Source organism: Antrostomus carolinensis, unplaced genomic scaffold (genome assembly GCF_000700745.2).
Source record: "Antrostomus carolinensis isolate BGI_N321 unplaced genomic scaffold, ASM70074v2 scaffold5698, whole genome shotgun sequence".
NCBI classification, from domain to species: domain Eukaryota; kingdom Metazoa; phylum Chordata; class Aves; order Caprimulgiformes; family Caprimulgidae; genus Antrostomus; species Antrostomus carolinensis.
In genome coordinates, this window is record NW_010334892.1 from 95,336 (window position 1) to 197,563 (window position 102,228).

Sequence of the window (102,228 nt, forward strand, 5' to 3'; positions counted from 1 at the left end):
GTGCAAAAAATGTTTTATAGTATTTACAGCACTTACATTTTTAGTTAAACACATTTGTGTTGGCTTCCTGCTAGATGCATCAGCACAGATCATTTGAATCACATCGTCCAGTGAGCATTTTTATCAATTAGTGCTGTTGCAAATGTGTTTTGGTTTATACCGTGGGATTTGAATACTAAAGGAGACGGAGAAGTGAAGTAATTCAAAACATAGATGACATTACGTATGGCAGACCCATGGATGTAGGTAGTGCAGGGTTTTCCTTGCTTGCCTTGGTCTGTTACTTTGTATACATAAATATATTTAAAAAAATGGATTTACTTTGGTCTTGGTGAATTTGCTGTATACTCAAGCAATAGCTTCATTAAATGTCTTCAAAGTCTTTGAAGTACAAATGACGAGCTTCAAATATAGATGTATGGTACCCGAAGTATGTTTACAATAGGTGAGAAGAGGAAGGTTGGAGCAGTAACTTGAGAACTGCAGTAACTGGAACTGCAAGTTTAGGTTCTGGATCTCTCTTACTCTCTTTTTTCCAAGGTGGACTCGCTGTTGAAAATGGTGCTTTAGGTGGCAAGGCTGGTTTGGGACCAAACCATAGGATGTTTGAGGATGCAACACAGCCTTGCCCAGAACTTTACCACTCATTCCAAATAAACAGACTTTTTATGGCTTTCCACATTGTGTAGTCATTTGTGGTGGTATACAAGACTGCTTGTCTCATTTTTTGCTGGTTTGCCCTTTGATTGGCCTTTGCACGATGCACATAGCTGCGCAGTGCCAAGAACCATACATGGCCCACAGAAAGCCAGCAGACTCCTGTGCCTGAGAGAAAACGAAGTCTGACTGCTGGTCCTGGAGTATGGGCACAGTAGATGCCAGCACTTCAGGAATCAAATGTTTTGCAACAGCTGATATATAAATAAGTGCAGGTACCTGTCTGAATAGTGGAACAGTGGAGGGGGCTTAGATTTTTTAAATTATTTCTCTGTATTTAGGTGAGATTTGGGCTACAAACCCTGTATTTTTCCTGCCCTGAAAGCTGAAGCATCACACAACCGCTGGTGCATCCATTATTGGAGTTGCTCTTGGCCATGAGGTCCTTCGGGCTGTGCTGCTGGGGAGGCACTGAGGGGCAGGGACAAACTCTGCTGGGGCTGCTGCCAGGCGCTGAATTTGGGATGTCTGCGTGATACACACGCACACTCCTTCTGTCACACAACAAGGACATCATGGGCAGCTCTGTGACAAGCTCTGAAATGAGTATGCAGGAATGTATCTATATTTGTGCCAAAATATGCCTTGCAGTGGAGGGTGGTGCATCAACCAAGCCCAAGAGGTGGGAATGGGCATGAGGAAACTGAAGTGGACTTACCGGGTACCCCTGGCTTTGGATGAATTTGTGTGAAGATTTAAAATAACTACTTCTTTTATAAGCTTAGGCATCTTCAGTCTTGACTTTGTCATTTTGTGCAATAATTCTTTGGTTTAGGGGACTGAGCTCTGGCTTGTGTTTCAGCTGAGCCCAGAGGGCAGGAAAAATATTGAGTTTATTAATTGTACATCGGATTTTGCCTATGATGATGTTTTTCTCTAGAGATTTGGGAGGGGGAGTATTAGGAACTTGTCACTGTGAAATTTTTTTTCTGTCATCCTGATGATTTTTAAATGTTTTCTTTGTGTTTCTCTTCAGTCTTATCACCTACACACTGCAGGGCACCCTTGAATCCAAGGGCAAAGTGAAAATTTATAGAGCAAACTGGGTATGCCCCATTCTGGATATGTCTACTTGCAGATAAATCCTAGACAGATCCCTGTCCCGAGGAGGGTACAGACGAGGGGAAACACTGAAAGAGGTGACAAAATCCAAATACACTTGTGTGCTTTGGTTTGTCTCACCTTGCTCCAGTGGTTCACAGCAGTCATAAATGCAACGTATGGCTGCTGTACATCGCTGGGTGGCACACAGCAGCCAAGGGCCTAGCGAATGCATCTGGCCCTATATTAATCGGGCAACAACCGACTGCTTAATTTCCACTCTAGTGAATCAGAAGGAAGAGGAGAGATAAAATAACGGGCAAAGAAGCACACAGGTTTGAGTAACTGTGCAGAAAGGAAGGACACTAAACAGTGCCGGTTGAGAGAAAAAACAGATACTGCTGTTGATTTCTGCAGATACTTCAGAGAAATCTTTAGTGCGGAATGACAGATAGTATCAGCAGCGACAGCCAGAAAAACCAGGGGAAAAAAGTCCTGTTTTTCAGGCCGTTGGAAACTTGAGACCCCTCCCTGTTTTTCAAGTACAACACAGGATGGCTGAAGCTATGGCTGAAAAAGCAAGTGGATAATATACTAATCAGCAGAGAATTAAAATAAGGAAGTTGAACTGTAGCCAAACCAGTGAAAGCTGGTGGTGGCTATTTAAATGTTGCTGTGTATAAAAAAAGATATTTATTATCACAAAGTTTTAACCTTTTTCCCCTCCCTTGATTTGACGTGCTCTCTTCTTGCCAGGGAGCAATTCCCTGCCATTGTCTTTCATCAGTGAATTTGAGCTTTACACTGATAAACACCGATAAAAAGAGAGCGGGTTTTTCTTCTAAAAAGCATTTTAGTCACTTTTCTCTAATAATTTTTGGGGAAAACAGTTGAAGCTAGAAAACTGGCAGAGTTGCTTGCCCGAGCCATAGAATTCTCTTTCTCGATTTTGGCAAAAAACAGATCTGATCAAGCAAAATTATGAGAATTGTAAATAAATCTTCCATCACCCCACCGGTCACCCTCTGTGGTCAGTTATATTTTTGAAGCTGTTATGTAAGTATCAGATATTTGGCGATTGCATGGCTTTACTAATCTCCAACCCAAGTAAAACCTTTTGGCGTGACACATCCTATAATTTGCTAAGTTTTCGAACAATGGTGCATTTTGCATTTCATATGCACTTTTCATCCGAGAACCTAAGAATATGCTCCCCTTGCTAAAGGACAGGGTAATTAATCATCAGGGCTGTTTGTAAGGAAAGGGCCTGGCTGTGGGAACAGTCTTGTAGACAAAGTAAAGGATAAAAATGTCTATATCCCACTGCTTTAATCACTCTGAGAAATATCTCCTGTACATATTAGGATTTTAAACCATTTGAATCTTATTTGTAAAGGTATCTTAAAACATTATTTTTTCGCCACTTAAGGTATGTTTTCACTCAAAAAGCTTTTCTTGTTGGTTATTCATTTTTTAAAGACACCATGAAGCTGTTTGTGCTCTATTTCTTGTTTTTCAAAAACCTCTTCATATATTAGATCCGTTACACATCTGTTTTCTGCAGGGAAGACTCTTCCAATTTTGCCTTAATTTCTATCCATTAAAATTATCAAGAATAATCTAAATAAATGAGAAAGATTTCCAAGACAGAATACTTACTAAAATGTGCAGACAAGTCTGTATTTTGAACCCAGGTGTTGTACCTCTTGAGCTCTGAACATCCCCAGAATATAAATGTTGATCAGTGCTCCAGCCGTTTATGCGAGTCAGCCACGGAGCAATGGCAGGAGAATTTGGAGAGCTTGTTTGATAAGCTTTTGTCACTTTTTATCCCATACCTCTCTGCTTTTAATTCTTTCCTCCCTGTTACTGTGTCAGATGTCCTGCTCATTCTCTCCAGGGCGCTTCCTCACAAGTCACATTCCTCTCTCTTGACATTCCACACGTGCGTAGGGTTTTACTCTGGTTGTTACAACCCCGGGACTGGAGCTGGGGCTGACATTCAGGCTGCTCCTGCTCCTCTATCTCCAGCATCCAAACAGACTATTAAGGAATTTGTCCTTGCGCTGCTGTTGTGTGTGGAGGGTGATCCTGGCTTAGGTTGCTGTCTTCCAGCCATGGTGGACAAGACCTTTGGTCCTGGTTTTCCCCAGTGTGTATATCCCTGCTTTTTGTTTTGAACTTGCTTACCGAGCCTGCGTCGTCCCAAGATGGGTGCTTTTAGTTGCATTTTTCTGTGCTATAAATGCAACTTTTGGACAAAACTGTTTGCAGGGAGGAGATGGATGTGAGGAGGGAATCCAAACCAGTTTGGTGGAGCTAACAAGGTGGCTGAGAAACATCAGGCATGTTATCTAGTCTTGCGATGCTCCAATGTAGTGATGTTAGTGGGGCTGTTTCACAACTGTAGTAAACAGGGATTAAAGTGGCCATTCTGCCACCGTAGGGACCTCCAGTGTTGTACCTATTGGTAGAATTATTCATCAGTAGAGTTAGACACCGTATATTTTCCGACCTGGGAAACTAGGTAAGTTCTTCTCCCTGAAGAAAAACACTAAATATGTACCTCTTCTTTGATGTGTTTTGTAAAGTCTGCTTGGTCCATAAGGGCAGAACCTCTCCCCCGTGCTTAAAAGGAAGGAATAGTGAAAGCTAATAGAAAAAATAAATTTCCTATTCTAGCTTATTTTCAAAGGTAGTTGTTGCATATCACACAACTGGAGATAAGATTAAATTTAATAATCATAGAGAGGTACAATTCCATTTCCTCCAGCGAGTCTCCACCTGTGTGTGCCCCAGCAGGACTGGGAAGGTGATGCTGTGGAGAGCGTGGCCATAGCTGTCTATTTATAGACCAGAGGAAGGGAGGAGAACTTGCTCTCCAAGCTGGACACGCATGCATCTGTTACCCAAGGATGGTAATGCAGTTCTTGCTCTTGTAAATAAGTTCTGGTTTTTAGCATGACAGTGATTTTGATTAATAAACGTGCGCCCTCTATTTATGCCTGAGGGTTTAGATGTTGTGGCAGAAAGTGACTTTTGTGCCTGAATGAATGTGTTTGTAAATTATTTTATGTCAGTAGCTTTACTTATGTCCTGCCCCACAAAAATTCACAGCTGTAAGGGCTTCTGCATAATGGGTGTTTGAAGGCCAGGCAGTTCAAATGCCAGGAATTGTGTTTACAAAATAAATCAAATAAGCCCAGCAATGACACCGAGAGCATCTTGATGCTGTCTGTTATTTTGGCAATTGTCAGTGGAATTCCCCTTACAGGAAAATCCTGTGAATGTATTGTCTGTCTCATATGTAATTTTAAAACCAAACTTAGTAATTCTGTTGCTGAGATAACATTTTCTAATTTGTATGGGTTTGGAGTAGTCTCTAGGAGGCTTCTTTGGAACCCTCTGGACCTCCTCCTTGGGCAATTCCCTAGGATTTTCTGTAAGAATTATCTCTAGGTAACATCATAACATTGAGGATATTCAGAAGAGCTAAGGAAGGCCACTTCTGAGAGCATGAATCATCTGTGACACTGAGTTGACACAACATTAAATGACACAACATTTCTCATATAAGTTCTAAAATCACATGAAAAGAACTCTTCCTATGTTTGCCCATCCCGTGGTAATTAGCACATGAATATTTTCCATTTTTAGTCTTTGAAAAAAATACTTTTATAGTAGTTAAAACAAGTGCATATTTTTCCAGCATCCTCCCCAGTATGATTGCTGTTCTTAAATATTTGTGCACACATTTGTATGTACATTTATTGTGCCTGTTAGTTCAGTTTTGTAGAACAAACGGAGAAAATGAAAATAGAGATTTTTAACCACAACAAGATTGGTTGTCTTTTAGCTCTGCACACACAGGCTTCATCTTGGAATGTCCCCAAAACGATGTGGTGATGGCAGCAAAGTCATCCATACTGGTTGAAATTACATTGGACTTCTCCTTTCTTTTTGTCCACTGTAGGTGTTCTCTGCCTGCCAGACAGCTTGAACCTTCACAAAGACCAGCAAAGGTCAAACAAGCCCGGGGAAGTGCAGATGTTCAGCCAGTCAGAGCTGAGGACCATCGAGCAGTCTTTACTTGCTACACGTGTGGGGAGCATCGCTGAACTCAGTAAGTACAAGTTTGTTGATAAAGTTTGGGTTTCTTTCCTAGGAGTAAAGCAAAGCCGCTTGCATTGCCTGGTGTGCAGAGGAGACGTGAGGGGGCATGTGTCATGTTAAAGGAGACTTTGTGTCAGATCTAGCCATGTTTATGCTCCATGGCCAGTTTCAAAGCTGAAGCTGTAGGAGGAGAGAAGTCTCATGCAGTCTTATAGGAGTGCCTATGACTTGTTTGCATACACTGCTCTCATTTTTAAAGGTGGAAGATGTTTTATTTCATCTTCCCTATGTTGCATTTGAGAGCATCTCACAGCTTGGCCAGGCTTGCAAATGTCTGTCATACTGGGGTCCTGTCTCATTTTACTGGGATGCCTATTTTGAGATGGGCAGGCAAAAAGCTGAAGGTTGCAGTAAGTGAAGGAAATACTATAAGGAATTTAAAGCAGAGCTGGTTTGACCTGTGTTACAAAGGGTCCTTCACCCTGTCTTTCCTTCTCCAGTTTCAGCAGAGGTAAGAGCCACAACTCAAACCTGCACCAGAGGAATTTGTACCTGCAAAATAAATTATTTGCTGTTAATCAAAACACTTTTTGAGAAATGTGAGAATCTATGATATCTGTCAAAATCAGAAAGCTTTTGTTTCAGCACAAATAAATTGTAGGAGGCAAATGCCATGTGAATCCTCGTGTGACATGGAGATTAAATTACCAGAAGTGTCTTTTAATTTTTTTTTCCTATTAATATAGAAGCCTTCTAATTACCTTTAATGTATAGTTAGAGGTATGAAGCTATGGGTGGGAAATACTGTCAAGTATTTTTTTTCCTGAAGTCTGTTAGGAAATTTTTGGGAGAAATTGAAAAGACTTGAATCTACGAAGGTACAGACTGCCTGGCTTCCTGTTGTTCTTACTACTGAATTCTGTGTTACCAATATCATAAAGAACTTGTATAGGTATCCCATGTTCATTTTCCTGGCCTTTTCTGTAGCTCCATCATACCATCTGGGCGCAGTTTACGTGCTGTTCATGAGTCCTCTGGCTGTATCATGGGTGTTTGTCTGCCAGCCACAATATAGATTTGTTTTTAGCTTGCTAATTTTTCTCTGCTCTGGTGAAACATCAACAAGCCAAGAGCACTTGCATGCCTTAGCGTGAAGTGTTGCTCTGTCTCTGGAATCAGGTGTTTGGTGTTATTCAAATTAAGTAATTTATGCTTATTTATTTCACACACATGAAACACACAACAGTACTGTCTGTATGCCAACTAAATTATGCATGATAAGCTCTCTTTCTTAAAAGTACATATGGTTGTGTTTTAATAAATAAGTAGTCCGTGGATATTTCAGAGTTGTTTTTTTTTCATTCTGGATTTTTTTGAAGTTCTGTAGGCAACCCAAAAAGCTAGACTCCTTAATTACATTCATCCCATCTTCCCCGCTTTTATATTTGACTTCCAGTAATCTGTCATCTCTAAATAGTCCTGCCTTAGATTCAAATGCTTCGTTGATAAGGTTTGCTTTCTGTATGTCTGTTGGCTGCAAATATGGGCAAAACACTCTTCAGGGTGGCCAGCTCGAAGAAAATACTGCATCAGTGGGAGTGAGATGCAGCTGTCAGAGAGGTTGGCACCTCCCGCATGCTGGTAGCCCTCCAGAAGCCCTCTGGACAACCATCGAGGGTACCTCCCCAGCCGCTGCAAGCAGATGCATGTCAGGGAAGAAGCAGTAGGAGGAGTGGTAATTGGCAAAGCTTGCAAGGCTTGGTGCTCAGCTGGGTAGAAGTCTTGGCTGTGGAGCAGTGCTGGTGTGGAGTTCAAAACTGAGTTGTGAAATGTGGAGGCAGGCGCATCATGTCGGTGGGCAAAAACCCATGAATTTGGGGAGAATAATGAAGTGAGGGGTGGGGGGTACAAGGGGGTTTGCTCTTTGTGCAGTGCTTTTCTGTCTGTCTCTGGCATCAGCAGAGGCTATGGCCTGGAGGTTACAGCAAAGCCTCTGCCATGGAGGGAGGCTGGGGAACTGCAGCGTGGGGGCAGAAACACTGAGCAATGGGGAGAGGCCAGGGGGGAACACCTGGGGATCAGATGGTGTTGGCGGAGAGGGTGTGGGTGAACGAGGATTTATCATTGCCCCAGTGGTGTGAGGAGGATGGAGAGCTTTAGAAGCGGTGTTGTGGAGAGGAAAGGGCGTATGGCAAGCTCTGGCATGGAGAAAGTGGGACATGAGGGAAGGGTTAGGTACGTAAAAACCCTTGCTCTTCTGAAGATGACTAAAGGCAGTGAGGGAGACTCTCTGGATAGGAGCAAATTAAGAGGATAGCACTGTGAAGAGGAGGAGGAGGAGACGACAGTCAGGAGTGAGTGGTGAGGACAGAAGCTTGGCATGATGGACCAACAGAGCGGGCAGTCCCTGGGCATGTCTGCAATGTCCTAACAGCTTGCAATATCCCAGGAGCAAGGACTTCATTTCTGTTCTCTTTAAAAGAGCACAGAAAACACGAGCAAAGAGTGGTCTTGCAATAAAGCAATTTAATTTCATCTCAAAAAAAAAAGAGGGGGGAAATAAAAGGCAATTCTAATTGAATGAGATTTCCTGTAGTTTATCAACATTAATAATTAAAGTATTGCAAGTACACAGAATAGAATTAACTGGAAATAGAAACAGAACAGAAAAATCTAGAATTAACAAACGCCTGCATGCGGGGGAAAGGCTTCCCCTGCTCTCGGTTCTGCCCAGCATCCTTGCACGCAGCGGCATGGCCAGCTGCTGAGCTGCTGGAGGTTTGGAGACTGGGAAATCAAATCTTCCCCCTGAAAAGTGACAGCTGGCAAACAGGGTCTGTTTACTACCCAGCACCTGTAGTCCAGCTCAAATCTTCTTAATTTCTTCACAGTCTGTCCCAGGTGGAAAATAGATTCACAAGGTGAAAAACCTTGTATCTTGTGGTTCCTTCACCTACATGTGACAGCCCTCATTTGTCTGCTCCCTTTGTTTTTTCATGTATGCTGTCAGTGTATTAGAAAAAAACTGTTTATGTGAGCTGTGCCTCCCTGGGGGGTGACAGAGGTGAGAGAAAATTGAGGAAAGGTGGGGTGGTGGACATGACCATAGAGGGGAGGGCAGCACCCTCTGGGAATGCTGCAGAGGAGGTTGACCCAGGCTGCCATTGAGAGGTCCTCATGGCCAGGCAGGTGTGACCTGACTTGTGGATGCTGCTCTGGTCCCCCCCAAACCCTGTTTGCCTGGTGCTTCTGCTCCCATCTCCTGGGCTTTGCAGGCAGCTACTGGTCGCTGGGACAGCCCTGCCCTGCCCGGCGGCAGTGGGGCGAGGGAGCGCTCCTGGCCCTGGGGTGCTCTCCTGAAAATAGGAAGATGAGGTGATGTTGCTGACTTAATGGAAAAATCAAAGGAAGGTTTCGTCTCCAAGACTTAGTAGGATAATATAAATAGAGACCTAATTCTGCAACGCAATTACAGAGGTAATGCGTGATTCCAAGGAAAAGGCTTGAAAAATTTACGTGAAACCTTATTCATTAAAATAGAATGAACATGGCACAAAGTTAAGGAATGACAATAAATCTGGCCTATGTTATATTGGCATTTAGTATTCAGGAATTGTAATTGCCTACTACAGTGTGTTTTAAAATAATGTAATTTCATTTGAAATGCTAATTATATAGAGAACACTGGGAAGAACTGAAGCACGGCAAAAATAATAGGATTTTAAACAGTAGACTGACAGTATTTCAGTGTTTAATCTTAAAGAAAATATTTCACAAGACTTATTATTTTCAAATTTTTTTCCAGTTTTTCCTAAAGTTTCCTTTGTTTCCAGACCAGAACTAGAGGGAACGGGGAATAGATCTGCTTGTGATTTTTTTCAGAAAGTTTTGGGGATTCTTCTAGATTTCTAGTTCTTCTCCTTTATTTCCCACCCCTTCAGATGGGGAAAAATAAGTAGACTGAATAGAAAAAGAGAAGAATATTTGGAAGAGCTTTGGCAGTTGAGGGATCCCATGATACTGCATTTAGACCTTTGAATAGTTTTCCTGACTTCTTTATATGCATATTTGCAATCCACAGACATTTATGTTATATTTAATTGCATAACACTCCAATACATGTCTTCATCACCCATCTAAAAATATTGCTACCAGCTTGGAGACCAGATGCAGAAGGGATCAGGCTTACAGCTGACGGTCACTGGTGTTTTGCTAGAGGACCCTCTTTCTTTTGCATGTGCACGTAGGTGGTGACAAGGAAGAGCAGAGCCTTAGGGTGCACTGGACACCAATCCTGGCACCAAGAAATATTCCTCCCTCACTGCCTTGGAGCGAAGAGCATAAGGTGTTAGTGTATGGCCGAGCTGGGACAGCCACCTTATGCTGAGGTACATGCGTAGGGGTGCAGAAAGGTTGTGTCTCTTGAGCTGCACAGAGAGATAAATTGTAGCTTAGGATGTCATCCAAACTGTGTCTTCACACATGTCTTCAGGTTAGAGCAGAAAATTATTTGGGGCTTGCTTTGGGTCCAAAGATGGCCAATCCACTATGGCTTTCCTGGGTGAGAAATTTGCCACCCAGTCTTGTGCAAACCACAGTGACCAGTGGTTGATGGGATTACTCTTGAGTGTTAACTGCAACAAGTAGGCATTTTTATTTTAAACTAGGATAATCTGCAGGTGTGACTAAACACTGCTGGTCTCGGGGCTTTTTAGCGTTTGAATGGTGTTTGAGCAGCTCACAAATGTGATGTTCAGGCCTGTATTTCCTCCATGTCACCACTCAGGTCTCAGCAAGGTTTTCTTTTTTGCCACTGGGCAAATGCCACCCTTCCCTGTCATCCTCTCTTTGCCTCCAAAATAACAGCCTCCCAGTAGATCTTGGCATACTTTTAGGGGTGAAAGGAAGGGCCACTGCTCAAGTGTAAGTAGGAATGTGATTGCATACAGCTGCTATACTGTTTTTCATTTCTCCTCACTATCCCAGCTGAGATGATGATGAAAGTCAGCATCCCCTCCCTTGCCTTTTCATCTAATCTCAATCTTCTGCAACCAACAGGAAGGAGCACTGCAGGAGCCACACAAATTGATTCATGCCCTTTAAATAAGAGGTTAAACCTAGGCTTAGAAGCAAATGCCAGTGTAAAGCTGATTGCTGGAAGGGTGGCATCTGAAGGAGGGTTGTTCGAAGTGCTCTATTTACTGCCAGAACAAAAGTCCTGTTTGTCAGATATTTTTCTCAGACTAAGCAGCAGCATAGAGAACGGCTATAGCTTATTCCCTGTGAATGGTTTGGTTCATGCGGTGCAGTGCTGAGCCAAGCAGAGGTACTAGCCGAAACCTGCAATTCAGATGGTAGTGCTCCCTTCCGCGTAGGGTTTGGCCATAGACTGGCAGCCCGTGTGGCTGCTTTCCAGATGTTTTTGAGGGCCTTCTGCTAGGTTATTGCAGAAGATCTCTATGTCCTTGCCCTCCCACCGCTTTTCTGGGCCTCTTGTTTGCACTTTTTCCTTGGTGTGATCCACACAGCATCTGCTCCATGTGTAAAAGTTAAAAAGAGAAGTTGTTGAGGTGCCCCTTCACCCCCTAGCAGAGAACATGAGACAGGTTAATGTAGTGCTTCAATGCTAGGTAGTTTTTTGCCTCCATTAAGTGGTAGCTGGCTGCAGTCTCCCCTGGCTGCTGCTCCATTCCCCTTGTGGTCCCCTCTGAGTGATGGATCTGACTCTCCATTTGCTGTCCACATCTGTGCACAAGAAGGGTTATGGGTTAATTAACAGCCCCCCTGCTTTCCTTCCCTTCCCCCTGAGATACCCACTATCATACACCATAAAGCAGTACATTTATTTGTCAGTGGAAACAAAGCGGAAGGGAAGATAATTTGAAAATACCAGTCTTCTACACCCTGCTAAGGTTTTATCTTCCCTTTCTCTGCCCTGCTCACCAGGGGTGTGGATTTCTGTCTTAGGTTACACTGACTGAACAGAGGCAGCTACAGAACAGACCCAACACCTGCCTGGGTCTCCATCTGCTGTCAGCACTCCTTTGGAGGCTCCCCCCATGGATGAGACTCAGCCCCCTTCACCTTCCTGGGGGCTGAACCGAGGTCTGTCCCTGCACAGGTGGTTTTGTTCCTCCAGGGTTTCTACCTCATGCGTTTAAGCTCACTCAGGTTTGATGGTTAGAGAGCAAAAGGCATTGCTTTGGTGGGTAGGGGGATGCTGGAGCTCCAACCCTCCACCACCCTTCCCTGACACACCAATGTATCAGCTCAGGACTCCCCTACCTACATCACCCTTGGTGGTGTGGACTCCTACTCACCCATGAATTCCTGTGTATCTCAGCATGCTCAAGATTAAAACAGCATTTTCCTTTCCTTAGGTTTGCAGTCCTCCCTATCCCTGCTGTGTGGAGCACAGGCAAACTGTCAGGCCTGGGTGAGTGCTCTTCAGCTGGCCTGCTCAGCAGTGGGGGGCTCTTAAATTCAGAGTTGAGGACACGGGTCTGTGTCAGGCCAAAGAAAATCCAGGAATGGTGGTCCATAAGGCAGTGGTGGTCCACAGAGTGAAGGCTGTGCATTAGGTCAGCAGATGAATAGCTCATCTGAGTCAAAGCTTGTTTTGTTTGGAGTTGACGTGGTTTAAGAGGAATCAAACACAAACATCATGCTTGCCACATTAGATTGGAGATTTTGAAGGTAATAGTGTTGTTATAATAGGTATGTGAACTTGAGAAGGTTTAATTATTATTGTGGCTTTTTTATGGGATGTATCCAATCCCTAATTTCTCAGTCTTCAAAGGCTTTGCAAACACTAAATCGCACACAAACACTTTTTATGTAATATAAATACAAACTTCTTGTGATGGTGGGATAAGTGGAGATAAAAGGTTAAACGATCTGTGGGAGGCCACAGGGAAGCCACTGTCAGGAAATGGGCTGCTCGTATCCCAATCCTGTTTCTTGGTGCTGAATTCAAAGTTTGGGATCACAGCTCTCTTCATTTGATCTTCTGTGGGAGAGATGAATGGCTGTAAGGAGAAGAAAACGTTGCCTGGGGTAGCAAACTCACATAGGGACATGAAGTGGGCAAGTGGAGATGGCAGAGATGAGGAGGTTTCTGCAGGGTGAGCTCGATGGTGAATCTGTTACACGTGGGATGCTCCACTGACTGTGGGTTATGGCACTCCAAGCGCACCCACAGCCTAAGGCAGCTGGCTCTTGAATCTGGAATATACTGTGTGCCAAGAATAGCATAGCTTTATGTTTGAAGAAACTTTTTGGTAAGAACATATGCACAGTGAAATACATACTAAACACTTTCTAGTGTGCACTCACCCTTGCTTTCTGCACGGTCCTTTCCTGGTATAGATGGGTTGTCTTGAGTTAGCGATAGAAAGACCTCCAGTAAATCATTTGATGAAAGGTTTTGCTTGAGCAGTTTTTGCTCAGCTGACTTCTGAAACATAGAGATTGATGCAATACCAGAGGCAGAGAAAACCTGGAGGAACAGCACTGCTGAAATCAAGAGTGTAGGGGTGGCTTGGGCGGCTGACTGAACGGATGGCTGGAGGCAGTCTGCCATGGTACAGGAGACAGTTCAACTACTCGTAGGGTAGTTGTGATGTTCATCTGCATTCATGCGTTTACAGGCATATGCCGGGGTGAGTAGTAGCAATGCATCACTTTGGTGCAGAAACTAGAGGCAACAGGGAGGTAGAAAGGGAGAGAGACTTACCTATGGTATGAGGAGGATGCAGGATGACCATGGCTACCAGGTAACAGTCTGATTGCATAGAATATGGTTTATTATCCGAGTTATAGTTCATGTTTTCAATACAGTCTCCCTGGAGCTGGTTGTGAGCAAAACCATAGATCCAAGAATTCTATACTGAGGTATGAAATGAATCTAGGTCAAGAAAGTGAGTTTTGCACCTGGCTCACATGCTTGTAAGGGGGCAAACTTTGAAAACTACTGGCCATGACATGAAGGTGGTATCTGGAGTGCAGCTCCCTGACCGATACTCCCCTTTTTGTGGTCTTGACAGGACACAGGAGGACATTAAGGGCTCTGAAGGACAGATACAACTCCAGTCTATAGCCCCTCTTTGCAGGAGAAAATGTTCACCCAGGTAATACAGCAAAGCAGTAACACTGCTGCTGTCAACATGCCCCACCACAGGGCGTGATTCCCAAGAGCAGGCTACACACATTAGAGTCATGGACAGCTAGAAGGATGATCAGAGCAGCAGCCTCAAACTGATGGGTGCTGACTGCAGAATGCTGTTGTGCTAGAAGCATGACCTGCTGCTGCTTTGCATGGTGCCCTGACAGGGCATCACATGAGAATAGGTATGCAGTGGAGACAGATCCTCCTCTCTCCCTGGGCTTTGAAGGAAAGACACAGGCCAAGAACTGTGTGGCTTGTTTTCAGTGCGTAAAATTTTGTCGTTAAGTTGTTCTTGCAGTTTTAGGATGTGTTTTTGGAATTAGAAAAACCTCAAGGTAGGTGTCATAGGGAGTGGCTGTGGAAGGATCGGTCCAGCATCATTCACCTCTGGGTCATGGTTGTGCAAACACACACCCAGCTGGATGTTTTAGGGGGTGGAAGTTTATTCCTCTGAAAGCAGCAAGCCTGCTCTTAAGCAGGCATATTTGCAAGATCACGTCCATTATGACAGACTATAAAATCCTTCAGAAAGCTCCTCAGAAGTGGGCATTGGGCATCTATCATTTCCTCTTTCTTCCTTCTCTTTTTGATTTTTTTCTTTTTTTTTTTTTTTTTTTCCTCCTCCTCCTCTGTTGGAAAAATTGGAAATGGATGTGTTATTTTTTAAACTCTGGGCTCTAAAATACTAAGAGCAGTGATAATAGCTTTTACTGAAGCCAAACACTGGGGAAAAAAGTGCTTAGCTAGTCACTGTGGAGAGGGCTGGAGCAGTCCAGTTGTGTGCTGTATGTTGTGAATATACCACCCCGCTGCAGACTGGAGCAGCTTAACTTTCCCTGTCACATCACATCTTTGGCTTGAAGTCAGTGAAGCTGTTCCTTAAATATTCAGTATTGCCTTAAACCAGGCCTGTGTCACAACATGCACATTACATAATATTTCCAGTCTTTAAATCAAATGTATGTGGACTTTGCATCCATAAACTGTGCTGAACTGACAGCAGCAGTGATGGGCGAGTCCTGCTTTAGCTGTGGAAGGGATGAAATACTGGCAGCTACAGCAGCAGCTGTCTGCACGCAGCGCTGCGGTGATGGGTTTGCGGGCCCTTGGCTAGGTGTGCAAGGCACAGTGTTTCTGCTCCGGGCTGACCGGCCCCAGCATGGAGCTGTGTTGCTGGAGCTCTTCCCCATCCTGACCCAGGACTGCAACAGTGCCAGCCTCAGGCTTGCCACCTCCTTTGCTGCCTTCTAGGAGCCTTCCCTCCAGTTGTGGCTTCACTGTTTTGGCAACAAAAATATCCTCAAATATCCCCCCACCTTGCTGTTCATTTTTGGTGTGTGTGTGTCTACCCTGCATAACGAGATGTCTTCCTCTCCCTGGCTTTGCCAGCAGAGCAGTTTGTGCGTTGGCTCACTTGGCTTATGTTGTGTAAATTGTGAAAGTGTTTATTTGGTTTAAATTAAAAATAAAATAAAATTGGCAACGTTTTTTGTCAGACAGATCGGCTCCCCCAGTCTGTTCCTTGGATGGGTTGCAGGTGGTGGTACAGGGGTGAGAATGACTGCAGGGGACGGTGAGGCAGGGATCCTCGCCGAGCCCCTTGTGTCATGACACCACAGCCCTTGGTAGCCACATCCCTGGAGTTACAAGTTTGACTCAGCTGCTGGGATTATTTTTTTTTTATGGGTTTTTTTGGAAGTGATGCACTCAGGAATTTATTGGTCTTCCAGACGCACTCAGTTAATATATCTGAGACGTGATTTCAGGGCCAAAAAAGAAGCAGAAGAGCCAGCAATGGTGTGAGCAGGTAACCTCCCCTTGCAGAGCATTGCTGTAGCTGAACATGGCTCTGAAGAGCAGAGACAGCTAACACAAAGGGATGAAGGGGGCTTTCCACTAGATACTTGGCCACAAGTTCAAGATTGCCCTTGGTGTTCAGATATACTGTGGCTTTTACAGCTGGTAAGGGGAGCAAATATAGATTGGTCTTCCAGATGAGACTTGAGTTGGCTGGCTGCTGGAGACCAGACCAGTGAGTCCCATCATGGAGATGGTTTCATGACCATGGGCTTGGAGTGCCCTGGCCAATATCAAAGAGAATTTCAACTCTTGGTATCTTCTTTGGAAGAAAATGGAGAAGCAAAAGCATCTTTAGCAAGGAAAGCAGTGCTAGGTTTATGGTTGGACTTGATGATCTTAAAGGTCTTTTCCAGCCAAAATGATTCTACAATTCTGTGAAGAAGTGGCAGAACATGGTAGGGATTGAAACAACACACTTGCATCTTGAACCAGATGTTGTACAACGCTCCATTTTACAGAGTATGCATAAGTACTACTATACAGCGTGTGTGTGCGGCTGTCAACTCCATCGTCCCTTTTTGGCACTGATCCTGGTGCACAGATATACCAAGGCACAGTCTCTGCCCTGAAGAATTTGCACCATAACTGGATGTGGCTGGAGGAGGAAAAGGGCACCAGGGCGTGCACTGGCTTGTCTGAGGTTACGCTGTGGAATAAAATAGAGACCAGCAATTCCTGTCCTACCTCCATTGTTCTGCCTGTTGGGTCCCAGGGTGATAATAGCTTTTTATGCTTACTTACTGTCCTCTGTGAAGCTTGATGCTTTATAGGTATTGATTATTTAAGCCTTGAGTTGTCTCTGACAGAGGAATGTTATAATAATTGCTAATATAGAAATTATTTTAAAGGTAACCAGAGATAATATAGCAAAGGCAAAAGCAAGATCTAAGCCAATCAGTTTTTGGTATAATGTAATTAAATGAGGCTTAAACATAAAAAGCATTAATTCAGCTTTAATAGCATGACTTGGTTTGGGTTTCTTAAGAAGCAGTTGAGGAAATACAGAATAAAATGGTGAGCTCCTGGTCGTACTGAAACGGGTAGGAGATTTGCCATTGATTTAATTGAGGCTCGAGTTCCTCCAGCCTTGCATCAGCAGCAGTGCTGAGCTGCCCGCCCTGCCTACGTCATTCTTGCTGCTGCTTTCCCTCCTTACTTACCCTGCAACTTCCTCTGGTGCTGGATGTGTCATCAAAGTTGCATGGCCCCAGTGCTCGGGGAGGAATGGGGATGAAGTAATGCTGCTGCCTGAATCTGGGCCTAAATTGCATCCTGATTTTTAGTCATCGTTTGGTACAGAAGTCAGAGGCGTTCTCTGGTGCCTGCTGTCTCAGTCCTCTGAAATAAGAATAGTCATGTGCTTAACTTTAACCACATGCTTTAGTGCTGTAGTGGTTTGGGTCTGAAAAGGCTGAATTTAGTGTAAGTCCTTTTTCTCTGCTTTTGCTGTTATTAGTTAAGCTGGATGTTGGAGCCAGCACTTCTAGGCAATTTTTTTGCCAATTCAGAGAAGAAAGGAATTTACTTTTGCTATCAGCAAGGTTACTAGCAGTTAAATTGGCCCATGCTAGACTTGGCAGTGCATGTCTGCTGTGACAGAGGGAGCTGAGTGAAGGGTGTCCCAAACTTTCCTCCTGCTTCTGGTTGCCTGCAGATAATTTTGTGCAGGACTGAAGAGTCATCTCAGAGGCACATGTGTTTCTGCTGTGGACCTGATCCTGCAGGCTTTCTGCCTGCACAGCTTCTCTCGGAATTTCTGAGCATGCAGGGCTGCAAGATGGGTTCTGTCGTGATAATTTCCTGGCAGAGGGAAAAGGCAGAAACTATTTTTAAATGAAAGCTTTGAATCAGAGGAATATTGCAGAGTGCAGCAAAAAATTGTGTCAAAACCCTGAAATCACGGACTCGGCAGTTTTCTCATGCCAGTGGTTTTCTTCTCTTCATGGTTTTAAGGCTGTGTTTTTGGAGAACTGGGCTTGAGCATTTTTCAGTGAGACGTTTCTCTTCTCCCTGGTGCACATTATTGCAGCAGCAGCAGCATTTTCTGTGCAAGTCAGGCTGGAGAGAGGTGATGTGCTGTGGTGTGTTCACAGGGGTGGGACTTTGCAAAAAAACCCCCTGTGCTCTGCCTTGCACACAGTCAAAGTTTGCCCAGGAGTTCAGTATCCAGCCTTTTTTTCCCCCCGAGATTTGGTTTTATATTCCTACCTTGGTGTACATTTCCAACTTTTTCTTCCAAGTTTCAGTGCCCAATGGTCTCTTGGGAAAAACAAATAAGAGAAAACATATGACTTCTTCTTAACACTGGAAAATTATGTCCTCTTTTCCCCATCACTCACATTTGTATAGCTTAAGAGTGACCCAAAGGGCTCTTGCTCAGATTTTCATTTAAAATAAACCATCTGATTTGATCCGAGATCATTATTTGCCCCCAAAGCACTCTCAGCATGACTTGAGCATGTGAAAGCAAGCGGTTTATAACCACAATTGTTTCCTTGCCTTTGATGGAGTGGTCACTAGTCAACAAACGTAAAATTCACTGCCTTGGAGGGAGATGCTTTAGTTAATTAGTTACAATCAGTTCTGTGCTAAGAAACTCACTGCTGCTTGCCCATATATTTGCCTGCTAGTCTCATTTGCTGGCTTTACTGGTCCTGGTCTGCATATTGAGGCTGGTTTCCCATGCCTGCCCTGCACCCAGAACCACACTGGCACAGGGGAGACAATGAGCTTGTTTCTCTTGGGCCATTTTCTGTGCTCTGAAAACCTCAGGGACTGGATGAGCCTGTTTCACAGGTTTTGCTCTTCTACTAACATAAGTTTTCCAGGCCCAGCCTGGGCTTAAAAATTGCAATTTTGGTTGCACATTTCTGATACTGTCTTTTAGCAAATTTCCCCCCCCACCTTTTTTCCTCGCCCTCGTGTCCCTTCTCACACTCCTGCAGTGCTCTGTGTGTTACCCGATGCCTCCCTCCTCCTGTTGTGCCCTACCCAGGAGCATGCAGCTTCTGGTGCCACTCTGCATCGTCCCCACTGGTCATTCTTGGTACTGTGGGGTTTTGGCAGCCTCCAAGGGCTGCCTGTAGGTAGCTGTGACCCCAGCCCGTGACGTACTGGCTCTTCTGGTGGTGCTGAGGTGGGCCAGCTGGACGCTACCTACATGCTGTATTTGCAGAAACACGTCTCCTGCGTGCCTTCGGGAGATTGTCCACAGCCCAGGTATGTCACACCACGCTGTGTAAACAGCCAGGCAAAGTCTGATGTGGCAAAGAGCAGTGCACAGGATCCTGTCTTACTCTTTACTGTTTGCATATGTGAGGTTAAATGGAACACCAACCTGACACGCCTTTTGGTTTGAAAAATTTGGGGAGAGGCAGCCGAAAAGCCTGACATTCACCCAGCTTTTGCTTTTTCCCAGGTGACCTGGTGTCTCGAGCGATGCACCACCTCCAGCCCCTCAACGCCAAGCAGCATGGGAACGGGACGCCGATGCACCAGAAGCAGGGATCGCTCTACTGGGAGCCGGAGGCTCTGTACACCCTCTGCTACTTCATGCACTGCCCACAGATGGAGTGGGAAAACCCCAACGTGGAACCGTCAAAAGTCACACTGCAGACCGAGAGGTAAGAGCCACTGCGCAGCACTTAATGTCGTGGCAAAGACGTTTTGTTAATAAATCAGCCTGGCTAGCTAATTGCTAATTACAGCTTGCGCGTGAGAGTCTGCGGAGCAGTCTGGTTTGGTTTAGGATCACCTCTTTGAAATCCATTTCTCTTGCTGAAGCACTGCGTGGCTGACCCAGTATATATCAAAAGTGACACCCAGTGGCTACATACAGCAAATTGGTTCCAGATGTGCGCTCTGGAGAGATTTCCTTTTCCTTTCGTTGTTGCTCAGCTATTCTGTGTTTTGGAAAAGAAAATGAGAACTTCTATTTCTGGCCTAGCAGGTTTGGGTTTAAATGTGGGTTTTTTTACGCATTAATAGGGCTCGACAGCTGTGATTGGGCAAGTGGAAAATGAATAGAGTAGTGTGTGGAGAGGAGAGGTTGTTAAAGATGCTGGGCTCCAGCCATGCCGAGTACCCAGGCACAGGAGAAACCTCAGGGCTGTCCTGGCCAGGGACATGGCAGGCTCTGGATGTGCTGCTGTTGTCCCTGCCCTGGAGGTGGCCAGTGGAGGGGAGGCACACCTGACTGAGTCTGCTGTAAGTGAGAAGGAGATGCCACTGAAGCTGGTGATGAGGTTACAAAGTGCCGGCAGGCAGTCAGGCAGGGTGCCCAGTGTGGGGCAGCTCTGCACCCAGGCACTGCAGAAAGCAACTGGGATAGCTTGCTGGCCAAGAAAATAAAGCCATCTCCCATCAAAAGCCCAGAAAACCCTCCAGTAACACAAGCCTCCAGTTGTGTGCTGGGTCACACTCTGCTATTTCTCAGCTGTGCTACTCACCAGCCCTAAACTAGGCTTCCCCAGTATGGAGATCAGGGGAGAGGCTGGTGCTTGGAAAAGGCTGGGTATTCATTTTTAGATGGGTATCATGGTGGTGCAAATGCAAGCTGCTTTTTCATGTGGGCTTCATATTTACATTCCAGTGTATATATCACTCTACATGTGTGAGCCAAACTCTGATCGGCACGTGTGCTCCAAGAGCTGCACATATAGGGGCTTGGTTATTGTTTCAGTATGAGGTCTGCATCTCAAAAGCAGCATTTATTTGAGAATCTCATTGTATGTATAATCAAAAATGGTATATAATATGATATCTTCATTGAAATACTTTTATATTGATTCACAGAATAGCATACAAGATGAAACTCTGGCATTATTGATGTTACTGGGAATTTTGCCATTTGCCTGGGATGGCATTTTGTTTCTTTTCAAGTTTGGGTCGGTTTGTGAGCATATTTGTCACTTTTTGCTCTATTGTTTCCAAAGTATGAAAAAAAACCAAAACCCACAAACAAAACAGAAGGGAAGTTACAATAATTGAGAATTTTCTCAATTAAAAAAAATATTTTTAATCTCATGATTTCTCATCCTTCTGTTATTGCAGAAGGCTTAACTTGTGTCCAAGAGTGGTTGGTATGCACAAAAAATAACCAAAAATTAGAAAATACCCTCACCTGAACTGTCATCCCCATCTGTGGGAGTAATACCAGTGGGAATATAAAGGTGAATAATGCTGAGGCTCCGATTTCATAAGATTTCTACAGACTTCCCTGTGGAAAGTGAAAAGGGCAGGAATATTTGAAAAATTGCTTTTAGCATTTGCTTTAACAGGTTTTGCTTTCTCTGAGGTGGCCTTAATACATGTTCCCTTCGTTAGAGCACTTGAAATGCTGATTATTTAAAGTGATTGTTCTTCTCTGCTTTATTTTGAATACTTTGTCTGGCAAGATGTCTTCCTTTGGCAGGCTGGTTTAACAGCTGCGGTGTGCGGTTAGGGCCAGAGCAAGTACTCAGTGTTATTGCCAAGAGCTTGTGGTCACTTTTGGACGGAGCAGATACTCCTTCTGTTGCCTAATCAAACATGCGTTAGGACTTAGCGCTGGAGTGGGAGCGGTGCAGGGTTAAGCATGAGCCTGGATATTTCCGTGGGGTTGTGCTCTGGAGCTTCATCAGCTGGACACAACCGTCCTGTGCTGCCTGGAGAAGAGATCAGCGAAGCTGACTTCTCCTGAGCGCTCTGAGGAGCCTTCCTATTTCCCATCCTTTTTTTACACGCAAGCACGCTTTGTGGTCCATGACTTATTTCTGGTGGTTTCAGTTTCCATGATGGTTTTTTGTGCATTGGGGGGAGTGGGTTTTTAAAATATGATATTTTTATATGTAGAATATTTGCAAGCTTTGTGCTGTGTCTGCGTGCTGTATTCCCTCTCTTCTTCTCCAGCTGTGGCAATTGCTTTTATGTTGAAGGAGCTCACAAGGAAGCAGGGAGGTCCAGGTATCTTCCCCCATCCTTGGCCTCTCTGTGTCCCTGGTGGTACAGAGAAGCCAGGACTGCGTGGATCTGGCCGTGGCACTATTCCCATGAAACCGGGGTTGTCCTTGGCTCACATGAAGCCAACTTGGCTACCATCTTGGTCCCCTCCTCCCTGAGCACGCATGCCCAGGTTGTAGAGGGTTGTGGGATGCAGCCAGAGAGCTCCTCCGGCACTTGCAGGACTCGGTGACCCCTTGAGAGCTGCTCCCGTTCTCCTCACCTGTCCCCATCCCACCTGGATTTCAGCTCTGAACTGGGTTGAATTAGGGAGCTGCAAAGGTTCTGCATGTGGTTCTGCTGAGGCTGGATACAGGAGGGAAGCTGGTACGGTGGCGGTCCTGCCTGGCTTAGCACTTTCACTTAGCACAGAAAGCGGTATTCCCTTCAAAGTCTTGGGGGACATGTAAAATGGATGTTTACCTTTGACTAAATCTGGAGTTTCATTTCTAGGGAGTATTTTCTAGGGAGTGTTTCTCTGTGTTTGCCCTTTGTGAAGGTAAAAAAAATGAGAATGTGGTGCGTTTTTAATAGTGTTTGTCTTTACAAAATGTAAAAGGGGGAAGTGGTTATACAGCAAAGCTCTTGCGGGGGAAGATGCTTTCATGGGAAGGGGAAGAGGTGGAAAGGGGCCAAGATAGCTCAGAAAACCTGGAAGAGATTCCCCACTTCCTAAATGCCAACAAACCCAACCATAAGATGGATGTGTTACCCCCTCCCACCCCAAATTCATATTCTTCTTTCAATCTGGTCACTTTGGAAGAAACCCTCTGATTTTTTTTGTCTGTGTTGACAGCAGCACAAGCCAGTCCTGCTGGGTTAGGTTATCTAATGGCCCCGGGTACCATGTAGACAGCTATTTTGACAGGGATAGAGGTACAGGAAGGGGTGTGGACCTGTTTGTGGGGATGTAGACAGCTATTTTGGCAGGCATGGAGGTATGAGGAGGGGTGGTGTGGACCTTCTTCTTGGGGTCCCCCTTCCCTAATGCATCCAGCTAGGATGTGATAGTGACATTTGTCTTGTGCCAGGTGTTGCCTGCAATGTCAGTGCCCCTCCAGTGCCTCCACCTGCAGGCAGCTGCAGATTGTTTAGGTTTGTTCATTCTTTTGCTTTCCCAGGAGTTAAATAAAGAAGACATTGTAGACCACTGTTACCACGATTTCTTTCTTGTTTGCTGCTTCTGGTTTAATAAAAGGATCTGTCCCGTGGTTCTGTTTTGCTTCTCAGCCTCTATACCACTTCCAAAATTATCGCAAGTAATTTCTTAATCACCGGAAAGCACAGAATCTGTAGTTGCAGATTTGTATGATGGTTTTTTCCTTAAGTGGTTCCTTACCCGCTTTTATCCACAGCTGTATTGACAAAGTCCTCATTACTTCCTAACTCTCCATGTTCCCCATTAACAACTCATTGAGAAGCAGCAGCTCAGCAGCGCAGCCGGTCCAGAACCACCCATTAATTCTGCTCACAGGCAGCAAAGTTCCTTCTCCAGCCTTTCCTCTGCCACTCCACCTTGGAGAGGAGCATTAACTCGCTGTAGCACCTGGCAGCCTTTAGCTTTTCCCCTTGAGTTGATGGATATGTGTCTGGTTTTAACCTTCTTTTCACTTTTCCTTCACTACTTTTCCCTGTATGCAGAGAAATCCCTCAGGAAACTCCCATGGGCTATTGCTTACTTTTTATTTTTCTGCCTGCATTGCAGGTGTGCGTGGATGCACACACAAAATTACACATGCCCCACACATGCACACATGTGTAACTTGTAGCCTGCAGTTGTTTGTGATTAATGGGAAGAGTTGGGGTTGTCATCTGAATTTTGCTTCATGCTTTGGATAGTTATTATTATATTAGTCATATATTAATTATTCAGTGTACTTGGCTAATTAATAGGATACAGCCCCCTAAATGAGAGGAGCGCTCCACTGCTATAAAATAACTGGAGCTCTTTCAAAGCACCTTCGTAACTGGTACAGCCATGTCTGTAGTACAGCTTATACTTGTGGAACAATTTCGGCAAGAAGGTAACTAGGGAAATGTGTCCCTGATTTAAATTACATGATACAAACTCCCCAGGTAGGGCGGTTGCCAGCAAAGGCCAGCAGAGAGTGCAGGGCATGTTGGGGAATACTGATGAAGAGCAGGTAAAGTGCTCGCACTGGGAATGTGGAAGTCCTGCTATGGAACCTGAATGAACCTTGCAATGTGTATCTGAAGAAGGGTTTAGAATTGCTTGATGTGCTGGCATGGCATATTCCCTTATAACCCCATATATTTTTATCCCCTGTTTAATTGAAAACTTCACAAAGTAAACCATGGCCTTGCTGAACTCAACCATCAGGGTTGATTTGACTGGGAACCACTGAAAAGGAATGCCAGATCCATCCTTACGTAAATCTTCTGTATTTGCATCCTAAATATCAAACTTCCTACTTAAAAATCCCTTCAGGAATGTATCGGCAGCTGCCGGCAGTGTATGAGGTTGCACATGTTACAAGAAATAGTTCAAGCACTATTCGTTGCTCGGCTGTCAGACAATATATCCTTGCTGGGCTGGAAATGTATTCTACATCTAATTTATCAAGCTGGGCTTAAGCTGTCCTTGGGATGGCTATAGGATTTTTTTTAAATAGAGAAAATTACGTGCAGCCCTGTGAGAACAGCGCGTTACCCGGGTTGTTCTGCGCCGCGCTCCCAACGCTGGCATCTCTCCAGGGTTTTACACCGCAGCCAGTTGTGTCAAATTTGATGTCAGAACTGCTTGTGAAATATTTCCTCGTTGTGGTTGCTGGCCAAGTCATCACTTTGACTGGGTTGCATTTTGAGTCTCTGCCATTAATGTTTTTATGAAGGAGAGGCAATGGAGATGGTGCATTCGAACACTGATGCGAGTTCAAAAACTGTACTTGCAGATACCCTTGTCTGGGCTCTGGGGCACCAAGGTCTTCATACATGAAAGCCTGAGGGTAAACCCTCCCTCTGCCTAGATGGGTCACACTGAGGCTTTTGAGAGCAAGGAGAACTGATCCTTTGGCCTGAACAAAATGCAGAACTGGCTTTTTCAGAGACTGGTTACTTGGGTCACCCTTAGCTAGGCTTCTGGGGTGGCGGAGGAGTTGCCAAGTGTGGGACAGCACGTGGACTCACGTGGTGCATCAGTCAGTGCTGCTGGGTCCCTGGACAGGAGCAGGGCTGACAGCCTTCTGGAGGCATCAGAAAGTATTTCCTTGCTCTGAAGACAGGTAGCTTATGGTGTAAATATAAAATATGAGTTTTGCAGGCTTGAAACCCATCTGAAATGTACACTAAATGTTGGAAAAAACATGCTTTTCTATCCTCCAATAATGCTAAAAATGGACTAGCATTATATATATGGTTTTGTATGTTCTAAATGAAGACTGTCAGAACTGAGAATGCTTTTTAATTCGTACACTGGGCTTTTCTTTAAAAACCACCCATGAAACATAAACGTAAAACCAAATAAATGAAAAGATCTTTTTATAATGTTAAAGTTGCTGACTCATATCTGCAAGCAGAAACATCTCCCTACCTTTGTCTAGATAGGCTTTTCCTTGCAAAATTGCAGCCTCTGCTTCTCAGAAGCACCGTTAACTCTAAAATTGCAAAAACAATCATTGAAACAGCAGTGACTTGTGTGGAGCGCTTTGGCTGCCATTGCCACACAGGTTTGCAGTCACCACTCCTTGGCTGGAGTGCGTGAAGAAACTCAACACCTACCACAACAGCATCCTCCTTGGTAGCTAAAGGATCCTGCAAACAGAAATCATCCAAAGCAATTGCAATAATTGAACCACACAGAAGGTGTTTAAGTTAAAGCAAAGTCAGGTCTGAACAGCTGTGTACACTTCACAGCTGGTGAAGCTAAGGGAGAGACTGCATGAGGCAGCTGTGGAAATTCACATCCAAATAGGATTAGCCCTCAGGAATTTCTCCATTCCCATCACGATGCAGAACATCAAGCCAGTCCTCTCCAAAGCAGTTGATTTTAATACTTACAATGAGTGTGTGGTGGGGCAAGGGATGGGGTTCTGAAGAGCAGTGTGAAGTGCCCCTGGAAATAGAGTGGCTGCTGTCCTGTACTTGAACAAACAATTTTTTTCTTTGAGCGCTGTGGTTATTTGGGAAAATGTCTCATGTGTGCTTGATGAGCTCCTGGACCTGGAGTGTGCTGCGGGCTCTGCTGTGAACAAGGGGCTGGTAGCCTGTCCAGGGTTCTTGAGCCATAGCGGTGCAGGAGTGGTGAGCCTGGGTGAGGAGCATTTGAAGGTGATGAGCGTGCCATTACAAAGGCGGTTTAAGTCTGCACAGCAGAAAAGGTGACAGACGAGAATCCCTTGTTTGGGACTGATTGCCTGGCAAAAATTATTAGGGAGTCACCTGCCTGCGGGGAGCTCAGGAGGAGTCACCCTGATAGTGGGAGGAGAGAGTGAGACAGGACACTGCTTTCCTGGCAGGGCAATCCTGCAAGGGAGACGGAGTGACTGGGGAGAGGAAGAACTGTTGAACTTGCTGGAAAATCCAGAAGAGGGTGGGTGTGTGTGGCAGCCCTACTCTTGAAGGACTGGGCAGCAAGGTGGACCACAAAGTCAGTCAGTGGTCAGCAGGGAGTCTGTGCCCTGTGAAGGTGTTAGGGACAGGGAAAAACCACAGTGAGGGTTTATTGGGAGCTGGCATTTGTAGGAGTGCTGGCCCTAGTGCTTTCCAGCTCCAACATTGCAGCAGGCTGTGTCCAAAAAGGAGCTTCATCAGTCTCCTCACAGATCCACGCCAAAAGAATGCAGCATCCTATTGGGTTTTACAGTGCACATTTCTCATGCTCATCCATCTGACACTTCCTCCTGTTTACATACAGACATACTTGCCATTGATGATAACAAACAACAACAACAACAATAATAATAATAATGAAAAAGCTTGAGCTATTTCATATGCATGATGGGACCTTTAATATCTCCTGTGCCAGCAAGTTGATGAAGAGAAATGGTGAGCAGCTGTGGACTGCTTCATGGATCTCAGGAGGAGTGTAGATTTTGGGCAAAAGGTGGCTTGATTGGAGAGGGTTATGCCTTACATTTAGGTCCCCTCCCATAACATTTGCTTTCCTGATGAGTCTTTTGTAATTCAGAGTGCCCCAGAGACTTCAGCCTCGCAAAAAATGGGATAGACTCAATGTCTCATCGGGCATGGAGGTGTCGTTGGCCCCACTCTGGAGGGCAGCGTGCCAAGGAGAGGCGTGGATGGGTGCTGGCAGGGAGCTACCACATCTGAGGGTGATGTGGAGAAGGACATTTGATATCTGGGATAGGAGAGGAAGGTGAGGAAGGCAAGTGATTGTCCCTCGTGACAGGGTACCAACTGGTATCAAACGTCTGCAAGGCACAGGAGCTTTCAGGTCCCAGAGCCATCCCGAAATAGCGGTGAGAGGGGTATGGGGCAGCTGGAGGAAAAGAGGAGGGATGCTATGTGGAGGGAGGAACCAGAGATGTGAGGCTCTGATAATTCCTTTTTCTGTTTAAGTAGGGACACAGGGAGGGCATGCTCACAGAGCAGCCTGCTGTCCCCTTGCCAAGAACTGGGGGACAGAAGGCTCTGGCCCTCTGGGATCTGCTTTTTGTTGGCTTCCCCCATCCCTCCCCCACCTCCCAGCTCTTTTGCGTGGGATGGAGTTTGCTCTGTGCAGGGACCTCTCCCTGCATCCCCATCTGGCACATTTTTCTACTTAGATGACAGTTCAGGAAAATACAAGCCTGTGCTGAAATCCATCCTTTGGATGTCCCTATTTGGGACATTGCTTAAGCTCACACTTAACTTTGAACCACAGTGCATTAAAGAGGACAGGAGGATGTGGTTAATGTTAAGCACAGGTACAAGGATGGGCTGGAGGAGGAGATGAGAGTGCTCGCTGACCCGCGCCCCTGTAAGGTGCTTCTGCAGCAATCGAGTTGCTCCTGTTGTTCTACATCATTCAGGCAGAGTCAGGCCCAGCACGTTTCTATCGTGTTTAGATTAATTTAATCAAGGTATGCACTTCCAAAACACATAACTAGGTGACTTACCTGCTAGATGTCTTCTCTGGAACACAGAAGGACCAAACTCTCCTGGTTGTTACCTGCCTTTGTACAGCAGAGATAAATCAATGTGTATGCCAATGATGTGATGCATTTGCCTAACTCATTTTTCCACGGTGTCATTTGAAAAGTGAAATAAGTCTTGCTGATGTCACGTTGTCCTGTGGGTTGTCACCTCCCTATAACTTTGTGTTCTTCTTTCTCCTTTGGCACATAACCAGCTATGCACGTGGTGCATGGACTCTTGAAGGGTATTTTTAACCTATTGCACTCAACCATATTTGGTTCTCTTCTCAAAATACAAATGCCTTGACATGTTTAGATATGCAATGATGGGCTGGGGGTTTTTTGCCTCAGGGAAAGGAATGTAACATATTGTGAGTGAACTCCACATCCTCATGTATGGAGTACAACTGGCCTTTGGAGAAAATCCCCCTGCTGATTCTCTTCTCTTTTGGGATTTGTTGCACCAAATAGCCACATTCATTTCTATTTCTCTGTTGAAGTTTGCAAGACCAGGAAAGAAAAAAAAGCAGTTTTATAGTGCAATTATCACAGTTGCTGTAAAGGATTTTATTTGCTTTCCTCCTTACTGTGGTGGGGCAGATTTTGTGCTGCGTAAGTTTCTGACCTGCGCAAGAGGAAGAGAAAGCGTGAACCTCCGAGTCTCCTTTTCAGCCACAGCCCTCTGCTTTTCTGTTCACCCAGCAGATGTTACAGGAGGGCTCCATACAAAGCCTGTCTTCTTTTTTTCTGATACAGACCATTTTCACTCATGCAAATTATAACCTAGAATTGAGTTTCCCTTTAACTGTTTTCCTAGCACCAAGTTTTGTGAGTAACTATAGGCATTTTTACACTTCCAGCGTTATTTGCAGCTCCCTTTCTGCTCTTTTCTCTGCAAGTGATGAGAACAACTCCCACTGATCACTTGTCTGCAGCTACTTCACATTGTGAGAGGGTCCCTTCTGCTCCAAGAACACTTGTTACCAGTCACCTGGCACCCCTGCTTCTCCCCTCTCCCTCCTCTGACTGCTGCCACCATGTCCTGGTTTAGCTGAAATAGAGCTGGGTTTCTTTCTCAGTAGCTAGCATTGTGCTGTGTTTTGCTTCCAGCCTGGGACTGGCTGTGAGAGAGGCACTGGTAACATACCAATGTTTACATTTTTATCACTGGAAGTGAAGGACTTTGTGTTCTGTTAGTCCACAAGCACAAGATTTAAGGGGGGAGAAGAATATTTAAATTAATAAACTTAATTGACAATTAGATATGCCAATGGGGTATTCCATATCATATCACGTCATGTCCAGTATATTAGTGAGGGTCTCTTCCTCTTTTGTCTCTCTCTGGCTTTCGCTCGGGCTCTCGCTCTCCTGGGATTGCGGTTTTGGTTCAGGATTGTCACTCCTCCGGGATCATTATCTGGGAACAGGCCAGGCTCGGTCAGGAGGGGGGTGAGCAGTAGCATTGGGTGTCATTCACTTGCATATTTTGTTACTGTTACCACTATCACTACTATTTTAATATTAGTATTATTTTAAGTTTTCTCTCTATTATTAAACTGTTCTTATCTCACCCTACAAGCTTCCTTATCCTTGCCCCCTCAGTCCTCTCCACTATCCCCTGGGGGTGGGGGGGAAGTGGGTGAATGGCTGTGTTGTCTGCTGGCCAAGGGCTAGCCCAGTGAAACTATCACACACCATCACGACAAATGCACTGGGTTATGGAAATCGCTTCACAGGAGCTGTAGGAGATGGTGTTCTGTAGCCATCTGCCTCCTTATGTGGCTGCAGCAGGTCTGGGGAGAATAAAAAGCCTTGGAAACAAATGCAGTCTGGTCTTGAGGTTATGGCCATGTGTTAGAACAGAGTAACGATGAAAGTGGCAAGTCAGCCAAAGATGTCATATTTCAAAAAGAGGTTGTTCATTTAAGCGCCTGTGAGATTTGGGAACCCAACATCCTAGGGAGAGTTAGTGGCCTCAAGGCTTCTCTGTCCTTCGGCACTTTTGAAATATATCATCCTTCCTTAAGGATATTAATATCAGAGCTATGTAAAGTCAAGTCTTCAAAAGAGAAATAAACGGCATAAAGAGCTATAAATAGGAAAAGGATATTCCAGAATCAACATCCTCTTAAATAATTTTTCTCAGAGTAGATCCTTTTGGGGTAAAGTTACATATTTAAAATGTAAACTATTTGCCTACTGGGCACCTAATTCAGATTTCTCTCTGTCACACCCCCCCCAGAAAAGGGATCATATAAGAGGAGGCAAAAAGGGAAAGCAGTATCGAATGAAAGGGAACAGAAGTTAAGGGAGCAAAAATAGGGGATGATGCTCCACTAAAAGGAACATTTCCAGCATTAGGATGATAAACTGAGCTAATAAACAGAGGGAATATGGGATTATACAGTTAAAGAGGAGGGGAAAGGGAGCCACATAGAACATGAAACAAAAGGAAAAGGTTCAGAAGAAGATGGTAAGAGAAGGTTAATTACAGAAATTCCTTGAAGACAGTGGTAATTTCAATATTTATTTTTTTTTTAAATATTATAGCAATCTCTGTTAACATTCCTTAGCAATGGTACCTACTTCACAATGTGGAACTGTCTCACTGTGTCTAAGTAGTTTTCTGCAGTCCACACTAAATATAGGACTTTCAGCATAGTTTTCAAGTAGCTCTTTGATGGATCTATTATTTTTTAATGATATTACAATTTAGAAAATTTTATAGTATAGAGGGATTTCTTCTACCCTACCTCATCCGTTCCCCACACAGACTTTGTCTCCTGTGTACAGCTGCGGAGGAGACATGTATTTTGGGCACCAGTAACTAGGAGATGAAGCGGACACACAAACCTGCTGGGGATGGGAGGGCAGTTGCTGCACCCTGTGTTGCTCTGGGGAGTGGGATTTTTTCCACCTTGACCTAACAGGCAGTGACCTTCCATGATGTTCAGATCCAAACTAGGACTTGAAGCTGTGGTTCTCATTTAATAAGGTTTGGCATTTTTCTCTTGGTCCCCAAATAATTTTTAGTGTAATTGGGGGCAAACTGTGTGCTGTGTGCTTCACATAAGGCATGGGCAGCTCCTGGTAGGACATAGGGCTGTCAGGTCTTGTGAAGGACTGTGCCTCTGAGAGCGTCCATGCTTTTGCTCAAGTGGAGGCTGTGGCCCAGAGCCCCACCATCCCCTTTGGGGGTTGGTTTTGTGTATTTTTGCTCAAATGGCAGAACAGTTGTTACCTAAAGGTGTGGCAGTTTGATACAAGCAATGGTAGGCTTAAAAGTGAAACGAAACAGTCTGTTTTCTGACGCTGCTCACAGATAACCCCCACAATACAGCAGGACCAGCTGCAAAGGTCCCCGCTTTCGGCACTGAGCATGAGGCACATGTTGCATCAGCAGGAGATGCTGGAGACTTCCTCACACATCACCTCTCCATCCCTGGCATCTCGGGGTGGGGGCATTCCTTTGCTCTGCCCTGGTTTGTTCTCCCATCGCTATTGCAGCGTGGCAGGGGAGTGTCAGCCAGAGCAAGATGTGGTTCTGTGCCAGGCTCCTGCCCTCTTTTTGGGATGCACTGTGCAAAGGATGGGGGGGGAGGGAGGGCTTGCCAGGCGGGTGCACTGACCTCACAGGAGCCCCATAAATGAGTGTGGCTCATATATCTCACTCTTAAGTAATCTGGCTCTGGAGACAGGGTGAGACATCTTGATTTAGACCTGCTTGAAATTTGCTGAGCTGAATTTCTCTCCCATGCTTTCGTTTTGCTTGTTTCTTTTTGTATACATCTTCTCACACACATACACATGCACACACACACCCCCTCCTGCCCTCTCTTCTCTGTATACCTGTTATTTTGATGCTAGTGTACTGTAGCATTCATGTCTGTGTGCTTTCCCAGGCCGTTCATTGTGCTGCCTCCCCTGATGGAGTGGATACGGGTTGCCGTGGCTCACGCGGGGCACCGACGCAGTTTCTCGGTGGACAGTGATGACGTACGGCAGGCAGCGAGGCTCTTACTGCCGGGAGTTGACTGCGAACCTCGACAGTTAAAGTAAGTCCACAAAAAAAAAAATGATCTGCTTTGTGCAAAACGTGTGTCTCTTTCCTAGTGATGACGAGCAAGCAGGCAGGCAGAGGGCTCTGCTGTTGCCTTGAGAGGTGCATGGATGCTCGGGCTTGTCGCTGTGTGCGTTGCAAAGTCGTCTCCTGGTATTTGCTCACATCCGTGGATAAGCCGGTTGCATGGTAATGGGTGCCTGAATATCTCACAGCTGGATCGAGCCCGTAATCTGCTCATATGGTGGTTTGGGGGGTTTTTTTTTTTACACTTACTATTAGGCTCTGCTTGCTAATGAGGGGCTGAAATCTGCTAATTGTCTGCTTCACGTTACTTTGTTATAAAATACCAAAATGTAATTGGCAGGGCTGCAGGTATTTTTTAGGGCTTTGTTTTCAGCATTGTGCTTAAAGGGCACATTTAAACTTATAGGTAAGACTACCTCTCACAGTAAAATTGTATTTTTCATGCTAATGTTGGCTCAAATTAGTTGTAAATGTCACCCTAGATAATTTGACTTTTTCATGTTTCAAATGTGACCTTTTGGTTTTCTAATGAAGTCTTAAAAGTATTTATTGCCAGGATATGTTTTTAATGTCTGTATTGTCTTACTGTTATGTACATGTATAAAAAGCATGATCTAGGGCTGTTCTGGAGTAAAGAATATATTTGGTTTTGACTTTCATATGAAAAGGCATTCTGAACCTGGCAAAGTAGAAATTACTCACTGCTATTGCTTCACAAATTTGTACATAAACCCCAGTTTTCAGCGGTCTGCCTCTTCATACAGCAGTAGGTGCATTCTTTCCTGCAACACAGAAAGCAGAGGGGGTGATGTGACAGCCTGCATCAGAGCAGCTGCCTTCTGTCGACTCTGGCCTTGACATGCTCTTTCACCAGAGAGTATAATACGTTACTTCGAGATCTGGATAGGCTTTTTATAGTTGCAGCTATTCAATAATTAATTGAAGAAATATGTTGAATTTCAAAAGCGAAAACTTTAGTGTTTCAGATTTCAGATCTTGAGTGTTACTGCTTCTCTTTGGTGTAACCATCTTGGCCCTCATTTCCAGAAGTGCAGTGTTCTGTGTCCCTACTGAAATGTCAGCACTTATAGGTACGACACATTTTCTGAAGACCTAGCACTTGGTTTTGACAGGGTACAATTAATTTAATATCTATTCCAGTATTTAGATGAGATTGCAAATAAGGCAATGATGTTTCTACTCTACATCCTCTGGCTTAAAAATTAACGTAGATATGGTTAAATATCTGTGGATTAAAAAAACCCACAATATACCATTCTTAAAGTTATATTTTGTTAGTGTGTGTGTGTGTGTGTGTGTATATATATATATATGTATATAAAAATACCATCAACTGTTAGACAGTTTTCCAGGAGTTTCAAAACAATTTGAAGTTGGTGAGAGTTGTATTAGGCTGCAGAAGAATTTATTAATTGTGACGAACAAATCAGCACTTAGTTTAAAGTTACAATCAAGAATTAATTTCATGAAGAATAGAAGTGATTGCAGTTGTCCTGCTTGTCTTGCAAGTGGGAATGAGCCTGAAGGGCTCAGCTTGGGATTAATTGGGTGAGAATGAAAAGAAAAATAATTCCTGAGACAAATTCTGGATTTTAGAGAGACCAGACTTTGCAGTGTGCACTTACGTGACTGCAGGGGCCCGATTCACCCACTGACATCCCAAAATTACAGTCTTACTCTACTGTGCTGGCAGAGGTCTGCAAATAAGTGCCCGCATACTTTGAGTTTTGTTTTAAGGTCTGTGTCTGCTGCTAGTGTAGTGCAGCAGGTTCTTTGCATAGCTGCGAGTCAGACCTCAACTGCCTGTAATCCTGAGATTAAAGGAAGGACTGAGGTTTTCTGAAGAATAATGTGAGGCATCAGGATGTTAAATTGAAATGTTGCAGCTTGAATTTTTTCATTTTTATACAGTGCAGACCCTCAGCACTTCTCATTTCCACTAAGCCAAGCACCAGCCTTTCATGCCTCCCCATTAGGGAGGGAGTGTTTCCAACTATCAACTCCTCAGGAAGCATCAATTCCATAAATGCAGACTTGGGAGCAGGGGAAAAACGCAGCTTTGCAGGGGATGGCTTTTCACGTAAACTATGTGATAGATGACAGCTGCAGGATTTTACATGCATTTAGCTTGATATATTTTGTGACTTTTATAGAAAGGGCTTTATAAGTAGAACATTGAAACTGATTCACTTTCTAGGCTTCTCTTAGCAGTCATCTTTAGTCTCTAAAATATAGAGACCTGAACCCAAAACTTCCCATGGTCCCATGTGATATTGCATCATTCCACAGTGTTGATTCACAACCTGTCATTGCAAACATTTCCACGCTGGAAAAATATGCATATGGGGAGAGGGAGAGCGAGAGATTGGCAGGATCTCAAAGGGTATGAAGTTCAAAATCAATTTGGATAAAAAACAAATGCTCAGTTTCTTATCTGAACTACAGCATGGAGGTCTCCCAGCAGATCCATGTGATACTTCCTAGCACAATCACTTGCTCCAGCAGTGAGGTCCCCAATATATGGCTTTGTAAATCATCCATGCTTTCTTCCTGCCTTTCATTCCAATACTTGTCTTTCTCCTCTCTTCTGATCCTTTTTCTAAATCCTTCGCCTTAATTTATTGCAATGTTTTCATCTCCTGAAAGAGGAGCTGCTCTTGCTCTGGGTAGAGGAGGGGAAAGCTGGAATCAGGCAGGAGCTGCCTCTCTCCTTCCTAATCTCTCTTAATTTTACAGCAGAAGACATGACAGAAAGTTTCTTCCCTTTCCCCAGCCTCGGGAGATGAGCAGAAATAGAAATGTTCCCCTTCTTCCAGGAGTCAAAGCTTTAAATAGAGTAGTTGTCTCTACCACCTTTTGCAAGGAGGTAGGTTTCACAGATGGATTGTCTGCTGGATGCACAACAGCTAGCTGAGACAGAAGCCCAAGTTGTGTCCAAAATACTCTGTCATAGTGGGAGACCAGACTTGTACACAGGTGCAGGGTGAGGCAGCTGGAACTGTGTAGTCAGTAGAGAACTGTGTGTACAATAGTTCTCTCCTGGCATAAATCTGGTGAAGGTGGATGCTCTGCTCCCTGCTCTACACCTTTTATTAATGAAAGCATCAGGGATGAAGGTAATTTGTTGAAAAAAAGGGGTACAGTGGTAAAAACTGTATTGACCTCCCTTTCTGCTGCATAAAGTAGCATCTCTTCTCAGTCTGCAATGGGTCTGGCTGGCTGCAAACAGATGCCTGATTTTGGCTGCTCCTCATCATCACATCTGCAAGGGATACCTTTCCGCTTGCTCCAGCTAAACACAAGAAGCCCTTTGGATGTCTTTCCTTCCTCCATTCTATGGGACAATTGTTTAAAAAAGAACACAACACAATGTTAGATGTGCTAGGGGGGATTGCTAATGGATGACTACATCTGGGGACTGGAGGGAGGCTGATGGCAGAGAAACAGAACAAGGGAGGAGCATCATGTATTGCTCAGCACAAAGGCTGCCATGCTTTTTATCGGGGTCAATGGCTTAATTTCTGGTTGCAATATTATCATGGCAATCCTGGAGGATGTAAAGATGCTGGAACAAACTGAACTGAGAGATGTGGTAATGTCATGCTGGGGACTGTCACATGGTCACTTCTGCACCTGACTGGATAAAGGGCTCTTTTCTGGCCAGTCAGAGGTTAAAATAAGGATACAGTCTGGAGTGCAAGTTGTGTGCAGGTGTGTATGTTCATTCTGATATCCATAAACAGCAAAAAATGAAGCAAAATCCACTTTAGGGCAGTCTTGGAGGCCTGAGTGCAATTCCCCTCCACAAAGGGCAATCCACATGTGTTATTTGAAATAGTCTCTTCTACCCACAGCATTGCCTCACACTTCTTAGATTCTAAGTCATCCCGTTTCTGGCCTATCTGGGGAAAGCTGCCTTTCCCAGGTGGTTCTTGGCCTGGCAAGCAGTCCCCTTGCCCCTGAGAAGGGCTCTGCCCTCTGCTGAAGGGAATCAAGTGGGTAGTAGCATCTTCACTCCTGGTGTCTTCCAGTGATGTGGGGGGAGGCGTTTCAGGAGACCCCAGCTTGCACTGTCTGAGGGTAGGGTCCTGGCGCTCCTGAGATCTGAATGTCCCAGCTGGACATCTGACCCCCAGCTTGGTTGGGGAAGCAATGGCTTGTGGGGTTGCTGACCCATTCCACCTAATATCCAAGGGACCTTCCTGGCATCTGAATGAAGAGGAACACCAAATGTGGCCTCAGGGCACTGAGATCCTCCAGAAGCGTTGTGTATGAGGCTGCATGTTTCTCTGCAGCCACAGGCATGTCTGGAAGCCTCTCATGCTTGTTAGTCTCCCATCCCCTTGCCCAGCCAGCTGCAAGCTCCTGGCCGAGATTTGGAGTGGAAGCAGAGTTTAGTTGTCTTGAGGGGTGGTTTCTTCTTATCCATAGATGAAAAGGCTCATGCCTTTCTCTTGCACTCTGGAGAAGCGAGATTGCTCCCTATGGAATTCGTTACTATGCACCATAGGCCACTGCTGCTTCACTGGAGGCAGGTGTTGGCAGGAAGAGCCTGGGACAATTCTGTAAAGAGATCCGAAGTCCTTTATGGCAGCTGTACCCAAAGGGCAACGATGGGAAATGGCGCTTTTGCCATCAGGCCCCTCACGGGTGGAGTCCCACAGAGGTCTGTTTTCTTCTTGCCCCATCCCGTATTGATGTGCAGCCCGTGGAGACTCTTCAGCCTCTATTACTACCAGGGTGCATCAGGGTCCCCTGTTTGCCGTCCCTGGTCACTGGGGTTGGACTCTAGAGGACAGAGCTGGGCAGCTGACTGGTGCAGTCAGAGGTCAGAGCCCCCACTTATGTACCAGTCAAATTTAGTTGGCGGCGGCAGCATCAGTGCTGGTGGAGGCAGAGGTGGTGAGAGCAGGAGCTGGCGCAACAGGGCTTGTGCCTGTGCACGGATGGAGAGCCATAACTTGATCCCCTTTACTTGTTTGCTCATATATTTGGGCAGCATTTCTGAGTTATAGCTGGGTTCCCTGAGAGTACTGGGCTCACCCTTTGGACAGCAAATATCCCTTTTTGTCTCTGGCTGGCTGTGAGTCTGGGCCCTATCTCTGCTCCTGACCAAAGACAGAATACATTTTTCTCCTTTGTTGCGGGAGTACAGAGGTGAAATTGGTATCTGTAAGTGCTGGCCTTGAAGGAGGCACCTGTGAGTGGTGTGCATAAGTGTCAACAGAGGCCATCACCCAAGAACTTAAGTGAATACTTTGCCTCTGTTTTTGGGAAGAAACTCCTTGGGGGAAAAGAAAAAATAAATAAAAACAACAAGGTTATGAAAATGGAAAAACAATAATCAAAAGCAGAGCAAATTATGCAGCTTAATGCATTTAAATGGGGGTGACCAGATAACCTCTGTCCCAGCTATGAGAAAGAGCTGCCTCTCAAAATCAGAGGGTCAGAGGGAAATATTTTTAACAAAACCCAGAGTGGTGCCATAACTCTAAGGATTAATAATAGTAGTGCCTAACATTTGAAAAGGATGAAAAACGGTCTGAGAAAATTCCAGGCTGTTAGTGCAAGGTCTTTGAATGTGTTTTCAAGCAAAGACTGATTAAAGACATGTTGTTGAGGGGAAAATGGGATAAAATGTGACACAGATTTTCTAAAGATAGATCTTGCCAGCCTAATCTAATAACTTTTTGATAAGATAACTGATTTTCTCCCCTAAGGAAATTCAGTAGATTTTATGTATTTGGACTGGAGTGAACAATTTGATGCAGTCCGTGCAGGGCACTGTTATTTAAGACAGAGAAGATGGGGATTAGTATAGGAAGGAAAGTGAGCAGGGGCTGACTTTGAGAGGTGTCAAGGGCTGGGTTGGCTGCAGTTGGGTTACAAACTGAGATCTTCAGCTCTCCATCTTAAAAACTGTTCTTTTTTAATTTTCAGAAAGGGCTCTGGCACAAATCTGTGCAGTGTGCTCATGAAGTTAAAATTTGCTGATGCCACAGTGCTGAGAGGCATTGTCCTGACAGAGGATGTTTGGGAAGTCATCCAGGAAAAAGTGGATGACCTTGAGGGCTGGGATGAAGGAAATGGGATGAAATGCAGTTTTCCACAAATGGAAACATGTGGAGATTAAATACAAAAATACGTACTGCAGTGCATATGTAGCATATTCACTCTATATACAGTATAATATATACGGTATTGGGAGCTGAGTATTGTAAAGGTGGTAGTAAAGACTGTAGTGAAGTATTTAATCTCAGAATGATTATAAACCAAAAAAGTGGCTTTTTCCTTAGCCATGAGAAAAGCAAATGCATTTTGAGGATGCATCAGGAGAGGTGTTTCCAGTAGAAGCAGGAAAATAGTGGTGCCTCTGTATGTGGAAGTGGTAGGAAGTGTTGTGGAATCGCAAATCCTGTGTCCAGGTCAAGAAAATATTCACATTGGATCAGGCAGAGGGAAATGGGCTGGGGTGATTTGAGTTTCAACAAAGTGTTCTCATGGAGAAAGACTAGAAGAAAGCAGCTCATTCAGCTCAATGAAGTGGGCGCTGAGGGAACATGTGACTCTTCTCCAGAAATACATCAAGAGTAAACACCACGGAAGGAAAAATACACTCTATTTAAAAGGTAACATGGACACAGGAATATGTGGATATTAACAGATCATGAATAAGTTCAAACTGAAAGTGTAGAGGCATCCAGGCCTTGCTGCAGCGTAGGACTGGGTTTATTAACCCTGCAGTCCCATGTGCTCCTGCAGCCGCTGCCTCATCACAGCCTCACCCAGGGCTCCAAGTTGCATTTACAGCTCCAATCCCGAAAGGTCTCGGGGCAAATGGAGTGTCTTGAGTGCCTTTGAAAACCTGTCTTTAATTGAAAATCAGTCCTAATTTCCAAATAGCCTTGGCCTGAGAATACCTACGTTTCTGTCTGGGACCATCCCTCTTAATGAAGGCTGTCTAGGAAAACAGGATTATCAATTTCAAGAGTGAAGTTTATTTAACATGGGAGTATCCTTGGCTCATTCTAGAGTTTTCTTAAGACTGTGGAAAGGGAAAAATATAGCAAAGTAAAGGGAAGATGTGATCTTTTGTTCTTCCAGAGCCGTCTATACCATTTGCCGTGTCATCTTAATACAATACCACACATTCGCAATTCTACTTGAAAGTGAAAGAGGAAGAGTTGCATTTAATGTTTTATTTATGGAAATCCTGTGCTTGTACCAGAGCGTGAAAATATAAATAGACTTCAATAAATAGAGATTTGAAAGCAGAAGAATATTTCCACTGCTCTTTGCTCTCTTAAAATTTGCTGGTTAAGGGGCTGAGTTTCTGGAGAGGGAGAGAGAGTAGAAAATTGCTAAGAAATTCTGCAATTTAATTCTGTACAGCTGCTTTTAAGTAGGGATGGTCAGTGTTTGCCTCGCTCCTTGAATGTCCTTGTTCTTTCCACAAATTTTCACTAATCCTTCAACACCAGCCGTGCCTATTGCTGTAATTAGACACAAAAATGCCACACCAATGAGCGGTAGCAAACCTACTTGACAAAATCCAGCAGTCCGTCAGGGCAGATGGTGCCAGTGGATGAGGGAGATTTTATTACTTAAAAGGTAGAGCACGGGTTTCCTGAGGTGAATCTCAACCTCTCCTGCCAACTGGCTGCTTAAAGACAACAGTAATAAAAAAATTTATTGAAACGAAGGACCTTGTCCTCACTGTTAGGGAAGAACACACTTGTATTTTTACAGGCTTTAGGGTCCAGCCTTCTTGTTTTTTTTCCATTGTGAGCAAGTTTATCAGTGTTTCATATGCTCTGTCTAAATATACGTTCCTGAATACAATAAGCAGGATACAGATAAAAATACTGTCTTTCACTCATGAGTGAAGACTTGTGCTATCTATTTGTATGAAAGATGTATCTGTGCTCAAATTTTCCTGTGATATGTTGGCCTTGTTCAAAATCTGAAGACAGATTCAATTTTGAACACGGTTCCTGGCCTATATAGATGGGACTGTGATACTAAGAGTGTTTTGAAATACAGATTTGGGTCTTGGTTTGGTAGTCACATCACTTTTTTAATGTATTTTCCAGTATCTGTAACCAATTTATTCTCAGGCCTTTGACAAGAATAAGAGGTTGGCTAATAAATATCCAGAGCATTTTTATTTTCTTGTCTTAATTTGGCTCCTGATTAAAGTAAGTGGACATATTTTATGTCTGCGTTAAAAGGTAGTGCTCTTCATCATTTCGATCAACATGTTTGTGCTTACGTTTCCCTCTCTCCAAAACGGAAGATGCAAATATTTGTCTCAATATAGTATTTATATTGTAGTCCTATTAACATCAGCGTTATAGTCCCTTTTAAAGCACCACACTGGGAAAAAGATTGTTCACAAATTTAAATCAAATCATCTACCGCTCCTGCTCTATTGCCATGTGTGTCTGTAGTCTCAGGGAAGAGCCCCAGGCGAGGAACAGGACCCTTTTGTGCTATAGGCTGTGCATACCCAGATCAAAACTGTGATCCCTGACCCCAAGAAATTCAGCATTGCAAATGCACGTATATTGCTGGCTAAAATTAGGACTCCTTCCAGGCTTCCAACCAGCTGAACTCAAGACCTCATTCATATTTAGGACAGAGACAGACTGATTAAGCTCCACAGAGCTAAAAAGATAGACTTAATTAATAGATTGTAATTTTTTTTAATTGAAAGGGCTGGCAATCGAGTCCTGGGTGGGCAAACAAGGTTTTGGTGCTTGGCTATCAGGATGATGATCTGTTCATTTCATTGGAGGGGGACGTTTGTCCTGCTGCTCGTGACAGTCTCCATTCCATTTCTTTTAAATCAACTATTAGCATTATATGTTGGCACATATAGCTTAGAACGTGATTAAGATGTTCCTACTTGTGTTTTGGTAACATTTACAGAGCATTGCTTTTTCTTTCTTTTTTTCTTTTCTTTTTTTTTTTTTTTTAATTGTACATTACTGACTGTAGCAATAATCCCCTCCCAAAGAACAAATATTTAAAAAGCTGTGTAGTAAGAGAGCTGCTGTGTCTACCAGTTACGATGGAAACACTTTGCCTTTGAATCATCCATTTTTCCCAAATGTATTCAGTCCATGAGTAACTTATTAAAGACCCATGCAGACCCTATCTTAGCTAGTCTGAGTGAAAACGAAAAACAAAAAAACCCTCCCAAAAACCTTGCACTTAAACTGTTGCTGTAGAAGTGCTGCATTATGTTTTCATAATGTGAGTTTGGGGAAAAGATAAAAATAATTTGCTGTACTGCCAGGACCCATTATAAATGAAAAAGGTTATCTTTGACTCCTTTCAGAAGTTTCAGTGTTTCAGAGTCATATAGAGTGTCTTGGTCACCATGCAATGTTTGACAGTGACCATTTTCAAATAATTAATATTTCCATGGCATTCCCCATATAAAGCCACAGTAAAGTTAATTATGTGCAGTGGCAACACTGTAATGATCTTGAAGATAACTTGTAGAGAAGCAATATCTGTGAGGAATTAAAAGAGGACTTGGAGAAAATTGTATTGCATTGTAAGATAAAAGTGTGGTCAAAACTTTGCTACAAATGTAAAATCAAGGAGATTTCACCTGTTTCTAATTTTCCTTTTACTTATAAAGGCAATTGTTAGCTTTATTCAAGGTAGGGAGGGACCAGTTAGGGAGTTTACAGGCTGTGTGATTGAATCTCTGAATTAGAGAGGTGGATTTGCTGTTGCGCATGGGGACTGTGATCAGTGTGTATTATTAATTCAAGCATATTAATTCTCAGTTCTGGGAGTGAGAGCATGTGTACAGCAGTAGGGGTGCCAAGGAGCCTGCCAAGCCCCACAGTTGATAAATAGGGGAATCCAGAATGGACTCAGCCTTTTGAGAGAGGACATCACTCTTGAAGGATGCTGGCCAGTCCTACCTTTGTCACTGTATCACCTCTTGGAGACCTTAAAGTTCACCTGACCTAGCCAGCGTCTGAGGTGGTGATGCCTTGCCATCCTGAGACTGTCCCTGGGGAGAAGAGGGGGGGAAGACTATTGGTGGTTTTCTGCTCCTCCCATCAGCCTTTCCTGCCCCTTCAATGAAAAAACACCTTTGGGAAAGGATGACCCCGACCTGTGTGAGTGCTGGCAACCCGCGGAATCTGGCAACAAACCAAGGTGGCCTTGGAGGGGACATCCCACCGTCAGGCTGATGTCAGTTTCCTGTGCGCTTGGAAAGATCACAAAGACATTTTGGCGAAAGGACTGTGAACTGACTGTGCAGCTGGGGAGGTTTCCAGCTCTGTTTGTGCTTACACTGGCTTCCCTTGCTTTGCAGGCACAGTTTCACAACTCTAAAAAGTGACCCTATATATTTAGCTGACTTAACTGTTCCTCATCAACCTTATTTTTTCAAGCTTCTTCCCATCCCTTCCCCACCTCTTTATAGCTTGTCAGTGTGTTTATTGCAGTACCACGATAAGAAGTCTTGAGTGAGTAAAGCCTTAGTGCCTGCTCCCTTTTTTACCTTGCATCCTTTAATGTTTGTGATTCTGGATGGTGTCTGTGGTGGAGCAGCATCCCCTTTTACAGTGTAATATGGAACAGAGGCCCTCTGCTCCTATTGGAGTCAACATTATGCAGTTAATGGTATGAAAAAGGATTTGGGAGCAAATGCAGTGCTGTGAAGGTAGGGTTGATTTTTGATAGATTTGGATTGATTTTTTTTTTAAACTTATTTTTCACTTTTCGTTTTGAAATGTAACTGCTTGGTCTGTCTGCTGTACTGTCTTCCCAGTTGGCTTTCTCCAGTGTTAAAAGTGGTGCTGTGCTCTCCTATTCTGTACTTGTAGTTCCTGATCATTTTTGAACTGTCTGTTCATTGCTTTTTATCTGTGCATGTTAAATCTCCTTTTCCTTAACTCATTCATCTCTCTGGCTCTTTGAGACATTGTTACGCTTTCCTTCTGAAGCATCCCCTGTTCCTTTCCCTTGCATCATGCTCTTGTTTTATTAACCTCCCCAGACTGATCATTATCCATTTTATTAGTCAACGTATGACAATGGTGACGACAACAAAGATCTGTGTCAAATTTTGCCATATAGTTTCCTTTGCTGTGTCCCATAAAATGGGGCTGTAACTCACTCGTGATGGGTCCTTCTTGGAGTGTACAAAGGCAGTGGGCTACTCATAGTGGCACTAAGTTGTGGTTTCTTGCTTTGTGGTACTTGGTCTAGATCATGTTTCGTCAGTGCTGCCCAGCAGCCTTGCAGCTCAGGCACTCCTCTGCATCCTTGTTATTGTTGTAGTGTTTGCCTGGCTGTAGCATCCTGGAGCCCTTGGAGCAAGACCTGTTGATTGAGGAGTGCTGATTTGCTCATACTCAGCATCATCGGGTATTAATGAGTCCCCTTCCTTGGCTATAAGCAGGTGAACTGACGTGCTTTTAGGGAACCAGGGCTGATTCATGGAGGAGTTACTTATGAAGAAATAATTTCTGAACTCGTGCTGGAGTAGAGATCTGGGCAATCCATACAGGATAGGTGAGATGAGTCCTTGTTCTTCCACCCTCCCTTGTGTGGGTGTGCAACCCAGGTCAAAATCTCACTTTTTTTAAAGAGGGGATCGTCAACTAATGTTTTGCCTGCACCGAGCTGACGTCAGTGAAGCTCTGCCTGTTTCTGCCAGCAGAGTTTGTCCCATTTTATTCAGTGTGTGTTATATACCTCAGTACAGATGATTAACCAGTGGATTAACACAGGCAGTGATTCACAGTGGCAAACACCTCTGCAGTCCTCAGAGGCTGTCTAGATCTTTCCATAGCTGCACTTTGCCGAGGAGCCACCTCATTTTCAGCCCAGAGTCATCTGGAAATGGCCAGCTGCAGCTGGGACGTCCAGACCCAAGCTCCATGAACCAAAACCCTCACCACCCAACTTCTGACCACGCTTTATCTTTGCCATATGCTAAAGGAGGGCACAGATGATCTTTAGCATGCCATGTAATGGGGGTAACAAGTACCAAATGTTGCTGTAGCTCTTGTGTCAGAAATGTGCCATACGGTGTGAACGTGTTAAGCTGCAGTTGCTCCCATGGATCTTGGCGTCATTGAGTTCAGCTCTGCATCTCTATGCTGCTTTTACTTCTTCTTCCTTAAACTCGATCAGAAACTACTGCAAAAAACCCAGCCTTGCTATGCATTGCTTTCTTCATTTCTGTTGTAGGCAAATTACTGGTGCAGAATCTGTTCTTGCTGTTATGGTGTATTTATTGTGACCAAGTGTGCGCATTGATCTTGGAGCATACTGTTGTGATGAAGTGTCATCCTTGTTCCCCAGAGTAATGGTACTCCAAGCATACCTTGTTTGCATTCTTAGGACATCAACTTTTTATCAGTCAAAACCCAAACGGGGCATCTAGAATGAACATCAACAAAATACCTGTGGTCTTCCAGACTGCTTGTGGCTCAGCACAGCAGAGGGCAAGCTTAAGCTCAGTTGCCGATTTCAGTACTAAGTCCTGCAGAGGCTTTGATCAAAATACTTTGTATTTTCCATCTCACTTTCCTTCCTGTGTTGAAAGAGGAAGAGTAGTAGCAAATACTACATACCACTGTTTCTATACAAACAGCATATATCTTGCATATTGCTGTTAAATATTAAGCAGTGTTATATATTTTACAAAGCACTGATAAAGGACTTTGAAGAAGAAATTAAAATGATAATGATGTGCTGTTTACATTTTTCTTTTGATTTGCTGCATTTTTTAACATATGAAATAGAAACCAAATATTTGATGTGTGTTTGACTCTTTCACTTTTGAACTTTATTTTGTTTTTAATTCATAAGTAGCCCCTCATTTTCTGACCTAGCATTTTTGAAGAATTTAAGTTATGTTTTTCTAAACAGTCCTTTATCCAAGTTCACACCAAAAGCACTGTGGATTTGGGCTCCACCCTCTACCCCAGACAGTCCTGGGCATGAAAGAAAAGCAAATCTGTCTTTTAATAAGATGAAACGGAGTTGGATAAACATCAAATTAGAATTGCCTGACTCTTTCTGGAGCTGTAGATTCACATCTTGTCTAAATAACTGCTAGCGCTTCATCCATTTGAAATGGATATGTTGAGCAGTTTATACTTTGGGGATCTTTTGAATAAGACCTTAAAAGAATGACATTTCAGCTGTTATGCACAGCCAGCAAGGATTTGTGGTGTTTTGCCACAATTACCTGGCAAGATTGCCTTCTCTTCCTTGATGGCAGGGTGCACTGCTTGTCTGCAGGTGGCCCTCCTTGAGCAGGGGGGTTGGACCAGATGACCTCCAGAGGTCCCTTCCAGCCTCAGCCAGTCTATGATTCTGTGATTCGTACTTTCTGCTCCAAAAAAGCTTCCCTGTTACTGGGGCTGAGCTGGTAAGATCCTTGAAGGTATTTGGAGTGTCATTATTTTCTCTTTGTTGTATTATCAGTGATTATACATCTATTTGATATAAATTCAAAGCTTACTGAAGCCACTGAAACTTTTAGAGAGCGGGGGCACTGGATCACCTTGCCATGCAGAAGACAACTTGGAGTGAGAATGTGTTGTACATTGCTTAAACACAAAAACAAAATCAAGTGAAAGTTGTGCTTTTTTGCCCATTTTTTTATAAAATGTATAACTCGTCCCATGAAAGACAGACCAAGGGCAGTCTCCATTAGTTTGCATTAGCATTTCCCATTCAGCACTTCCCTTGAAACATACAGGTCAAAGGAGAATGAATATATGCATGACCTACATCCTTCAAAGATTATTTTCCTAGGGACAGAGGTCTGTCCTCTGATTGTCCTCTGAGGGAGTTTATTTCTCGCATCCACAGAATCGACGACTGTTTTTGTGCATCTCGGAAACTGGATGCGGTTGCCACTGAAGCGAAGTTCAAGCAGGACCTGGGTTTCCGGATGCTCAACTGTGGCCGAACGGATCTGGTTAAACAAGCCATATCCTTGCTGGGGCCGGATGGGATTAACAGCATGAGTGAACAGGTAACAAGATAGAAACGTAAAGAAGCAACTGTGAAATGTGTGAGTTTTGCCTGCTTATCACAGAAAATGAGCCCCAGCTTTCAGCTAAACATAGACAGGACCTTAATGCTTTCCCTGCATCACTTTGCATTGAGTTAAATCACCGCCAGGTGAACATCTATGTTAAGTTTGGTCTTCTTGAGTTGTATTGATTTGTTGGTACTGAGGTAACTCAGCATGAGGGTGAATGCATCCCCTTAAGTCTTCTTAACAGGGAACTGAGTCAGCTGAAGCGAGAAGGAGATCCCAAGAGAGCTTAGCATTGATCTGAATACTTAAAACTGCTTTCAGTGTCATAAACAGTGGTGTGGGGCAGGGTTTTCTGAGGTGAATGTCCTTCCACTGAACACGGTCTTGGAGTCTGCAATGCATGTCATGTGAACCACCAAACCCTGGCAGGAAATGGTTAATTGTTGTCAGTCTTTAATTGGGTTGAGCCCAGTTTGAACTGACTTCCCAGATGTGGAAGTCTCTGCAATGTTACCACTCTGTGAGTCGTTGTGGCCAACATCCACCAACTGAGGAGCCTAAATTTCCCTGGAGTTACATCTCCATGAGTCTGGTGGTTTTGTCTGGAGATAAACTTGCCTCCATGGCTGCCTACTGGCAGCAGTCTGTTAGACTGTGATGCTCACCGAGGTGCTTCCCACTTCCCAGTGGGAGATGACAGCCACGGATATTACCGTTTCCTTTTGAAACGGAGTCCCCTGAATTTTCTGGTGCCCCTGATGAAAGTGTCACTGCATGTTCCCAGGGCTGTGACATCCCCTTTGGCAAGAGGCAGGTGTCTGCCGCCCCTGAGGTGGTTGCCTGGGACAGGAGCTGGTTTGTAAGTGGATTTAGGTCCTCTGAGATGAAAGCCGCTCTAGGAATGCGAGTTATGTCGCTGTTCAGGAGCTTCAGTATGAGTCAATATTGTGGATTTGTTTGCGAAGGGCTTTAGAAGAGAGCAGTACTCCTCCCAGAAAAACTGTAATGGAGAGCTCATTCCAAGGTTCATACATGATACTTTAAAAAATTATTATTGTTTTAAGTTAGTCTGAGCCTGGAAGCTTTTCACAGCATATTTCCTCTGTCCTCCAGGCTGAAACCTGGGAACATTCTGGCTTGATTCATCAAAGTACCTAATCATATGCTTAACTCGGAACACATGCTTACATCCTGTTTGAGTGAAAGTTAAGCCTGTGCTTAAATGCTTCGCTGGATCAAACATCTCACGTCTCGTAGGATCCCACATCATGCAGGATAGAGCCCTAAGTGATACAAGGCTGAAAGAAAAAGAGCTATTCTTTTTGTTTTGCCAAAAGCCAAATGCTGTTTGCATTGACTGTACATGTTACCGTGTTCCTCTATGTGTGTTGAACACTAATGGTGGGCTCACTAAGAATTCTCTCCTCCCATGTGCAAAGGGAGGGGGCTGAGAGATGCTGCAGCACGAGGTTGGGGCACCATCAGAGGCAAAGGCAACAGGGACAGAAGTGCAAGTGGAGGGGAAGTTAGAAACCTCATTAACTCTTTAAAGCCCCAATACATGACATTCTGGGCCCCTTTTAGTCAGTGGTAAGTCCTTCACCTTCAGCAGGGCCAAAATATCCCGTGTGGTCCCCAGGCAGACCTTTTGCTCCGGGCGTTGCTGTGGGGTTCTTCACTGTGACTGCCCCCATGCTGTGTCTTGCAGTGGGGAGCCCCAGTATGGGGCTTTCAAATTCTTTTCTTCAGGTCTGATAAGACCCCTTGTGCTAAACACTTGATTTAATTATTGAATGATGCCACTTACAGGAATTGAAATAACAGTTGAAGGAATATGTATTTAATTTTAAGCTGCCACCCTGTCCCTGTGTTTCAAGGCCCAAACACAATTTTTGGTAATTCTTATGGTCCTGTTTGTTCCTGGAGTGTTTATTGACTGCCAAAGGAAATGTTTTGCCACTAGACTGTAGCTGAAGTAGTTTCAAATTCTCTTTGGAAGTAAATTCACGTCACCCAAGAACTCTCCTTGCCTGGAGTGAACTTTTTTTTTCTTACTAGTGGCATGCGGCCCCAAATGCCTATTCCTTTTCTGTGCATTTCCAGAAGTAAGCTGTGGATTTGGTCCTGTGAAATGCTCCATGTGTTTCGAGGGGGCTTTAAGTACCTTGAAGGAACAAACCTTAATTTATATTTTCTCTACAAGGGCAGCCCTTCCATAAATGAGCACCCAGTACCTTTAGCCCTGCATGCAAACAGGAAAAATAGGATAGTTCGGCAAAAATAGTGGTGCTGGCCTCTTGCTAGGAATACCAGTGTCATGGCTCTGTGTCTGGCCACGCTGGGCACCTCCCATTTCTCTGAAAATAATTTCACTTCATGGCAGCACTCAGGTTAAACAGCAAACAGGCTATTGTCTGACAGCAAATTTACCAGGAGACCTCGAGGTAGGCTATAAACATGCATCAGAAGTAGCTGCATGCTCCAGTAGATTTACTGCAAAACAACTGATAGCTGTTGATCAACACCCCCTACTGTATTTAATAAGCAGATTTTTCTGTTATAATTTACGATAGATTTAATGATTTTTTCATGGTTTCATCTGGACTCATTACCACAGCCACAGTAATACTTATCTTAAGGGAAATGGTGATCAGCCGCAGCAGGTATTTCAGATTAATACAAATTGCATGGTAGGGGTTCTGTAGTGAAGGGTCACTTAATCTACTTTTCCTCCAAACAGGGCCATGTTTTCCTATAGCCAGCAACTTGCAACAGTGCTGTCTGGCATTTCATTTAAAATTAAGTCCTTGTTTGCTAGGGAGTGCTATACAAAGCTTTTACATCTCCAACCCCTTATGGTATCTGCATTGGAAAAGCTGTGCCTGAATCTAACCTGTCTTAAGAGAAGCTTGGGATGTTTTTAAAGGCTCTTTTAGTACTTAAAACATTAGATTTTATGAAACTGCAATCATAGAGAACTGAATAGAATTACTGTCTTTTTAAAATACCAGTGGAAATATGGTTTGATTAAAAACATTTCTCTGCTGGGCCCCTGTGATTGTTTAACTTAGCTGGCAGCCAAGTTAAGAAACAGCCAGTGTCAAGACACAGCCACTTGCAGCCCCCCCAGATTCTTTGTCCCCTTCCCCGCCCCCCTCCCACCAGGGAATTGAGGAGAGAATTGGAGGGGTAAAGGTGAGGAGACTTGTAGGTTGAGATAAGAACAATTTAATAATTAGAGTAAAATAAAATTAAAATAATAAGAATAATAATGATAACAACTATATATATATCTGAGTGATGCAGAGTACAATTGCTCACCACCTGCTGATAATGATCCTGGAGGAGCATAAAGGAACCCCAAACCTGAAATCACAATCCTGGAAAAGCGAGCCCGAGCAATTCCCGAGAGGATCCCCCCTCCCCTTTCGGGTCAGTCCTGGATAATATACTAAACATGACGTAATATGATATGGAATATCGTATTGGCATATCCAACTGTCAATTCTGGGTTTTACTAACTGCTACACTTTTCTTCTCCACCCCCACCTTCCAGTCCTCTCTTCTTGGAAACTGCCCAAGCAGGTGTCCTTGTAGTTATCAACATTTCTTCTCATAACAATCCTCAATAAAACCAAAACACAGTGCTTTCTAGCTACTAAGAAGAAAATTAACCCTATCCTAGCAAAAACCAGGACAGCCCTAAAGACAAAGATGCTCAGTTTAGTATATGAAGATGAAAGTGAGGCTGACAAGCCTAGTTTCACTCAGGAGTTTGAGGGTGCTGAGGGTAACATGAAAAAAAAAAAGCAGTCAACACAAGTGACATAAAAAAAATGAGATTTTACAAAAATGGTTGACATTTGCTAGTCTGAGGGGCATGTCTGTAACAGAGGTAATGGCTTTTGTTAAATACATACTGTTAGTCTTGATGGTATATACTTAAATAATTGTTTAAAAAAGTCAAAGAGAGTTCTGTGTTAAATTTGTCAATTCCTTTGTTTTTTAACTCCAAAAAATGACTAGGGCATGACTCCACTGATGTATGCTTGTGTCAGGGGTGATGAGGCTATGGTGCAGATGCTGCTAGATGCTGGAGCAGATCTGAATGCTGAGGTGAGGACTTTTTGTTGGTTGTATCTTTGTTCTGTTATTTGTTTACATCTTAAACTACCGTTTAAAACTGTACTAATTAATCTGTAATTAAAAAGAGAGTAAGTTTGTCTTATCCTGTACGGCACCACTTGAAATAAATAGTGAAATCAAACTCCATTAGGTTAACATTGGAATTCACTGCACATAAGGCGTCATTGTACTTACCCCACAGGTAATACTGATTTAGTTGTGTTTGAACACTGCAAATTAATACAAGCATTAGCTCTAGCATGGAACACAGCTCTAATGATAGTGGAAGGACTCCCTGAATCTCAGCTGAGTTGAAATGAAGAGGGTAAAAGAAATGCCCATCTGATAACCTGACTAAGCTTGAGCATTTCTATGCATTGGGATGCTCCAGCTAAGCATCCCCAGCACACAAATGCAATGTAAGTTCCACTATTTTGTTTTACAAAGTGCCTTGGGCTAAAAACTGCTGGATGAGGAGCTTGAAGCTTCCAGAATATAAACATCTTTGCCAAATGCACATCACAAACTTAAACAATCTGTCCACCAAGTAGATGGTGGTCCGGCTGTGCAATGCAGGTATGTACATTTTTAAAAAGCCACTTGAAAATCCACAAAAGAATTATTTGTTAATGATTCCGGTTTCAATTTGTTGAGGTCATGAGTAAATTAAGCTGTCTGCTTCACTTATCTGTGTTCCATCTGTTCTGTTTGGACTTGAGCAAGCTGATAAATTGTAGTCACTACTTTCAGCCAGACATTTTGCACTTTTAAAAAATCTAATTTAAAAGTAGAAATGGATGTCACCTGTAAGAAACTGATAGTCGTTACTATCTGATTGCTGTTTGGTGGCTTATGTGAAATCAGCTGATAATTTCAGTTCCTCAAATTCAAGTACACCACCCTCAAGAGCTGTCAATAATTGAATACTCAAACCCTTGTTACTACTCTGGATAGACATACCAGAGACTGGATGGGCGTGGAGACTGATCTCTCCTTTATCCCTGCCTGTGGCTCAGAGGTGAGGTGGCATTATCTGGTTCCTAGGACAGGTTTTCATTAGGAGCAGTCCTCCCAGTTGCTCCAATAATCTTTCAGACTTGAACCAAATGCAAATTTAAACAGTTTCGTCTTCCTGAAACTGCTGACATCTGAGAGAACAGCTCCAGTGAGGGATGTGAACCTCCCTGATTCATTTCTGTACAGTGTTTGCTCTAAAATCAAATGAAAACACTTCGGGACAAGAACTGTGAATAATTATGGTGTGCAATTATAAGATGATTTGTGCTCACCACAACCAACTGTGCAAATTGGGCAATTACAGGAAAAAAAAAGGCAAATCAACCATGAACAAAAATAAATATTCTGTCAGGTGCCTGCATCATTTTCTCCCTTTCACTTTGCAAATCGGTTATATATATGTTTCCAAAAGTAGCCTCAAAAGCTGGGTGCCTCCCTTTTTGATTGCCCATCTTGAGTGAAAATAGTCTCATTTCCAGATATGCTGAGAAGCTGCAATTCGCTCTGGAGTCAGTGGGACCTGTATCTGCTCAGCAGATCTCAACTGAGGCCTTAAAAGCCTGGTCAGCCGCAGGTCTTCTGCAAACACTGTGTTGACTGGAAAGAACTCTAACCAAAAAAAAGGAGCAAAGGAGTTAAAATGACTTAATGTTCTTTGCCGCTTGCCGTGGGCTGCCCTGAACAGCGGTGGGAATTGGTGCTGGAGGAGGAGCTGGATGTGTTCACTGAAAAGTGACCCTGCTCATCCTCACTCTCCGCTGCTCTTGCTCCCCAGCCTGAACCCCAAGGCTCAATTCGCTTAATCTTCTTCCTTCTGAGCAGTCCCAGACCCAAAGAAGCCCCATGTCTGTGCTCAGACACTGGCATACTTCTCCTGTTGGCACTTTGAGCTCTCTTTTTGGCAAATCTGGGTGATAAGAGCCAGGTGCTGGTGCAGATCTGCTCCTCTGGCAAGCCACAAGATCTGCCTGGGCTCTTCAGATTTTGCCCTCATCCCTGTCCTTGGGACTGAGAGCCTGGTCGGGTGCTTCTGGCAAAACGCTGCATGTGGCGCTTGGAAATGCGAGCTGCTAATGTAACCGAGCATTTAATGACTAGCCCTGCTCCCCTACATGGATAAAAGTACTTCAGACAAGGTAGCAAAAGCATGGCTGGCTGATGAGACAGAGAGATGGTGCATCTTTTACTCTGATTTTAGTCCTTCTCTGAAGATCAATAATAAGATTTTGAATTTTAGTGTCACGCTCCATCTGAGTGTGCAGTCTTAGATTGCAAACGTTCATTAGATTTTACCATCTCTGTGAACCTCATCAATATTAATACCTCCATCTTTAAGACAGGGAAGCTGAAGCAAAGAGTGGTTATTCATCTTCCCCAATGTCTACATTAGAGGCACCAGGCACTAAGGCATAGAAAATGGAAGGAGCAATGTGAAAAGTACCATTTTGTTTCTAAGGATATAGTTTGCATCTCTTTTAACTGTCACCACCTTGCTCTTTTAACTCAACTCAGACAGGAGACGGTGGTAAAAGGAGTTTTCTTAAAACATCTCTGCAATGCTGCTCTGCCCCATCACTTCTCAGCTGTCTTTTTTCCTCCCATGGGAGAGGAAGAGCCTGGAAGCATATCTGTGAACTTTAGCATAGGGCTTGTGATGTGTCTTTCATGATGACAGTGACAAAAGCCGTACTGGTTTATACGGAAGGAATTTCTTTGGGCCTGGAGCAATCCCAAGACTCGGTGCTGTTGATACACAGTCTGGAGAAGTCAATGGGAGCAGTCCTGATCTGTCCCTGCTTCCCCAGTGTGTGCTGCTGTAACCAGCTGTGGATGTTTTGACCTTGTGCAAAAGTATCTGATGGCCAGTGGTTTAGATGGAGCTACAGTAGTTGGTAAAAAGACTTCATTTGGTATGAACTCTATTCAAGCTGTCAAATCAGCACCAACAGTTTTAATATTGAGAAAATTTTTGCAGGAAAAAGAAAATGAAACCAATCATTTTATAAAGCACCTTTCCCAGGTTTTCTATTTTATTTACTCCCTCACATGCCTGGCTTTCAGGCAGGTTGAATTTTACTACGTATAGCTCTTTAAAAAAATAACTTTAATTTGTTTGTAGGTTGTCAGTACTGCTCATAAATACCCATCCGTCCACCCTGAGACCCGCCATTGGACAGCTCTGACATTTGCTGTGTTGCATGGACATATTCCTGTAGTTCAGGTATTATTGTATTTCCCTACCTGCATCTCATTCTTTTGTTTCTCCTCTTCAGTTCTAATTACATCCATCTCAAACCAGTATCCTCTTGTCATACTCATATTGGTTACTTCTGCTTCTTCTAGAGTGTGCTGATATATAATAGACCTATTATATAACTAATACAGTGTTCAAACCTTAACCAATATGAGGTTTAAGTAGAACAATTTTAAAGCAAAGTTGCACCAAAGAAAGTCTGACAACTCCTTGTGCTCCTTCCTGACCACTTGTTTTATATGTTTGTTTATTCATTCATTACACTTCCTTACACTATTATATTCTAGCAAACACAAAACCACTGCCTTGGTGAGGGAGAGGTGGACAACAGCCCTTGTGCTGCTCCAGAGGGGGAGAAGCACTCGGTCTCCTTTACCCCCGCGAGGCGTCGCGTGGGCTATGCTGGTTCTGTGCTTTGGCATCTCAAAAATTGAGAAGGTTTATTCTTCAAAACAGCTGTGTCAATGGTACACTTAACGAAGCACCAAAACTGTGAAGGCCCCAAGACAGAAATGGCCAAGAGGGGGCTCGAATGCAGGCTCCATCCTGCTCTCCTTGGCCACTTTTGTTGTCAGCGTTGTTGTTACTTACGTGGAAGTGTCCCTGATGGAGATCACAGCTTTTGGACTGCGATTGGTTCTTAAGAATTGCCTTTCTTTTGGCCATGTCTTTATATAAAAGATGGAGGTAATTGGAATCTGATCTACTTTACGATGGTCCTGGGCTCCTAGAAGACTGTGAAGGAAGGATGCTTGTTGGGCTAATTTTCAGTACTTTCATCTTCAGTGCATTACTTCCTAACACTGACCTTACCCCATTTCTCATTCAGAAACACTGGGCTACACTTTTTTGGCTCTGAAGTTGGACACTAGTGCTCCTGGTGTCTGGCAGTGTAAGATGAGCGAAAAAAGGAATCATTTTGCCTCTGAAACAATGGGCAGAATTTGCATGTCTCTTGTTTCTGTTGTATCTTGTTTGCAGCTAACAAGAAGCATTAGACTCTCATTCGTCACTGTTCATGAACTCTGAAGGCTGTAATATCTCCGGTTGCTTTAAATGGTGAATTTTCTTTCTAGCTGTTGCTGGATGCTGGAGCAAAGGTAGAAGGTTCCTTGGAGCATGGAGAGGAAAATTACTCTGAAACTCCTTTACAGTTGGCAGCAGCTGCTGGTAAGGACTTTCTCCTCCCACTGTAACAAATGCTTCAATTGGGATCTGTGGTTTAGGTGAGCAAATACTGGATTTTAAAAGAAGTAAAAATGCTTCTCTTGACTTGCAGGAAATTTTGAACTGGTCAGTTTGCTGTTAGAGCGAGGAGCTGATCCCATGATAGGAACAATGTACAGGAATGGCATTTCCATGACTCCACAAGGTGACATGAACTCTTTCAGTCAGGCTGCTGCACATGGACACAGGTAGAGTGGGAACAAGTCTAGTGGCATCCTTCAAGCGCTTATTTTTTTGCCTGGGCATCCGGTTTGAGCAGATGAGTGAAAGTTGTGCATGAACAATTGAACATGCCACCAACTGAGCAGAGATGTAATGCTTTTTGCTAGCATGTGAATTTAACCAGTTGGTGGTACAAGCTGCTTTATAGCTGAGGGAAAAAAAAAAAAGGAAGGGAGCTCCTCGTGGTGTGTTGCAATGTGATGTTTGTTAAATGGTAGCTGATGTGACGGCAGAAAGGAATGCCAAGGACATTCCTTCTGAATATCTTGTTGACATATTTCTCAGGTTTGGGGCAGATTGTGTCTGTACTGCTGCAGCATTAACTCTGCATCTGTGTTTACTGTACAGTCCTGTGTGCCTTAATGTTGTATGTATGCTGCAAATTTTTTTTTAAAAAAAAAAAAGGTAATGAAATGAGCACCTGGCATGCATGATCTTGCAACGCTGAGGAGTTGACTACAGTGTAATGAATTAGTATTATAATCTTCACATTCCTACTTTTCTGATTGTAGCCATCCAGAGGAACATAGATACAGGTTAGAGACAGTACCTACCGTCTGTTTGCTTAGAGACAAGCTGCCAGTCTAAGAACATGCTAATGGCATGTCAGTGCAGGTTCACAAAACACAGCCTGTCTGGAGCTTGTGAGGGATCCCTGGGACAGAGAGGACAGTTTGGTTATTGGAATCTCACGTTCACTGCTCTGGCCTTGCTACCAGCCAGCATGAGCAGGTACCGCGTGCCAGAGGAGGACCTGGGGCTCTCCCCGGCTTGGCTGCTGGCTGTGTGTGTCACAGGTTCTGGCTCTTATGTTCCTACCTGTACACTGCTCACACACACTCCCTCCTCCTTCCCTCTCTGCCCCAGATTTGTTTGGGACATGCCATGCCCCACTGCCACCCCACACCAGGGTCTGAGCAGATACAGGGAGGACATCAGAGTACAAGGGAGGTGGGATGGGAGCCAGCCTGGTTTCTCTTCTCCCAGCTGTAGAAACCGAGGGTGACTCTGTTGAGATCAATGAGGTTATGCTGGTACAAACCTGAGGACACCAAGTCTCTGAGTTTGGGCTTTGCTATTTGATGGCCCAGCTGTATCGGTGGCTTTGCAGAGTAGTCACAGATGTGCTCGAACCTGCCCTGACTGGCCTTGTTAAATGTCTAGCTGCTCCAGCTTTCCCAGACTGCTTTGAGTGTTAATCGAGTGGTGTTGCTTTCAGTAGCTCCAGGCAGCTCTCTTCTCAAGTGGACTCTATGGTGAAAGTCCTGAGAGCTTGTCCAGAGGCACCTCAGCCTTCCCTGATTGTGGGAAGAAGTTTTGAGTCACGTTTAGCTCATGAGTCTCTGTTCCCATGAGATGCCCCCACACCTGCGACATCTGTATGGTTCCTGTCATGACAGCAGCGTCTTGATGTGGCCCAGGCAGTGCAGGTGGGCTAGCAGGAGTGGTGACTGCCTCAGGTCTGCTCTCAGCTGGTCTGGCCATTTATTGGAGTAATTTCCTGGATAGGTGTCCTAACTTGCCATGTCACAGCAAGTGTCCAGGCACAACAAAAGCCTAGCTACTGATTCTGCTCTCCCTCCCTCTCTTCCCCTCTCTCCCTCTCTCTGTTGTGGTGTGATTGACAGGAACGTCTTTCGTAAGCTGCTTGCTCAGCCGGAGAAGGAGAAGAGTGATATTCTGTCGCTAGAGGAGATCCTGGCGGAGGGGACAGACTTGCCTGACTCGGCGGCAGCTCCACTCTGTGCCAGCCGCAACAGCAAGGCCAAGCTGAAAGCCCTGAAGGAGGCCATGTACCACAGCGCTGAGCACGGCTACGTGGATGTGACCATTGACATACGGAGCATAGGTCAGTCCTGGTGCCCTCTGCTCTCCCTCAGGGGAGGGACCGCTCTAAGAAACGCCTCTCGATGGGCTGTTGCTTAAATCGATCGCAGTTGCATCTTCATTAACTCCTGTGGAAGCAGAAGGTGATGGGGGATCTGGCAAGTTCCCAGCCCATTTTTGGCTCCACAGCATACCCCACTCAGGGGTCATTGTCACTTTTCTGCAGAACGGAGTGGTTTCCGCCAGCAGCCATCTTCACTGCTGCCTGGCAGAGTGTTAGCTAAAGCTCTGAGGCAGTCTTCAGCTCCCGCAGGCCACCTCCAACAGCTCCTCTGCATAAAGCACTCCGCCATTAAAACATACTTATTTTCTGAGGTTTATGAGCCTCAGAGAGCAGGAGCAGGGAACTGGCTTTTTGGTGTGCTATCTGTGCCAGCATGGTGCTTGAACATCATACCAGCCTGTTGGGAAATCACTTCTACCCATTCTGAGGATGGCTGGGTAGCAGGGAGCGAAGTTGGGGGAGGAATTGGTATGGACTGTTTGTTTACCACCCCCACTAATCTGCCCTCAGAGACATGGGTGCCCAGCATACCTCTGCCTGGTACACCACCACTCCAGCCCTGGAAACATACAGCAAGGGTCAGGGCATGCAGTCCTCTGAGTGGTAGCTCACTGGGTGGGCTGAGCAGGCAAAGTACTGGGTGATGAGGGAGAGGAGAACGATGGGGCTGCTCTCCAGGCACTGGACATTTACTGAATTGGAAGGAAAAACCTTTTGTAGCCAAACAGCAGATATGCATTTCCTCCCACTCTGTTCCACAAGAGCAGAAACTAGGTCACTCTCAGCCTAGTGCCTGCAGAGGTCCATTAGCTCTGTGCGCTTTCTTTCTTGCTCAGTGCATGGGAGCAGTTCCCTTTAAGTTCCTGGAGAGTGGTTCTGCCACGACAAACTACTCGAAAAGGCTGATCTGCTTAACTTGCCCAGTGCTGTTTAGGGAAAATAGTAATGATCAGGAAAGGACATGGGGTAGCACTTAAAGAAAGTTTTAATCTGAAGACCACCAGTTTGAATCCAGTTGGCTAGTGACCAAAATTGGTTTTTTTGCCATTTAATGGCTCTCCAGGGCCACATTCAAACAAATGAGCTAGTGTAAATCTGGTTTCCAAAAGGCTTTTGCATCACAGAGCACCACAGCAATTACCACAAATTGGCAGTCTCAGCAGAGAAGCTGAAGGCTAGATGAGCAGAGAGAGAGACCACAGCCTTCTCTTAGCACTTGGAGGAGAGCCTCTGTGCGTTAGGTCTGGGACATCCTGATAAAAACCAGCCTTCTCAATTGGGGATAAATAGGAATTTGATTTCTAGGGTTATTTGACCGCTTTTACTTAAAATGTTAAGATTAACATAACTAAAGGTAAAAAAGCAGAAGGGCACATCCTTCTCTGAAGCTGGAAATGAGCTCTGTCCTCTGTCCATAGGTGTTCCTTGGACGCTGCACACGTGGCTGGAGTCCTTGCGCACATCCTTCCAGCAGCACCGACGACCCCTTATCCAGTGCTTGCTAAAGGAATTCAAGTCCATTCAGGAAGAAGAGTACACAGAGGAGCTCATCACACAAGGGTTGCCTCTGATGTTTGAGATACTGAAAGCCAGCAAGGTAGGATAAATTATGTGTTTTAAAGGAATCAGTCTCGTTCCCTTCCCATAAGACACAAAGATTGCAATATTGTTTTTGCACAACTGTCCCAAAGCTTGTTTAGACTGTACAAGATTATTATTATTTGTATTATGTATCTCAGGCTTTTTTCACTGTGAAAGCATGGGTTAAAAACACATAAGCTAATCACATCTCCTGCTAGAACAGTTTAATACTGATGCTAACAATAAGCTGGAGAGACAACAGAAGCTGATGCATCATGGTGAAATTAAAGTCAAAAGGATCACTGCAGTATGGCAAGAAATGTTAATAACCAAACCAACCCAGAGAGTAACTACCCAGCTTGTTTTACAGGACCGAACAACAAAGCTAATATTCATGTTTGCTTTTGATTTCTTTAACCTCTCACATAACTTTGTCTTCCCTTCATGTGGGATTTGGGCTCTTAAACTTGTGGGAAGACTGGTTTCTACAAGCATGCAACAGGATAATTTTTTTAACTCTTCTGTGTGAATGTTTGTACTTGCAGCCTCCTCAGATTTATTCTTTCAGCTGACATTTTTTTAGCCAGACAAATCAGAGTAACAAAACCTTTTGAGGGAGGTACTGTTGGATATGCAAGTATAATAGCAAAGGGGATGATCATGGGGCAGGCAAGGAGAGGAAAATGTCTTACCTAGTGAAGGCTGGATACTTCCTTTTAAAACTTGGTATAACCAACAGTCTCTTCTCTACTGGTCACCCTGACAGTCAGTCACTCCCAAGGAATGCCCAGTCAACTTTACTGTTACCAGAAAATCATTTTAGTGATGAAAAGCATCAAAAGAATTTGATTGCTCTTCTTTTTCTCATGCAACACAATATATGTTAGTATTGTCTTGTAAGTGTTTAATTGGGAAGTGAGTAACATTTCTAACCCAACTCTACATGTAATGGCAAGGAGAAAATAGTTTTTAGCGCCTGCAGCAATAGCCTAAATAATGAGAAAAGGGAAGAGGTTCTGGGGCTCAAAACTAAAAGGTTCCAGATTTAGTATAGCTAGGGAAAGCCTACATGGATTTACTTCTTATATCCTGCTGCAAAAGAGGGCTTGGACCACAGTCCCGAGCAAATTGTGAACATTTGTTCCGGCAATTGTTTTGATTTTTGATCCCATGAGCCTTCCCTTTGGAATTAGTTTGTATTGGATGGGTATTTCTGAAGAATATTTGAGGTAGCTTTTAGGAAATAATTCCATGTCCTAGGATTTGTAGATTCCTTGTTCTGAACTCACTTGCATTTATGTATGTCATCCAGAAGCTACCAGCAATGTGCTGTTTGGTTTGGAAGCTGCTATGAAACTAATCGTATTGAAAACTTAATGGAGATTAAGTTTTAGGCCTTGTAATCTAGGATGAGGGATGGCTTTAATTGCCCTTCTCCTGGGTGGCTGAAGGCAAAGCCAATGATCATTGTTAGAATAAGTTATTTACGTAGGATTATACCTTTGTGGCATGGTAGACTGTGTCTTCCAGAGTCTTTTGTAGGAGACATGGAAACAAATAAAACTGGTACCTTCTGCTTTGGGTTCTCTTAAAACCTAAAATGTGGAGGAATGAAACAACTGAAATACCACAAAAAACCCTACACAACAAAGAAGAAATCTGTGCTGATCTTTATTCCTGCCTCTGGGCCCAGGGGAGCTGCCTGTCTTCACTCTTTATGAGCATGCTTATTCACACACACACACACACACACACACACACACACACAGCTTCATATTCTCAGAAAAATAATGAATCATTCTAGGACATGGTAAGGTTTACAGATTGTCTGCAAATGGCATGAATTATTGTGGCAATCTTGTCCAAACGGCCTCTTACAAAGTTCTCCCAGACAGAAATGAGGACAGACTCTATGCAATCCTTTGGAAGGAATCAAAATAAATTCATCGTAGGAGAATGAGCCAATAGAAGTTCTCCCTGGTCACTCTGTAGAAGGCAGCTGAGGAAAGCTGAGATTCAAAGGGTCTTCTGTTCCCCTTCTCAGGAAAGGCTGAGAGCAGAGACGGTTCTTTATGTATACCCACAGAATGGAATCTCCTTTAAGAGGTGCAGAAGGACCGTAACTGTCGCTCACATCCCTCTTTCCGACAGCAAATTGTAAAGCTCTGCATTTTGTAGAGCTGTGGGGAGAGGAGTTTGATTTGCTCACATGGACATCCTTTTCCCTGTGGGCTGGGAACTTCGAGAGAGATTACGACTCCTGCTAAACATCACAATCTGGCCCAGTACATTTCTTTAATGAGTTTTGCAGGGCAAAAAGAATAAAATAAGCAACTAGGAAACACAGAGCCACTTAACATTTCTTGAGTGATGTAAAACAAGATGTCCCATTTGCTACATATTGTGAAGCTCAGTATATTTTAATTGCATGGCAACTTGGACCTAATAGAAATGGCATTTTGCATTCCTATAAAGAGTTCCAACTACCCCGTAATCTCAGAACAATTTACAAATACTAATGAGTTGAGACATGGAAGAAGATCTTATCCTCCCTTTAGGGACAGGGAAACTGAGGTAATTAAACAGGCAGATTTTCAGTGCTTTGTAGAGTGACAGTCTCAGCCTCAGAAGCTGTGACAACCTGGATAAGCCAGATAGCAATTTATAATTTCAGTAATTTCGCCAGAGAGACTCTCCAAAAACCGCTTAAAAACAAAGGGCAGGTCTCAGAGGAGGAAGCACGCCTTCTGTCCCCACCTTCTACTTTGCAGTGTTGGACAAAATGTTCTCAGAGGTTCCCAGGCCATGCAAAAAGGCCAGATACTACAAAACTGAAAAGATGAAAGAAAAAATAGCTAATACCTACAAGAATACCATCAGATATATGGAATCCCTTTTGTCTTACAGGCATTTTTTAAAATGCTTGTTCCTAGAGGGTCCAGATGTTCCAGATATGAGGGTTTATGTGGGAGCTCTGCCACCAGCCAGCACTGATGCTGGTGTCCTGCAGGGTGGCAGTCAGCTCCCATTTATGTGCTGGGACACTGACAATAGAAATAAAAATAAAAATGAAATTTGCAGAAGTCCCAATGCTGTAAGACAGAATGGCAACAAAAAATGGCAAAACTGTCTGAGCTGGAGTCCCTGGTTTTATTGCCTCTCTTCAAGCTGTGAAATAAGCAGGGGAGAAGAGTGAATAGATGGCACATCAGTTTTTCTCTTCTGTAGTAAAGCCCTGGAGGAAGACTTCCAAAAGCACAAATGAAGGTTTGGTACCCAGCTCCTGGTGGCTTCCAGTGGGACAGAGTTCTTTCATTTCCTTTCATGCCTTTAAACATCTTTATCAGCTGCACTGTTGAGAATTGGATGGGGAGCAGAGAAGCAGCAGTATTTCCACGCTGGCAAGGCAGAGCTGCAAGAACAGGCAGAGAATTGCTCTGCGCTCACTCCCCCCACGGTTCCTGCCATTGTACAGTAAGCTTGGGTCATTACCAAACCAAAGACCAGAGACGAGGCAATCTGGAGAAAGCAACATCAGTGGAAAGGACACAGAGAGCTTGTTTTATGGCACTTTCCTAAGAGCAAGCAAAACTCAAACCCTAAGAGCTCTGACACTAAAACTGTCAGTAATTTGATGGTGGTGGATTTGGGCCACCAGATGAGGAGGAAAGGCGCTGCCATTTTGGGATGGCTTGAATCTGTTTAGCAGACAAGCACACAAGCATAGCCTGCTAGAAGTGGTTTGGACAGGGCTGTGCGAGATGAAAGCCAGAGAGACACTTCTGCTGCATAGAGCAGATTTGAGTCCCTCAAAGCTAAGATGACACTGGAGATCTTGTTAGAGAAGAAGGATAAGAAGTTGCAGCCAAAATCCTGCCTGTTGGTATCTGTGTTGTGCTCTTTGTGGCCTGGAAAAAAACCCCAACTTCTCACTGGAAGCTCTCCTTTACCTCCAGCTGAGGTTGGCGTGTGCTTTGCCTGAGCCTGGCTCTGAGCTGGATTGCCCCGCTGCCCCGTGTCAGAGGACCATATTTGTCCGAGGAGTGGATGTGCTTGAGGGCTGTCTACGACTTGGAGACTGGGCCCCCCCAAACAGAGACTTTTAAAAGAGCTGTGTGGAGGCTGCACCCGGATGTGCGGGCTTGTAGTGCCCAAGGTGGGGCTCACAGGTCAGCTCTTCTGTTTTTGCAGGGAGGTTCTCTTGAGGATAACATGCTGAATGTGCAGGATGCTTCTTTGTCCCCTGTCTACGAAAATCCTAGAGCTGTTTCAGTTTGATCTTGACATTTCCAAAACCTGAAGAGAGAGAGACTGAAAACCACAACCTTGGAAGTTAAACGCATCTGGCCTTTGGAGGAGATTGGTTTTAGATTTCCACTCTGGAGATCAGTGTGAGCTTGAATTGTCATTAAAATCACGCAGCTCCATCCATGCAGATGAGCCAGCACTGTTGCCGTTAGTAGGAGGCTATGAGCCAGTTCCATCCACTGCTTTTTCTATGTACGTAAATTTAGATCAGATTGTCCTTGGCCTAGTTTTCTGAGAAAAAATACAATTTATTAATTCCAAATAATCTCTCTTACAACTTTCTCCCTTCCCCCCATAGTCTGGGTGAGGAGCTGCTATCTGCTGTTACCTTGGAGGCTTTGTGGGCACACATCACTGAAGTGTCTGTGTCAGTCCCCATGTGCGTTGAGCGCACGTGCTGAAGCGTTGTCTGAAGCTCCGTCTGGCACTGCAGGTGCTTCACACCAGGAAAACTTGGCTAAGGACTATGAGTATTCCTGGTAGTGTATTGTCCAAGACAAAATCAACTTGAAAAGTTGTGGGAGGGGTCCTTCATTGCCCTTCCTCAGCTGTGTTCTGCAGCTTTCTCTTCATCCTTTCCGTCAGTAACAAGGTAGTTTATTTTAAAATTCAGCCTGTTAATGTGGTATTGATCACAGTGTGCACTCGGGCTTTTTGAAAGATGCAGGAAACTACTTTGCAAGGATGTTTCTCTGGAATTTAAAATTCCTGCAGAGTTTCACAAACTCTACAAATTGCATTGCTGCCTTTGGCGGCTGAAGAAAGCTGCAGGGGTGCACAGACTCTTTTGGAAGGCTGAGCTGTTTGATTAGCAGCCATCAGTCTGGTGTTGACAGTTACTGAGAACAAATAACAATTCAAAACAATAACAGTTTTTAAAATTCCAAAAAGATTCAGGCTTGTGGGTATCCTGAGAAACCTAGCCTATATAATTAAAAGCTATAGTATTCTTTTAGCAGTGACTTAGCCACTTAAAATCCAGAACTCTTAGAAAGTAAAGTTTGGGCAGGGAGGGGGTTTAATGTATCTTTTCAGAAATAGCAGCATGTAGCCTCTGTCACAGATGCAGTAACTACTGAAAAAAAAATGTTCATGTCTCCATCAAACAGAAAGCAGTAGGAAAAACTGAAACACCTGCCTGATCTGTTGCAGCAAAATGTTTAGAAGCTGAAGCTTGAGATGGGCATCCTGTTTCTTTATTGCTATGGTCTTTCTGAATTTAATTCCTCTAAAACAAATGTTGGGAGAGGTTCCTCGGAGAACGTCAACAGACTTGGCTCACGCATCTGTTCTGCAAAGTCCAGGCACGGTGGTCGGCAAACATCAGCTTTCCCCCTAGGTCTGCACGTGACCTAGAAGGTGGCACTGGATGATGAGGGAGCTAGAAAATCCCCCTTTTTGTCCCTTCCTTCACGATGAGCTGAAATGAATATTTTAGATGGGCTTGAGTGAAGCTCTGTTCTGCTGTATGAAGCCAGACTACCTGCAGGAAGGGCTTAGGTTAGAGAGGAGAGGTGAACCCTGTATGGTGCATGGGCAGGCACTGGGTCATGCTCAGCTCCTAGTGGAGAGCTCCTAGGGAGAGTGCTGTGCATGTTTCTCCTGCCTGGAGACAAATCAGGAAAGATTCCTTGATGCTGGGTGAAATTTTACTTCCTTGTTTAAACTGCTTTTCAACAGAAAATTGAGGGTTTACTATAATGACAGGTTTCATTAGAATATTTGTTCTCCACATAATATTTTACCTTTCTTGAAAAAATTAACACCTGAAAATGGAATATTTTGGCTGACAACTGAAATACTTTTAACTGAAGAAAAATGTGGACTTTCCTCAGAGGAGATGGACACACCAAAGCCTGTACTAAAAACAATCCTGAAGACATTCCAGAATGCTAAAGTGCCTACTTACTGATTTCATGGAGTGGCTAATGCCCTTCTGTGTGTCAGCTAGTGCCCAGCCTGCGCTCAGTGACTGATCTTTTGGCTGGGACTTTGAGTGATTTTTTTAAGGCAAGTTTCACTGTTCTCAAGTAATTGCAGCAATCTGTAACATTGCCCATTGTCATTTGTAGTACTTCTGTGTCTAAACAGTTCAGAGCAACCAGGACACAAGTTATCCATACATGTACGTCGTGCATTCTCCATGTGAGATGTGAACGCCAGGTACCGAGTGGCATGTTAGTCATGCATTGTTAACCCCATCTCATGTTTTCATGATGCAGATTCAGCTTCTTACTAACCCAGGTTTGATTTTTTTTCTACCCTCTGTCTGCTTTCTAAAATGTTTCCCTGCCAGAGGCAGGAGCCGTTTCTTCATTTACAATAAATAAATGCCATGGATGTGACACCTGCCCTTTTCTAGGCTCTCACCCAGGGATTACACTGTGCCTGGGGATCTGAGCTTTTTACATACAATGCACAGCTGTGATATAAAGAGCCTTTTGAAAGGGAGGCTTGGCAGCTTTCCCAGAAGCTAACTGAAGGGTCCATTTGTGCTTTACCTGTGATTAATTCTTTTCCGTTTGTATTTGCAGTGGAAGGACTTGAGCCCGGCACTAACAAAACCCATTTTGTTACTTAGTTCACTGCCTCTAACTGTTTCTCCAACCTCTGGGGCTTCCCTACTTTTGCAACTGTTGACTAATATTAATTATGTGTATGCTGTTTAATCATCTAGGAGTGACCCTCTAAAGTGGCATTTAATCAGTTTTGAGGCAGCTGGCAAAAGTGAATTATGCAAGAGGGACCATAGCAGAAACACCTAAGCAAGGATGGAAAAGGTTCAGTGAGAAGGCAATAAAGTCTCATAGAGTTTGAGTGCTCAGGGCTGGGGGTCTGCAAAAAGCCCTCGCTGTTGCTTCACTCTTTATCAGCTTTTTCTGGGAAGAGGGGAGCATAAAGAGGGATAATTCAAGGGTATCCCAGCATGCATGGAAGGAAGCTCATGGATGAGTCCTCCGTGGCCTCAGGGTATCCTGAGACTCCAGCACTGCTGGAATGGCTGCTGGGGACTGCTTGTGGAATAGGTGACTAGAAATAGTGCTTCTGCCACTCTGCATTTAGCAGACAGCTGTGTCTCCCCAGCATCTTCAGGACCAGGAAGAGAAAAAATACCTTTGCCAGTGTCCCTGTTCCCTGAGCAGCGTAGTTTCTCTGCTTGCTGGGGAGGTGTGTATTATCAGGCAGACACCGAGCCCAGAAGAGCCAGTGTGCTACTTTTCTGCCTAATGTGGTGAGCTTTTGGTTTTGGGGCTTTGTGGTAGAGGAATTTGAGGGCCCGACACGCTTAGGTTAAAACAGCATTAATGAGGCTGGGCTGGTGAGGGTCACAACAATAGAAGGAAAACCCAAATTACTGCTTGGGATTTCAGAGGCAAAGAAAAGCAGCCTAACTTGTTACCACTGTAGAGGGCAACCACATGGAGGTGGTGGGATATCTACAGGCCAGTAAGGAGAACTGAGCAATCCAGAGAGATGAGGTGTGGGAATGGGGGGAGCCGATGAAGAAGAAGCAGCTGAAGCAAAGTATGGTCAGAGAAGAGCAAAACCTTAGCCTAACTGCTGAATCCAACCTGAGTTTTCCCTTGAGAGTTTGGAGCATAGCCACCAAGATGAAATATATCTTCCACAGGTACTGGAGAAAACTGGCTATGTATTTCCCAGTTGTGTCCAGTACCTTGTAGGACCACATCCCAGAATGGCTAGTCTGGGTTGAGCAGCATAAACTGGAGTGGAGCAAGCTGTCCCAGGGTATGTGCCAAAATCTGGAGGAGCCTTTCCTGAGTCCTGCCACAGACCTTCATCAGGTGGACATTCAGGGAAAAATACCCCTGCAGTTCACACCCAAGTCTTTGCTTCTTTTCATATCAATCAACTAGTCATCTCAGCTCCAGCAACTTGAAAACCTTCAGCTTTGCTTCAAAGAAATTTATGAATTCCCCTTGCAGTTCAAGTGCATTCACCAGGAGTGGGGAGTTCCTTTAGATCTCTGCTAAAGAATGCTTTTAAGTCAGAAGACCACTTGTATCTACAAAGTAAAGTTGCTTGCTCACCAAACAACTCTCTGCTGGAAGCACTGTCTCCCTCAGAAGATTCACTGTTGTTCCCTGTTCCCTCTTGCCTATCTATAAACTACCCCATGGCTCAGTAAATATTTTTATTATATGCTGTGCCAAGCTTTCTTCCCCCTCCCACAGCAGAAGATGCACATCAGCTCCCTTTGACTGTGAATGAACATCCATGTTTGAAAGGAAGCTGGCCTCACTCCAGATCTCGGCCTCGCACATCCTGGCACAGAGTTTTCCAACATCAGACTGTAGCAAGAAAACAAACTTTGATTTGCTACTCCGATGTTAATATTGCTGCTCACAACTGCTGCAGCGAGCTCTTACAGCTCTTCTTTCACAGTCAGCTGCTAGGGTGAGAGGATAAATGGGGAAGAATTATCCAGCTTGGTGCTTTAAATGGTAGGATGGATGTGGTAACCAGGGTGGCTTCTGAGCTTCCTGGCATGGCTACTGTGCAAGGGGGAAGGTTGAATAGGCTGGACATATCCTCCTCTCTGCCAGAGCAATACCAGTGCCCCAAGTCATGGACTCTTGCAGTTGTTCCCAGTTACTTCACAGGCAGCCCAGCTCAGCCTGCTCCAAGAGCAGGATTTGGCTTAAAAAAGACAATTATTTTCCCCAGCTATCCAGTTGCAGACAAAAGCATCCCTTTTCTCTCTTCTCTGCTGCCTCTTTCTGCCTGGTTTGTTGGGAAAGACAGCAGAGGCTCTGCAGGGAGCAGATTCATGACCACAGCTCTGCAAGCTTGGCTGCTTATGGGGTGGTGTGGGAAGTGAGCTCGCTCTGCTGTAATAGCTCACCGCTCCCCTCCCTGTGTCTTGAGGAGAAAACTTGCTGCTGTTTGTTAGCGATTACTCTAAATGAGCACATGCTTCAGCTTTCTGGCCAAGCAGACTTTTTGGTACTTGGGTGGCATGTGTTATAAGTATCTAATGTTATCAACAGAAGCCAAAGGTCTCCAACCTCCTCTCTGCCAAATGAGAGCAATGTCCTGTGTTGGAGCTCTGAAGCTCTGCAGTGCATTAAGCCACTGCCTGTTTGATGGCCCTGTTTCTTTGATGCACCGATCCTAAGGTCTCTTTTCTCTTTGTCCTCTCTCTGTTCTGTGTTGTAGGGTTTTTAAGCATCTCTCATGTGAACTTATCACGTCTTGAGCTAATTAGAGCTTAGTTTACACCAGTTTTTTCACAGGCTTGTGGGCAGTCAGTGGCAAAGTGGCTTTATAATGGGCTTGTGTCAGCACACCACAGGGTTTGTGCCCCATTGGTGACCCTGGCAGCTGGCAGCACCTCACCTGAGCAGTCAGGCTCTCTTGCGGTTTTCCATGTGCATGACTCGTTCATCATGCTGGCTGGTTGAGCAGGGATCCCCTTCTTGCATCTGCGTGACAGGAGTTGGCCCATTCTTCCCTGGTCTCGGTGCACCTGGATGTCCCAGTACACAGTGCTGTGGCTTGGACCAGTGAGTGAAACCTCCAGCTCCTCACAAGGCACGTGGAGGTAGATACCTAGACTTATTATCGGTGCATTCCCGTGGGCACCTCTGGAAGGAGGAGATGTGTTGTCTTTATTGAGGTATGTGTGTGTTTTTACAAAACTATTGCTGAGGTACAGCTGTGGCTGGGACTGGTGAGTTCACGGACCTATGGAAAGCACAGCACCATCAGGACTGGTGCACCCCAGCAGATTCAGGAGGGAGCTGTCTGTAGCTATTCTCTTTAGTGCAGTTGCTCTTCTTTTTTTCACTGTGGGTAAAGGTGAGTGTTGCTCCTCTAATTGAGCCTCTCCTCTCCAGAAGCTTCTCTCCACTCTGAACCACAGAATTATCCCCATCCTCCATTATATTTTCTGACTTCTTAGCATCTGCTGGATCCAACTGGGAGCTGCCCTGGTGGTAATCAGCATCCCCCCGGACGCGCTCCTCCCTGGCTGACTCAGTTCAGCACAGCCCTTCTGAGCAGAGAAGCAATTGCTCTTTCTGCCCTGTCTGTCTAGAGCTTTCCCTCCCAACCCCTCCCGGTGGCTGAGTCACTTCCTTCTTTAAATCTGTCCTTAAATCTTCCTTTTCTCTTCACCCTGTGATTCACTCCTTTTGTGAAGCGCCTTGCAGAGCTCTGGCTGGAAGATGCTGAACAGAGAGATGCTGCTGGTGTGAGACGTCCTCCGTGTCTCAGAGCCACAGCAGTGAGCCCCTCTCTGAAGGCTGGTCCCTGCGCTGTGCTAAATATTGTCTCTTAGTATCAGTATTTCTCTTATCTTAGCATTTCTTTCAATGCTACATCTGACGTAGTAATAGGAGCCAACTCCTGGCTGTGGGCAAGCGCGTGTAATTTCCTTTGACATCAGCGTGTGCCTGTGAGCGCACAGCTCTACCCTTTCCCACCCCATTTGATTAGATGCAGTAAGGGAGTCATTACAGGATCTCTACCACTCATCCTCATCCCTTGTGGGATTTAAGGAGCACCGCTGTTGGAACTGAGCTGAAATGTGCTCAGAGAAAGGAAAGCTTCAATTTCTGTTCTATATGCCTGGAGATATTTTTAGTATAACATCTACACTCCTCAGATTTTTATATTAAGATTTTTTTTTTTGGTCTCTCACGTGCTTGTTTCCTTGGCCTTGGACCCTCTCATATCTAAGTGCCTCACTTTTTCACAGTTTCCTGGTGTGGAAGGGAATCGCCAACCAACAGAGTAGTTAAGAAAATATTGTCATGAATTAACCGTGTGCTTTGCCAGGGGAGTTGGACTAGGTGATCTCCAGAGGTCCCTTCCAACCGCTACCATTCTGTGATTCTGTGACATGTGGCACCATTGAACTTGGCTAGACCTGCTCTGGTTATCAGCAAAGCCTGGGATAAAATTTGCCAAAGCTTTTAAATCCTGCTTTCAGCTGTGACTGAGGTAGTTAAGCACTAAATCTGTTTCACTATCCTTGCAGCTTAGGCGTATGAATACTCAAGTTGCTTAGGCAAGTGTCCTGCGGGTACCTTTCCTCCAGAGTCTAGGAGAAATGGGTAAGGCTGGGGACCAGACCTGGTTCTGTGAAGGTCTGGTGGCTTCCTGAGGACAGTGGTGCCCAGGCCAGTGCCAGCGGTGTAAGAGCACATTAATGAAACATTTGTGATTGAATGAGAAGATTCAGCGGCAGACTGTGGTGCTTCAGTCGCTCTGTAAGGGAGGGTCTGTTTGTGAGACTGTTGCACTTAAAAATGCATGCAGGCTGTGCAGCTAAATCTGTAGCTCTGGTTTTCTAAAACATGAGTGATGACCATATTCTAAAGAGCAACAAAAAATCATTTTCCAGGACAGTACATCTGCAAATGAAATGAAATGAAATGGCTATTGTAAAGGAGCTTTGTTTCTATGGAGGGGATGGGGGCTATGGATTTTGTTAGGAAAAGAAGACCTCTGGTCCAAGGAGAAGGCTTTTTTTTTAAACTGATTCCCACAGGAGACATAGCAATCGAGTAAATGAGAATTGCAGTTTCTAACAAATACTGATAATCTTAAACTCTGATTTTTAATAAAGCTTCAGCAATCACATTCTTCAGCTTTGAAATGGTCATTTTTTGAGAAGAACATGTCTCCTTTGCGTACTGATCTTACCTTGTGTACTGAGGATACATTGCAAATATTTGTTTTCTTTTGCTTAGAACGAAGTGATCAGCCAGCAGCTCTCTGTCATTTTCACTCATTGCTATGGACCCTACCCTATTCCAAAGCTCGTTGAAATTAAGCGCAAGCAGACCTCTCGCCTAGGTAAGCGTGACTTGAAGATGCTTGTTGGTTCTCCAAGGAGAGCTGTGGGAAGTCTGTGTCACTGGCTGGGTGCTTGGCGGGGAGGCACGAGTCAGAGAAAAACCTGACTTTGAAAGACAGAACTAGAAAAAGAAGGGCCCTAAACTTAGCCTGACCTGAAACTCCCACTAAAATCATGATGGTCATCCAGTGTGTTAGAGTGGGACCATAAATCTGCAGAGATTTGTCTGTGTTGCTAATTAGGCTGGGATCCGAGCTTTTGGCCCAGAGCCAAATGTCTGTCCGCATCGCAAACCGCTGTGGGTGATGCCGTGGTGGCACAGCCCTCCCAGCCCTGCTGACAGACTCCGGGTTGTTTTAATGTGATCGAGAGAAGACCCAAGTGATTTTCCAGGACCTTCTTCCCCTTGACACAAAGACTTCCCTGCAGAGGGAGAGGGCGTAATAGGGTGTAAATCAGCGTAGGGCCCTCCAGCATTCATTCAGCTGTGGTTTGCTTTGGGTGGCAGAGCTGGGAGGCTGTGCCAGCTCCACACAGCAGGGTTGGCTGGCTGTTGTCTCAGCAAAGGTCGTCACTTCAAAGCTTTGAATTCCCTTCATGTGAAATCCATGTGGTTGTCTGGGGGCTTCTGTCTCAGGCTGTCCAAAATAGCTTTATGGGCATGTACGAATGCTTTTTATCATTAAAAGCAATATCCTTTTACGGTATTGTCTTCTTTTGTCAAAACTGGAAAATATTCTGTACATTCATTACCTCTTCCAAACTGATGTTATTGGCTTTTTTTGTTTGTTTGTTTTTCTTCTTTTTGTGATTCTAGATCCCCATTTTCTTAACAACAAAGAGATGTCTGATGTTACATTTCTGGTGGAAGGAAGACCGTTTTATGCACATAGAGTGTTGCTATTTACTGCATCGCCAAGGTAAAATACAGAGACATTTCTGGGTTTTAGCAAAAATAGGATTTGATTTTGTGGATTTGTTTTTGTTACTGCTGTTAAAATTCTTTGAGGGCTAATGGCTCAATCTTCAAGTTTTTCTTAAGCAGAAAATCTCAACAGCTTGTTTCTGGTCAATCTGCAGGATGTTTAACAAGTCCTCCCAGTACTAGATTCCCACCCAGTAAATGATCCATGCTTCTGGCCATGCATCTGACGTCATTCCACCGAAGCAATATTTGCATGGAGCTCATTGCTGCAGACAGCTCTTCATTGTAGAGGAGACTTAATATTTTGTTTCTTAATAATCATTTATTCTGTGAGTGGCTAAATCCTTACATCAGTGTGGGCAGACTCCAGGAAAAACAAGCTACTACCACGCAATTCATGGACAACATTTGACATTTTTTAAATCAAATCAAATAACTACAAAATGTATCATACAGTATCCAAAGGCAGTATTTATGGTCTGTTCCCTGTGCTCAGAAGGCCGACCAGCTCAACCCAACCTTAAAGCTGCTCACAAACCTTATTTGTACACAGCTTTGTAATTAAAGGTGCGCTTTTAAACAAATATAGCTGTCCCTCCATAAGGGCTTATTTCAAGATATGGCAAAAACAAGCCACTGAGTTTAGGTAGTTTGAGCAATGTGGGAATTGATGCTCTAGTGTGGTCAACCCACAGCACCGAGTAAAGAGATTTGCATAAAGCAACTGCAGTATTTGATCCTGCCTTCAATTAAGAAATTGATTTTTTTGGTTTAGAGCATATTGGTAGAGGTACAAACATGTTCCAGGCTCCAGCTTTAAACCAAGTAAATTGTGTTCATAATACAGTTTGACACTAGTAAAAGCAAATAAATCGTTATCCATATTTTAATTAACAAGATGCAGTTGTGACATGGAAAAGGTTACCATCCAGAAAATGCTAGTCTTGATAGATAAGCCAAGCTTGGCACTACTGCTAGAAGTTCAGATAAATTATCAAAAAGAGGAAGTAACAAGGGTAGATGTTTCTGACAGCGCATTTTCCATTTTTGCCTTCTGATCAAACAGGAATATCTGGTTTTGAGAAACTTATTGATACATATGTATATGTCTCACATAAATCTGCAAATAGTAACTTTAAATGTTTTTTGGTTTGTTTTGTTTTTTTCCCCTGAAACCTATGTCTAAATTTCAAGTTTTGGTAACCACAAAGCAGCAACTTACTCATTTTTCTCTCTTGCCTGTTCTTACACAATTGTATTGAACCTGCCTAGAAGCACTAAAAGTCTTAGTGTAGTTCTTCTAGTATTTTGTTCCAAAACAATTTTTTAAAGCAGCATAATGGACATAGGCTAAAATTAATTTCCTTCAAAAAAGGTGTTGTGCAGTTTTTAAATGCTGCTAGTCTTCCTAAAAAAAAAAAAAAGATTATTTTTTGTTTTGTAATATGCATCATTACAGTATCTGAATTTCTTATATACATTTTTTTTCTATTTTTATGTTATATTTTCAAAAATTTCAAATTGAAATCTCTTAAAAGAGAGGTTTCTTCCTTTTTGTTTGAACTTCATGTCGGTGTCTAAATCTTGATACTTTTCAGTGGCAAATCCCATTAATTTCAGTGTACTGTTTTTTTTAAGAGCTGATGCTGTCCTTTTACTTTGCCATAATTTTTCACAGAGATAATTGGGCTGGTATTTCAATCTTGCTCCTTTTTATTTAGGTTTAAAGCATTGCTGTCTAGCAAGCCCTCATCTGATAGTACTTGTATTGAGATCAACTATGTGAAGTACCCCATCTTTCAGGTAAAGTCAGTGCTTACATTGGATTTGAATGGAACGTGTAATAGGAACATCGTACATGCCCAGTCCAAATTAGTACGTATGTATTTGAAAAACATGTAGCTCAGAGTAGTCGTTTCATGAGCACAGGCTCCATCTCCATTCACACACGGAGCTGTAGAGTGCTGTTGATTGGAAATGTTGTGCCTGACCAGATACAATAGCATGCATTTCACTTATGCAGGCTGTGCAGACAAAGCAGTGCACGTCAAGGTGAAGCGCTTGATTCTTTTTTCTTTTGTTGGCTCCTTCTGTAGTTAGTGGACAAGTTTGGAAGAGACACAGTTCATTCCCTTCCTTAGCTGTATTGTTCAATCAGGTTTTTACCATGAAAATAGAGCTTGCTTTCTGTATCCGTAGCATATATATGCCATATATGCTTCCCTTTATTTTAGAGTCAGAGCTCAGACAGTTCCTTGTATCGACTGTTACAGCTGCAGATAATTCCCAGCTGCCTACAGTAACTTTAGCCTTGCTGGAAGCTCATTGTCCGTATTACAGTGCAAAGCCTCCCCCACTCTTTCTCATCATCCATGCATGCCCACACAGAGCTGGGTGAAGGTGGGGGTGCCACTGCTAGGGAAGGAATAAGGAAATTACCATTGTATATGCTATATTTTCCTGAATCGATAATGTACTGAACATACCGGGAAATACACTGAAAATTCAGAATGAATTAATCACTTTCCTTCAAACTGTTTGGAGCTCACCAGAAAGTCCAGATAATGTGGCTGGTGAGGGTTTAGATGTTAGATTGTTTGTGAGAAGGAAACATTGAACTGTGCAGAGAGAGAGAGTAACCAAATATATATTGAAATCAGGAGGTTTGGGCCAGTTTTAACTACAAATCCTTGTTGGAGAGCTTCAGGTATTGCCTGCAATCTTTACATCACCTTTTATTCCCTGATGTCTTGGATTGCTTTTTATAAACACTCCCTTTGTTTTATTACAGCTGGTTATGCAGTATCTTTATTATGGAGGTGCAGAGTCACTCCTGATTAAAAATAATGAAATTATGGAGGTAAGGAACATTCATCTTAATTGCAGTGGGAGCAATGCTAAGTGATCTGTGTATTGTTCACAAAAGGGCATGTAGCCATTGGGCAAGACATGAGCACTTCTGTAAGAGCCAGCACTGCCTCACCCAGGGTGCCCAGCCTGTCTGCAATCCTGCGGGAGACACAGTCTCCTTCTCTGCTGTTTGACCGTTATGGTAACTTTTGCCAGTATGAAGCTGACTGTCAGAGAAGTAAGAGTAGAAAAACTATAATCATCAAGCAAAAAAAAAGTATCTGAAATAAAAATATCTAGTTAGAGGCTTTGAGAGGCTCTTTCAAAGAAATGCAAAGCTGATGTTGCCAAAATCTGGAAGCAAGTCCCAGCAGCATAGTAGACCATTCTCCCTCTCTCTCAGCCTGTTGGGTGATGGACTCTGCTCCAGCTGTGCCAGTCAGCTTCTCTCTGCCACTCTCTACTTCTGGCTTATTAGCTTAGGCTTACATGTCCTGACCAATCTCAGCAGTGTAAAAGCATCCAGTTTGGTTCCTTACTCAGGAGGATTCTTGCACATTGTAGTAGTTAAACTAGAATAGATGTACCTGGGAGAAGTCCCACTGGAGTCAGTTCAGTTCAATTTCAAGCATGTGGCTGTCAAATTTTCTGAATAAAACCTTAAGCTGCTCCCTGAGATACAGACTTCTTTGCCCCTTTCTCACTGCACATAGAACATCCAGTGCCATTGTGCCCATTTGCAAAAGCCAAACCAAGCTGACTGGAGCTGACTGAGCCTTCAGTCTAGCCACACATCCGTTACCTGTGTGAATGTTAAGTCATCTTCTTGATAGTCATTTAGGGAGCTTTCCTGTTGATAATCACCAAATTATGGCAGCCAAAAAGAATACAGGAGAGTAATATTAAAATCAGAGCTACTTAAACAGCTGGTAATCACCCATGTACAGATTATAGTCTGATGTTTTATTGTTGCCTACATTAGTTAGTCTGTCCCTGTGACTCTGCTGTCTGGGGCATCCATGCAAAGCTTGGCTTTTACCAAAGCACTGCTAACCAGAAATTGTGACCAACTCTTCTTTGGGGTAGGAGTGACCAGGGTGAATCAATTCTGATGGGTACGGGGACATCTGTACCAGCCCTGCTGGCAGCCAGAGACTGGAACCAGTCAGGACTGAAGCTATCCCCCTCCAACGCAGGCAGTGGATTTTTAACTAAGCATACTCAAACTGACTTTCTGAGCTTTACAGGGAAAGGTCACTGATTCTCTGTTTCACTCATAGTTTTGAAAGAAGCTTCTGAATTTCTAACCCTTTCTGAAATAAGGAGTCTTAGACTAGGCAGTGCAACGGCTTTATAGAGAAGCATGTGTTATCACCTAGGCTGTTAAAAAGCTTGTGCTGCAGTTCAGCTGTCTGCTTGCTCTACTTTTGTGACATCTCAAAACTTCTGTGACTCAAGCATGTATGACTGATTGATTGATCTGTTGATAACAGATCTGGCCACGGTACCTCACATTTTAAAGTAATTACAAACCAGCATGTGACTGCTTGAGCCACAGAGGCAGCTGGAATAGGATTTGGTTTTATCTTTCAAAACTGCATTTAGCAACTTGCCTTATTACAAATATGATAACAAGAAGCACCAGAAATACTCCACAGAAATCTTTGGTGCAATTCATAATTGGGGCCAGCTGGCTGCTATCACATCAGCACTGCAGATTTCCAGCGCTTGGATTTATTTATGGGATTAAAGCAGAGCCTGAGCGGACTGCATAGGAGAAGTCAGAATAATATCATGAAATTTTCAGGGTTTTGATCCCCACAGCTCCTACCTAATGTCATGAGAGCCCTTTAAGGATTCTTAGGCTAGCTTTTTGTCATGCAGTCCTAGATTATAAGGGCCATACGAATGCCTAAGAGACCTGACTGGGTTAGAGCAAGGTGTCAAGCAATGAAGAACCCCAGCCTGCTTCCTAAGCCAGAGCAGAGAGCCAGAGGCAGTGACCTACCGTGGAAAGGCAGAAAATGAAATTCCTTTCCCCTGCTGTAAAAGGGCAGAGAGGGCAATAGGGGAAATCTCATCACTATTGAAATCAGTTGGAGAACTCAAAATTTAAGCCATTTTCACCCCACAAGTTTCAGGTCATGCCCACAAAGTACAGTGCCAGTCCAGGCAGTATATCCATAGGGTGGATGCAGGGCCAAAGAGGGAGGTCAACTTGAGTCCTAATGGCAGGAGAGTTGTGGTGGTGCAGCGATACAGACACATAGAATCATGACACTAACATGAGCGTTTACAAGGCAGTGACTCGCACCAAGCTTGTTCCCACCTTTGCATTGTATCCCACTGTGTGCCCACTCCTTGGAGTAACATGGAGCCAGACAGTGTTTCAGTGCCCATGGCCCAGACATGACCCTACTGCTGCTTACGAGCTAAAGCAAGGAGCATATGGAGATCTGACTGACTCCATTTCCTTGAGCCTGCTGAGGTGACAGATTTGAGGTTTATTGCCTCTCTAGATTTTTAAGACTGCCCAGGGTGGACATCATCATCTGGTTTGAATTTCTCTACACTCTTGGTCCTGGCCCTTCTGCTGATATCCCCGCATCCAGCCCAGGTGCTCTGTTTCAGCCAGAGCTTGGGGAACGGTTGAACCAGAACCCTTTTTTCCTGGAATGTAATTGCATATCCCTCCTTGCAGAGTCAGTTTGCAAAGTGACCAAAGACTCTCCAAGCTGCCATTTCCTTTTTGTGTCTCACACACAACCCCCCCCACCCCATTCCAAAGTCAGCACGTGGATATAAGCAGCCTGTGGTGGTCTCTCCATGTACAGCTTCCCACAGTGTGATCTAGAGAGGACTGCAAAGGGCTGAAGCAACCGAGCAACCTTCTCATTCTGATTGTTTGTCAGTACTTTCATACTAAACGAAGCAGAGGCAGAGAAAAAAATATAATGAAATGGTAAAGAAGCAAGCTCTGATTCTATATCACTCAGCAGTTTTGACTATTTTTTCTCTTGCCTTTTTTTTAGCTTCTCTCTGCTGCTAAATTTTTCCAGCTTGAAGCTTTACAACGACACTGTGAGATCATTTGCGCAAAAAGCATTAATACAGAAAACTGCGTGGATATTTATAATCATGCCAAGGTAAAAATAACTGCCTATGCTTGCATGTAATATGTTTGTCATCATACTCTTAGGTCAGTTTTATAATAAGTAGCGATATAAATATCATATGCTTGATGTGTTTGTTATGTATTTGTCATTCATTTACTGGGACTGAGTGGTTCGTAGGTACCTAGTATAGCGACAGTCTGAAATCATGTAGTGTAAGAGCATTGGTGGCAACTTCTCACTCCCTTCCCTAAGTGGTTAAAACTCAATTTGAGTGTACCATCCTGCAGCAGACCTATCCCTTACCATGGCAACCCAAACTGCTGAGTTATTCAAGAGGAGTCACCTAAAGTAAATGTAAATAAGACACCTCTGTTTCACCTTCCAGACTGCATTTTCCCATTACAGTTCCCTGTTTCCTCCTGCCTGAAGCCACTGGGGTAGTGTACTCAATGCTGGTGACAGCTTGTCAATATGTAAAAAAATACCATGTTGTCAAAGTGCAACATCTCGGAGCCATACGAGGATGGTAATAAGAATTTTATGTCTCGGAGATGAGAGGTTCTCAGCTTCTTATTGGAATCAAATTATTTACTTAGCTTGTGAGGGGGCCTAAGTCATTAAGCATAAAAGCATGGCATGTTTTGACCTAGAAAACCTATTTTCACTCATTGATGGAGACAGTTGCCACGTTGATTAGTTTCAATCTTTTCCCCCTCTTGTGTGCTTAGTAGTTAGACTTTCCCTTGGAAGATGGAAATGATAGGCAAATAGTTGCAATGAAATATTTTTAAAGCATTCCTTAGATGATTTTTTCTATAACTTACATGGTCTATACGAAAGACAAAATGGTGCAGCGTGACATGGAGGTTTGATTGAACAGAGTAATCCTGCAGATTGCTCCAAACCCCTGCAGATCTGACTTCCATTCCCATCATCAGGTATTTCCTACAGAGAGTAGTAATGTTAGGTCTTGATGTACAGAATACATGCAATCAGTGTTTGAAATGGCATAAAGTTCCACCTATAAAATAAATGAGAAATTAGGTATATCTGCAGGTCCATTTATGGTAATAGGAAAAAAAATCATCAGTGCAGGAGTGTTTTGAAGAGTATCTTACAGCTCATGTGGGAACTTCTCAGTTTGTATTACTGTTACCAAAAGTAAAATGAATGATTTTGTTTTAAAATCCCATATTTTATTTGAATTGTGAAATGGAGCTGTTAATTACATCCCGACTGAAGAAAGCTCTTACATGGAGCTTTAGACCTGTCTGAGGAACATGTACATTGCCGATGCTGAGACTGAACAAACTCAGTGGCTAAATCCAGCTCTATGCTTGCCTACAAGGGCCCCAGCCTTCAAGTCTTGTGTGTCCCACAGGAGTCAGTGGAAACGGTGTACTTGAGAGGCTTTTACAGCCAGGACCATGTTTGTATTGACCTAGGTAGTGCATTGCAGACATAGCCAAGCTAGCTGTGAATGAAATCTTGACTTCTGTAGTCAGTTAAGCCACATCACCCTAGAGCTCTGCATGGGCTAATTCACCCTGCTTGCAGTAAATTACCAGGGCTAAGCTTCATACTGCTATAGCTAGAAGGTTTCCAGGACCTGAACTAGCACATTTAGAGCCACAAAGATGATTAAGGGAGTGGAGCATCTCCCTTATGAGGAAAGGCTGAGGGAGCTGGGTCTCTTTGGTTGGAGAAGAGGAGACTGAGGGGTGACCTCATTAATGTTTATAGATATGTAAAGGGCGAATGTCACGAGGATGGAGCCAGGCTCTTCTCAGTGATGCCCAATGGTAGGACAAGGGGCAATGGGTGTAAGCTGGAACACAGGAGGTTCCGCTTAAACTTGAGAAGAAACTTCTTTACTGTAAGGGTGACAGAGCACTGGAACAGGCTGCCCAGGGAGGTTGTGGAGTCTCCTTCTCTGGAGACATTCAAAACCACCTTCCTGTGTGATCTCATTTAGGTTCCTGCTCTGGCAGGGGGATTGGACTAGATGATCTTTCGAGGTCCCTTCCAGTCCCTGACATTCTGTGATTTAAAGCTAGCTCAGATACCTCTTTATTATGCTGACTGCAGAGCAGAGAAGATGCTCCATCTTTTTGCTCCTCGTCTGTGTGATGTGCAGGTGATTAATCTCGGCACAGATCATTCTGCTCAGAGTGCTTCCATCACATGGTAGCTTCATTTTTTTGTTATGTCAATACGAGATAATGGTTTGTGGCGGAAGAGACCAGATGGTCCTGATGAGCCAGGGGAGCTCACAAGCAGTTTGAGCACAGCTTGCCAGCCAACCGTCTGCCTTTCCATGTTGCTCTCTGAAGTGTGGAAGAAGCTCATGTTAGACCACAGTGAGGATGGGAATAAGGTGAGCAGGCGCTGAAGCCAGGAACCACCGTGTCAGCCAGGAGCAGGTGTTGAGAACTTGCTCCTGTTGTAGGTACCATTTCTAGTCCTTGTAACTTTGCAAGCTCAGCTGCACCTGCAGGAACTCAGGCGATGCTGAGACCTGCTTTTCCAGATGAGGATGTGTGAGCAGGTAGTCTCAGAGAAACATGGAGTACAGTCTTTGTCATCATGATTGAGAGAAAGGTATGATTGGGTGGAAGCATAACATGAAGTGAGCACAGATTTGGAAAGCTCTCTGTAGTGGGGGCCTAGGTTGTAGAATAGTGTTTAGCAGGGTGGTGAGCTGTATAAAAGGACCTGTAGTAACAAGAGATTGAGACCCTCGGTTAAAGAGGTGAAGTACTGGTAAGAAGGTGAGACAATGTGGATTTGATCACATTTGCAATTTAAAAGCTGAATTGAGAGTATTAAAATAATCTGTGGCATCCCTCTTGGCTTTCCGTTCTTAAAATTGCAGCGTCTACAAAGGCAGTCGTTTGATTAGTATCACTTTACGGGTTTGATTTTTCAAAGCCTTTGTTACTGTTCTTTACTTCCAGAAAGAAATTAAGTAACTGGGCAAATTGGATTTATAATGGGAATTTAGTAGTTACCACTAGGTACTAGTTGTGTTTTACATGAATGCCCCCAAACTCCCAACCAAATCATTTGGAGTTTCAAACACATGCCTGAAACACTCGGCACTTGCACAGATAGCAAACTGGGCCTCAGAACTAATCTGAAAAAATATGTTATTTCCTCAATGTTGTGAATATATTGGAAAAATGAATAGGGATGAATGATGTTTCAGAGAAGAATACAGATTCATACATATGCTGTCACATCCAGGTGCAAAATAATGCATTCATAATTTGATGAAAACTTTCATGGTTTGAAATCAAGTTAAATTCATTCATTTTCCTTGAGAAGACAGGTCCTACCTAGCCCTAATCTATATTTTTTCTTTTTTTTTTTATTTTTTAGCAATTTCCATTCTTGGTTCCAAGTGTGATATTAAGGTGGTGGTGGGCAACACCGCTGTGTAGTTGTTCCAGTCTGGACCCAAAGCTATGCAATGCCCCAGCAGTTCTGCCCCTTCAGGCTGCACTTTGCAACCCAAAGGCTCCTGCTTTACTCAGAGCTTGGACCTGGCGGGAGCTTACTTGGGCAGGAGGGTGGGCTCTCTACACTTGCATGGCTTGTAATTACACCTATAGTGGAATGTCACGGCAATATTCTTTGTATGACCACAGGATGTAACCAGTGGGTGATGACCAGTATGGGTCATTTAAGGTTTGCTCATACACTTTCACTCACACATTTAAGGCTTGCTCACACTTTACAATATCCCTGCCTATTACCCTGACAAAATGTCCAACATAAGGAAAATACTGACAGCCCCAAACTACGTGCTCTACAAACCTCAATTTCTCCTCCAAGGAATCCTCAAAGCATGAAACTTTGCATGACAGGTTTCTGCAGTCGTATGTCTCATCCTTGCTAAGGATGGCATTCATTAAATTTGGTCTGTAATATGTTTACCCAAACCTCTAGTTTTAGGGTGCAACTTCTAGCATGAAATCGTGGGTCTGGTGAGCTCTCTGGTAAAACTCCCACCAATTTCCAAGGGAGCAAAACTTCAGCTCCTGGAAGTTTGTTTCCTTAACAACCATGGCCTGTTAACATGGAATTGTTACCAGAATCATCAGCATAAAATACTGTTTGAATAACTCCTTCACCTCCACACATATGTATTTGTAAGCATTCCTGTGCCTGTCTTAAAGGCTCATGTATTTGTTTGTGTGCAGCTCTTGTGCACTATATTTGCTGAGTAGGTTTTATCAGAATGGTTATCTTTCTCTAATTTCACTTCTTGTAGTTTCTCGGAGTCACAGAACTATCTTCCTATTGTGAAGGCTACTTTCTAAAAAATATGATGGTCCTCATTGAAAACGAAGCTTTCAAACAGCTGTTGTATGACAAGAATGGAGAAACATCTGGTCAAAATGTACTACAGGACTTACAGAGGACGTTGGCCACAAGGATTCAATCAATTCATTTGTCTTCTTCAAAGGGCTCCATTGTGTAAAGCTGAGGAAGACGGGTAACCCTCTAACAAAGACCCTGCAAGTTAAGTCTGCTGTTGCAGTTGCTGAAACCCATTGCAGTTGCTTAAACAACTACAAAAAAAAATAAATTCTATTTCACGTCCAAATAGTTCTGTGTTGGCCAAAGGTGCTGCGCTGGGGCTGTGGTCCCATTTGGATGAGGGAATACAGAAAACAAAGCTCCTCTGTGTTTTTGAGCAAACGGGGTACAAGAGTATCCAGTGAATCGCTGTTGTACTCAGATTCTGAACACACGTGTGTGGTCGTGGAGCTTGGTGCCAACAAAAGCCAGAACTCTCATCAGTGAACAGCAGAAGCCCCTGCCTGAGCGGTGGTGCCGGGGGACACCCGAATTGACCTATTAATCATTTAAAGCGGATTTGTTCCGGTGTTACACGTTTAAGAACTGTATCTATCCTGGAGTCCATTATCTCGTGCATTTAAGAAATGTAAAACTGTTGTTGCTGTCGAGCAAAGATCAACTGTATTAGAGAATGGGTAAGACTGTTACAGCTGAGGAAATATACTGACAGATTTTTAGGGGTGGGAACTTTTTAAATTGTTCATAAAAAATAATGGGGTGGCCTTGTAGTTTAAAAACTATTTCTTAAGCTTAAAATTTCATTTTTGACAGAGCTGTGTTTGAGAATCTATGTAACATGTTTTGGGTTTTTTTTAATGGTAAAATGTACATTGTGTAAACATACATATGCTCAAGTTTTGCTTGTATTCTTTCCTAGGGTGGTATAATCTTGCCTAAGAGGCTATGGTTACACCAAAGAGGTACATTACCCAGACTATCTCTAATACAGTAGTTGGGGGGGCAGGAGAACTGCATGCTACTCGTGATTTGGGGTTAAAAACAATGACAAACTCAACACGCATTTGCATGGTAACTGTACCTGTGAAATGTTGCGTTCGTGCTTTGTTTTGCCAAGACAAATGCAATGTTACTTCTTGTCAAACTTCATTTGTGAAATTAGCATATTTTTTTATTTGGTGCGATGGGTTGTGATATGATACCCCTGGAGACCCTTCTCGAGATGCTGATTTCTGTTTTGTTGCAGTGAAGGGATAATAACAGATCTTTATTTCAGTAACGTGTCAATACTTTGCTAATGGCCAGAGTTTGTGTCAGAGTTAGACTTTTTAAATTATAATTAAATATGTACTATAGAATGATTTCTCATTGTATCCTGAGAATGTATAGGTTATCTACAATGCAGGGTTTGGGTGGGGTGTGATTTAATGTCAAAGCTTCCTTTATTTTGCAGCATATTGTTAGCAAGACAAATCTGCTACGTGCCACAACATTCCTGATGCCCTGTCTCTGAAAACCACAGCAAGAAGCAGGCAAAGATGTTGCCTACTCCATGGCAAAGTGGCACTAATATGTTTATTTTCTAGCATGCCGTTGAGAAACTGAGCCCAGTTCATAAACTTTAGACGTTTTATTTTGACAGTGCATGTTCTTGTCCTTTTGTTGAAGTATCTACATCAGGTGCTCTTCCATGTTGACAGCTTATCGCATGCTCAGAGAACACAGTTTTTGGCTTAAGTTATCAACACGGTAGGAAGCTGGTTTATGACTGAGGTGTAAATCCTCCTGTGTACTTGGTCTTTTAAAGCCTCTACAGTTTCTGCAACAAATTATAAAAATGCCTAAATTGCCACTAATGTCACAGAGACACAGCATGTCAGTCAATTAGACTATTTTTTTCTGCATAGTAGATGTTCACACAAGATGTCTGGAACATTTAAGTAATAGGTGAATGTTGTGATCTTAGAGAAGCAAGACCGTGGTTGATGCAACAGCAATGCACTGAGGTGCTTGTTGTCGTTTGGTGTGCCTCCTCATCCCTGGAAACCCATCCTTCCATGCTAATGGTAACTAGATAGGAGCAGACCTCACCCTGCAGCTTCATGGTTTAAAAGAGCAAAGTTTTTCAAACAATAATCATGATATTAAAATTCTTCCCTTGGGTACATGCATAGTGCCCAACAGTCATCAGGAGTTGCATACACATATATCCACTGGCAAAATAGGTTTTTCTGGGAAACATGCCCACAGGTATACCTGTGGATAGGCACTCGGCATCTGCTGCTATAATGATAGCCATAGGTGTTGTGCCCCTGTTCCTACTCAAATACTAACTGTGCTTTGGTAAGGGGATGTAGAGTCCTGTGTGCACAGGCTGCCCCTGGAAGGTGATGTCTTCTGAGCATTTGTAGGAACCTGCTTGGGACTCATTAGGAAGGAAACACTGATAACTGTGCTAGTTGTTCTTCTGATAAGTTGAGTATCTGTAGCAATGTTTACTGGTTTTCTTTCAGAAATAAAGGCTTAATATGTCCTTTGGTGGCTGTACGTGAACGGAACGGTTGCCGTGTTTGGGCACTCAGAGGCTCCAGTGACAGAGCGCAGCTGCCTCCAAACACACTGCCCAACCCTGCCAGCAGAGCTGTGTCTGCCCACACATTTGTGTGCCCCGTGACTCCTTCAGGGGCTTGTGAATCTGGGTGGCTGAGCACGACAGAAAGCCTGGCACCCACTGCTGCCGTGAGATCTGCTTTGCTGGTGTCTAGCAAATGGTAGGAGAGAACAAGCCTCATGAAGCTGCCATTCAGAGCTGTTACAGGAAGGGATTGCGGGCATTAATTTATAAGGGAATAACTTTTGCCCTTCAGAACACTGCTAATCCCCAAATCACAGATGTGTAGCTGAAAGGAACCTTAAAAAAACCAGAATCATTACTTCCTTTTTTTTTTTTTTTGGCCTGTGACCCCCATCACTTTTGCCAGCAGAAGAGCCAGCCCCTGTGTAACCATGGCATTCATTTCTCCTGGAAGTAGTCAGCAGACCTTTGTGAATCCATAGACCAGAGTTTGAAAACGGCGATTTTAGTCCACAGCTCCTGCTGTGAGGTTGGATGGATGAGGTCTAGCTGAACCATGCCAGACAATGTGCAGCTTGCAGGCTCTTGAAATGTCCGGTGACAGGGATCCATGATCTTCACCACCCTCATAGTGGGAAGGTTTTCCTAAGATACTATTTGGAGTGTTTTTACTGCAAATCAAGCCACTTTTCCTTCAAGCCCTGATTGACAGGAAGGACAGATGATCTTGCAAAGATTATTCTATGTATGAGACAAATTATCCTCCTTTCCTCACTAGTATAGTCTTTCCTAGTTCCTTTGCTAGTATTTTCTAGGTCTCTGATTTTTGCTGTCTTTCCCCTCATGGCACCCCAGTTTCCCCAGAATGCAATACTCCAGCAGGGTTTTTATACAGTAACAAGCAAAGCAGAGTAACTGTCTCCTGTGGTTTATGTAAAGCATATCAGAAATATATCCTGGAGTATTTTCTACAATAACATCCCATGGCTGACTTTGATCTAGGCTGTCTTCTGTTATAATTCCTGAGTGATTCACTGCTGCTTTCCCAGAAGTTCCCATTTTTATTTGTGCATTTGTTTATTACACCTTCCAAAGTATAATACTTTCAATCTGTCTTTTATGAAATTTGTTCTGCTTTAATTGGGGCAATTTTCCCACTTCATCAAGATCAGTTGCAATTCTGGTGCTGTCTTCTGCCCTGTTTCTTAATCTCCAAGCTTTACTTTACATGGCTTCATGCATGGATTCTTCATTCCATTAATCTGGGGCTGGGGGAAGGGATCTGTTGTCAATTTAATCTAAAAAGCAGTGTGAGTTTCAGTAGGTGCCTGTGAATACCATCCCTATCAGATAAGGCTCCTTCTAGCAGAGCGCTCTATTAGCATTTTTTAGAGAGTTGGTGTTATCATCTTAGAAAATAAAAAGCATTCTGCTTCTTTAGTCTGAGTAGCAATAATTTACAAGTTTTGAAGGAAAATGTTGCCTCCAATCTATGTGAAATGGAAAATACATCCGCAGAAAAACTTTTTTTTTTTTTTATCGTAACTTTCCAGCCTGTAATGAGTTGAGGGCTGTTGCAGTTCCTTTCCATCTGTCTTTTTTTATACTAATCCATTGCTGTAATATTTGAGGACTTGCAGGCATCCTGCCCCTGCCTCACAGCAGGTCTTTCCTTCTGCCTCTCTACAAGGTCTTCCCTTAGTTTCCAGAATTTCCTGATGTTTCCATTTCGCCTCATGTGCTGCCAGTTTCCACGCTTCCCAGTTTGTTTGGTGGGTTGTTTTTTTTTTTTCTCTAGAGGCCTGCTGGATCCCTTCCCAAGCCCAGAAAGGGTGTCTGTGTTCTCCAGAACGGGCAATTTTCTAATAATTGGCTTGAGAGCTGGGAAGAGAAAAGGATTGGGAATGTAGGAGGGAGGGCAAAGGTTTTGGACATCACAGAGGAAGGCTGGTTTTCTTTTCATGCCAGATTTCAGCACTGTCTACTTGTTTCTCAGATTTTGCCCTGATCTCTCCCTCACGCCCGCTGTCCTCTCAGCACAGCTGGTGGCCAGATGCTCTCCGTTCTGGAAAAGGGCCAGCTTTCTAACGGCTAAGACTTTTTTTCTACACCTAAAACTTTTGTCTGCTTGGTCCCAGCTTCGGAGTAGATTTGTGCAAATGTCTATTAAATGCAGAGGAAACATCTTTAAAGAGGTGTGAAGGCTTAGTAGCCAGGCTCCTATGGGCACTAATGAGAGCTGCTTGCTGAATCCTCCACATGCTGCTTTTGACACTGAGCCTTTTTGTATTGAATATCCACTGGCTTCATACCAAATGTTGCACAAGTCCTGGATGGGCTGCAGCGTGTGGTGTGCTGGGGGCTTGCAGAAATTCTAGTTTTGTTTCAGAGCGTAGCTCAGTGTGCTGCTCTTTGAAGATTAAAAGCAAAAGGGAAAACTTCAGCTTGTAATGAAATAAACTGCTGTGAGGTGATGTGGAGAGGAAGAAGAAAGGGCATTTATTTTTCTCCCCCTGTACCTGTCTAAAATCAGAGGAGGGTTCTGTTATGGCATGTGATGCAGTTGGGTCTGTGAGGACTCAGGCATGCAGGACCCTGTTTAAGTGGATTTTTTTTAAGTTCAAGAAAAATACAGGTGGTGTTAAAGTTCACGCATCGCCATACTCAAGGCAAGGCTTAGGCCATCCTAGAGAAAAAGCCATTCCTAGTACTCTTGTCTGTGGGTTAGATCCTAAGAGAAGTTGCAAACCTGCAGAACTTGTCAAAGTCAGTTGCAGGTATTCAGTGTCCCTCAGGAGCTGACTCTGTCTTAAAAATATTGCTGACAGGTGACATCCTGAAGCCCGCATTCACTAAAGCTGCCTCTGAAGTCAGTGGATGGTTTTTTGGTTTTTTTTTGTTTTTTTTTAATGAACGAGAGTTACCTAAAGTCAAAGACTTGAAGTTAGTTTGTTTGACAAAGTGTCTTTCATGTGAGGCTCTGCAAGTGCTTTACAGAAATGAAGGGCCTGATGTTGCTTTCATCCTCTGGCCCAGAGATGTTGAAATATATAAGCATTAAAAAAGCTGCTTAGGATTTGTCCTAATATTTAATAAACTACCTTGCAGAAAGTTAGCCTTGAAATAGTATTCAAATAATATCTGAAAGCCCATAGATGAGAACATCACCAATTTTAGATGTCTGCCTATAAGCACATTTATATCTCTAACTTGCAGCACTTCCAGTCGCATCTTCCAGACATTTATAACAAAATTAATGTTTTGCTATTTTTTAACTTGTTATTTATTTTGAGGTAAGGCCCATTATCTTCAGTAGGTGAAAACTGAGGCTGCCCACTCTGACCAGATTGTCATATTTCAGTAGAATTGCACCTGACCTACTGTTTATAACTGGCCTCCAAGGGCAAAAAATAGCAAAGCTGAGTCTTCAGCTGTGAGTCAATGATCCATGACTTCAATGAGACCACTGCTGAAAACATTATGCATGCAGTGCCCAAAGCAGAAGGAAAATCTGGAAACCCGCAGAGGCTAATGGGTGTTTGTCAGCTGCCTTCAGTGAGCCCAAGAAGTGGGGAAGCAAAGCTCAGTGTGGATAGGAGGGGGGTTTCCATTTCTTTTTGTTGCCATTAAACTGTTCTTTCAGCTTGGTTCAAGGCTTCTTGCATGGAACAGCCGTGGATGGCTGAGTGTGTGTTTATCTTAGGCGCATGCAGAGGGCTTAAAATGTGACATCTCATGTTCTCAAGTCAATAGTCTCAGTAGACGATGCTTTTTGTGCTTTGCTTGGACTGCTTCTCACTAAAACACCCAGGAGACATGGCAGCAACTTACAAGAGAGGTTGTATTGGCTGGATAGGTTAAATTCTACAAATATCTTGTGGCTTGCAAGCTTTGTCGTTTAGTTGGCAAAATCTGTCCACCTGATTGTACGTGATGTACTAGAACAGCAAGAGTTTGGTGTTTTCCTTTGGAGAGGCATTTTTCATCCTTCTTTGGGCTTACAGTTTTGTTCTTTCATCCTGCAAAGGTAATTGCACTGTGTGAACAGGCATGCTTAGATGAGGCACAAGCTCCTGTCCGTGTTGGATGGCACACTAATGAAGACATCTCAGTAATGAAAGAGGATTAGTTACACAAACTCAAACGTCTAACCCCAGATTTTTACCTTGGATTCTAGAGGTATAGTGTTCCATATTTCCTGCTTAATTTGTTCTCCAACTTGGGAGTTTCTGTGAAATCAAAGGGGAAGGGAGGGCAGAAGACATGGCAGGAAGAGAAGAGGAAGCAGCCCCATTTCCCACCACTTGCTCGACATCCCCAACCAGCCCATTTGGCTCTTGTCTCTCAGTGCTCACACAGAGGGTTTGCTCGATCCCACTGCTCAGATATGGTGATGGAGCTCTAGCAATTGGTAGCTTTTTTTTTTTGTCCTTATAAACATCTCCACTGCTGCAGCTGCCAGAGTGAATTTGCCTGAACCCCTTTGTATGTGGTTAACTTTGGTCTTTCCACTTCCCATCATCTCTGCTGCTGTGTTTCCATTAGAACTTCCATACTCAGCTTTGCCCAGTGCAGTGAGAGGCAATCTTGTTTCTTAATGCCTTTCTGAAAGCAAACAAAGACAGGGAAAAAAACTATCTGAAATACTCAATCAGAAATCATTCATGGTTTAAAATAAGCCACATTAGAAAACTGAGATGCTCAGACACACACAAAAAGACAGCCACTTTAGAAAAAGCCATTGCATTAGGAGGTCACTTTAATTAATTAAGGTCAAAGCCTGAACACCTCATGTGTTCTGGCAGGGACAGATTAACATGGTTCAAAACATCTGGACTTGTTCAAACCACAGGTTCAAGAGAGTCCAGCCTTACCTTTTCCCCTTCCCAGCAGTGGATAAATTGACTGTCCTATAGCTTACTACGTGAGAGGTTTTCAGATGAGCCTTTCCAAAGTCTGTTTCTCTCTGTTCTGTGTAACTTCTAAAGAGCTCACAGCACTCTGCGGGCTGAGATTTGCTCCTGAGCACCATCAAAAGCCACCTGTGCCCCAGCATTGGCTGTACCTCACTGGGGCAGAAGGCAGGAAGGAGCACAGGAAGCCTGGAGCCTCATCAGAGTGAAAGCTGCTTCCTTAGCATCCAGGCATTCACTTGATCAAATATCCTGCTTAACCTACTCGAGCCTGGGTAGACCACTGGTAGATAAATTTGGGACAGTCAGTTCAATACCTTGGGAATTGATTTTTGCCTTGCAATTATTGAGCCAGGGACTAATTGTGTCATTTGGGGACATGGTAAAATGTGCAGTCTTCTTTGAGTTGTGAGTTTATATTTATCCATTGAAGAATACAAGGACTAAAGGAAAGTATCTGAGAGCTTTTTGACCTCACGTTCCTGGCTAAATTCCAATTAATACTAGAAAAACTTGACCTATTTAAGTCCCATCAGTACATTTTGACCAGTATGTTGCTTCCTGTCCATATGTGAGTGTTGTGGCCGCTGTACAGCTGTATGGGCTGTCCCAGCAGGGAATGGAGGTACTTGAGCATTTTGCATACAATAAGTAGTAGATGCCACTCTCTGCGATGCAGGACATTCCTTCTACTGATCTCATCAGCGTTATGTGGAAGGTTGTATAATGCATCTCTGCTGTTTACAGCCCCCAGATAAGGTCAGCACTCTTTTTCTTCACTCTCTGTTCACTCTGCCAACTACCACACAGCAGAGGGATGTGGATCCTGCATTTTTTGAATCATAATATATTGACAAGCAGCAGAAAAAAACCACCCAGGAAACAGAACATTCTCTCACCACCCTCCTCCAGTAACAGGTGGGCTACTAGAGTGTCCTTCAGTCCCGCTCATCTGAAAGCTTGTTGTAACACCATTTCTGCATTAGTTATCCTCAGAGCAGGCTGTCAATTAGGTTGAAGTCTGGAAAGATTCTTAAGTCATTCAGGACAGAGATGGCGTTGTAAAATACTTTCTTATATATTGTCCAAACTGTGCATTTTCTGCTTCTTTGGGACTTTTTGTTGGTTGGGTTTTTGAGGTTTGTTTTTTTTTAGGAAGAAAAGGTTAAGCATATGAAATGCTTTGGATTTTCTGTCCGAAGTTATCTCTGTCTGTATCTTGGAGAGAGAGATGGACAGTAAATAGATCTATGGGATATGTTATGAGGCGTGAAATCATGTTTTCAGTGAGAGTTCTTGTTAATGGCAGTCAGCCTTCCTTGATGCTAAGCATTAATGCGATATCCATTACTGCAGCTAAACCTCCCTCGGCTCCACTTTCCCAAACGGGTTTCACTTTGTACCTAGTTTAGCATTTATAAATATTTGATACAAGGTTCAAGAAGTAATTTACATGTTAAATGAAGGATATATGAATGTTCAAGGAAAAATGCAAGTTAAGATTGTACTATAATATCATTCACAAACCGAACATGAAAGCATGATGAAATTTGCCCATTAAAATTGCTGGAAGCCTTTTCATTGATTTTTCTACTCTGTGGATTAGGTCTTTTTTCCATCTCTCTTTCACGCTATGTCACCTTTGAAGTCTTTGCACATCTCTCATTTTCCAAGTCAAATGCATATCTGTAATTAGAAAGCACAATCTCAATGTTTAAATGGGGAAGAGATCCATCCTCTGTCATCCACTTCTGAAGGGCTGGGCTTGTATCTTTATGTTTACCATTGAAAAGAACAGCTGAATGGGGAGATCCCAGTGCAAGCATCTTGAAAAGACAGAAGAGCCAGTACTGTCCGTGGGACGACTCTTTCCTTCCTTCCTCCCTCTTCACATCTACTCCCACTTGTCTCTGAGGTGTCTTTGAACTTAAAGTTAGAAGAGGAAAATGAAAGCTAGAGGAAAGGATGTGCAGAAATAAAATGGTTTCTAGAAAGATGCAGAACCATTGAGCTAATCTTGATTATTTTTTTTTCAGCTTTTAGGCAGTCTCTTAATTTGTGTAATATAAACGCAGAAATGGTTGTGATTGTTTAGCTTTTGTTACGATGGTTATGAGTTTGTTGATTTTTTCCTAGCGTAGTAGTTTTGTTTGCTGCCATCCATTGTTGGGGTTTTTGGGGAAGGTTTCACTTGACTTTTTATTGAGAAATAAATAAAAGATGATACAACCCAACAGTAATCATCAACAAACACAGAAATATTGTCCTGTATCCCACAGATGTAGCTTAAATACTGGTTTGTGGCTTTGAGGTCACCTCCAATTAACTACACAGGTGAAACTTTCTTCCCCTTTGCTTATCCATTTATGAATGTTGAGCCTTTAAAATAGCAGCGAGTCAAAGTATAGACAATAGGATAGCAGATGTTTTTCAATAGAGAAAGAGTAGTGCTAAGAAATACAAATATTTCTAGAACAAAATATTTTTCCTCAAACAGACAGGTAGACATCTATAGCTCATTTGAAGATGTCACTCTCTCAAGTCTGTTAGATGCTTTTGAAAATTGCCTGTTTCATGCTGTTGATGTTACAGAGCAAACCGTTCTGCTGAAGACACTAACTTAGGGCACTGTGAAACAAGGCAGAAGGAAATGTGTTAAAAATAGAGGAGCTCAGCCATCATTTGAAGCAGTGACTTTTACCCACTGTGTCCACAACTTGAACATAATTTTTAAAAGTGTGTTTGTATTTAATTTCTGGGCATTTTTTAAATTACTGTCTGGAAAATTAACATAATTTTCCCTTGAGTATAATGTATTCTGTCAGCAAGATCAGAAAGCTTTACGTGTTCTGTCACATAATCAGATCTTTAGCTTAAATGTTGGGAAAACTCTGAAAGCGTCTTCTCTGAGTGCACCTTAGGTTATCTTAAACCCCATTCTGTCTGATGCTGATCCTTTTAAAATCTCCAGTGGGATTATGATTCATTTGCCATTGCTAGATGTCATTTTGTTAACACAGTACAAAGGCAGGGCAGCATGTGAAACCAGCAAGTTGGTTTTTTTAGTGTTGTGTTATTCTAAAAAAGAGAAAAACTAACCATGTCTTTGTTTCTAGTGTAAAATGCTACCCTCAGCTTGAGAGTACGTGTGCAAAGCCTCTGCTCCAAATACCTCATTAGAACCAAGTTACCAAATGGTATTAGAGAAAGATTGTTGAGAAACTTAACTCCAGTGGTGCAGAACATACACTTGTTAAAGTCTGTTCTCTCCCTCTCTCCTGAAGTCAGTGGGAATCTTTAATGGGAGTTACTGCAAGGCTGTATGTTATTTTAATGCACTAGCAGATATAATTTCCCATCCAGTCATCTGCACAGTTGTGGTTGGTACACCATAAAGGCTGAAGGCCAAATCCTGCTGTCATTGCACACAGCAGCCTGACTTCATGAGGGATCATAAATGTGTACTTATGTTACATGAGTTAGTTGCACAATTTTGAGGTTTTTGCTGAAGAGAAATGGGAGAGGGTAGGCTTTCCTTCTGGTCGTTGATCACAGCCTTTGCGTTTCCAATTACATTATTAGAAAAATCGTATGTTTACATGCTGCAGAATGAGGCCTGTATGGGGTGGGAAAGATTTTATGAATTTAGACCTGCTTAAGAAAACATCAACCATTCTAATTTTAGACAAGTTGCATTCCATATCCATCTGTTTAGTGGATCAGTCTGATGTTTACTGTTTAGTAAATTACATTTGGTATTTTTATTTTTTTTTCTAAGTTTCTTTGAGGGCATTGCCTGCCATCAGCTAGTGTAAAGTAGCGCCAAGGACTTATACCCTTAGGGCCAAACTGTCCTAGCTTCACCTACCACAGTCCCATCAAAAGCGAGGAGAAAGCTGGACTGGGCCCACAAACTGCAAACCCCTTGATGTCCAGTTACAAGCCCTGCATCATTTCATACAGATTGATGACTTCCTGGGAAAAAACCCACATGGTGCCAATTCACCCCAGTTTAAAATGTATTGAAGTAAAGGAAATTATATTAGACATGACTGTAGTCTACCAAACCCCATCCTGTGCATAGGCAGAACTCCAAGGGAAAGTAACAGGAGTTTCCGTTATGGAGCTTGCAGAATGAAGCCTACATAATGAACTATGACAAAATGTCAGCTTTGTGTAAACTCTCCTGGTGGGTCTGAATAAAGGTTTTTAGGAAATCTTTGTTGGAACACACCAGAGAATAATAAACTTGCACCTTGATAGAATAGCTTTATTTGTATATACTCTATGTAAATTTTAAACCTGAGGATATGTGTCATTCCTTGTACATATCTGATTAGAATGGTGGCAGTGCTGTGCACTGCTGTTTAGGATATCCAGGTTCTCCAGTCTTGGGTTTCCAACTGTAAAGGGTACATGAGACTGCTTGCGACCAGCCAAAAACATAGGATGGATAGATGCTCACCACTCACTGCTTAGAAATGTAGGAATAGGAACTGGAACAGATGTTGGTTATGGAGAAGATTGCTTGCCTCCACTCCTGGCTAAAGGACAAGTGCCTCCTTTGCTGTCATCTCCAACAGAAGTGATTTATGGTCAAAGAGTGTGGAGAACATTCAGAGCCCTATTTGGATCAGTCTTTCATAGGAACCTGAGCTTATAAGGAACCCACACTTCTGGTGTAACATGGGAAGGTCCATGAAAAAGCAGTGTGTATATACATCTACCTATCTGTCTGTCTGTTATCTAATATCCCAGTGTTTCTGTATTGAATGGTTTCAGTAACCTGTAAACAAGTGATTGTTCCTGTTGTGTTACTGCTTTGAAATTCTTTGCATGCACTCTGGCATATAATTCTTTAAGAAAATAAATTATACATATAATATATATATATTGTAGCTTGCAAAATATTCATGTTGAAGAGCCATGTTTTGTGCAAATTGTACATTTATGTTGTGAACAATATTGCAATATGAACTTTTATTAGTTGTTGGCATTAAAACATGTTTGTATTGATAGTAAATTTGTCACATTATTTTTGAGTGTATGTATGTATCCCAAGCCTTCAAACTCAGGCATTAGATCAACTACTGAAGGAGACCTTTTCTTGTGCAGTAGAAATAGCACAGGCTTTCAGTAAATAGGCAGGTGTGCAAGTCCCATTCTATTTAACGCAAGTTGCAAGACTGATTCTTCATGCAGTTTGTCAGGCCAATACTTTTGCCAGTGCTGGAATTTGTGTTTGGTACGAGGACGCTGTTGCCCTCATCTATAACAGAACTAAAACCCCAACCTTGCAAAACAAAGTGCTTAACTCCTACTGCCCTCTGTCTCTGCAGGTGCTTCAATATAAATATGATGAGGACTTAAGAAACTCCCAATTTCCTGCCAGATAGCCAATGTTATATTTTCAAATGTTCATGCTAGATAGTTTTCAATGTAGGGGCTAGATAAAAGTGTAATACCACTATGGCTTTAGGAAAGCTACAGTGTTTGGAGCTTGACCTTGAAACTTTTACCTGATTTCTGAACATCATTGGTGGCTTTGTTTGCTCAATGTTTACCTCTGAGAAATGTATGCTATTGATTTAAATGTTTAATATATTGACTGCCTTTTTTGTATATTTGTTATCATAAAGGTTTGGTTTAAATGCTAACAATTGTAGTCTATTTTCGGACTTTAAATAACCTACAGTTCTGTATTTGGAAGGCAAAGTTATTAATGAATATAGCAATTTGGTATTTTATTCCTATTTTATACAGCTGCCCCATAGGTTATTATCAGATGGCAATGAATATTGCTGAACAGCAGGTGGAACTCCTTTGAGTGTGTTTATGAGCCATCTCTGTTCAATAAAAATTCCATTGTTTTCTAGCCTAGGAAATGGCTGCTGTGAGTGTTTTTGTTGTTTCTCCTCTTCTTCAGGTGTTTCTCAATGTACTTCAGATAGCAGCAGGACTGGGGTTCTCCTATGAACCATCTCCCAGAAACCACACGTGTTCAGCATTTTACATCTGGAAGTCCTGGTGCTGTTTTCCCCCACACACTGCTGTCAGTATGGCTGCTGCGCGTGTGAAGCAAGTGATACGGAGGCTTTTCCCAAAAACTTTTCTCTGAGCCCTGATCTGGCAAAAAAAATGGGCACATAAGACCCAGGAATGGAGCTCCATGGTGCTTAAAATTTAGCATCTGCAAGTGCATCATAGCCAGACAGTTTGGATGCGTGAAGACCCAAAAGGCTGGAAGCTTGTTTCATTACACAACATTGCTGCAAGTGCATACAAATCAGTTGCAAATGGGTATCTCAAAGAGAGGTCAGAAGTAAATAGAGGGAACTGATTAACTTTGGCACGAGCATAAAAATCAGGCTTTGAAAAATATTTTTATTTTAGCATTTTTTTACTTTTTTATTTTTTTAAAGTAATTTATAATGTTTTCTGTCTTGTATGTTCTACTGGATTTGGGGTCAAGTCCTTTCTTCATATAATGTATCAGATTACTAAGAAACAGGTTGGTCCAGGAGGCAAAAGGTGGTAATATCCTTTCAAGTATGGCCTGTATGTGAGTCATGAGAGGGAGACACTGCTCACAGCAGACAGGGTGACAGTCCAGACCAGGTTTGTGGCTCTGTCAGGTGCCTTTGGGGTCTGCAAGCTCAGCTGTCCAGGAGCAGAGTTTGAAAAGCAGCACATAGGGAACCCTACAGTTGTCAAAATTAGTTGTAAGAGATGTAAGCCCCCTTGCCTGGCTCCCTAGTATCAGGAAAAAAAACAAAGCAAGCTTCACATGTAGCAAACTGGGATTATCCATCTCCTTTCCCAGCTAGTGATACCAGAACAATTTAAAAACATTATTTCTGGGCATCTGAGTTAACTCTTCACTTGAGAAAAATAGGAAAGTTCAGATGCTTTTGCTACATTCAGTTCTCATTTTTCGAGGTTGTCTGGATAATCTTTTAACATGTAGAGACTGAGGGCTACGGCACGTGTTCACTGAGCTAATTAAGGTTTAGGACAGTCTTACCCACTGCCGTGTTTTCTCCTCTACAGGGAAAAAATATGGCAGCAATGTCTAAACCACCACTGCTACGTACTAGGGCTCACCTAGAGGAGCCTCAGGTTTTGTCCAGAGGCAAAAGAATTGTCAGAAGTGCTTGATGTAGGTCTACTAATAGAACCAGTAGCAGAGACATATGTGTAACACAAAAAAGATCATTGTATGTCTCAGTTTGACTACTTACAAAGTAACAGTAACATTTAAACCACTAAGAATTATTTTTTTTTAATCTGCATAGTGGTTTATGCAGGCATATTCCTAGGTGTGTAGCAGCATCAGCTACATTTTTTCATGTCAACAGAGCCTTAGATTTTAATGAACATTTCTGCAGTGGCTTTCATTTTGCCTAATGAATGTTTCAAGGAAAATGTTCCAGAGCAGGTGTGTGGGCTGGCTATCTCCAAGCTTCTACAAATATGTAAGACATATTACCTCTACAAGGTAAATTATGTCTAAGAACCTGTGCACTTATCCTTGCAGGCTAGGAGGCTGCCATACCCAGCACAACCCTGGCTGGCTACCTTCCTTCCTAGAGCTTATCAGCCCCTCTGCTCTACGAGCCCAGTGGCTTGTGTAAGAAGTTGGAGTCTCCTCCAGAAATAATGCATTTGAAGCAACCAGTATCGAGCAATATACTTTACCTGGACATGGAGGAAATGAAGATGTGCCACCATTGGGACAAATACTGTCCCTAATGTCTCTCATCGCTCCCGTGGTGCTGGGGGAGGGTGAGAGTTCCCAGGTGTTTGTATGGGTCCGTCTGCCCTCAGAGGTCTGACATAGCCCTGCCATATATGCATGTGCCACCTTCTCCCAGTGCTCACCCAAGTGTATGCTGACACTGTGGACCTCTGGTTGGCAAAGCCTGGAGCTGGATGCTGTAGCGATGTCTGGGGAACACACACAGACCCCACTTCCCGCCTGCTGTGAGAACAAGCATTACAGGGCAGAACTCACATAACTTGGCCGAGTCCCAGCACGTGGAGCACTGCCAGTTGTTTTTCTTCCCATACCCATATGTTTGCTGACTTTCCTTTGCTAGTGAATCCTTAGCACATTATATCGTTCCACGCTTCTTTTCAACTCCTTCATTTTCTCTAAGTTGGCCAAGAACGGCTTGCAAGGTCCTTGACTGTGTCCTACCCTTCATGTGCCTCTTGGTTCTTCCACTCCCACATGCCTCTTTTCCTCTCAACTCTCTACTCCTGGATTTCTACCAATGCATTTAAAGTTATTTTTCTCTATTGGTTGTATGTGGCAAACGTGACTGTTCTCCATATCCAGCCATCTTTTCTCCCGGTTGCTGAGAGGGCACTGACGATATTTCTTTCCCTTCCTTTTTGTCGGTTCCAGCACTATCTGACAGCAGGGATGCAGGGATGCTGGCATGCTCACTCCCCAGCTCTCAGCACACATTTGGGGGAAGCAGATGCTCCGAAAGCATGCCTCTCTGCCCTGATAGTACATTCACTGTATCCCGATAAGGATTTAATGCCTTTAATGTGTATCTGGTCCACACTCAGATCACACTTATTAGTAGAAACAGTTAAAAGGTAAGTGACAGACCTAGTTTATTCCATAAAGTTAAGCAAAGAGCACCAAAAGCCATACATAAGATCAGGGAGAATAAGCCTTAGCGCAAGGATGTTTTATCTTTTAAAGTGAGGAGGTTGGTGGCATCCCAGAGAACTCCTTAAGGAGACCATGGATGACAGAAAACCAAAGCAACCTTGTTTCAACTACCTGAACACTTAACTTTATGCTTAGCGAGAGTTCTTCCCTTCAGGCTATGCTGCTGTGTGCAAACAGGGGCTGTAGTCTCCCTTCACAAGGTGCTGCCCTACGGAGATCTGATCTTCCTTTAGTTTCCACCCACTATTCATACTCTGTATTTCACAGGAACACACAGGGAATGCAAATAGAGACTCAAAAGGTAACCTTGAGGACTTTTATGGCTGCCCTTGATGTTTCAAAGCCACTCCTAAGTACTCATTTCTTTCTTTCCTAAGTTAGAGGATTTCTTGATGTTGTGACTTTGCTTTTAGCTGTTCAGCATCTCTGGGACTGCAACACTAATATTTTTCATCTCATTTGAGAAAATAGAGAAGTTTTTTGAGTGAGATGCCATCCTGGTCTACCAGTCCCTTTCCCCTCTTCTCATTTGAAGAGGTCAGCTGAACCACAGCCATATAAACCTACAGCATAACTTCTCTCAAAACACATGAAATCCCTTTTGTTTTCTTGCTTACAGCCTGCATGATTTGCAGTATCAACAGTTTAATGGCCTTGTATTACCTTCCAGCTGTCATATTAGAAATGTTTACAGTGTCTCTGACAGTTCAATGATTCAAAGTATATCAAGGTCCCTCCGGAGCCTCAGACACTGGAGCTCTTCAAGTTTTCAAATAGTTATTGGAGAGCCTGCTGGCACCAGCTTCTTCTATATCACTGCTTCATCAGCCAGCTCTCTTCTCTTTCCACTCTTACTTAGTGTGAAGAGGAGAACCATAGCTCTCTGGGCCATGGCACCTTGAAACATCCCCTAAAGGAGAAGGTGGATCATTCCTTTGGAGGAGCCATTGACTTTTCCCACTGACTCTGCTTTTCTTCACCTCGTAAATCCATGCCAGAACAAAAGTTTGCTTTGCTTTAGCTAGGTAACTTAATCCAGCTGAACTTCCCTTAATGTTTGTGATGACACCTTGAACAAGATAAAGGCACTGTGTCACTTCCTACTGATAAGAACTATCCAGCCCTCACATCCTCAGGTGAAAAGCAGTAGATTGGGATGGGTCAAATGTAGATCCAGAAATAGGGACAATGTTTTAGTGCTTTTCACTTCAGACAGACAGAAGTTTCTGACACCAGACTCGGTGACTAAACTGAAACAGTGACAATCACTACTGTCAAGTCTTGCCTTACTTTGATGAGGTCTCTCAGGAGAAAGAGGAACTCAGCTCTGCTCATCAGATGATAAGAAATGGGTCTAACAGAGATTCCAGGCACAAACCAGCTCTGGAGGAGAAATATTGCTGTGTTTGATAGAGCTCTGATAAGGAAAAAATAAAACGAAGCCTTTAAGTTTTAGAAGAGGCCCAAGGCCAGTCCAGAACAGACTGACATGAGAATGTCTTCTGGTCATCAGGAACAATTCTTCTGGTCAGAGACCTTTTATTTCCACAGGATCTGAACTTCGTCCTCGCACCCTTCCTGAGACAGCCATTCAAGTCCTTGTCTCCTATAGCATGTATCTTTCACAGCCATTTCTTCCATGTAGGAGAGATTCAGAGAGACTTCTGACAGCTCCACAGCCTTGTTCCTGACTAGGGCAGATCTTTGGGTTCACCCCAAAATTCCTCCAACAGTTGTGTGAGAATTCCATCCAAATTTAAAAATGAACATCTGCTTTCTTTCCCAAGCCTCACACCTCTGTGGCTGAGTCATCTTTGGACACTAAATACCAAGAAGACAATTTTTTTACTGGTGTGTTACGACCTATGAGTCACCCTGGCTGGTTCCTTGGGGTGAGTGGGCTGTACTGCACTAGAGCTCAGTTACTATCTCAGGTGTCTGCAGGGAGCTTCATGCCTGGGGCACCACTCTTTCAACCCCAACTCTGTGATTTTCAAGGCACCGTGGAACAGTAATATATTTAATAGAATGTTTTCCTTTCCTTAGGAGGACCCTGAGACCCAGTTCCCATCCCCAGCAAGTGTGTGATGAAGTATTGGAACCACTCAGCATTTAAGGACTGGCTCTCAGAAGAAAAATTATTCCTAGTAACTGCAGGTCTCTAAGCTGTAATATCCATATGTATAGCTGCTACCTATTTTCCTTCCTTCCATCTTTCCTTCCTCCTTCTCCAAGTCTCTTTATTTGGTACTTCTGTTGGTGAGCCTCCCCACAGTACACTGCTATTTTGTGATTATGGACGCGGTGGGAGGGAAGATAGAGCATGTGTGCCCCCTCTGGGTATTGCTTCGGTAAAAACAAGTCTGGCTTAAGTGCCTGTTGTGCAAACCTCCACACTGTAAATGTATATAGCTGCAAAAAAAACCCCCCAAAAACATATCCAGGGACCACAGTCGCTGGGAAGTAACCTTGCTTTCCTCCTCTTGGCTGCATAACACTCCCCTCTGCCTGTCCCTTGGGAATAGCATCCGCTGACACAAAACTTCTCTCAGAATCTGGAGCAAGACTGACAGTCAAACTGTAGCCAACTTGTGCGTGGGAGGACAAGGATTTCTTGAACACTCTAAGAGAAGGTGACCAGCAAAGCAAATAATAACAGCCCAGCAAAAAGGCAAGCATACCAAAATGCATGATTAGTAATTACCTAGACCCCAGGTAGGACTAGGATCCTAGTGCTACAGGGCACTACAAGTAATAGCTAGAAAGATACAGCTTTTGCCTTGGAATATTTGTGTCTACATTAAGACAAAATGCAGCAAATGGATGAAATGAACAGGATAATAAAAAGGTAGTAATATTTTGGTAGATATTTATTTCTCTCTCATCCAGAAGAATCAGGATAAAATAATGAAAATGCTATAGTGGTGCAGTCTAGTGACATGTGGATGAAATAATGTAGCCATCCTATCTGCTGAGCTGAAGTTCAGTTGCCAAGTGCTTGACCTTTACCATGAGAAATGCCTCTTCCCCTAAACTCCACTTCCCATCCATGTAATTTGCTTAATTCATCCCTTGAATTAAGAATTCAGTGATGGAAACGGCAGTGATTTCTGTGCGTTAGTAAGAGACTACCTTCCTGTGTATTCCAACTGACATTTTATCCATTTCCTCTGATTTAAGGTGTTAGCTAGTACAAGGCACTGTCATTTGGGAGGGCAAAAGCAGCACCTCCTGGGAAGACGCCAGTCCTTCACAACTTCCTGTAACTCCCTCTCGCCATTGACTCTCTGCATCAGTTTCTTTTCCTTGGTGTCCTCATTTTGGCTTAAGATAGAGCAAATTCTCTTCTTAGTAGTTAGAACAGTGCTGGGGGTTTGGTTTCAGTATGGGATTTAGTATGAGAAGAATATTGCTAATGTGCTGATGGTTTTAGTTGCTGCTAAGAAAATAAAGGACATTCCCACTTCCCATGCTTTGCTAGTCTGCGGGTACAGAAAAAACTGGGGAGGGGCATAGTAAGATTAGCAGACCCAAAATGACATTTGGATATGTCGATAGGATGTGATTCCAGAACATATAACGTCATGTTCAGTATATAATGAGGTTTGGCCAGAAAGCTATGAGTCTCTCTCTCTTCCAGGATTGAGGTTTTCAGTTTTGGGATTGTCTCTGCTCTGGGACCACTAGCCAGGGAATGGGCTGGGCATCAGTTGGTGGGTGGCGAGCAATTGCACTGTGCATCACTCGTTTGTATATTCCATTATTACTGATGTTATAGCTATTATTGTATTTTTTAATTTTATTTCAATTATTAAATTGTTTTTCTCTCACCCCACGAGTTTCCTCACTTTTACCCTTTTGATTCTCTCCCCCATCTCCCGGGTGGGGGGAGGATGAAGGATGAGCGAGCGGCTGTGTGGTGTTTGGCTGCCAGCCGAGTTAAAGCCACCACGCTTGGATAAATTTTAGTGATTGGTAACTGAAAGGTTTTTCTAAACCTTTAATTTTGGTGAATCGCTGCTGGGATAACTCAGAGCCAAGGTGGAAGTGAACATGAGCGGGGAGCAGGTCTCCCCCTGCAAGCGGGAAGCCGTGACCCAGCGCGGGAAGCGAAGGACGCGGGAGACCGGGCAGCGCGTCGCCCAGCTGAGCGCCCCGGAGCGTCTGTACGAGTGCCCGTCACACGGCGAAGCGTCAGCTCCTGGTGCTGAATGGCTGTTTGTTAGAGCTCCAGCCGGTCCCGGTCCCGGTCCCGGTCCC

General features: G+C 43.6%; 1 protein-coding gene across 1 annotated transcript; it reads left to right on the forward strand.

Moving 5' to 3' along the window:
• The first annotated feature begins 5,739 nt into the window (after nt 1-5,739).
• Nucleotides 5,740-83,148, forward strand: ABTB3 (ankyrin repeat and BTB domain containing 3). The gene is made up of 16 exons (XM_010174328.2): nt 5,740-5,881; nt 19,317-19,521; nt 31,875-32,027; nt 45,947-46,112; nt 50,148-50,237; nt 53,383-53,484; nt 54,594-54,687; nt 54,797-54,932; nt 56,595-56,815; nt 58,276-58,454; nt 70,468-70,573; nt 71,392-71,494; nt 73,221-73,302; nt 74,291-74,359; nt 77,382-77,495; nt 81,742-83,148. The coding sequence occupies exons 1-16, from the start codon at nt 5,806-5,808 to the stop codon at nt 81,949-81,951; spliced, it is 2,106 nt and encodes a 701-aa protein (XP_010172630.2). The 5' UTR covers nt 5,740-5,805; the 3' UTR covers nt 81,952-83,148.
• Nucleotides 83,149-102,228: the final 19,080 nt, after the last annotated feature.

What these genes read in the sequence shown, in the direction of transcription:
- ABTB3 (XM_010174328.2), top strand. Translation starts at nt 5,806, where the DNA reads ATGTTCAGCCAGTCAGAGCTGAGGACCATCGAGCAGTCTTTACTTGCT. An exon ending in ACAGTTGGCAGCAGCTGCTG is followed by an intron (nt 54,688 to 54,796) that starts GTAAGGACTTTC and finishes CTTGACTTGCAG; the next exon opens with GAAATTTTGAACTGGTCAGT. An exon ending in CTATTTACTGCATCGCCAAG is followed by an intron (nt 71,495 to 73,220) that starts GTAAAATACAGA and finishes CTTTTTATTTAG; the next exon opens with GTTTAAAGCATTGCTGTCTA.